The sequence below is a fragment of the Lethenteron reissneri genome, chromosome 31 (genome assembly GCF_015708825.2).
Source record: "Lethenteron reissneri isolate LAM-NWPU_2019-01 chromosome 31, ASM1570882v1, whole genome shotgun sequence".
Taxonomy (NCBI): domain Eukaryota; kingdom Metazoa; phylum Chordata; class Hyperoartia; order Petromyzontiformes; family Petromyzontidae; genus Lethenteron; species Lethenteron reissneri.
The window spans coordinates 814,921-916,375 of NC_083809.1; the positions used below are offsets into that span (position 1 = coordinate 814,921).

Below are 101,455 nucleotides of genomic sequence, written 5' to 3' on the forward strand. Positions count from 1 at the left end.
CACACGTCCCGGGACGCCATCAGGTCCCGCAGCCTTCCTCGGGTTGACGGCCCGCAGCATGCGCCTCACCTCATGCTCCTCCACTGTGAGGTTTAAGCTGCTGTGGACCGTGAGGTTTGGTGATGCTGTCCCTTGTGGTGTCACCTCAAAGCGGGTAAAGAAGAGGTTCAATTCCTCTGCCAGAGCGTTGTCACCATCAGCAGCTACGCGGTTGGCCCTGTAGTTGGTGAGGTGCTGGACTCCCTGCCACACCTGCCTGCTGTCGTGACTGTCCAGGCGTTCCTCAATCCTCCTCCTGTAGTCTGCTTTGGCCTTGCGGATGCCTCTCTTCAGGTTAGCTCGGGCTGTACTGTAGGGAGCTTTGTCTCCGGAGTTGAAGGCGATATTCCTCTCCTTCAGCAGTTGCTGGACCTCCCGGGTCATCCAGGGCTTCTGGTTGGGGTAAACCCGAACGCGTTTGTCCACAGTGACAGTGTCTATGCAGTTTTTAATGTAGCACAATACACTATATGTGAACACCTCCAGGTCCTGATGTTCGAAGACCCCCCAGTCGGTCCTATCAAAGCAGTCCTGCAGCTGCTGGGTGGCACCCTCAGGCCAGATGGCGACAGTTTTTGTGATGGTAGGAGCCGTTTTCTTGATGGGGGCGTATGCAGGGATCAAAAGCAGGGACAAATGGTCAGACTGGCCCACATGCGGTAGTGGTCTAGCCCTGTAGCCTAGTTTGATGTTGGTGTAGACCTTGTCCAGAATCTTAGTTCCCCTAGTAGCACACTTAACATGCTGGTGGAATTTAGGGTAGAAGTGGAGTAGAGGGTAGAAGTGGAGTAGAAGAAGCATAGGGTAGCAGTGGAGAGGAAGAAGAAGTGTAGGGAAGTAGTGGAGTGGAAGAAGACGTATAGGGTAGCAGTAGAGACGGGGAAGCCGAATGAGAGTGACAGTCGGAGTGAGACGGGGAAGCCGAGAAAGAGCGACGGCTGGAGTGAGACAGGGAAGCAGAGAAGGGAGTCGGGAGAGACGGAGAGAAAGAGGGAGGAACGGAGCGAGCGAGGCCGGCGGGGCGCGGCGAGCGAGCGGAGAAAGTGTTAAAGGATGGCGGCGAAATGTGCTGTGTTGGACAAATAAAGTGACGACAGAAACGAAAGAAGTTGTCTGCGTAAAGTTCAGCACTACACCTATCTACGTGACTTACCGAAAGACCCAAAGAATATGAATTCCTGCAGTCACGAAAGTCAAGATATAATCTCTAACACATTAGCCATAGGTGAAATTCATTTATTTTTGTAGGATGGTACAGAGTCGAAAAGAGAGCCATGAAGTTCACTATCCCAGGAATTTGGCGGGAATCCACTGACCACTCAAGCAACTGCTACTTCTGCATGGTGGACCCTTCCAAACGTCGGACTGGCAAGAATGCACCAGCTATCACGTATCCAGACCTTCTTTCATCCATCGCCCCGGTGCGACACTGCCATGAGCTCCCCGTACCCAATCCACCAGAGAGAGCAGCAAGTCCGAGAGCGAGGAAGACGTAGATCCAGATGACAATTTCAGAGGTGGAGCTGAGGAGATAAATCCATACTACCCCCAACCAAAAATATCTCAATGACTTGATCAGAGATATTGGTCTCAACAAGTGCAATGCCGAGCTTTTGACGTCTAGGCTCAAGCAGTGGAATTTGTTGGATGAAAGTGTTTGCAGCTTCTTCACCCGTCAAGATGGGCTCTGCTTCTGCCACAATGTGACCAGTCTGTTTGAGGCTATCGGAATCACCTGTAACCAGAATGAGTGGCGCTGTGCTGCTCCATAATGGTAACAAGGACCCATCTCTTCCCATGGCTCACTCGGTGCACCTCAAAGAGGATTCCAGACCTTGCCGGATGTCTTGAAGTATGATAAATATGGCTGGGAGGTCATCGGAGACTTCAAAATGGTGGCATTCCTGATGGGTCTCTAAGGCGGTTTTACCAAGTTTCCCTGCTATCTTTGCCTTTGGGACAGCAGGGACACCAAGGTGCACTACCACATGCGGGACTGGAAGGTGCTGATGCCACCACTGCACATCAAATTGGGCCTTATGAAACAATTTGTCAGAGCTGTAGATAAGGAGTCGGCAGCCTTCAAGTAACTTCAAGACTTCTTCTCTAAGCTGTCGGAGGCAAAGGTCAATGACGGTGTTTTCGTCGGACCACAGATAAAGAAGATCCTGGAGTGCGATTAATTTTCTAAAAAGCTTACTAGTAAGCAGAAAGCGGCTTGGAACAGCTTTGTCGCAGTGGTTCGTGGCTTCCTGGGCAATCACAAGGTCGAAAACTATGTGGAGCTGGTTGAAACTCTGGTGAAGAACTACGGCACAATGGGCTGTAGAATGTCCGTCAAAGTCCATATCCTTGATGCTCATCTTGATATATTCAAGGAGAACATGGGAGTGTACTCGGAGGAGCAAGGCGAGCGCTTCCACCAGGATAGACTGGACTTTGAATGCCGCTACCAAGGACAGTATAATAAGAACATGATGGGAGACTACATTTGGGGGCTGATTCTTGAAAGTGATTTACAGTATAATCGTAAATGTCGAAAAACTACTCGGTTCTAAATCTTTTGTAGTAATTTTTGTTATCACTTTAGTATAAATACATGTTAATTTTGATTCATATGTTGTTGTTTTTCTGACTTTATGTGAACGAAAATACACAAATTCGCCCGTTTTCTCATTGAAAATAGGTATATTTCAAAATATCACTGTTCTGGTCACAAAAGCAAAGTTTTTGGGGAATAATAGTCAATTTCTATGCTTTTTAGGCATAAGCAATTCGGAAATAACACTTACTACCCAGGAACTAAAATTGTGTACCAGTGTATTTGCTCAGAGGTCAAAGTCAATTCCTCTGCTGCGGAACGTGTGCAGACGATATGACGTCACTGCGCATGTGTAGAATGACGTCATGCAACACTATGGGGTGACGTCATTCGGCGGGATTTTGGCGCGAATCTCACATTTTGAGAAACCGCGACGATGATGGAGTCAACGACCCTCTCCTGGGGAGCCACGGCGGGCGCGCTCGCTCACCTCGAGAAGCTCTTGGGATGCGCACTCTGGTGAGGTCGCTGAGATGTTCAGTATTCATTCGAATTTTGACCGAGGCGTCCAAATGGCGAGTTGTTTTAGGGCGGGGAGGAATCGCGGCGTGCCTTCTCGCCTAGTTCTCCCGCGGTGTTTGGTCGCCCCTTTCCGGCTAAGCCGTAGACTCCACGTCGGTGTAGGCCTGACCCGTCTCTCACTACAACACAATCGCTGTGTAGCAAACCTCAATACTGTAATTAGCACAAATGCTCACAAGCCTATTGCGAAAAGTATTGTTGTAAATAGTGGAATACGACTGTTGTGTTTAAGTATGCATAACTCAAACCGCAGTACGCTGACGTTTTACCGCTTAAGCCCACTTTAGAAGTTAGTGCGATGTCTATGAAACGCAAATTACATTTGTATTAATTTTTGACTCCACGATTAAAGCCCACTGGGCTACCCAACTTTCGTCATTCCCATCCCCACTGACCACCGTGTGGTCTAATAACCTCTGGCCAGCACGGTGGAGGGAGGCCGCCATCCAGCAGTGGAGTGACATAAGAGCTGTACGGTACATGTACTCGTATAACATACCTCAGCACATTGAGAGTATCGATATCGTAGGTATCGCTGCTATTGCTGTAACTTGCGACACGCATTCATCGCACCTGCTCGTGGTTTATGTTGATGTCTATTAATCAGAATGCATTTTGTCAAACATCCCAATGCAAGACTCCTGAAAACGTCTCTGACTCATTGAGGCCTTTATGGATATATCAATGATAATACAAATTACACCCAACTTACGATTAATGGGTTTTGAATTGCATTAATTGAACTGTACATTGATGGTATACGCAATAACGGTAGCGTAGTGACGTTTGCATTGTCAATGGAGCTTAACATTTTACCACTAAGTTATGTTTAAAGTAAGGGGTTTTTAAAGCAATTTTCCGTATCTTATCACCAATGCCTTCAACACCAGAGTACGTCACTTGCACAACTAGAAGCGTGACATGTCAACTTTGGACGCTGTCACTATCTTTACAAACATTGCTATTTAAAACTTAATGTGTTATTGCGTTGTTTAACAGTTGAATGTGTTCTTGTATGCTGCTAAATAAGGCTAATATTTGGCATTTTACAGGACTGGAATTCATTACGAACATTTTACCAATTCCTTTTTAAGGATTGTTTTGCATGACAGAAATCCGAGACCCCCCTCCTGGCTGTCCCGTCTCCTGTCCACCTTGCAGCTCAACTTAACAGAGTTGGGAATCTCATGAATCCCCAATTCCCAAATTTAGTTTGCAAAGCGTTGGATTGCAGGCGTAAATTAAGTACCGTACTTAACGGCCACTCTGGCGAATATTTCATGATGAAACAGGGAAAATGTGATCCAAAATAATCTCCAACTAAGCATCAAGGCTTATTTTTGTGCAGCTCTTTATGTTATCTTCGTGCAAATTTGGTTGCATTAAAGAGCATGCATTTCCTACGGATTCATGCTTTAACTTATGTCGTGTCGCCCGTCTGCCTTGTGGCTTGCCAGTGGAGACACGCTGTGTGAGCCGTGCAGCTTGGGAGGCTGTGAACACGTTTTCTGCCGGTGAGTTTCATTGATTTCTTACACGGCTTCATTGGCACTACTTTTGTGCCTCCGATTGAACCCAAGCAAAGAGCAATGCCTATGCTCGCTTCCACCTTGTATTTCTTCCATGTCATTGTTAAAACGTGATATGGTAACATTGTTTTGGCTGTCATTATTTGATTCCGTGTTGGGATGTATTGTTACTCTTATGATGTAAAGGTTATGTTAGTTTAACACGTAGGCTGGCGAATTGCCCGATGATGCTGGATGCAATTACCAGCGAAACGTCATACTAAAAAAATTAAAATGCTGTGGTTTCACGCTTCAACACACCGGTGGGCTAAAGTAGTGAACTATTTGTCTTTTGTCAACGTGAAACTTTTTTGCTGATTGGCCGTGTTGGGTGGTGGAGTGTTACGACACATTTATATATAACGCGATCTAACCCAAAAACATTCATTATGATTATGAAGTATAATGTTCTCAAAGCCAGTCATTTATAAGTTGATCTTTACCCAATTATTTGTATGTTAAACGACTATCTCGTGACTTGTATAACTTAATTACTGATAAAGGAGAATCTTGTTTTGCATTAACCGGTCACCACGTGAAAAAATTGGGAAAAAACAGTTAACAATTTGCAGCACATTAAGAAATGTCGATCAACAACATAACATTTTTACCTTTTCAACTCCGAAATAAAGGAGCTTCTGTGGTGTAATGGTTCACACCAATGCATTGAACCAAACTGGTTTTTACCGCTTAATTTTTGGAGCAAAAACTGGACCCCTCTATCTTTTCTTCTCATCCTGGTAATAAGTAAAAAAAAGTCTGCAATCTCTAGTGCAGTGGTTCTCCAGTACCACCAGTGAACGGTCCGCGACGGTCCTCCACGTGGTCCTTGGGTTGTGATGCAAACGCAAGTTGATTCGGAAATAATTACGTTTACCTTTTGTTTCAGACATTCATTCATTTTTTACTTTTGATTTTAAATAAAAAAAATGAAGTTGGGTAAACTACTCCAATAATAACCCTACCATAACCCATCTTAATCACCCCCCGCTTCCCCCAGAAAAAATTATGGCTGCATTTAAAAAATAGTTTTATGTTCCAGTAATATGCATTATTTGGTACTACTGAAATTTATAGTGATCAGTGAATGCGTTTTAACACTAGCGGTGGGGGACTGGGTGGTCCGTGGAAATTTTGGGATCGGCTGAGCAGTCCACAGGCCAAACAAGTTTGGGAAGCACCACTCCAAACCAGTGACACTCGAGGCCACCTTGACCATTATCCCTCAGTCACGAGGTGAAACGTCTTATGCACAGCTACTTACTACGGCTGTAAACGAATCTGCACGTCGTCGAAGCAAGGGTTGAGGGTGAGAGGGTTACACGGAGAGTTGGTGATATAAACATAAAGTCAAGATGCACAAAATTGCAATTTGGAAACGTGAGTTGTTAACTAGCGATAAGTAGAGGCGACTACACAAACATTGAAATAGTCCGTCAAGTATATATGAAGGATGCTGAGCAATGTGTATTGTTGTATGTTATTGCTGACCATGTTTGTATTATTTTTGTACTGTGCTTTAGTGCTTGCAATTAAACAAACACGACGACCAATAAAACAGCAATACACACTGCACAGAATTCCTCATTCTTTCATGATTATTTTATTGATTAACATGTAAGAAAGACAGCAGTTAATTCTATAAAATTAACATTAAAAAAATATTTATAATATAAAATGTATGCCGAGTGTCTGCTGCTGCGTCCTGTACAGCGCTTTGAGATCCTTTATGAAAAGCACGATATACATGTAATTATTCTTATTATTTAACTGTAACTATTTTACAGTTACATTTTACAGTTTGTCTTTGCGTCTCCATTTGTGTCTCCATCTAATCGCTTCTTGCAAGTTGCAACAAACGTGATCAAAACACAGGCCTCAAGTTTATCTATGGGACCTTTTTGCCAGTATCCAAATGATGAAAATATGAATTGGGGTTTACACTTTCTGGCACTGAAACAGGTGTTGAGATGTTCAACATTTAATTGGTGTTTGAACATCTTAACACCTGTTTTGTTGCCAGAAAGGGTAAAACCTATTCTTATTTTTCAACTAAACTGTAGCCTACATGGTCGCATGAACTATAAGCTACACAGGAGCTCTTTTTTTCGAATTTCATATCCAGATGTGAGCTTGTTCCACCTGGTTTTTGAAAATAATGAACCGAATTCGAAATTTTAAAGGCCATTTTTATCTAATTGAACCGTATCCAGTTCATAAGTTTGATTCCCAGGTTTGCACGCTACACTTGCAATCCAGAGGTCGCCGATTCATTTCCATTGCCTGTTGCGGCAGTGGAGACAATGGATGAATGCCACAACTCAAACTCGGGTTACTATGTTCACGGCACAGCCACTCCCCACATTGAATGTGTTATCTTGGATCATTTGCGTCATGATGTACATGTGAATGTTGGAAAACATGAAAAATTTAATGGAATAAAAATGCACCTGTGCAGTCGCTTAAAGCCATGTCCCTTCCTGTGTTCATGAACGAATTCCTCAGGGGTTGCGTGAGCGATCATGTCGGCAACAGCTGCCCCATCTGTCAGGCGCCGTCCTGGGTCAGAGATCTGCAGGCAAATCGGCAGCTTGCCGGCATGGTGACCCTGTGCCGGCAGCTGCGTGAGCTCCTGGCAACCGACACTCCACCCTCTGACAAAGCGTGTTCACTCTCCCTACAGCAACCAGGGCCACGTGAGTGAAACATGCATATATACCCATTTACATGGAGATACAGTGGGGTTATTTTGCTGGGAGGTAGAGGGCAGGGTAGAAACATTTGTTGTACTGAACTAAATTAATCTTGCGCTCGCTGCCTTCACCAACCCGGACTGACCAGTGTGGTGAAGCGCGATCAAATTATCCCAAGACCTGCACGGTGTGGAGAGGCACCTATCCATCATTGGTTGACAAAGGGCTGTATGTGTACTCTTTTGCCTAAAATATTTTATTTTATTCCATAGTCTTTTTAATCAAAGAATTCTGTTGAGTACATTGAACAAATACATTTAACAACATTGACCCAGCAGCAATTGAATGTAAAATACAGATATTTGAATCAGAATGTTAACTGTAAGAATTTGAGTAAATTGAGTTTACTAAGGGGAAGAGATGTATGCAATCTCATCCTTCAGAGAATGGGAGTGAATCACTGTGGATTAGTCATATGTGACGCTTGTGTTTTGTACACAGGAGAGAAAGATGTCAAGCCATCACCTGAAATTATAAAAACGCCGGAACTGACCAAAAAAGCCAATGTGGTCAGCATGCAGTTCAGTCCCCGCAGTAGGCAGGTGCGTTGCCGCATCAAAAAGCCCACTCAGCCACTTGAGGACAAGGAGAATGCCAAGACCAGTGCTGCAGATGGAAGTTACGCATCGGTGTATGACTTCCAATCCTCCCAGTCGTCTCCTGATCAGACACCGATTCATCCACCACAGCCCAGGAAACTAAAAACGATACGGAAGAGGCTATCGGCTATTAACAAGTCATGGGGTTTTGGCAAAAAGCGGAAGAAGAATACAAGCGAGAGCACAGATGTTGCCAGTAAGATAGAAGTTTCACAAAAAGATCCGGCTGACAACCGCCTCATCTCGTTTGGCCCCGAGCAAGTGTTTCTAATCGATAGCAGTAATGTGACATGTAGTGCTGTAAGCGCGAGTGCCACTCCATCCCCGGACGCTACCAGTGCCGTGGCCGCTGGAAGCACAATTTTCCAGTCATTGTGGAGCCCAACGATGTCAGGAGAGTCGGTCGAGAGCAACCCATCAGGCGGAAACTCTGAGTCAGAGAAGACGACAACTGACTCTGCCTTGGGAGCGACGAGCAAGCGGGCCTTGGAGGAGCCGAGCGGTGCAAGTCCTTCCAAGGTGTGGCTGTTAGGCGCACAGTTGACAGATACAACGGTTAAACTCATTGCATTTAGATACATAATTTGATGTTCCTTAAATGCTACATTTTTTACATCGTACATTAACACCTGTCTCATTCTCACTGCTGATCAGCACTCCGTCACTGACTATACATCACTATTAGAAAATATAAAGTAAGTTTATTTTTGTATTTCATTTCATGGAATTTAACTCGTACTTATATATGTAAAGTGAGGTACGTTGACCAAAATGCCATTAATCCCTCAAGGTCCAGGGGTTGCTGTGTACCAGTGTAGGCACTTATTTATTTTCTGCTACAGAAAGCAAAGAGTGGCTGGAATGGAAGCATTTTGCAAAAGTCGCCCCCTGGCGTTGGCGGGAGGCGGAAGGCCGGGGGGAGTGTGGCTGGCTCTCCCGGGACCTCGGAAATCCTGAAGAAGAACCGAAAGGGCGAGACACCGCTGCACGTCGCTGCCATCAAGGTGCCATGACTTAAATAATACTTTACCCTTTATTTCCTATAAAATGAACAAATGTTAGTTACTAACTTTACACATAGAAGCCACGTCATTCAATTTCAAGCACTTGTTTTTTGTTACTTAACATGAGCAGATTATATCCAGGTTGTGGATTAACTGGTATTGCAAAATAAAGACCAAGAAATATCAAATCTGCAATTCCACGCTAATTTGTGCCTTTTACACATGCTGGTGCTATTATTAGCTGCTTGCTAACTCGTGTCAATTACTTTACGAAACAACACAAACGACACATTACACCTTCACCCAAAAACGCACATTATCTATTTTGTAGATAATGTGCGTTTTTACACCCGAGTTAACATGTTTGGCATTGTTTGTTTTTGTTTTAGCCATGCTATCCCTTCCCTCCATTGGCCCAGATAATTTTGAGTTCACGGGAGCATTTTTGTGTTAAAGTATTTTAAGTGCTGATATTAAATTTTGCTGTCATGGTTGGTGAGCAGATCTGAAATCGTGGGAAACTTCACAAGCAAAATGAAAGAAGCCAGTGCAGTAAATTACACTGCAATGTTGTCAAGCCCCCGTTGCCAGGCCCTCGTTTCAATCTGTTGCATTGCGGTCCACTAATGTGTCTTGTGTGCAGGGTGATATTGATGGAGTTGAACACCTTCTAAAGAATGGTGCAGATCCAAACATCAAGGACAATGCTGGATGGACCCCTCTGGTAAGTAGAGGATAAAATTATCGCAAGTTTATGTAAACCTTCTCCATTGTCTAATATTTAAGCCACATTAAAATTAATGTGTGGTGCTGTTTACCAATGAGGTTAAAGGTATCTCTTATGATACTGTGTCATATTTACTTCTGAAACTATAAATTGTACTGTAGCACTGTGTCATCCTCTACCCAACTGGCTATATATATCAACAAAAATTCAAATGTTTGAACCTACATACATGGCGTCATCCCCTCCAAGTGGTTTATTTTAATCACGCTTGTGGATGCATTTGTTTCGTTTCATAATTGCTTTATTCTGTGCACACGCGCGCCCTCCCGTGCCGCCCGCACAGCACGAGGCGTGCAACCACGGACACGTGCGGGTGGTGGAGCTGCTGCTGGACCATGGCGCGTTCATCAATGCTCCGGGCTACGAGAACGACTCCCCGCTGCACGACGCCGTCTCCAACGGGCACACGCACGTGGCTGGCCTGCTCGTGGGTCGCGGGGCCGACCAGCACGCGCTGTGAGCGAGCACGCACAGCACAACCCTTACTACCTCTTTTTTTCCACTGAACCAACCCAAGCTGTGCCGAGCCAGTCCTGTGCCGGGTTGTTTTCCCACTGCTGAAGCGGAGATGTACCGTTGACATGACGCGCAATGATCGAGTCCAGACACTAATTAACTAGCTATTTTTATTTTACCACTAAGGCCCACTGAGCTATGTAGCTCTTTTTTTCAGAAGCAACCTGACCACAAATTCTAGCCCAGCAATCTAGCTTATCATGTGCACATTTATTGAAACCAAGCAAATACTCTAAATGCAAGGAGATGACAGCAATAATACTACTTTCATTATAAATATCGCCATTCATGCCAACAGCATCCTACAACGCTGTACATACATTTTACATAAGGACCAAATTCCATATACGCGGTTGGCTACATATGGCGCGAAAGAGGGCCAACACACACATACATACCAAGTAAAGGAAAACCCTCCTGCCAAGCAAAATAAAAAATAATAATTAACAAGTTAAGAAATTTCATTAAAAAAAGCATGAACAAAAAACGTTTTCACAACAAGATTAGCACCACAAAATATTTATTTACCTACTGACTCCTCATGTCTGGGCTTTCACGTTATTTTTTGTTCAATGCAAAATGGATTTAATCCTGTGCAGGAACATGCTGGGCTTGCAACCGCTGGACTATGCCAAGAGTGAGGAGATGCGCACGGTGTTCACCAGCCAGCCGTTCGAGCCCAGCACGCTGCCCTTCAGTCTGCCCGCGAGCGTACGTACCCTCACCACACAGCCTCCCGATGCCTCATCTCTCCCCACAGGTGGAGGGCAGCTAGCACTGTAGCGTACAGAAGCTTGTCCGGAATGGCTCAATGCTGACTGCTGTTGTGATCATTTATAATCATCGTCAGCCATTGTCTATCCACTGCTTGATGAAATGCCTTCCCCACGCCATTGACATCCATCATGGTCCAGGGCTATTGCTATCCATCTCACTCCTGCGCATGAGCTGAGCTCATTGCTCCATCTCCATGATGGTCATCCACTTGGATGCATTCTTTCCATCGGCCACTATTTCTCGTCTGCATTCCTTATGATCCCAAGCTCTGTTCCCTCATCCGTATGTTCCATATTCTGTCTCTCAGTGTAATTCCAAGCATGCATCTCTGTAATTCATACATATTTAGTATAATTACAGATATCAATTGCTAAGCATCCGTAAGAATATTCAGGTACTGTAGTGCAGCAGTCATAAAACCACAGTACCAGAGGAGACCGGCAGAGGGGGTGTGCTTATATTTACCGCGGCACAACAAGCTGCCTGACTTTAATCTGAAAGGGAGTTGCAGTTGAGGATTGGTAGACCAGAACAACTGGTTCCGGTTGTCGAAAATGTCAGGCAGGCTGCTTTAACACGACGTTTGGAATTGATTGGTACTGTAGTAAAATAGCACTAAAGTTGCACCGAATTTGGCATAGCCAAGGATTTTATTGGAAAGTTATGATTTAAACATTGCATTTAAGGGGTCGTGTTGCTGCATTTAGTTTTGTCCAGCAGTGTCCCTCCCATTATTAACAACATTTACATGTCTGTGTGCACGCACGTTTGTGGTGAACACTGTGAAAAGATCGTGAAATAGTGCCGTGTTACACCTGATAAAGCCGCCCATTACCACTGTAGACAAGATGAGACAGTGGAAAGATGATACGTGCTGCTTTGAGAAATAAACAATGCATTGATGTCATGTGGTGTGGATTGATGCATAAACCTATGGGAAAATATTTTCCATCAAATTTCTCAAGCCACCCATGAATAGCCTGTTGCGTTTAGGAGTAAGGCAACTGCTTATGGGAGAATCACATATTTTGAACACGGCAAGTGGAGCGCAATTAGCCTGAAGCAAATGGCTACTGTAGAACCAGTGTGTTTTATTTCGACAAAATAGAAAAGTTGAATGAATACTGCCGTTCCAAGCAGCTGGTAAGAGGGTGAGTGTACACCATATCGCCGGCAGTACCATAGTTCCAAGTGATAACACAAGTCTTAGTACAAGGACATGTTATGTAGTTGAAGCTTGTGGATAATTAGAGTTTAAAATAATTTGTCTGCAAATTATCCCTCACTACGTCTAACAGCTTGTATTTTTATGCATCGACACAGAAAATATTACATGCCACCTCACTGGCTTTGGGAATCAACCATGAGTTTGATCGTTGACAATTGAATGGCCTTGTTTTATGTGCTCAAGTGGTTCACAGTCATTTTTACAGAAACATAATAGCTGGAATGAAGGTTTTTATTTTTCAACTACAAATCTATCACCTGTTACAATCTATGCGTGGCGAAGGCCTACCCAAGCTGTTTCCATCGCTTGTGACCTTGTGGCATAACAGTCCGTTTTCACGTGGGCCTATTTCTCACTTGTTCGCTCCTTGGGCTGCCACTCCGTCGTTAGCCTCAACCATCGGCCATCGTTCCTCCCAGCAGCGTCTCATACTGGAGCACAATTACCTTGGTGGCGTTTTTGCTGAGCCCGGCCCTGTATCCAGACAAGGAGAACGCCGGGTTCTCTCTCCTGGCTCCAGTCTGGGATTCACTTCCTCCGCTCACTGTGCACATCCGCCTCTCTCACTGTCAGTGTTGTCCTTCTGTCAGACTCTGACTTTTTCCTGAATATATTCTTCCACGCCTCTGAATGTCCTTTTTAAGTTAAATTGGTGTGTTATAAAAAAATTAATGATTGTCATATACTACTGTATTTATTTTGAAAGGATGTTTTCTATATTATGCCGTTTATGAATATCGTTTTTTCATGTGGCTTTGAGCATGAAAAACGAAGAAGATATAGCCCATCCTGAATAATTGCCTAGCCCCTCAGGTAATGACTTCAGAGTTTAAACGATTCGAGGATACGCGTTATATGATATGACAAATTCAATATTTGAAAGTGCAGCCTGTTTGGAATCTACACAAATGTATTCCTTCCAGCCACCTGGCCGGACACATTTCTAGTTTATGTTTAGTATTTAATGGCACGGATGTCAAACATTGTAATGCTACCAAGGGGTATGGTAGCCATTCTTGTTTGTACTGCATTTTAATAAAATACAAATGTGGATACAGTTTCAGTTAATAAAACAATCAGTATTATTGAATGTTTTGAACAAAGTTTAGTCATATTATTTGGGTCTTTAAAGTATCTCGCTTGCGTCTCCTGATCATATTGAATGCGAGTGTTTCCACGTCACCTAACTTTGTTCATAGACGTTACATAACCCCCATTTACATTTCAGGTATATTACAAAGGATATGCATCAGTTTTCCAATTCATAATTTGCAAACTTAACCAGAAAGATAACTTGGGAGTTGGAGAAAAATTGCGATTTTGTTGTTGTTGGAAATCTGGCACATGAGACGAGGTATCTTCCCAGACTATTACTTAGTTGGAATGTCAACCATCTATAAATAGTTCTGAAGATACTTGTCATTATTTGAGTGTGTATGGCCTGCGAAAATCAGTAAAATCAAACTTGAGTCGGGCGTGGGGACGCACGCAATGTAACCCAGAACTGGAGGTAAAGGTTGGTGTATCGCATGGATTTGTAAAACTTCCAAACTGTAAGGGGGCTAAAATAGTACAGTACAACAAATTAGATTGTCAACCTACCTGTACATACCTTAGTGTGTTATCTTGTATGCATGTGGTTTCTCTGGCTACTCGGGTTTCCTTCCACACAAAAAGCTAATTATAATCAAATTATCCGATCATTCCATTGGAGGACCCTCCTGAAAAGAATCTTGACACTCGGTGAGGTTTTCCTGTATGTATATATGTATATTGTAACGATACTGCTATTTAGTAGTTGCTTCATGACCACTCAATCATGTGCCTTGACAGCTGCAGTGCAAGATGCTGATATTGGTCAATGTGGCTGAAAGACCACCCAAACTCTTGTTTCACAGAAGTTTGTCCAAACCTCACTACGGGTCCTCGCCCCTCTTTCTTGGCTTGCCCTCGCTGAACCACAGCAGTGTAACCTGGGGGGCAGCATCAATTCCATAAACATTTAATCGGCAGCATTTAAACTTTCTTCTCAATTATCGAATCGGCTAAGAAGCCTTCCTCTATCGTCTTAGCGAGCCTGATGGCATTACAGTTGTGGATGTAAAGTGTAAGCACATAAAGTGTAGCCCTAGTGGCAGCTCGGGTATTTTATAGTTCTTTTTTATTGCTCATGACTCCACAAGGTTACGTGCAATAAGTAACCAGGCAGGTTCTGAAACCCGGCCATGTGGGCCCATCTTCCCTATCTTAGCCTTGAAAAGGACATGGGAGAGACACACCCAGTTTTTATTTTTACGCCTACGATTTGAATAGATTGTGTGGGCTGCTGAAGTGTACCACAAAGCCCAACACGAGATGGAATTTTGAGATTGTAACCACTGCCCAGCTCATGCCAATTCTGAATGTAAGGCAGTTCATTTTACTTTAAAGGTGTATGTGTGTGTTGGTATGAGTGGGTGTGTAATATGTGTGTGGGTGCGAGCAGTAACACAGCATGCTGTCCTGCAGTCCCAGTCAAATGGATTACATGCTGTACCAACAGAGTGAATTGTTATCTTACTTGGCACAAGCCTTCTCTCAGTTGACCGTGTCTAAAATGAGCATGCAAATGCCAGCGACATTGAACGTCTCCAATGTATGCATTCCAATCAGATGTTCGCTGATAGCATATATCCAAATAGTGTAACCAGGATAAAAATGTTAATGTGTTTGTGGTTGACCTGTTTCAGCTTCCGACTGGTCCCATTGGCCCCATGGTTTTGCTGGACAGCAGACTGACCGAGCATCAGAAGGAGTCCCTGAAGAGAGTTGCCACAACACTGGGAGGACGAGTCGTCTCCACGTTCAACAACTGTGGTGCGCTATCTCTCACTACAGTCCGCAGTCTTGAGAATTCCTGTTGTTAGCAGAGGAGGTTGGGTGCCTCCCGGGCTGTAAAGGAATGTTCGAGTATTGTGCCAGCACCAATCAGAGCTTGGCTTTGATTCCTGGGCTCCCACCCACGTTTGAATTAGGTTCAAAAGTATGACCTGTTAAGGTTCTCATCTCGGTCAACGATAAATATGCAACATTTCCAGCATCTTTCTTTTTTGATTCCCTCTAGGAGTAACGTTTCTCCCAGCCCCCTCAGGTTCCCATGCACAGCTTTCTACAGCTAGCCATCCTCGAAAAACCCTTCCATGCAGATGCTCCTACAATTCGGGAAAGTTACATGAGTCACTGGGAGCCAGGTCTGGAGGAATAGCCAGGATGCGTATTCTCCAGTTTCCTTGAAGCGGCCTCTTTAACTCTCGCAGTGTGTACTGTGACACTGCCATTCAGAAACCACAGTGTGGTTCTCATCTTTCCGTGGAACTTTTCTTTGATCAATTCATGTGGTCGGTGAAGCATGTCTGTATCATAGCGACCTTTGATCATCTCCTCAAAGTCAATATGAACTGCACCTTTAGCATACCAAAATTAGGTGCAAGTGATCTTGTCTGCATTGTGTGCTGACTTGGAGTTCTTGCGTATTGGAGAAGTTGGATTTTTCCATTGCATCGACTGCCATTTGGACTTTGGAGTCATAATGGTAAATCCGGGTCTCATCACTGGCAATAAATTGATCCCTAAAGCTGGCCTAGTTTGCCTTCATCAGACCAAGATAGTCATGTGGAGTTATCAGACGCTCCCTCGTAGTGTCACGTGCCAGCATGCTGGAGCTCGTATTTTTAGTCGGCATTCGTAACAATTTCCTTTGTTTCATGTTCTCTAGCGTCATAAATTTTATGACAGCAAGATAATAGATGTATTTGACATTTAGCATTTATCATTGTTTACCTGCAATAGATGACATGTAAATTATGAACAAAGCAGTCCAGAATGTTGTTCCCAAGTTGTTTGGGTTTACTTATGTGGACTATAAGTAGCTGCGACATTGGTCGTCTCTGATTTTACTTCTGTATTCGGCTCAAACTTTTTGTACCACCTACGTCAAATTATAAGAAAACTCGGCAAGCTTTTGCACATTTGTAGTAATTACATCTGATGCACCCAATGGTCCAACGATTCATTACAACACAATTTAATTCACGGTCAGATTTTTTGTGGAAAATATTTAATACCATATATCTTCGGGCTGTATACATAAAACAGTTTGAATGTACCTTCATTCTTATTTGTGTAGAACTGTAAACCTTTGTCCTTTCCCTGTCAACAGCAACTCACGTCATCGTCGACTCCACAATGCAAATTCCCCGCACCATGAAATGCTTCTTGGCCATCCTCAACGGCTGCTGGATTATCGGCTTCCAGTGTAAGCATCACCTGCACGCCTCTCCAGTTGCTCGCTGTACAAACTGAGCGCGTTTGCTCTGAAGCCAGGGGCAAAGCTTGGTTCACCGACTGCTGCTCGTTGATCAGGGAGTTTGCACGCTGCGGCACTCTTGTGTGGAGGAGCCAAGCAGAAATGCACAGTTTGTGTGTCCAGAGTCTTAAAGGGAAGGTCACCGCAGGATATTGTCTAGCTCTGTGTGCAGGGGACATTTGTGGGCTCCATTGTTTGTCATGGGATGATCCCTGTAGGTTTAAAAGACAAACATAAGTTAGTTTCAAAATCTTTTTTAATCGTTCTGTTCTTAATACATAATTTTTTAGGTCACATTTTGCATTTAACAGTTTGTGCCGCTTAAATGCGCATTTTTTACTATCGAGCACTATGCATAATTGCTTAAGGCGGACAAACGATCACATTTGAGATGGCACATTTTTTTGTATCCTGTATAAATATACATTGAATTAAGTAAATTTAAATCAAAGGATTCCTTGTCATCGTTTGTTTGTTTCAGGGGTGCAAGCCTGTCTGGCGAGGCATGAACGCGTGCCAGAGCAGGACTTCGAAGTGAGGGGACGTGACGGCTCCCTGCCGTGTCGTGGTCCGGAGAGAGGGAGACTCAACAAACTTCAGCAGGTGATCATCATCATCATCAGCCGTGGTCAATCCACTTCTAGATGAAGGCCTTCCCAAGCATCTTCCACCTCCCATGATCCTGCCGTGCAATAATCAACCTTGGACCTGCATTTGAACTAATTCGGTGAACATGACAATGGCCAAAATGGTCTGTCGTGACGTCGCAAGGGATTGTGGGGGTTTTCTATGATGCCGCATCCTTAAATATCTTAAACATGAGCATGTGTTTCAAGGCATTACATGCCAATGGGTTATACATTGATTGGGTCTGTCTGTGTTTTTGTTATATCTGGGTATTCGTAGTGACTTGCAAATGGCCTGTTGTACTTTGGCCTGTCATTGTCGGGCGTGGTGGCGCACGCCTGCAATCCAGCACTTTGGATTGGAGACAAAGGATGGTGGATCACGCACACTTCGCCTAAACTGCTGGCCTACTAGAATGACCATACAGTAAATGTGTTCCTGAACCTCTGCTGAATCTCTGCAGACCTTACGGTGTGTAAGATGCTCAAAGTGTCAGTTTCTAACCACACGCATAATACTGCTGAAAATGGAAATCGGGCAAATAATCCTAATGCTGGATCCTGATTAATAATATCCTTGAGATTTGGTTAGACTTAGTATAAATATATAGATTAACTTTATATCCAGTAAAAAGACCACTGAAACCATAAGTCTCCTTTTTTAATGAACATATAGGTAAAAGCTAGAGGTACAGCCCTACAATTCCTTGCTCATGACACTGCTGGCACAGGGGACTCCACAAGATGGAGCTCTATAGAATCCCTCGAGAGGGTATTTGGCCTACTCTGCACTGGCAAGATGTCTGAGAAGAGGTGAGAATTTTCCACGCTTTTCCCCACCACACATTATCTACCGATTGACCAACTCTGGGTGTATCCATTTAATTTCTGCGCCTGGAGATCAAACCGACGACATCTGGATTACAATTCCAGCGTGCTTACAATTACAATCGCAGCAGCATATTTTTTTTCATGAACACCTGGAGATGAAATAACCGCAACAAATAGAGAAAAACAAATCCGAATGCTGCGCTGCTGATCTTTTGCGTGGGCGCAGCTTCCAGGCCTCTTCGACGGTTGCCACTTCTTCCTGGGTGGCCCCTTCGACGAGCCCTGCCGCTCCGACTTGGCAGAGATGGTGCGCGTGGGTGGCGGGCACATGCTGTCGCGGCAGCCGAAGCCCGACAGCGACGTGACGCAGAGCGTGCGCCGCGCCGCCTACCACGCGCGCCGCCACTCGGACCAGGAGTTCTGCACGCACTACGTGGTGTATGACGGCGCGTGGCTGGGCGGCCGCAGCGGAGTGTCGCGGCTCGGCAAAGTGTGGACCGTCCCGTCTGGGTGGTTGGTGGAGTGCGTGCTCGCGTTCGAGCTCTTGCCGTTTGACGTGTAGAGGGGAGAGAGGGGGGGGGGGGCATCGCGAGAGTCGTTGGGTGAACACGGAACAAGGCCTGTGGTGACGGATCGATGTTATTGGGTTGTTAAATTTCGTGTGCACTAAGCCTGCCAACTATTTTTGTCCTTTTGGAAAATTGTCTTTAACTTGGCTTTGACCATTAAGGGCAGGTGATAAGCACCTGGTTGTATGTTGAACTTCTTTCATACCGCACGTAGCCAAACATTGCTAATTGGAGGTTGGCTTTTAAAAAGCAATGATGGATACATCAATTGATGTAAGACGTACAAACTCTACTACGTTTAAACAACATTCCACCTGAACCACACTTTGTTCAACATTATCTGTGTCGTTAATCACTTCACAGCTTGGAAAAAAGCATGAGACACAAACCTGAAGGCATGTGATTGCAGTGAGGGGGTATGTGCAGTCCCTCTGATTTTTGTTCTACATTATTGTCACGTGATATTTGTGTGGAAAAGGGTTCATAAAGATCACAAATTGCATATTTCATAGTAATACAGCACTGCTTATCAGAAGTTTTGGTTTTGACATCATCTAATGTGTTTTATCTATGCCTAATTTACCAGTAGTAACTTGTTTTGTCTGGGTGACTTTAAAAGTGATTTTGCACCGTGCTAATCGGAGGTGTCTGGATGTCCACTGAGGAGATGGAGCAATTAACTCAGCTCAGGTGCTAGGGGGGGAGTGTTACATCTCAAAACTAGAAGTTGGCAACTCTTTGGAGAGGCCTTCATCCAGCAGTGGATTGATAATGGCTGATTGTGATGACAAATGTCTTGTAATTACTTTGAAAATCAAGCTTGCACTTCAATAGTAATTTCCAGCTCTTTGTCAGTCCACTGCTGGATGATTGGACCCGCCCTACTCTGTGTGTCCAGTCATGGGGGTAATTGGACCATACCTCACCAAGCTGGTCAGTGTGGGTGGGTGATGAAGCTCGTACAGTACTCTGTACTGAATATTTTACTTTCGATTCATTTTTACGCCTGGAAATTGTCAGCCGACTGGCCGGTTGCCCTGCTGCTGCTGCTGTACAAACCAAAGTGGAAGTCGCTCAGGCCCCGGCAGCGATATCCCACCACAGGCTGGCTGAAACAACTTTCCAATGGAAGAGTTTGACGGTGCAGAATTTGCAGTGAGGTCTGATAGCAAACATGCTTTTTTGAGGTTTTACAACTGCCAAGGCAACTGGCATGGACAGCAAGTCAGGTGTGAATTGGGGTTTTTTTCCTTGCATTTTAAATATTTTGGAGGTTTTTATCTTGGTGTCTTACTTACTCAGGTTGCCTTGTAACCAAATACAATGTTGGAACCTTAATGCATAAAATGCATAATAAAATTGTTTTGCGTTTGGAAGTGACTTTACTCATACAGCTGGCGTTTAGACACTGCCCCTAAAACGTGACACGAGCTCCCACGTGGGGCACGCGGTCATCAACAGCCATGATCCATCCACCGCTGGATGAAGGCTTCTGAACATCATTGCTATTGGCCAGTCTCGTGAAAATAATCTTGTTCCGACTTCAGCTAATCTCATCGCTGCATCTCTGCTAGTTTTCCTCTTGGCTGGGTCTTTGCCTGCCATTATCATCTGTCTTGCCTACATGACGTCATCCCTCTTAGGATGTGTCCTGCCCAAGCCCACTTTCCAAACGGCCAATATATCTCATTTGTTTTTCTCTGATGTATGTGTTCGACTTGCTCTGAAATTTAATGTTGTCCATGTGTCAGCAGACAATTTGCAGTGATTGAAAACGTTCCTCTTTAGGCACTTTAGTGATTTTTTATTAGTTTTCTAATAAAGTTAAAAAGTACACCCTGCCTCTGTTTGATTCTATTGTATTTTGATCACGGTTTGCCTTCAATCATTCATTGGATGTGCAGTACCTCTACGTATGCCGTGCGTTTAAATATTGTTCCTCCAACTTTTAATTTACCAAGTGTATTCATACTTGTTCTTCGCACTACCCTGTATACTTTACAAATCACTGGGTTTCCAATTAAAATAATCCATAATAGAGGGTTTTGGTTCGATTGCGTGTGTGCTGTACGAGTGACGAATTGGCATGATCTGTTTACGTGGCAACCCATAATAGATGGCTGTGTCGGGTGGTGGCAGGTTTAACGACACATTTACGCGATCTAACCCAAAACCTCTGATTGATGATAAACCAATTAAAATAAGTTCAAGTTTATTTTCTTTAACAAGCTGAGAACTCAATAGACGGTGGTGGCGCATGCCTCTAATAAAAAACCGAGGCCAGGGTTTTGGTTTTGGTGGATCGCACAAATGTGATACCCCCCCGTGGGCGTTGAGGTGCCATACCCTGGCTCACCATGAGAAGGCAGTAGAGCGAGTGGACTAATCGCCATCTGTTTCTATCGCTACCGGCATAGTGTTGCCCCCTTGTGTGTGTGTGTGTGTGAGCTCCTGTTTCCTCCCACATGTATAATAAACACGTCAATTGGCTGAAAACATCTTAAAATGAATACCTAAGAGTCAAATTCAGTGGGGCTATCTTGCGTAAATAATTAAGAGATGGATCAGGATGAGTTTCTTTTGCAATCGTGACGGGTTACCAAAATGACAAGCAATTGAAAATAGTGCAACAATTTGGAAAGCAAAAAACTTACATTATAAGTCGAAAATATTGCAGAAACAAATCAACATTAAATAATAACTTGCATGGGTTAACCTATCGTGAAATTGATGAAGTCGAAACAATGCATAGGAATAAATGTTGAGGTCTCAAGAGTTAGGCTACGTACGTTTAATTTATCAGAACATTTGCAAAAACCATGCAACAGACGCCCGTGATCAAATCGCCTGGAATACGCCAGATTTTGGGAAAATATCGCTTGGATGGGCGACCGCCAATGCATACCACACGGGTTGCAGGCTGCTGCGAGACTGTCGTGGGTAACAGTGCAACAGGGGGAGAAACATTGTACTGTACTTCTGTGCTCCTGGACTTTAGCACCAACCCTCTCTGGCCAGCGGGGTGCAGTTGGGTCAGATAACCACTCGCGACCCGCGTACGGTGTGGGGAGGCCAGATCGACACGAGCGGCGAAACAGCAGCACGACACACCACTTACCAAACAGCGCTAAATGCGAGCGAATGATCTCATTGGATCCTCCCCCGATTGACGGAGTTCCCCTTTGACCACGAGTAGAATGAATGAATGAATTGGGAACGGGCATTGGTGCCGCTAACGAGCCGAGAGGAATTGTGCGTTGATCCCTCCCAAGTGTGGGAGCCACGACCGGCGCTGTGCGTGCGAGGGAAGGGAGCGCGGGGAACGACGACAACGATCTTGGTCGAGTGGAGGGCGGTGCCACGCGGCTCACTGCGCGCTCTCTGAGCCCCGCCGGGACGGACTCCGCTCCACCGCCACAGCCCGCAGCTCGCAGCAGCACTAGGTGAAGCAGCAGCAGCAGTAGGTGAAGCAGCAGTAGGTGAAGCAGCAGTAGGCGCAGCGGTAGGTGAAGCAGCAGGTTCAGCAACAGCAGCAACAGGTGCAGGTGCCTCCCGTGTCCCGGGGCTGTTCCAGGAGGAGGCGGTGGGAGGCGTCGCGCTCTCGGGCCGGGGCACACGGAAGTGCGGCCCGGGCACGGCACGGCTCCGAGGTACGACAGCGTGCGCGCACACACAGACATTACTCATACACACACACACACTCTCATACATACACACACTCTCACACACATACACACATACACACACTCTCACACACATACACACATACACACACACTCTCACACATACACGTACACACACTCTCACACATACAAATGACAAAGATCCCCCGTATAGCCTGAACAGACTGTAGGGGCAGGCTGTTAGCGAGCACATATGAAGGCCTTAACGGTACCGATGGAGGTGGTGGCCAGCACCACGCCCGACCGCCTTGTCTCCCTAGTTGCGATGTTTTCCAAACCACAGCACGCATGTACTCATTTAAGGCTGATTCGACCTAGGGGAGGCCCAGGACCGGTCAGATAATCGTCACTGGGTTTAGCCTTGAGCGGGAAATCGGAACCCGGGTCGCCAGGTTCATAGCGCAGCGCGCTAACCGCTACACTACCGCTCCTCACACATACACACACTCTCACACATACAACACTCTCACTCTCATACACACACACTCTCACACACATACACACACTCTCACACATACACACACTCTCACACACATACACACACTCTCACACATACACACACATACACACACACTCTCATACATACACACACTCTCACACACATACACACTCTCACACACACATACACACATACACACTCTCACACATACACACACACATACACACTCTCACACATACACACACACATACACACTCTCACACATACACACATACTCTCACACATACACACCTCACACACATACACACCTCTCACACATACACACACACATACACACACTCTCACACATACACACACATACTCTCACACATACACACACTACTCTCACACATACACACTCACACATACACACACTCTCACACATACACACACTCTCACACATACACACACACTCTCACACATACACACACACTCTCACACATACACACACACTCTCACACATACACACACTCACACACACTCACACACACTCTCACACATGCACACACTCACACACATACACACACTCTCACACATACACACACACATACTCTCACACATACACACACTCACACACATACACACACTCTCACACATACACACACTCTCACACATACACACACACTCTCACACATACACACACACTCTCACACATACACACACACACACTCACACATACACACACTCACACACACACACACTCTCACACATGCACACACTCACACACATACACACACTCTCACACATACACACACTCTCACACATACACACACTCTCATACACACACACACTCTCACACACATACACACACTCTCACACACATACACACACTCTCACACATACACACACACATACACACACACACTCTCATACATACACACTCTCACACACATACACACTCTCACACATACACACACACATACACACATACACACTCTCACACATACACACACACATACACACACTCACACACACTCTCACACATACACACACTCACACACATTCTCACACATACACACACACATACACACTCTCATACATTAACACACTCTCACACACATACACACTCTCACACATACACACACACATACCACACTCTCACACATACACACACTCTCACACACACACACATACTCTCACACATACACACACCACACATACACAACTCTCACACATACACACTCTCACACATACACACTCTCACACATACACACACTCTCACACTACACACACACTCTCACACTACACACTCTCACACACACACTCACACACTCTCACACATGCACACACTCTCACACATACACACACTCTCACACACATACACACACACACACTCTCACACACACTCTCACACATACACACACTCACACACACTCTCACACACATACACACTCTCACACATGCACACACTCTCACACGGGGTACGTACACACACAGTACAATGTGTGTAGGATACACGCGCGTGGTATACACATAGAGGTTGTACAGTATAGTAGACGCACGGTACATTAGGGTACATGGTACACACAGTACCTATACATAGGGTACATAGCATACACACTGAGTGCAGGTAATAGGGCACATGGTATGTGTGCATACAGTACACGCACACACAGTACATGCTCATACATAGGGGGTGTATGTTACATACTCTACATATTTACGTAGTACATCTGCACATGATACAGAATGCATGCTTAATACCTGCACACACGGCGTACTCAGAGTGCACAGCAGATTTACACAACACAAATATATATGGTATAGACAACACAACCTGTGCATCACATACACAACACAAACACACACTGTGATTAGTGAGTGTACACACTGTTTAGTGAGTGTACACACTGTGATTAGTGAGTGTACACACTGTGTTTGTATTAGGCCCACGCGGTCGAGACGCGTGCACGCCATGGCCGGACAGTGATCACCTACACACCGACACTACACTACACACTACCTACTACACTACACACTACACTACACACTACCTACTACACTACACACTACACTACACACTACCTACTACACTACACACTACACTACACACTACCTACTACACTACACACTACACTACACACCGACACTACACACTACACTACTGTAAAGGAGAGCCGACACAAGGTTGCAGGGGGTTCGTCTTTTAATCCTTTTCTCCCATCCACACCTGTCCCCAGCCGTCCCAATCTCGTTCCCGCCAAAAGCCCCTTCTTCCCGCCCGTTCTACTCTTATATATCCTCGATTACCCCTCCCACTAACCCTCCTATTGGTGGGAATCCTTCCGCTGACACCCCTACATCACCCCCCCCCCCCCCCCCCCCCCCACGGAGAAACAAAAAAGTCCTCGGTTCTGCCTCCCCCATGGACCATTTAAGTCTCCCCATGCCTCCCCCCACTGACAGTGACGACCGCTCTTAACCCCCCCACAACCATACAATGCAATATAACGCAACAAAATCAATTGAACGGCCTGCCTAGGTCTCCAGCCAGCGTCCCGTAACAGCCCGGACATCCACAGGCAGCAGATGACCGTGCGGCCCCCTCTCGTCACGGTCCCAGGTTCGGTGGCGCCGGTGTCGCCTCCCAGTAGCGCCGCGGCAACGGCTCGGCGGTTCCCCCCCGCCGCGCCAGCCACCTGGCCCACGGGTAGCGTCCGACCCATGACCTGTTCATGGGCTTGGATGGTCGGGGCAGCCCACAGCAAGGTGCGTTCACCCGGGGTCACCACGGGCATTACAACACCAGCGCGGCAAGCGTAGGCGATGAGGTGCTCGACCACGAGGTCCTCGAGCGCTTCTTCAGCCAGGCGAGGGAAAGCCCTCCTCGCCAACACGAGCAGTGCACCCTGTAGGCTAAAGGGGATTCTCTAGCCCCTCGCTGGCGGTCCTGGAACCGTTTAAAGGCGCCTTCAGCTGGGCAGCAGATCTCCCCCAAAGCCTCGTAGGCCGCCTGTAGCGTGGTCATGCTGTGCAAGGGAAGGGAGGTGTAAGAGGCGAGCGCATCGTCGTCCAGAACGGATGGCAACGCTCGTAGTGCCTCTTCGTCTGACCACTCGAGAGCGTGGAAGGCAGCCTCGAATCGGCGGACAAACGCCTCCCAATCTCCTCCCTCGGCCACGAATTTCTCGACAGGCCCCAGCCTACGCGCCCGTCCTGCCACCTGCTCCCCGTGTTGGGTGTTTAGCCCTGGGGGTTTTGGCGGCGAGCGGCGGTGGCTGGCGTGACGAGGTTGGTTGCGGCTCCTACCCGGCTGGCTGGTCGGCCTCCGGGTCCCGTGGCCCCTCCTCCCATAGTACGCGTGGGGGTTCCGGTGTCGGCGGGCCTCCCATAGGGAGCCTCCGCGGTAGCTCCTGGAGTGCCCTCTCCACGCGGGCCATGCGGTCCTCCATGCGGTCCTGCATGGGGTCCGGGCCCCCTGCTGCTGCTCCTGGTAGCAGGCCCCCTTGTTGCCCGGGATGGGAAGGATCCCCGGCCCCTGCTTCCTCTTCCCTTGGCTCTTTTCCGCGGGGATTCTTCGGAGCCATTGTAGATCCCACCGCTGCCACCAGATGTAAATGAGAGCCGACACAAGGTTGCAGGGGTTCGTCTTTTAATCCTTTTCTCCCATCCACACCTGTCCTAAGCCGTCCCGATCTCGTTCCCGCCAAAAGCCCCTTCTTCCCGCCCTTTCTCCCCTTATATCTCCTCGATTACCTCTCCCACTAACCCTCCTATTGGTGGGAATCCTTCCCCTGACACCCCTACACTATCTACACACTACGCTACACACTGCACTACACACCGACACACCACACTACATACACACTACACTACACACTACACACCGACACACTACCTACACACCGACACTACACTACACACCACCGCACGCGTTCCCACTTCACGTGCAAAGCCACACGTTTACCCACGGGGAGATCTCTGTCTCGATACCCCACAGAAATAGTAGTAGATCGATCATTATCAAACAAGCCGTATGACACTCAACACGCTCTCCGCGTCTCCCGCCAATCTCGACGCAGACATTGCATCTTCTAACATTGTGGGGAGATGTGGTGGAGCCAATCGTGATCACGATATTTGTCAGCTGTTGAGAAGACGGTCATTAGAATCAATGGGGTACCTAATAGGGGCCATCCATTAGGGGCCATCTATTGACTACGTACGCATGGAGGGGGGAGGGAGTAAACCCAAACTTGTTCGCTTGCGTATGGGGGGGGGGGGGGGCTACTGACAATGTTCGCATAGGAAACGGGGTGGGGGGGGGGTGAAGCCTCGATAATATTTGTCTCCATTGGCCTTCAAGTGAGTTAGTTAGTCCGGCGGTGGACCGTCTGAAACACGTTAATGTTATTAATCCTCGATCGTTTCTGCGTTGTTTAAATATCGGCCGCTCTATAGGATTCGAGGGGGGGTCAAGTTGAGAGATCTTCGTGGGCCGACTCATTACGCCTGCCATGATTACACATCGCCACCAAATTACTAAACATGTAGACATCACGAATGCGACGTGCACAATGTTGACAGTCAGTCCCCACGGTTAGCCTGACCATGACGCCCGTGATAGGAATGTGGAATTTCCTCCACTGGCGCTCTTTAGTAGGGCCCGCCAATGGATGGCTACGGGTCGTGAATACACGCGCACTGCCGTAATGTCACACGCGCACTGCCGTAATGTCACACGCGCACTGCCGTAATGTCACACGCGCACTGCCGTAATGTCACACGCGCACTGCCGTAATGTCACACGCGCCCTGCCGTAATGTCACACGCGCACTGCCGTAATGTCACACGCGCACTGCCGTAATGTCACACGCGCACTGCCGTAATGTCACACGCGCACTGCCGTAATGTCACACGCGCACTGCCGTAATGTCGCACGCGCACTGCCGTAATGTCGCACGCGCACTGCCGTAATGTCACACGCGCACTGCCGTAATGTCACACGCGCACTGCCGTAATGTCACACGCGCACTGCCGTAATGTCACACGCGCACTGCCGTAATGTCACACGCGCACTGCCGTAATGTCGCACGCGCACTGCCGTAATGTCGCACGCGCACTGCCGTAATGTCACACGCGCACTGCCGTAATGTCACACGCGCACTGCCGTAATGTCACACGCGCACTGCCGTAATGTCACACGCGCATGTATCGGCACACACACAAACACGGCGCACATCACACACGCGCCACTCGCCAGGCCGGGCCGGTGCCAGGACGGTCCCAGGCGGGTTGCGAGTTCAAATCCTGCTTGGTTGGGGACGGGGTGACTCGGCCCATCATCACCATCATCCATCCTGGGTCGATAGCAATATGTACCATTCTGTGGGGAAGGCAAGTGGTTGTCCTATTGGATAGACTCGCCGCCGCCAAAAGGAATGTGGAACTTCCACTACCGAGGGTTGTCAGCGGCAGACGATCACTTGAGCAGGACACCACTTTTTGGTGTTTCTTGGAAAAAAAAAACTCGCAAATTCCCATGGAAATGCCTCATAGCCCGTATACAGCATCTCTGGTGTACCTTGATTCCTGGTGTATCATTAGTAGTAGTGTTGTTGTTGTTATTATTGCGTTTGTCGACTCGGAGAAGCCACGCTGAGTCTCAAGAGCTTTTCAGGAGGGCGCTGTAGGGCCGACTCTGTCGTTTACACGTCAATCTTTCAGGATTGAGATTGTTCGGTCAATCACATTGACATTGCGCCTGTTTTTATTGAGCTATGGGCAGCTAACCGGATAAACCCTGAGCAGAACAGGGGGAGAAGTTACAAACTGACAAACTCCTCCACACAGAAGGGCGACCCGATCGGGAATCTCACCCCGGCTTGTCTTGATGAGCCTCAAGTGACAGGCCACGGCGCCGGCCTCGATTGTAACCCGACTTGTCATGTCCGTGTATGTTGTGGACATGCACGATGTGTGTATGTTGTGGACATGCACGATGCGTGTATGTTGTGGACATGCACGACGCGTGTATGTTGTGGACATGCACGATGCGTGTATGTTGTGGACATGCACGATGCGTGTATGTGGTGGACATACACGATGCGTGACACTGCTACCTGTGTGATGCTGCAGCTCTCTTCTCAAGCTGTGCGCTCACCTGTAGTGTGTGGACACCTTTGTTGCAAGGATTATAACGAGTACCGTACACTCGCGTATTGCATATCTGTGTTGTAAGCTACATCTGTTTTGTAAGGATACTTCGCTTTAAATAGCAGCTGTGTTATAAGTAAGGTGCTGTAGACTTGTATGGTAAGGATATCAGAGTTGTAACGCTACTTGTTTTACTAGAATACCAATATTGTCCGAAAACCTTTAATGCATTAAAATTAGACCTTTAGTGAAGGACGCGTGCAAGTGTGAGTACTGTATTGTGTAACTGTGTTACAGTGTTAGGATATCTCAGTCGGTATACTGTAGCTGTATTGTAAGAACACCTCTATTGTAAATAAACACGTATTATAAGTACAATATAGATGTGTAGTAGAGTGTGTGCACGAGTGCTGTATGTCTCCCTACAGTGTGTATATTGTATACCTATGTCTGTAGGTATACTGTGGGGTTGTATGTGTACCTGCACCGCATGCATACCTGTAATGAGCATGCCTTTAATATTTGCATACCTATAGTGTGTGTACCTGGAGTGTGTGTAGCTACAATAGTAGCGTGTGTGTGTACCTGGAGTGTGTGTAGCTACAATAGTAGCGTGTGTGTGTACCTGGAGTGTGTGTAACTACAATAGTGTGTGTGTGTGTACCTGGAGTGTGTGTAACTACAGTACTAGTGTGTGTGTACCTGGAGTGTGTGTAACTACAATAGTGTGTGTGTGTACCTGGAGTGTGTGTAACTACAGTAGTAGTGTGTGTGTGTACCTGGAGTGTGTGTAACTACAGTAGTAGTGTGAGTGTCTACCTGGAGTGTGTGTAACTACAGTAGTAGTGTGTGTGTGTGTACCTGGAGTGTGTGTAACTACAGTACTAGTGTGTGTGTGTACCTGGAGTGTGTGTAACTACAGTAGTGTGTGTGTGTGTGTACCTGGAGTGTGTGTAACTACAGTAGTAGTGTGTGTGTGTACCTGGAGTGTGTGTAACTGCAGTAGTAGTGTGTGTGTGTACCTGGAGTGTGTGTAACTACAGTAGTAGTGTGTGTGTACCTGGAGTGTGTGTAACTACAGTAGTAGTGTGTGTGTGTGTACCTGGAGTGTGTGTAACTACAGTAGTAGTGTGTGTGTGTACCTGGAGTGTGTGTAACTACAGTAGTAGTGTGTGTGTGTGTACCTGGAGTGTGTGTAACTACAGTAGTAGTGTGTGTGTGTGTACCTGGAGTGTGTGTAACTACAGTAGTAGTGTGTGTGTGTACCTGGAGTGTGTGTAACTACAATAGTAGTAGTGTGTGTGTGTACCTGGAGTGTGTGTAACTACAGTAGTCTGTGTGTGTGTACCTGGAGTGTGTGTAACTACAGTAGTAGTGTGTGTGCGTACCTGGAGAGTGTGTAACTACAGTAGTAGTGTGTGTGTGTACCTGGAGTGTGTGTAACTACAGTAGTGTGTGTGTGTACCTGGAGTGTGTGTAACTACAGTAGTGTGTGTGTGTGTACCTGGAGTGTGTGTAACTACAGTAGTGTGTGTACCTGTAGTGTGTGTAACTACAGTAGCAGTGTGTGTGTACCTGGAGTGTGTGTAACTACAGTATTAGTGTGTGTGTGTGTACCTGGAGTGTGTGTAGCTACAATAGTAGTGTGTGTGTCTACCTGGAGTGTGTGTAACTACAGTAGTGTGTGTGTGTGTACCTGGAGTGTGTGTAACTACAGTAGTAGCGTGTGTGTACCTGGAGTGTGTGTAACTACAGTAGTAGTGTGTGTATGTGTACCTGGAGTGTGTGTAACTACAGTATTAGTGTGTGTGTGTCTACCTGGAGTGTGTGTAACTACAGTATTAGTGTGTGTGTACATGGAGTGTGTGTAACTACAATGGTAGTGTGTGTGTACCTGGAGTGTGTGTAACTACAGTAGTGTGTGTGTGTACCTGGAGTGTGTGTAACTACAGTAGTGTGTGTGTGTGTGTGTACATGGAGTGTGTGTAACTACAATGGTAGTGTGTGTGTGTACCTGTAATGTGTGTGTGTGTACCTGGAGTGTGTGTGTGTACCTGGAGTGTGTGTGTACCTGGAGTGTGTGTGTGTGTGTGTACCTGGAGTGTGTGTATGTACCTGGAGTGTGTGTGTACTTGTAATGTGTGTGTGTACCTGGAGTGTGTGTATGTACCTGGAGTGTGTGTGTACTTGTAATGTGTGTGTGTACCTGTAAGGTGTGTGTGTACCTGGAGTGTGTGTGTACCTGTAATGTGTGTGTGTACCTGGAGTGTGTGTGTACTTGTAATGTGTGTGTATGTACCTGGAGTGTGTGTGTACCTGTAATGTGTGGGTGTACCTGTAAGGTGTGTGTGTACCTGGAGTGTGTGTGTACCTGTAATGTGTGTGTCTACCTGGAGTGTGTATGTACCTGGAGTGTGTGTGTACCTGTAATGTGTGTGTGTACCTGTAATGTGTGTGTGTCTCTAGTGTATGTGTATATGTAATGTGTGTGTGTGTACCTGTAATGTGTGTATGTCTATAGTGTGTGTGTATATGTAATGTGTGTGTGTGTATAGTGTGTGTGTATATGTAATGTGTGTATGTCTATAGTGTGTGTGTATATGTAATGTGTGTATATGTAATGTGTGTGTATATGTAATGTGTGTATATATGTAATGTGTGTGTATGTAATGTGTGTGTGTATGTAATGTGTGTGTATATGTAATGTGTGTGTATATGTAATGTGTGTGTATGTAATGTGTGTGTATGTAATGTGTGTGTATGTAATGTGTGTGTATGTAATGTGTGTGTATGTAATGTGTGTGTGTATGTAATGTGTGTGTGTATGTAATGTGTGTGTGTATGTAATGTGTGTGTATGTAATGTGTGTGTATGTAATGTGTGTGTATGTAATGTGTGTGTATGTAATGTGTGTGTATGTAATGTGTGTGTGTATGTAATGTGTGTGTATGTAATGTGTGTGTATGTAATGTGTGTGTATGTAATGTGTGTGTGTATGTAATGTGTGTGTATGTAATGTGTGTGTATGTAATGTGTGTGTATGTAATGTGTGTGTATGTAATGTGTGTGTATGTAATGTGTGTGTATGTGTATGTATGTGTATGTAATGTGTGTGTATGTAATGTGTGTGTATGTAATGTGTGTGTATGTAATGTGTGTGTATGTAATGTGTGTGTATGTAATGTGTGTGTGTATGTAATGTGTGTGTGTATGTAATGTGTGTGTGTATGTAATGTGTGTGTATGTAATGTGTGTGTATGTAATGTGTGTGTATGTAATGTGTGTGTATGTAATGTGTGTGTGTATGTAATGTGTGTGTGTATGTAATGTGTGTGTATGTAATGTGTGTGTATGTAATGTGTGTGTATGTAATGTGTGTGTATGTAATGTGTGTGTATGTACTGTGTGTGTATGTAATGTGTGTGTATGTAATGTGTGTGTATGTAATGTGTGTGTATGTAATGTGTGTGTATGTAATGTGTGTGTATGTAATGTGTGTGTATGTAATGTGTGTGTATGTAATGTGTGTGTATGTAATGTGTGTGTATGTAATGTGTGTGTATGCTCGCAGTGTGAGTCTATTCAATCATCGCGTTCAACAGCCTCTCTCCACGAGAACCCGACGCATTGTAGTGCGCGGTTCCCATGGCGAGCCTCTAACACACACAGCGACACACAACTACACACTGACACACACAGCGACACACAACTACACACTGACACACACAAACACACACCCTGAGACACACTGACACACACAAACACACACCCTGAGACACACTGACACACACAAACACACACCCTGAGACACACTGACACACACAGCGACACACACCCTGAGACACACTGACACACACAAACACACACCCTGAGACACACTGACACACACAGACACACACCCTGAGACACACTGACACACACAAACACACACCCTGACACACACAAACAAACACCCTGAGACACACTGACACACACAAACACACACCCTGAGATACACTGACACACACAAACACACACCCTGACACACACTGACACACACAAACACACACCCTGAGACACACTGACACACACAAACACACACCCTGAGATACACTGACACACACAAACACACACCCTGAGACACACTGACACACACAAACACACACCCTGAGACACATTGACACACACAAACATACACCCTGAGATACACTGACACACACAAACACACACCCTGACACACACTGACACACACAAACACACACCCTGAGACACACTGACACACACAAACACACACCCTGAGATACACTGACACACACAAACACACACCCTGAGACACACTGACACACACAAACAAACACCCTGAGACACACTGACACACACAAACACACACCCTGAGATACACTGACACACACAAACACTCACCCTGACACACACTGACACACACAAACACACACCCTGAGACACACTGACACACACAAACACACACCCTGAGATACACTGACACACACAAACACACACCCTGAGACACACTGACACACACAAACACACACCCTGAGACACACTGACACACACAAACACACACCCTGAGATACACTGACACACACAAACACACACCCTGAGACACACTGACACACACAAACACACACCCTGAGACACACTGACACACAAACACACACCCTGAGATACACTGACACACACAAACACACACCCTGACACACACTGACACACACAAACACACACCCTGAGACACACTGACACACACAAACACACACCCTGAGATACACTGACACACACAAACACACACCCTGAGACACACTGACACACACAAACACACACCCTGAGACACACTGACACACACAAACGCATACCGGTACGTCTCACAGACACACCTACACACCGACATACTGACACACGGATACAGTGTTGATAGCCACACAAAGCTCCCCCGTCCAGCCTTAACAGACTTTTGAGCAAAGTGCTATTAGCGAGCACCTATTAAAGCCGGTTTGGTAGACGAGCGGGCGATGTTTACACACCGCTCCAGGTACTCATTTAAGGCTACGTCGACCTAGGGGAGGCCCATGACCGGTTCAGACAATCGTCACCGGTGTTGGCCGTGAGCGGGAATCGAACTCGCGTGGCCGGCTTCGTAGCGCAGGGAAGCGCTCCCCAAACTCGCGCCCCTCCACACACAGAGAGAGACGTCTCTCACCCCCACCACCAACACCACCACCACCAACACCACCACCAACACCACCAACACCACCACCACCAACACCACCAACAACACCACCAACACCACCACCAACACCAACACCACCACCAACACCACCACCAACAACACCACCACCAACAACACCACCACCAACAACACCACCACCAACAACACCACCACCAACAACACCACCACCACCACCAACATTACCACCACCATCAACACCACCACCACCAACACCACCAACAACACCAACACCAACAACACCAACACCACCACCACCCCCACCACCACCAACACCACCACCAACAACACCAACAACACCACCACCCCCACCACCACCAACACCACCACCACCATCAACACCACCACCACCAACACCACCAACAACACCAACAACACCACCACCCCCACCACCACCAACACCACCACCACCATCAACACCACCAACACCAACAACACCAACAACACCAACACCACCACCACCCCCACCACCACCAACACCACCAACACCACCAACACCACCACCAACAACACCACCACCAACAACACCACCACCACCCCCAACTCCACCAACACCCCCAACTCCACCAACACCCCCAACTCCACCAACACCACCACCACCCCCACCACCACCAACACGTCGTCGGCTCTTCCTCCTCCTCCTTCCTCTCTCTCGCCGCCGTGCGGGAGCTCAGGGCTACCTGACGCGTTACCTGCCGCGTTACCTGCCGGGGGCCATCCCAGCAGCAGCAGCCGCAGCAGCCGCCGGGGAAACCTCTTAGGTGCCAGCGGCGCCAGACGAGCGGCAGCCCCGTGAGGAGGAGGAGGCGGCGGCGTGGCCGGCTGTGTGGGCACCGCGCTGGCTACTGGCAGCTGCAGCTGCAGCAGCAGCAGGAGGAGGAAGAGGACGAGCAGCAGCAGCAGGAGGAGGATTATGAGGAGGTGTGGACCCTGACTCGCACATGCTGCTCAGCCACATTCGAGCCACCTGAGTTCGCATCGAGCAGGACGCGACTGCGCCGCTGGGGACTCGAGTTGAGTCGACTCGAGTTGAGTTTCGCCGATGGGATTCGCTCCGACTGCGTGAGAGATCGGTTTAGTCCGCCCGCCCAGACGACTACACGCCGGCACAGGTGAGGCAGACGGACAGACTAATAGACACAGACACACAGACGGACAGACTAATAGACACAGACACACAGACACAGACTAATAGACACAGACACACAGACACAGACTAATAGACACAGACACACAGACACAGACTAATAGACACAGACACATAGACACAGACACATAGACACAGACTAATAGACACAGACACACAGACACAGACTAATAGACACAGACACACAGACACAGACTAATAGACACAGACACACAGACACAGACTGATAGACACAGACACACAGACACAGACTAATAGACACAGACACACAGACACAGACTAATAGACACAGACACATAGACACAAACTAATAGACACAGACACACAGACTAATAGACACAGACACACAGACACAGACTAATAGACACAGACACACAGACACAGACTAATAAACACAGACACACAGACACATAGACACAGACACAAAGATACAGACACACAGACACAGACTAATAGACACAGACACAAAGACACAGACTAATAGACACAGACACATAAACACAAACTAATAGAGACAGACACACAGACACAGACTAATAGACACAGACACACAGACACAGACTAATAGACACAGACACACAGACATAGACTGATAGACACAGACACACAGACACAGACTAATAGACACAGACACACAGACACAGACTAATAGACACAGACGAATAGATGGACAGACTATGGGGAGTGTGAAAGGACGGATGTGCGGGTGGACACATATGCGAAACGGATTCTGTATGACACAGAACGTCTTCTATATGTGTGCCGTACAGGTGACACGGACACTGTCATAATAGTGTTCGTGTGCAGGAGAAGTGTGTGAGACAGGTACATATAGAGGTGTGTGTAGAGGTGTGTAGAGGTGTGTGTGTGTGTGACAGGTGTGTGTAGATGTGTGCGTGTGTGTGTGACAGGTGTGTGTAGAGGGGTGTGTGTGTGTGACAGGGTGTACAGTGCTGTGTGTGTGTAGAGGTGTGTGTGTGTGTTACAGGTACACAGTGCTGTGTGTGTGTAGAGGTGTAGAGGTGTGTGTAGAGGAGTGTGTGTGTGTAACAGGTGTACAGTGCTGTGTGTGACAGGTGTGTGTAGAAGTGTGTGTAGAGGTGTGTAGAGGTGTGTGTGTATGTTACAGGTACACAGTGCTGTGTGTGTGTAGAGGTGTGTGTAGAGATGTGTGTGTTACAGGGTACAGTGCTGTGTGTAGAGGTGTGTGTGTGTTTGTGTGTGACAGGGAAGCGGTAGTACAACGGTTAGCGCGCTGTGCTACGAACCCGGCGACTCGAGTGCGATTCCTACTCACGGCCAGATAATGATCTGAATCGGTCATGGGCCTCCCCTAGGTCGACTCAGCCTCAAATGAGGGAGACAAAGGCTGACCACCCCCACCCCCTCCTGTACCGTGGTGGCCTTTTATAGGTGTTCGCTAACAGTACTTGCCCCACCAGTCTGTTAAGGCTATACGGGGGATCTTTGTCTTTTGTTTGTGTGGCAGGTGTACTGTATGTGTGTGGGTTTTACAGGTGGTTAAGACAGGTGAAATAGGTTTATACAGGTGTGTAAGGCAGGTGTGTGAGGCAGGTGTACACAGGTGTGAGAGGTGTACACAGGTGTGTGAGTCAGATGTACACAGGTGTGTATGAGGTGTGTGAGACAGGTGTACACAGGTGTGTATGAGGTGTGTGAGAGGTGCGTGAGGCAGGTGTACACAGGTGTACATAGGTGTGAGGCAGGTGTACACAGGTGTGAGAGGTGTACACAGGTGTGTGAGTCAGGTGTGCGAGGCCGGTGTACTGTGTACGTGAGGCTGACAGGTGGTTGACACGTAGTATACTGTGTCAGTGAGACGGGCAGGTGAGTCGCTACTGTGCCGCAGTGAAAACATTTCACGCCTCTCACCAAGTCGCCATTCAGCATCCCAACAGAGTTCATTCCACTGCGTGGATTTCTAGGAACTTTTCCCCACTATGAACCTTTGACAAACGAGGACATCCCCCATCTTCCTCCGGCGGTGGCAGATTCTTTATTTCCCAATGCCTGACACTGACCCTTACTTATTGTCTTTGAACCTATCTACGTGACTTTACCGAAAGACCCAATAATATGAATTCCTGCAGTCACGAAAGCTTTAAGTCAAGACTGACCCTGACCCTTGCCCCAAGAGTCTTCCTTGGGCTTCGCTCGAGAGCCACTTGACCAGACGTGTTTCGTGGGCTGTGCACGCGCACAGGTCAGCGTGATGGGGTTTGGCGAAGTGTCTGCGCACCCTGATGTGTACGGCATATTCTGCATGAGTTGAGTAATATCAACCAAGACCCCGAGAGCTTTGCCATTGTAGGGAGTATTCATTCGAGTGTAGGGTAGTGAGTCACGTGCCATGTTTGGACACCTGGATATAGAAGTAGTGTACAGGACATGCAACGTTAGGACGAGGATAAACATGACACTCCCTATATGTTTATGAAGCTGGATTCTCCTGTTCGTTTGGACTAAAATGCCCAACAGCAATGTTGCCGTGTGGCTTCGCAGATGCTTTGGTGTAGAATTCTACCGATGCAATTGTGGTGGTGGATCGGGTGGCCCGTGGGTTGGTAGTGCACTGCACTTGTAAACCCGGCCACCTGAGTTCGATTCCCGGCCTCCGCTATTGCCTGTTTGCGAGTGGTATTTGAAGTGGTCCTGGGCACTATTCCATTCACCAACCAAGCCGCACTGACCATCGTGGTGAAGTATGGCCTTTTTATGGTGATTTGAGAATGACTGGAATGTATGATATTTCACAGTTTGTGTTTATACATTTTCCAGTTATTTTACAAATTATCTCTTATCGATGACAAGTATAAAACGTTTATGGTCCCTGTAAAATAAGATTGTTTATACGTACGCTCAGCTGGGTTTAATACGTGCCCCAATACGTACGAATAAACTAAATTCCTCCATCTGTTAAATCTAATTGGCCAATATATACCTACAATGTATATATCGGTCTTAAAATATGACAGGTCATATTTATCGCGTGCGTTACGCGGGACACAAATGCCACGTCGTAGCTGCTATCAGCTCCGATCCGTGCCAGTGATGGGAGGAACTGGTGAGGAAGAGGCCGGTGTCATTCTCCTCTGAATGCCAAACGAATCGTGGTGCGCGCCTGCAGTATGCCCGTGTGCCAACAACACATTGTGACACGGCCATCGGGGATGGAGATCGCATACTGTACACAGCAGCTGTGTTACAATTCTGTTCTTGAAGCCGCATGCAGAACGTCTGTCTTGTCGCGTTTAATTTTCCCTTTCCAGCTCCAGGCTCGAGTTTGCTCGCAGGGGTTTTAGCTCCATGAATTACTTTTGAAAGACTTGGAGTAACCTTTGTAAAGCTCCACACTTGTTGTGTTTAAGTACTGTACAAGTTTGACCAAACGCACTTCCCTGTTGTATTCTCTTTGTAACGCTTCCTGCTTCGCTGTCTGTGTGCTGTGGTCGTGGGCCACAGCCATTGGTTTATCATCTCCTCCGCGTGGGATAAGGAGTCGTCTGTTGTTGCTATAGAGGGTGCCCTCTGTCAGCTATCGTGTGTGAAGTTCAATAGGTCAAATGAGTACAAATTTCATTTTAAAACAAATTACTGATCGGGTCACGGCGCGCCTCTGCACGCCGTGACGCGGTCTTGGGGTCGCCAGGAAATTGTTCAACCACGGGGTCCTTCACTCCGCTGTGCACGTTCAGGGCGGTGGGTGAACGAGAAGCAGCGCGTCTCGTCGTTTGACCATGGAGGCAGCCCAGACTAAAACGTCACGGCCAGAGCCAGGAAGGGCAAGCAAGAAAAACCAGCCAGCCCTCTGACACCGCCTCACTGTGGCACTTGATAAAGCAAAGCTAATTGATGATTGTGATGGTGGTGGTGTGAGTGGCTGGTGACAATCCCTGGCTTGCCGTGGTGCCACGTTGCTTGCGAGGTGCCCCATCAACTGCCACCGCCTTGTGAAAGGACACGGAAGCTCCCGGCCTTCTTCGTCGAGACCAGGCTCCCTCCCTCCCTCCCTGAGAGAAGTTCGGTTGTCCGTGATGCCGTGCTTGCTCCTTGTCTTGTTTGCGTTGCTGCGCCTCCCTTGTTTTCATAGTCCGACATTTAACATTGCATTGGGGTGACCTAAGAACATTAACATTCTTCTTGATTCAAACAGTCTCGTTTTCTACACAATTGCTTCGGTTCCGAGCACAGCCATAGCCTCATGGGTGCAATAGTCATATCCAGGGCCTTTAATAGTACAGTACTAATCGGCACTGCCGATTAGACAGCAGTCGAAGCCATTGCACTTTGCGCCCACGTTAAACTTTTACACTTTGACAATAGTTTTTTTTTTTTTTTAAACTGCAGAGTTTATTTATTTTATAGCATTCTCGTTTTTTTTATTTATAGCACATCCCCGCTCGTCCCTCTCTATAAAGCTCTCTTTGTACATTGCGGTATCCTGGAGACGTGTAGGAGCTATAGGACCTGTCGGTTTATGTTTGAAATCGGTGGGATATCTGTGAAGATCCTAGACTCACAGTCTCACGGGTGTGGCCTTGGGGGGCTCGGTTCGTCTGCTTTGCAAGAGGTTACCACTTGAGCTCGGTGACCATTTACATAGCTCAAATAAATTGATGTGAGCTTTGTCTGGACTAGACACGTGGATTGATGGTGAAGCACTTATCTTCCAGGGGTTATGTTGAACCCCAGTTCCTGCCCCCCTTCTAGGGTTATTACTATTCATAATTATTGATGAGTGTGGAGCGGTGGCACTTTGGTTTTCACACTGCACGATGAGCTCAGACGCAACGAGTTCGATTCCTGGCCAGTGCTGTCGTCAGTGGCAAGTGATATCTGAACGGATCCTGACCTCCCCATCCATCACCAACTCGCACTCACTAGTGTGGTGAAGTATGGTTAAACAACTACCACTGGCACAGCATGGGGGAGCTCCTCATCCACCACTGAAGGACTGAAATGTGATTACAGTCGTTGGTAAAATATATTTTGTAAAGCCTTCTCTTTATGTTCATTAGTTAGCCTTGCAGTTATTATGATTTATAATTTGCTGTGGATTCTAAGTGGTCTGTTGAGGCCGCTTTAAACTTGGCCAACGCACCACACAAATGTGTGCAGGGATAAGTTCAACTGCATGTCGGATGTCCCAGTGTCTCGTCTGTCTCTCCGTGTCTCTGTGTTCCATAACCGCACTTAACTCAGGTGCAAGATTGAAAAATATATACACAAAAATGTCGTTTCACTTTTAATCGGGCTCATCGCTCTGTGGTGGAACACTCATCTCACAATCGAAAGGTTATAAACACATTTCCTGTTCAAGGTTCATTCATAATCATCTACACCATCCCACCAGGATCAATAAAATGAACACCACTTAGTGGGTGGGCAACAGTGCTTGTTGTGGGTACAGACTTGCCCCTACATTGGGAATGTGGAATTTCCACGACTGACTCAGGGCTTCCAATGAAGTGGATCATCACCTAATTCTTGTGCAAGCATGGAGATATACTTTGGGCCCGGTGCACATCTTGGCGATACGGCCCGTGTTTGTCGGTGAGTGATGGAGACATTGGCACACCTCCGAAAAAAAGACACCACCACCACCTGGTTGGGACTATTTTACTCTTTTTACTTTTACGAACCAACCCAGTCATTCTGGAAAACACCCCACGACTGCCAATGATGCTGATTAATTGCGAGTTGGGGACTGATCGGCTTGCGAGCAGCAGCCCCGGAGCTGGGGCATGTACGTGCCCCGTGCCACACCGAGCGTCACCCGCGGAGTGTCCTAAGAAGCCCTCGCCACCCTCGCCAGCGCCGATGCGTCACCGTGCCGCCGAGGGTAAAGTTCCCGCAGAGCGCGTCCCGGGCAGTGGCAATCGCGTGCTGTATCAGGGGACGCGCCGGCGACTCGTAAAAGCTAATATGTCTCCAGCTTTACGTGACCGGCACCTCGACGAAGGATTAGAGTGGAGATAGCGGGCGGACGGGCGGGCGGGCCGTGCTGGGTGATGTCGGAATGTGGTCGTGGCTGGCGCCCGCTTTCTATTCCTGTCGGGACTTCACCGCCCCTCGCGTCTGCATGAATGGATGGCTTAGAAATGAAAAAAATCCTCTCCTGATGCAACCGGTCACCTTTTCTTTTTTAGTTTTTTTGTTGTTCACGCAACTGCTTTAGGCTTGACGGTTTTTGTCACAAGTCACGCTAATGAAGGGCGGCAGCAGGATCACGAAGGTGCGGTGACGGCGCACTTAGCAGCGCTGCGGTTCCAGTTTGCGCGTAAGCATTTGATTCACGTTAAGATGAGTTCGGGGGACACTTTAAAGTTACGCTGCTCATGGAACGGAAGAATAGGGAGTACTTGTGCTGACACCATTACGTTCTGAACTAGATGGCCAGGTTATGTCCCTGTATTCCTGCATCGGCTGATTATCTTCATCTAAATTTAGCACTTTAAACAAAATAAACAAACAAAGCAATGACTGGTTGCAGCCAGTTCCTACGGCACAGCCTAAGCAGCCGAGTATTCTTTCTACCTGGTGTCTCCAGTCCGCACTGTTCCACGCTGTGACGATAATGCCCTTCATGTATCCAGGAAATCCTTGCCGAGTCTCAAGACTTGTTTCCAGAGATGTTTGGCTAATTCCTATTTTCAAGCAGTACTTTGCATGTGGGAGGACACTGTCGGGCCTGGAGAAAGCCCACAATGAATACGAGTGGATACAACTCACGAGTTCCTTATTCAGACAAATTCATGAACCCATTTGCTCTACTGCCATCTCCTCTCTACCGTATAGCCCCGCCCGTTTATGGAGTTAAATCTACTGGATCTACCAACTTGTGTCTCCAGAGCTGTGGATTACAGCCATGTGCCACCACACTCCAGCTGCCCTGCGATAGTGGGGGGGGGGGGGGGGGCACAGTAGAGCTGGTATGTGGGGGGCCACGATAATAACGGCGATTGACCGCTAAGCAGAGTGAACTCAGCTGGTCCAACGTTTGGTGACTTAGGGCTCTCCCCAGCAGCCCGCTGGCATTGGCCTTGTACCACACTGGGAACGAGGTGAAGGTCAAAATTGGGTTTGAGAAGCGTGTCGGATCTCGGCATGTCCAGATTTCTCAGACGCGCACGCACGCGGCTCTGTGTACGCAAGGAGCAGGTGATGTGTTTTGATAACGCGACGCAGAAAAAGTCCCGCGGAGCCTAATGCACGTCTGGATGCGTGGTCCCGTCTCGGTAATTTGACACGTGCTACGTGTTTGTGGTCTTGCCTCAGCAGCATATTCGGGTGGCCGTTTCGTAAAGTAATTTACTCCGTACCCGGTAAAGCGCGCGCGCCATGCGAGCACGCTTTTCAGCCTCGTTGCCTGGGTTCAAACGCGCGCTGTGCACGGCCTTCCCAACCAGAGCGCTCGCGGTCGTTTTTACCACGCGTATCAATTTGCCGGCCATCCTCTGCTCACTGTTGGCCACGGTCGACATGTCTCACCGGCGCTGGTTTCATCAGGAAAAAGCACCGTCGCCGATTCCCCACAGCCAAACTCGACTTCAAAGGCCACGGCACTTCTGCCGTGGTATGAAATGGGCTCCCGTGATAATTCCTACGGCTGATAGCTACTCCGATATGAGATGCTGTGCAGGGAAATGCAGGCCAGAGTGTTAAATGTCGGAAAGTTAAGCAGGTTGGCGAGTGTGTCCCACCTTTGCGGTTTGTGTGGGTTTAGTGTGCGTGTTTGTGTGTATACACGCGCGTGTGTGTGTCTTTCTGTGTATGTGTGGGGAGCGACGCTATTGTGGTTAACGCGCTGCACTACGAACTCGGTAACTTCAGCTCAATTCCTGCTCACGGTCAACATCCGTGTCAAATGCCTGAACTGGGCTTGGGCCTCCCCTAGGTAAACTCAGCCTTAAACTAGTACCTAGTGTGGTGTTTAAACATCACCACTGGGGAGACAAAGGCGGCCGGGCGTGTTGCTGCCTACCACCCCCTCGTATGTCGTGTCAGCTTACATATGTGCTCACTATGCACTTGCCCAAACAGCCTGTGTTGCCTCTATGGGGGATCTTTGTACGTGCATGTGTACTATAATTCCTCATCGTAATTTTCTCATCAAGGAGCGTAAACCATCACGTGGACTCCGGTCATCCTCGCAGCGGCTCTTGACTAGCCATCAGATGCGCTTCTGCGGGCGTCTGGAACGCTCTTCCTTCCGATATTAGGAAGCCACTGGAGCTACACACTTCTAAATCATCATCTAGATTATAATTTCATATCTTTAGAACTGTCTTTTGTGTTTAGTTTGTTGTCAACTCCGATTAACACAGTTGGCTACATACGGTGCGAAAGTTCAACATGCGTACAACATACATCTTGCACACTCGTATAGTGGCGAATTATATTTTAAAACCAGCTCAGGTCTCCCCTAAGTTGGCTCGGTCCAAAATGAGTACTTGGTCTACTCTTCCGTGCTGACCAAGAAGTCTTGGAAGAGGTGGGAGTAACCACGCTCTACCCCACCACACCCGACCTGTCCATTGACTAACTGTGCTATTCACATTTATGGACAGAGGCGGTGGTGGGGGGGGGGTATTTCAGAAACTTGCAACGTTATTTAAACTGCCACACCGGCAGATCGAACTGGCGACCTCTGGGCCACAAGTCCGGCGGTGCCACCGGTGCCACCGGTTGCTGCACCGCTGTGACAGCATCCCCGCACGCCGAATTGGCACAGAGCCGCGTGTTTGATTTGTGCTGCACTCGGAGCGATGTTTGTGACGTCGCCGGGGCGAACGTCGTCGTTCGGTGGGAAGTGACGCTCAAACAATGACTAATTAACTCCGCTGCATACCCGGAACTTTAATGGGCAGCCAAAGGTCAGTCCACAAGTGGTGGCCCCTTTTTGTCTTTATGACGCTAATTATCTGTTGTTGAGAATCCCTGTAAAGATTTGTAGCGCAAGCTGTAGAGTACAGGCCTTTACCAGTCCACTGCTGGATGAAGGCGTCTCCATACCACGTCAGTCGTGGGGGTTGTTTGACAATGTGTCGCCACGCTGCTCAGGCGAGGCGAGGGTGAGGACCCAGGCAAAATTCAGATATCGCTCGCCACTGTTAGCCTTGGCTGGGATTTGAACTGTGGTTGCCTAGTTTATAGCGCAATGCGCTAACGACTGCACGACAATTGCATTCCAAAATACAATCATGCATATCACTTATTTTCAGGGGTATAAAGACTTTTAGACAAACTAGGATAACTTTTTTTAGATGAGATATCTCTTTTGACGGAGATGTGGGACAATGCTGTGCACGAATGGGTAAGAGCAGAGCCGTCCATAGCGAGGTGCGGGGCCCAGGGAAACTCATATCGTGTGGGCCCCCTGACACCTTCAAACTAAACCAGCAGTGTTACATCTGACACCACCGTGATGTCGAAGCGCGGGGCCTCCCAAAGAGCGGGGCCCGGGGAGGTCGCCCCGATTCGCCGTACCCTAGGCATGGCTCTGAGTGCGGGCGTGACACAGAGAAGTGCAAATGTTTCTGCGAATAAATCTGTGCGTTTCCTGGCACAGAGTCGGAGTTCAATTAGGAGGGGATGTGGTGCGTGTGTTGAAGTTTACGGCGCTCTGTCGGAGGGTGTCTGTGTCCTTGTACCTGTCGTAGCTGTGAATCTGTCTTTGGCCCAATCACAACACATGTGTCAATAACTACGTGGTCCTAAAAGGAAACAAAAATGTATTTCAAAGGAGTAATTTTGGGCGATGGCTCTTCTTTATAGCAGAGGGTTCGAGCTTATATATTTTCCGTCCGATCGTTTGCTCCCTGCGCTCTGTGGCCATGGAGATCCATTGAGATCCGAGTTCGTCGTTGACAACAACAACAGCGTTCATTCATCAGACGCCAAATCACCGAAACAACGTCTCAAAGCGCCACACGATCGGCGGTGCCGATAGCAGTTGGAGCTAAAGTCGACATCCGCAAGATCGGTGCCCAGTTGCGTCTCCACGCACTCTCCTCTAGCCCCCTTCCGTGTTCTTGTCGGGGTGTTGATGGGGGCCGCTGCAGGCCTCTTTCCCCTGCTCCTGCGTCGCACCAGCCTCACGGCGTCCTGCACTTGTCGCCCTCGTTTTGTTCGAGATCACTGGTCCCCCGTGTCGATGCAGCAGGCATCTTAGCTCCACCTCCATTTCTATGTCTGTGTGCCGGTGCGAGCGCGTGCGTAACGCCACGTGTGGTCTTCGTTCCGGATTCGTTCTGGACTCGTGTCCAAGCCACCCGAGTCTCCGAACATTTCACCTCCGCTCAAAAACCACCGACAACAGACAATGCGCACGACGGTACATGCAATCATTGCACGTGGCCCACCTGCACAAACATCTGCTGTCAGCAAATTGGTGAGAATTTTTTTCTTCTAGATTTGTTTTTCCCTCCTTGCATGACAAATGCAGGGCAGTTTCAAATAACGTTTTTTATATATATATATAACAATTTCCATGCCTTATGTTTGTGTTGCTGCTGCTTTCTTCCGTGTAGCAAATCATAGCATCTCTGCTCCTTCCTACTCGGGTAAGGGGTCATCGCAGAGTCACGTGGGTGAGTGGTGACAGCTCCCTAACCGCTGCCCCGCCACTCGCCCGCCTCTCCCTCGCATGTCCCATCTTGCATTGCTGCCTATGTTGATTTTGTGGTGAGCCCTAATTAGGCGATTATCCGTCTAATGGCACATAATCACTACCGAGGGCTCGTCGTCCCATCTGTCCCGTTGGCCTGCGACTTTCTGTGACCGCCACACTCGACGGAATCGGTTGACTGACGAGACACAAAGCAGTCGAAGTCGGCAGCTTACAGATAGCTGGGTGGCAGTGAGTGGGCACAGCGGGAGGTGTGAGCTCGCCCGCGCTGCCCGTGGTCCGGGCCTTCGCCGAGCGTTGTTGATCGTCCGGGAATCTCGTCTGGTTGAAGAGGGGCAGATCTAGGAGTTTGGACGCACCTCTGAGACACTTCAGACGCGTGGCGATTGTGAGCGCAATGGCTTCGTGGCATTTTTCCCGACTGAGTGCTTTTAAGAACTTTATTGTTCACATCACATGTTTCCTGAAACATTGTAGCGATATTCTTTGGGTCTTTCGGTAAAGTCACGGAGATAGAAACAAGAATAACAATAAAATAATAATAAAATTAAATGAAAATAAAATGAATAAAAAAATAGAATTTTAATAATGAAATTTAATCATTTGTATTCACTGTATTTTCATTTTTATTTTTTTATAATTTTATTGTTATTGTTTTTTTTATCTACGTGACTTTACCGAAAGACCCAAAGAATATGAATTCCTGCAGTCACGAAAGCTTTAAGTCAACATTGTAGCGATTATTGCGTCATTTATTTCGCTATCCGTATAATTTTCAAACATATATTTGTTTTCCGATGTGCGTTATGGAAAACCAGTTGAGAATGAAACACTGCCGAAAATCATAATAACTAGAACAGCAGCAGCTGTCTGCTGCCTCGTTTCCAAGCAGAGCCATCAGAGATGCGGTTCGCGCACGGACCGTGGGGGAATAACGGAAGGGCGATGGACGAGAGGCTGTGCAGAGGCTCCCGCTGTAGTTCCCCGGCCCACAACGCTGCACGGGGAGAGGGGGGTTAGCGGGAGGCCTCGGCAAGGTAAGGTATAAGGTAAAAGGTAAAAACAACGAGCCTATCTTTACCCTACCTTTTACCTTACCACAATGCACTCACTCTACCCTACCTTTTACCCTTTAGCAGGTATGGTAAAAGGTAAAAAACAACGAGCCTACCTTTTACCCTACCTTTTACCCTTACCCCATACACATTACCTGATTACAGGGTAATTACTAGGGTACTACTACACATGAACAAGGTTTATAACGGTAAATGCTAGGTAGAGCGCTTTATACATATAGAATACTCTCGATGATTCAAATTTTACACGCTTGTTGTCGTTGTTGTTGTCGTTGTTGTTGTCGTTGTTGTTGTTGTCGTTGTTGTCGTTGTTGTCGTCGTTATTGTCGTTGTTGTCGTTGTTGTACCCTCAAATCTTGTAACTAAATTTTTACCCACTTCCTAATGTGGTATCGATTGCAAACTTGATATACTTATGTCATACTGATGACAACACTATATTCTATTATAAAATCCTTTTGTATATGTTATGTTTCAGCTTGGGTCTAATTGTCCACGCTCAACTGACGTTGGCTGTAATTGGCCACGGTCCCCTTACGTTATGGAAAGCTTCGGGGCCACTTCCTGGAGTCGTGGAGTTCTGCCATTACTAGTACATTTAATAAAAGCGTGTTTTAAATTTTTTTAAATATTACTTATTAAATGTAGGCCACGGACTGCGCCACGGAGCTTTTAGTGGTAACCAAGGCACCGTATTTACCGGGTAATACTTCGCGCTACCTTTACCCTACCGGGTAATTCTTCCGAGCTACCTTTAGCTTACCCCTTGGCATGTCGACACCTTTACCTTTACCCTTTTACCCGGTAAAAAGGGTAAATTACCTGACCTTGCCGAGGCCTAGTTAGCGGCGCACCAACCCCGGCACGGAGAGGGAGAGACGCACGGGCTCGCCATGTTCCATCCTCACGTGGCCCGCCAGCCTCTCGAGCGGCCGGGTTTACGCTCGGCGAGCGCCAGCTCTCCCGTGCCCTCGCATTCTTTAATAAAACTCCCCGAAGATCGTTGTTTACCGAGAAATAATATGACACCACTTCAAAGAATGCCAACCTGGCAGCATATTAAGGCGCAAGAAGCCAGCTTACAAATGCAGCCCGGCGGTGTTGGGGGGGGGGGGAATCTGTGGAAGGGTGTGATTCCTCCGACAAGATGTCACAGCGTTTTGATATAATAGAGACAGCACTGGCATTCCTAGTTTCTACGAGAGAGTCGTTCTGAGTAATTCTGGCGGTTTGTATTTTTCCGTCAAGAAAGGAAAAGCGTGCATTCTTATCGCGTGAGGTTCTCACTTCCAGGTCTCTCTACCAGCCCGGCCGCCACTGCCACCACGAGATGCCTTCGCATGCGTCGCACCTCCCGGTTCGTGCCACGCGTCCCGGTTTGTTTTTCTGGAAATTAAGCGCGGATGTTGCCGTGAGGTTGGTGGCTTCTAGAGTCCTCGATAAATGCCACTTCGCGGTTATTTCTTCTCATAAATTCCAGTTAGCTCTGTAAGTTTAAATTAACATTTCAATGCAACCCTAGCACAGCTTCTCCAGGTATAATTATTAAACCGATGCATCACGTCCACCGTGGTCGACGCCTAGGGTTTTTGCGACCTCTATGAAACTGCGTTACACGTTTTGATTTTCTATGGTGAATGGAGGGGAATCCGTTGACTCTTAAAATAAAAATCTATTTTTGGTTTAGTTCTTAATCCTGAACGAGTCGGTTTCCTAAAAATGAAAACTTGGAAAATAAAAATTTGGAAGTTTTCATTTTTGTTTCTGCTACTCAGGACAAGCTCTGCACTCGCCGGGCACTGGCACCCAGCTGCGCCGCCGACAGTGACGGTGTAATGAAGTGCCATGAGGCGTATTTTATTTTATCTTAAGCGGACGATTTATTTAATGCACACTCTCGTGACCGCAAATCATTCGGCTTCCTCTCCGCGGCAGCCCGATGCCGAGTGAGCGTCGTGGGGAGTAAACGGCTTTGGAGCTCGGCGTGCGACACGTTTGTCAGTGGAAGCGCGCGCGCTCAGGTGGTCCCTGCTGTGAACGTGCGGGGCGCGATGCTCCGGCGTGTTGCGTCGGATCTTCGCGGTTCGGATCGTGGATTTCGGTGCGGCTGACGAGCGTGAGGTTATTATCGAGCTCGTGCCCGTAGGTAAACGCAACCGCAGCACCGGGTCTCTCGGAAGGTCACAAGGTCAGGTCAGCACCGAGCCACGGGCCGGGCGCCTTTGTGCTCGCTAATCTTGGGACGTGTTCGGTTTTGTTTGGCATTTAGAGAGAGAAAAAAACCGGCTGTTTTATAGGAGCATTCTATTCCATTGTAAATCTGCAGCATGGAAATGGAAAGCTCGGTGACCGCACAGCCCTTATCAGATTCGTGCTATTGCTTATTTGTTTATATATTTAACATTTTAATAAGGGGAACCGTCACCCGACTTCACTTCAGCTGCTGTCGCCTGCTGATGGTATCGCGTGCGAGCGCGTGCCAAACGGAGCGCACAGCTTCTGGGTGCCTGGCTGCCATCCTCCGTTTAAACTGCCAGCCTCGCCCGTCATGACGACTCGAATCTCTTGCGAATGAGCCTTTTGATAAAAGAAGGGATCAATCCTGGGGCAGGGGTGGGCAGCGCAGGTGTGGGTGCAGGGGTGACTTCACAATGCACGTCGACTGCTGGGCAATGCGCAGAGCCCGTTGCTGTGGTGCAATGTGATTATTGTTTTATTGCTATCACGCTTGTTTACCAAGTGAGTCTCAAGAAACTTTTTCAAGAGGGTTCGGCCGCTTGAGTTCGGTATTTGCAATAGGGGGCGACGTTGCTCCGTGTCAATCCCATTTAAGTACATTTGAAAGTGATTTTTCAACATTGGGATGTATACCAAGTGAGGTAGTTAACATCTCATAGCCACCGTGATGATGATGATGAGAGAGAGACACGCAAACTCCAAATATACAGCAGCAGGCGTCAGGGTCGGGATCGAACCCACAACCTCCTATATACCAAGTGAGGTAGTTAACATCTCATAGCCACCGTGATGATGATGATGAGAGAGAAACACGCAAACTCCAAATATACAGCAGCAGGCGTCAGGGTCGGGATCGAACCCACAACCTCCTGTATACCAAGTGAGGTAGTTTACATCTCGACACCGTGGCGCCCCTTCTGTATGACAAGGCCTAATTAATATGATTGGGCAATTATACAGAAAGGCACTAAAATCGGGAGTCGAACCCAGGTCCTGCTGTGGTTACAAAGTGGGTGACTTGGCCGGTCTGCTCTCCGATACCGTGCCAAAACTTGCAACGGTCTCCAGCAAAACCAAAACAGAGTCCACACGGACTCCCCGTGGTCATGTCGATTTTCCTCCGGGTCCTCCGGTTTAGAAACATGCGTTTAGAGTATTTGGCTGCTATAAATGTATCCATGATAAGCCACTTCGTTGAGCTGTCATTTGTGGCCAGGTCGCTTCTGAGAAAGAGCTGTGTAGCTCAGTGGGCCTTACCTGTTAAAATAAAATAGTTTAAAATAGTAAATAATTAAAAACTGTAAATGCTTCGAGAGGAATTGTTGAGCGAACAGTCTGAAAAAGCCGCGTTCAGTCGTGGTCGGGTTTTGTCACTGTGTTAATTTGTCTTAGAAATATATGCGTGATAGGGATTAACAGCCGCACGCACGCACGTGGGCTGAGATAGAGACATCCCGTGTGGTTCACTCTTTCCATGGAACGCGTTGCTGCCTCGCAAGCGCTGACAACTGGGAGACTGCACCCGGAATAATGATTTGTATGGAACAGCCCCGCTCGCACGAGCTGCAGCAGCAGTCGCAACGGTAGCAGCAGCAGCAGCAGCATAGGCAGCAGTCGCAGCAACGGTAGTAACAGCAGCAGCAGTCACAACGGAAGCAGCAGCAGTCACAACAGTAGCACCAGCAGAGGCAGCAATCGCAGTATCGGTAGCACCAGTAGCAGCAACAGCGGTAGTATCTGCAGTAGCAGCAAGAGCTGGTGCCCCCTCCCCTCTCTTTCCCCCCCCCCGCCCCAAGGCCGGAGTTACTTCGTGAGGCACACGCAATTTTGTTTTCTTGTTATCACGGTTGCTGAGCACAGGGCCCAAAGGTCCAAAACGCCAAGCGGTCGGGGGAAAACAGCACTCATGAAGGTGTAAGAGATCAGGATTTATTTGTTTCCTGAATTTGAGCAATGTTGTTTTCATAAGAACTTTGTAAAAGAGAAGATGAAGCGTTGCGGTTGAGCACCGTGTGCATGAGACGAGCAAGGCGGAGAGTCGACCCCAGTCCTCAATAGGGGCGGAGGAATCGGTGAGGGAAGTTCAAGGCTAACGTTTGGCTGGAGTTGCCGTTCAGGTTGAATGTTTTCCGGGTCGCTTGTAGACCGGAGTCTGCGGCACGTTACTAGCAGCCACGGTGAGAGAGATACTGGATGTGATGTGCCGGATGACGAAATATTGTCCATATCGCCAACCCTGACCGACCCGGCTGGTTTGAAACCCTGGATTATGGAGACAAGACTCTGAGCATGAGTGTGTGACAAGTGTTTGAAGAGGAGGTGGTGATTGCTAATGAAGGGGGGGGGGGGGGTGGTGACGCTCGCAACAACGAGTGGAGCCCTGGGGCGGCTAAAACGCAGAAAGGTGGCACAGCGTGGAGTGCAGTTGGTGCATCTGTCAATCATCTCGGTGAACTCTTCGAAGTGTACCGAGTATGGCACAAGCGCCTTGGTGACACAACCTTCCCGTTGTGGCGAATGGTGGTTCATGTTGTGTAAATGTCAGTAAATATATGGAGTGTGGTAGTAGTAGTAGTGATGGGGCAAGAGGGGCTGTGACCACGAGTCCAGGACATGAAGGATCTGGGGCAACCTGGTAAGACCAGGACGCAGAGTGACGATGGAACTAACCTGGGGTTGCGACCTGTCTGGGTTTGACTCGTGCAGTCCGGAAATTGGCATCTGTGTTCGGGTGGCAGCGATTGCTTCGTACGGCGATTTGGTACCGGTGTTGTGTGGAACTTTATCACAGGAGGCTGCACGGTGTTGATAGACCTGGTACTGACTGCACCAGGTCTATCAACAACGAGAATGGCTCACTGACGAGTGCTTGACGGATTCCCTCGATGCAATATTTGCGAGAGCCCACCGGGATGGTCCGTCTCTTCTTGCAACGGAGCTGCGGAACTCGGATCTCACGACATTGAGTTGCTTCTCGCTATCATCAAAGCTCGCTTCCATGCGCGTCAGCAGCTCCTGCCTTCGCCGTGGATGTGGGGATGAAACGTGAGATGGGCTCTGCAGCCGCGGTTGTGCTGGCAACAGCTAAACCAGAGATTACTATCAGCCGGGTCCATCCGGGTGAATAACACAGTAAAATATTTTCGCACCCGGCACACCACATCCAGTATAACTCTCGCTTTGACTGTGCCTAACCCAAGGGTCGGCAACCTGCAGCCCCGGAGCCGCATGCGGCTCTCTAAGGACCGCTTAGTGACGTTCTATATGAAGGACCATCGTCTCGTATTCATGTGCATTGAAACATCAAGTTTTCTTTTACCGAAATAAACAAATAGCTCTTCTCGTTATTTTGATTGCCGAGCCCCAGCCTAACCAGTCACGTGCCATCTACCCCAAGTCTACCGGGCAACCTGAATATATCCGGAGAGAAATGAGGCAGTGGGCGAAACGGCGCGTTGTTGCGCACCGACCGGTGCGAGCGGGTTTCGTCGTATCTGGCAAGCGCCGTCGAGCGCCCCGAGAGTGCCACGGCAGGGAGCGGCAGTCCGGGCAGAGTGCCGGCTGGCGTGGCAGAGCGCCGGCTGGCGCGGCAGAGCGCCGGCTGGCGCGTTATAGCCATCACGCATCTCGGCTGAGTGGTGTCATACATACATTATCATTTCTATAATGGAGGTTTTTTTGGGTTAGATCGAGTAAATATATAAATGTGTCATTAAAATCCGCCACCACCCGACACAGCCAATTAGTAACGGTTGTCACGTAAATAGAATGTGCCAATTCATCACTAGTACAGCACTAACCGGTGTGTTGGAGAGCCAAGCCACAACATTTACAATCTGAGTACGACATTTCGCCAGTAATTACAAACAGCTTCATCAATGTAAGTGTTGTGGTTTGGCTCTCCAACACGCCGGTGTGCTGTACTAGTGACGAATTGGCACGTTCTGTTTACGTGACAACCCTTACTAGTTGGCTGTGTTGGGTGGTGGCGGGTTTTAATGACACATTTATATATTTATGCCATCTAACCCAAAAAAACCTCTGATGGATGATATTGGTGGCAAAAGCCTACATATTATAATTTATATTAAGCGCTTCTTGTTTGCAACATACGGAATGACATTCACATGAGTGACACCTATTTTTTGTGAAGTTGGTTCAGTTATTAAACATGCAAGATTGCACCCGTGTGTATCCTGCGCGCTAATGCCGGATTCGCGACGTCGTAGAGCGCGCGCAAGCGCGTGCGTGATGGAAGAAAATTGGACAAATGCTGAAAAGTGCGCAAAGAGGCACGGAGAGATGCGTGCTTGTAATTCCATTAAGAGAGAGAGGAAGAGCAGCACACAGGTGAGGAACTTCACATTGACCGTCAGGATACAGGTGGGTTCTTGCGGGACGCGTCGCTAGCAGGGAAGGTGGCAGCCGACAGTCGAGGATAATGACGGAATGGGAGCCGAGGGAGGGAACGCGCCCTAGCGACGTTCCCTGCGGAGATGGAGCCATGAGATCGGCTTGCGTGCGGCTGCTCGGTAGGATAGCACATCGCAGGATCGTGAGAGAAGGCAGCAGTGGTGGCTTGGGGGAACCCTTCGTCCGGCAACGGATTGAACATTGCCGACGATGTTGGATTTGCGGCGGCGATAAATTCCAGCGGAAAGTGAATAATGAACGCAATGTCAAGAGGCGGCGAGGCGATGCGCCGTGCATCGGCTCGGCATCTGTGCTGCATATTCACGCGCGCGCGCACGGTACTATGCCGGCACGGTTGGTAAACATTCAGCGGCGAACAACGGCAACGGGAATAATAAAACGTGGCTTCCATCGTCGCGGTCGAGCTGCGACATTGTCGGAGCTCGCGGAGGGGTGGGGGAGGCAAGCAACCGTCTCGTGATGTCACCGAACGCCCGACGGACGTTGGGTTGGCGCGGCGCTCAGTGGCCTGGCCAGGTACAGGCGTCAGGCGACAACCCTCACGTCCGGCGGTGGGACTTCGCGCGGCACGGTGGGATGCCGCTTCACCTCCACCGTCGCAGCGCCGGTTATTCCACGGGCGTGGACTGCCCCCCCCCCCTCGTCCCCAACCCCAGCGATACGAACGTAGAATCTCCACCCCTGGCGTCAAGGGCAGTCGGTGGAGATGCGTGCCGACAAACGCTCGTTTGAGCGGAGGGAGAATGCGTGATTGAGTTGTCAGGTGTAAGGGTGGCGGTTAGGGGTTACTTGTTTTTGTCTGGAATGATGGCCGGCTATTTCGCGGGTTACTGTTCGGACGTTCGCTTAATACCTTGACAGGCTTCACGAAGACGCTCGCCACCGTGCCGCGTGCTGGAAAGTTTCGGTAACTCGGGATTCGTTTTTCGCATCCGCGGGGATTTGAGGAAGGCGTTTTCTGGCGCCGAATTGCAGCGGTGTTGTTCGCGCTTTCCAGTTTGACTGCCTTCAGCGAGAAGCTGAGGCTGCGGGTTTAGATTTTTTTGCCTAAAATAACCCTGCCGCGTACGCGGACACGGATGCGCCCCCCGAGTTAACCCGCTGCCGTGGATATGCACGCGCCCCATCGTTTAAATACAGACGTAGACGCGACGTCCTTCTAACGAAAATTGACTCGCCAACCAGAGCAGAGGCTTTCAATGTCATCGAAAACTTCGGTTAAAGATAATATCACAACGCTGTCATCACACTTTGCGTGCCGTGCCTCGGTTTTATATTCATATTCTAGTTTTAGCGAATTGTTTTTTTACCTTCAGCCATGGATACTGTGAGAGGCATTTCCTAAGAGAGAATTTAACGTTCACTGAAGAGGCGGCTGGTTGGTGACTCCAGCGGGATATGAGAATAGATGTGGAATGGGAATCTCCAGCGAGAAATTTGAACCCGGCCATGACCGCCACATCCATAATTCACGGTGGGGGGGGGGGGGACCTCGAGACCTGAAAATGAATTCCCGAGCGAGCGAGCGAGCGGCAGAGGGGGAGAGTCGTTTCGCAGTCTCTCATTCGACAAAGGAGCCGCTGCCAGTTGATTGGTACCGCATTATTACGCCATGACTGTCAAGAATTAATCCTCGCGTTGGATGTCTCTTCACATTGATGATGTATTCGAGTGGGAAACATTCACTTGAGCTTTATCCGCGACCTCAATCCCTTCTGGAGCCGAACCCTGGGACGCCCGTCAGGGCAGTCCTCTCGCCGTGTTGGTCGCGTTTTGCAGCTCGTCTTGTCGTGTTTTTTTGACTGGGATGATGGGGGGTGAAGAACGGCGCCGTGGCAGTGTCGGCGCAGCGCCTCCTCCCCCTACAGGAGGGGGGGGCAGTTCGGCCCCCGAAGCGCGCGATGGAGAAGCGAGCTCTTCGCTCCTCCACGACGACGAGGAGGAGGAGGAGGATCCGTATTGCGAACCCCGTCACCGCCCCGTGTCGGATCCCCCGAGGCAAAGCGCAGAGAATTAAATTAAAGGTGTTTCGACATCTTGGCTGGCATGCGATGCAAATTAAACAATTTCCACCACTTGCCCACAGCGAGCCGTCTTGTAGCATTTTTCTGTTCCGACCCGATATATGTTTCTGTGCGCGCGTGTCTTTTCTGCCTGATCATGGAATGTTTCGGCCACTCCTATGAACAAAAATATTCCACCATTCCGGCTCGGCGGGTTCGGGCTTGGGGCTGCTGGAATAAGCGTGGAGGCTGTGCCTGTCTTACGCTCGTGTCTGGGTTTTTTAATTATTTTCTATTATTTTATATTTTATTTTAAGAGCGAAGAAGCCAGGTGCCGGCTGTGATTTTACGGCACCAGGGAATTGTACCGATTTAAGAAACTCAGAAGTACCATCTCGAGAGCTTAACATCTTTGGCAGGTACGTTTACCGTGACACACAGGAGACAGTGTTGTGTTGAACTTGCTGTCATCTGAACGTCACGGAGGGGGGTCGTTTGTCTATTTTCTATCGGCTTAGGCGCTGCTTGATTTGTACGGGCATTTTGTGAAGCTGGCTGAGAGCGTCGGTCAGCGTCGATAGTTTTACTCACGAGCTCCGCAGATTTAATCGCGAATGATTATAAAAGCAAGAGAGAAGAGATAACACAGCAACGTAAAAAAAACTCTCAAGCTCAAGTTCGCCGGGCTCGGGCGCTACAAGATTTTAGCCATTTCGCGTCCGTCCGTGCGAAGTGTGGATCGCTCGGCACGGCGGCGACCGGCGATAGCAAGCCCGCGTCTCTGCGCTGCGGTCAGCGAGCGCGTTTGCCGTGGCCACACGTCTGCCACGGTCCGCGACGACGAGGAAGGGGAAGTTCGCCGTGCCCGGACCCTGTGCCGGCAGCACGCCGAGAGCCCCCCTGACCCTCCGGCCGTCGCCGCCGCCGATTGTTTGCGTCGAGCGAGCGCAGTGGCGCAACCGCGTAATCTTTTGTTTGCGATCTTCGATGAAGTACAGTGACTCGTTTAAGAAGATTTGACCGACAGATTTGAGAAGCCCAAAAGACTTCCGCCCGCGCTGCGCCCGCTCTGCCGTGAACTGCGCCCGCTTGAAGTGCCCCTCGAGGCACCTGAGCAGCAGTCGCCGTGGATTTACAAAGGCGATTCCAGCACGTCACCTTGAGTTGTAATGCTGTGCTTCGCACGTGCCTCTGATGATAGTTATTTTTCTTATTTTATCAATCGTTGTGGAGCACACAGAGCGAGACGTCCACTCCGATTGAACCACCCTCGAGGCCGGCTGCTGCCTGAGGCCAGGCGGCATCTCGGATTCTCCCGGCAGCGCAATGTTCGATCTAGAGTCTTGCGTTGAGTAATAGTATTTGCATGTACGTTGAACTTCTTTGGCACCGTACATAGCTCACTGTACTAATCACAGGTACGGGGGAAGGACAACAAAATTAACACAAAAATAATTTCTCAATAAATACATTTTCAATTATTTCAGAGTGCATAGCTCCAGTAGCTTCCGAATATCGGAAGGAAAGCGCGCGATGTAGTGGACCGTCTTTATTCAATGGTTACCTAATGATACTCATAACAATCATTGTGTCATTGTGTATCTTGGAATACCTCACCGGGTCTCGCACCGTGAGGGGAAGGTCCTGCATTGGGATGTTTGTCCATTTTGCATGAGTCGACGTCTTTCGCAACAGAAGATGGCATCGTCACAGGACCGAAATAAATACTTTAAATAATTTTCTCCACTAAAGAATGATGAGAATGTCGAGATCTCTGGACAAGTTAGCAGTCGCTATTTCATCAGGGGCACGAGGAAACGACTCGCGACAGAAAAAGGAGGTGAGGTAAATTATGCCAATGCCATGGACTCGGGGGTGACTCACAGGAGAAGAATTTCGTTTTGGGAACGCAGGCTCAAAATGCCAAGTGACCAGCAACAAACAGCACTGTAGTGGGTGCGGTAGATAAGAGATAATAGGTTTGCCGAGTCGAGCGAGGTCGGTAGAAGAACTTGGCTTGAACACAGCGTGGATGAGACTAAACGGTCAGGGGCTGGCAGTGGCACAAGTCCTGACACACCGGTGGGGGAATCCGTGAGTGAAGTTCATGGCTACCGCTGGGCTACAGTTACCGTTCGGGTTGACAGCAGTGCTGAGTTTCTCACTGAAACATTTCCGGGTTGCTGCCAGGCTGGAGTAGCCGGCACGTGACTCGTAGCCACAGCCATAGCGAGAGGTATTCTGGATGCGGTGTGCCGGGTGCGGAAATATTGTCTGCTCTCGCCGACCCAGAAAACCCGGTTTGTAGCGACAAGACGTTGCACGAGAGTGGGTGACACGTGCGCGAGTGGGTGACACGTGCGCGAGTGGGTGACACGTGCTCGCAGAGGACTCGTGGCTGTGAATTGTAATTCGCGTCTTGGAGCCAATTGACGGCGGCCGTCGCATTTCACAGGTACACGAGGCAGAGTGAGCTCACGTGTGTTTTTTTATCCGACACGTGCTCGGTTACCCGTGCCACTAATTGATGAGGTTCCAGTTGTGGAATTCCCATGAAACATGCCTGCATGAAGGTCATCGTTAAGAATCCACACTCGTGCAAACTAAGCTTCTCCCAGTTGTTGTTATGGACGGTGTTTTCCAGCGGTTTACGTAATCCACGCTGATGTTGTTGTTGTTGTCTGCCCGTCACCTCCTACTGCTGGGCAACAGCCTCCCCCCCCCCCCCCCCCCCCCATTGTTCCATTCCTTCCATTCCTGGAATCGCTCCTGCCCGGTCGTGACCTCCGAACTCTGCGATGTCGTCTCCTCGGCCGTCTCCCTCTGCTTCCCTTCTCTGTTCGGCCTCCACTCCGTGCTTCTTCTCTCGTCTCTCATCAGCGGTTCTCATCCCGCGTCCTCCTGCCCATTCCTTCCTGATTGCTGTCGCTTTGACACCGGCGAAGTCGGTGCGCGCTACTTCTCTATTCCTGAGCCCACCTCGCCGACTCACTCACGACCTTCTCTCCACAGATCTCTTGCAAACCTGTCGCGTGTGCGTACACGTTCAACCAAGTGACAATAGCCAAGTCGAATGAAAACGCATCACCTTGGGGATTGCGCTCTGGATAATTTCCATTTGTGGTAAAAATATAATGTTTTATTATTCGGTGAGTAGAAACAAGCATCAATGTCGCCCGTTCCTTGAGCTGTAAATGTTTTAAGTTGTGAAAATGTGACCGCTGGAGTTAACATGGGCCCTGGTGCAGAGAATTAAATGCCCCCCCTTTCCCTCCTTCCCCCCCCCTCCTGACCAACTTGTCCCTCTCTTGGTAGCCCAGCGCCTGAGCCCCTGTGCAGTTGCACCGCCTGTGCACTCCAAAAGCTGTGCCGCTGTTCGACGTGTATGCTCCGTTAACAATGTAAAACTAAACAATTTTTACTTTACCAGAGCTATATAACTCTTCTTTCAGAAGCGTCCTGGCTATCGCAAATGATAGATCAACAAAGTGGCTTACACGTGGAAAGGTATAGCAGCCAAATACTCAACGCCTGTTTCTAAATGTGGAGAGAATAACCGCGACCACGGAGAGAGAACATGCGCCAACTCCAAATATACAGCAGGCGTCAGGGTTGAGATCGAACCCACGACTCCCATGTGAGGTAGTTAATATCTCGCCACCATGGCACCCAGTTCTTCGATGCCAGCAGCCTTGGGTGCTCTCGACCCATTTCTGGCCCGCAGTATGGGCACGGCGCTCTCCTGCCGCACGTTCAGAAGTTCAGTCTACGTGGTCGCTGTCGTGCGATGCGTCTCAGCACGGCGATGCTCTCCAAGTGATTGCATTTCACTCCTCCCAACGAACGCGCTTCTCGTGCGGAGGAACCACGTCGATGTTATTACTTGGCATCAAACTTGCCCACTCCCCGCCCGTCCGCCCGCCCACCCGCCTCTATCTCTCGCTCTCTCCATGAAGCATTTGCTCAATTGGCCTTACCGCATCCCTTTTGTTAAATAAGCAGCTCTGGCAGTGGTGCACAAGCCACGATGAACAAATACTCAACACATTCGTCAATGGTGCTGCTCTCAAATGAAAACTACAGTAGACGGCGTTTCGCGCAGTTGCCCTTTTCTGTAGCAGAGATCTCTGTGCAGAGATCGCAACTTGTTATATATACAGAATCTATTTTTAGTTTTGGAGCAGTGTTATTGATGAAAGTGTTCAATCATACTTTTCCTACTACCATAGTGTCGATTCCCACTCCGATCTGTAGGTAGCATCTATTTCCCTCTTCCCGTTTAAACCGCCCCCCTCCCCTCCCTCAGACTCTGTGCGCGTCGTGTTGAGTTTCGGCCGCAGCTCAAAGCTTCGTGAATCCGCCCTATCTCGCGTGCAGCACCGGCGTGGCGCTCGCTGCCCGCCGTGGCGCTTGCTATCCTTGGGGCTGGGGCGCGTCGTTGAGGCTCCGGTGCATTGCTGCATTTATTTCATTTGCGCATTCGGTTGAACTGTCTCCTCCCATGTGTGGGTCTTCTCCGGTCATTCTGGGTTCCTTCCACCGCCCAAACGCTCGTCAATGGAATTGGCCAAACGTCGGCGTGTATCAGGACCCTCCTGAAAGAGTCTTGAAAATGAACCAGGATTTCCTGGCTACATTTATTTTAGCCAAGCTTTTCTGGCTAAAAGAGCATATTATCCTCGTCATAATCATAATCGTCATCGTAATATTTCTACGGATGATATTTCTACGGCAAAGTAATTGCTTTCCTCTGCATGTCAGCAGTGAAGTAATTTACCCCAAAGGTCATGTAATATGCCTGCACACAACACACACCATTCTTTTAATCTCGTTGACTTATCTTCATTTATGTTTGCTCGGGGATACGCACATCCGTTAATCAGCAGTGGCATGGCTTTGTTTCATATAATCACCCAGTCACTCAGTTGGTATTGCTTAAAATGTTTACGGTGCTATTCATAATTTCGTGAGGTGATTTTATTTCTCTTACAATAAAAAAAATTCCAATTTACAGCCGAGTGGAAACTGTGCAGCCGGGCCAGATAGGGGTGGGAGTGGGGGGGTTAACACAAGGATTTAGGGAGGGAGTGGGGGGTAACGCAGGGATTTAGGGTGGGGGTGGGGGGGTAACGCAGGGGTTTAGGGTCTTCAGATCCGTGGCCTCGAATTTTGAGGCCCACAACTCTCCTGAACAACAATATCGCAGCAGCAGCAGTAGCAGCAGCTGCAGCAGCAGCAGCAAGCAGAAGCAGCAGCAGCTGCAGCACTAAGCTGTAGCTCAGCACTGCAGTTTGTATATCACAATGTAGCAACTGGAACTGAAATAACCAGGTGACCAACAGTGGAGTTACTGTAATGGGGCATGGGTGGTGGTTAAAGCAGTCAGGGGAAGGACTTAAACCTGCAAAGAGGGAGTGAGTGAGTAGTGCATCACCTGGAGGAGTGAGTAGTGCATCACCTGGAGGAGTGAGTCGTGCATCGCTGTGATGTCGCTGCACCGGTGTTTGTTTTTCCTACGCAGGTCCCGGTGCTTTATTTATTAATTTGTGTTTTTTTATGACTTCCCAGGTGTGTGGATATGATAATGGAAGTGGACAATGAGAGTGCCGCAGGCAACCAGCCACACACAGGTACGGTCTCTCCCTCTGCCCCGCACGAACGCATCGCTACCCGGCAGTCCCTTTCCCACCGACGTCTCCCGGAGACCTCGTCCCACGCTCACGATTGGGGACGCTACTAACGGCGAGCCACAGAAACGCGTGCCCGGCGAGCGGTCGACGCGTCCGTCACGGATGCATCTCACTCCGAAGTTCAGGGTTGTCGGCGTTGATACAAATGTAGTGCCCGGCGCGACGAGCGCCTGTGGTGACACGAGGCTGGCCAGCGTGCCGCACATCTCGAGGCAGCGCCGCGTGTCGCCTCCTCGAGCAGTGGGAGGTGTGATTGGGCCGACACCCACTGCAGCCAACCCTCGGAGTGACCTTACGGAGGCTGTTCAAAATCAAAGGCCCTCCTTCGACATTCGTGTCTTTCCACCGAGTAAACCCCCGGGATATTTCTAATCCCTCTGGCCATTGTTACGAAGACCGTGGTTGTATCCATAAACACTCAAATGTGAGAGAGCGAGAAAAAATATCTATTTTCTATGGAGGGAGGTAAGAATTTCAGACGTCGGTATGCGACGTTAATATTGCGTGACGGCTTTCAGATTCTTTAGCACGCATTTCCTGAAAATTCTCGAGGCTGCGTCTGTCAGCAGCGAGCTTTTGTACCTGTTCATACTGCCAATGCGGCCATTTTTAGTCCGAGTGCTGCCACTTGTCGCGCTCATTGTTACATTTATCAGCAGCAACGCCAAAGCTATAACGACCTCCACTAAACGCGGGGTGCGGTGACGCGGCCGATACCTTGACCTGATGTTTTCAGTTCCCACCGGCTCACCACGAGAATGAGTCATCGTGCTACCACTTGTACCGTGTTTGCGATGGCTGCATACGGGAAAATTTTTGTTCAGTTTAATTTTAATAAAGAACTTTTCGCTTGCATATGAAATGCATTTGGAGCACGTGTCAAATGCGAATGCGTTTAAGCTTACTGGTGATGCCCGGTATTTAGTGTGGCCTTTTTTATTTTCTCGTGTGCTTTGTTTTTTATTAATGTATTCGCTTCTGAAAGGTTTTTGCTACTGGCAAAGGAGGCCTCGTGATGATACAGACGCATGTCGTTTATAACTAACGCGTAGCGGGTATCCCGACACCCGTGGTGTCTGCGCGCTCCGCGGGCCGTAGAATTCACCGCGACTAGTTTCCCACGACCACGTTCATGCACCACTGCCCGTGCGAGATCGTCGTTCAAGACCTTCACGGGGGTCCGCACCAGTCAGCTGCGCTCCCTTTACTCACGGCGGACTGACGGTCGCGAGTGATGGCAGTGTTATCGCAACCGTGGCTCGACTCGGCTCATCGTTATTATACCACCATTCCGTCACGGTCGATAAAGTCGGTACCACTTCATGGAAGATGGATCGCGACCGTCCCACGGGGGGAGCCTGGCCTGCACCACAGGAATGCGCGATTCCTACAGTTGGCACAGATCCATCAGTGGACGTGAGCACTCCCTTAACGCTCGTTTGAGCGAGGAGAGACAGAGACGGAGACGGAGAGGTGCGCGTTTGCCGTTGGGACAGCCGGTTTGCTAATGCATCCGGAGCCCCTTTGAAGCGTGCGCCTGTCGTAGGCGAACATGAGCTGATTGCGCGTGCGTGCCTGTGCGCGTGTGTGTGTTTGTGTGTGCGTGTTCGCCCGTGCGTGCGTGCGTGCGCGCGTCTCTCTTGCGCAGAGGGTTGGACGGACGGAGACCGAGCCGGTGCCGCCTCCTCCCCATCGCCCAGCAGCCCCCCGGGCGGCTCGGATCACATGATCCAAGGTGAGACGGCAGGCAGGCCAGCGGCGAGCACGTGTCCGATTACACCGAAGCGCTCCGTTTCTGTCGGAGGGAATGAAAATTTGTGAGCGGCGAGCGGCGGTCTGCTGTGAGCGGAGTGAGACCAAGCGACTCGTCTTGGGGGTTTCCCTTGTGCCGGTTTCGTAGCAGCACAGGAGGCGGAGTGCGGGCTCTGCTTCGTTATCGTGTCTCTTGTTATTAATTATTACTAATATCTGCGAAGATATCGCCGAGACTGTTTGGCCGTGCAGCGCTGGCAGGATTGGGCAAGGCTGCGCGGTGGGAGGATCGTTGGCTCACTCCGTAAGCCACGCAATGCTTCGCCTCTCCGCCGAGTGATATCTCGGGATCTGTTAATGTGTGCATGCGCACGCGGGCTGGGCAGCGGGCTTAGCATCCCGTCTCAAAGCTCCGAGGACTACGTTTCCTTTCACATAATCACCGTAAAATGTTGAGCGTGCGCATGCAAGGTTGGGTTTGTGTTTTTCTTATCTTGATGCCATGGTGAAATATCTCCTGCTTATTGCTCAAAGGGAACACAATGGTTCGCGGTTCCCCGCTCACGATATACAAATGCAGAATTACAAATTGAAAAGTTAGCAGCTGAGAGCCGAGTTAACAAGCTCTTGGCATTCTTCAGCGAGCTGCAGCTCGTAATGCTGCACGCTCGCGTATATAGGGGGCGCCACGGTGGCGATATGTTAACTTCCTCGCCTGGTATACACGAGGTCTTGGGTTTGAACCCAAACCCTGTCGCTTGTATATTTAGAGTTTGCATGTTCTCCCCATGGTCGCGTGGAATTTTATCCAGTGTCATTACCACTCCCATCTGGCTTTGGGCACCGCGTTGGGAAGATGTCAACTGCCTCACCTGGTATACAGGAGGTCGTGGGTTCAACTCCACAATCAAAATATTCATCAGAATCTTTATTTATACTGCAGGAATCTGATGAGCTGTATATTTGGAGTTTGCATTTTCTCCCCGTGGTCACGTGAATTTTTCTCCGGGTCCTCCGGTTTTTATCTTCGCATTTAGAATCAACATGCGTTTATAAGAGTATTTGGCTGCTATCAATGTCCACGTGATAAGCCACTTCGTTTACCTATCATTCATGATAGCCAGGTCGCTTCTGAAAAAGAGCTGTACAACTCAGTGGGGCTTACCTTGTAAATTTGAAGTAACTTAGTGGTATTAATGGTTTTTATAGAGTAGGCACGAAGCAATGTGTGTGCGGATATTCAGGGAATGGATCTGGTCTAAAAGTGGAATATGGTGCCACTCGAGCACCACGAGCTCCTCCATGAGCTGCGACCGCGTACAGCGCCTCGTGTTCACGCCCATCCATCAGAATCTGTATTTATCCTTTATTTAACCAAAACGTGGCGCCAGTAACTGCTCGTCGACGTGAAGCTGTGGCCCTGTTTCCATGGGAGGGACCTCCTCCTCATCCACCTCCTCCACCCTCTCACAAGGAGTCGCATCTCAGCGACGGGTGGGAGCGCCGCGGGCTGAGACTCGCCCACGCACGTACTCATTCGCTACTCGCTCACCCACCCATTCGCTCGTGCGCTCACCCATCCAACAATTCACTCGCTCACTCACCCATCCATTCACTCGTTCACTCACCCACCCATTCACTCGCTCACCCACCTATTCACTCGCTCGCTCAGTCACTCAGTCACTCAATCACTTCCACTCTCGCTCGCTCCCTCTATCGTTCACTCACTGTCTCACACATGCCCTCACCAGATCTGCTTCCTCTCTTATTTTATCACTCGTTAATTTACTCATGCGCTGACTTGCCTCCTCGCTTACCTCCTCACTCATTCACTTGCTTACTCCACTAGCTCACTCATTCACTCGCTCGCTTTCCCATGTAAAATCCAGATGGTATTGTACGTTAGTGCATGAGTCGCCATGCAAATCCTTTGCTCTTCGTGCAAGTCTGTGATTGCCAACGCCTCTCAGGCTCCTGGGAAACTGCCCAGTGGCGTATCGTGGATGGCGTGGGCTCTGGAGCAAGGACTGAAACGGTAGTATTCCCCCGTCACATTTCCCCATTTTGTTCGTGGCATGGCGCTCAGGCGCCCCTACGCCCCGCTCTCTCTGCCGCGCCGCTCTTACCAAGCCGATTTCCGCCCCCTGCGGCGCTGTTTCCCCGCCGCCGGGAGTGCGTGGGCGCGGCCGCCTTGCGCAACGCGGTCCGTGTCGCCCCCCGGCTCTCGGGGCGGCCCGCGGGGCCGACTGACCCCCCCGCCGGGGCAAAGGTCGGTCGGCGGGGGGGCGACGGTCGGTCGACGGTCGGTCGGCGGGGGGCGTGGGGGTGGGGTGTCCTTATTTCTCTCGTACGTACGTGACGATCGCCACCCCGGACTGGGTCGCTTCTTTCACGCCGTGCTTTGTGAAACCGCGCTAATCGGAGGTGCGGGCAACGGGCAACAAACTAAACACAAAACTCATTTCTAAAGACTCATTTCTCAAGAAATGAGCTTTGAATGGAGATGATTTAAGTGCATAACTCCAGTGGCTTCCTAATATCAGAAGGAAGAGCATTCAAGACGACTGCAGAAGCGCATCTGAAAGCACCGCGTGATGATGCAGTGACCGTGTTTGTTCGATGGCTCTCCATCGCACGCCAACCGTGCGGCGACGATCACGACGCGACAGGTGCAGTGGCTGAGCTGAGCGCACCGCACCTGCACCCGGCCGGCCGGGCGGGCGGCGAGGGTTGCTGGCTCGCTATGCTACGGGGCAGTACAGCAAGTAGATTTCTGACCCGGCTGTGTGAAGTGTCGATTTTTTCCTCTCCTTACATATTTGGGTTTCTTCCAAGCCCTCTGGTGCCCTCCCACGCAGAAAATTTCTCAAAAATAAATTGGCTCGACCTCCCTGCCATGGATTTTCAGCTAATTGAGGCTCGGTGAATGTTCGCTGAACAACCGCTGCCGACTCCAATAGAGGCGACCACTAAGTTTGCTTCTTGCACTCCGATGCTCAATGTATATGTACACAAACTTGCTTTTCTTTTTATAACGGGGACCCATCTTGTATATGGAGTGCTCTCTCCAATAATGTCTATAATCCAGCAGCATTGTGTAACAAGGCTCGTTCTGCTGATGGGACCCAGGAAGTTCAAACCTGTCCAGAGTTTTCTTGGTTAAACAAATGTTGCTTGGCCATATTGATCTGGAAAGCCAACAGACCAGGCAGATGGCGATGATGATGGCGACGCAGACGAACCCTTCGTGGAAGAAGCGCATAGAGGGGGGTCAACGGGATGGCATCGTGCTACGGAGGCAAAGGTGGTCGTGACGCACGTCACGTCCTGGCCCAAACGGCGGCACGGGCAAGAGCCGTGCACTTCCACGGACGGCACCGCCACCGCAGGGCACGGCCGACTGTCTAGCCGGACCAGGTGTCCGGCTTCGGCAGTCGGAGGAGGAGAAGGGGGACCATCGGGTCACCTGCCCTCGCTTCGGTTAACTCGGCCTCACCCGAGGCCCAGACGTTTGCGTTGCCGTTTGCCGAGCCGTGCGCCAGTCAGAGGAGAAGGAGGGCATCTTCCTGCAAACGAACGCGGAGATTTTGCCAAGAGGGTTAGAGAGGCATTAACAGAGCGAGACGGAGGCGACGTGAGGCCGCCGGGCCCGGCGCGTGACAGGCAAGGCCGTGCGGAGGCTGCGATTTGTAGGAGAACCCGTTCCCACTCCCGGATTCGCGTCCCAAGGTCAGCGCCGCTGTGCGAGCGTTTTTCGTCTTGATGTCTACATTCCGGGCCCATTCCTCGCCGCTGTTTTGTCTTCACAGCAACGAGGGATTGTGCTCGATTCGGAGCGCGTTCTGGCGCTGGTGCCAGAGCACATTTCGTGCCGTCAACCGCCATACGGCTTTAGTGTGGGGGAAAGAATGGTGCCATATCGAGCAGATAGAGCATTGAAATCAGTTAATGTTCAGGTGCTTTGTGCACCTAAGTAGTAGATTTCGTTTTGAAACTTGTTCAATAACTTAATTATGAGCCGAAAGAATAATAGTTGCCACGTTAAACGCTTGCACATGCGGCAATTCGTATTATTTGGCGGTGGTGAATGGTTTGAACGACACAAATTTGGTCAGATAATTACGTGGCCTCGTCCAAAAATCAATTGTGAAGCAGATGCTTGGTGGATTATTACATCACAGGATAGTGACAGCTTGGCCAGGCCTTCATCCAGCAGTGGATTGACCGTGGTTGAGAATTATGACGTTCTAATCGGTTGTACCACGTACTTCGGTGTAATTTATGACATTTCGCTCTGCGTGCTGAATCCAGTTCCTGCAGAAGCTGCCAGTTACATGGTGCGAAACGTCAGACTCCACCAGGAACAATTCGCAGTGCTCTGAAAACGCATCGGAGAGCTGTGCAACACAGCCACAAACACCTACGCAGTGAGAATATTTTTTTTGGGAGGGGTATTTTTTCAGGCCTATCTTGGCTCGCTCGTGTTTAATTTTGGATGCTATGCGCTGACTTTTGAGAAGTGGCTGGACTGGGTAAGCAGTGCCGGACTGAGAGCCGGACCGGTGGGGGGGCGGAGGGGGGGCGGCCCGCAGTGGGCGTGCTGGCCGCACCTTGCCCTGGGAGCGAACTCATTGCTTGGCTTTGTGGGGCCGTGCTCGGGGGAGGGGAAACACAGACACCAGGTGGTGAAAAACACAGCTGGAGTGAAAAGAAAATGACCATGTGCGATATTGGCAGGAACATAAGACGTTGCTGAAGGATGGCAGAAGGTTACGCATTTTATGTCTTATTTATTTTTCGAAATTACAATTTAACTGCATCCCCGATGGTGCGTTCTGCATCACGTCATGAGGGGAAACAGATCTTTTTAACTCTTGCAAAGCAGCGGCGACCCTGCGTGTTAAAGAACGGCCCACGGAGGTAGATGTCACAGAGCTACTTTTGAGATCCCTTCCAGTGACCTCTGATCCACACACAGTAGGGGGCAGCACTGTGCCACGCGCTCTGCCATATGGGAGTAACGTTTGTTGCTTGACGACATAACCAATATATTCTCTCTTTAGCCAAATTAATTAGAAAACCAAATTTTGTGCGATGAGTTTTGTATTATTTTCTTTAATCATTGGTGACCGGGCTGACTCGGGCGGAGAGCGCCAACTCGCACACGCGTTGGGTCACCTGTGATTTAGCCGAACGCAGCTTGATCCCAGGTGACCTCTGAGCCAGCTGGCTACCTCCACAGATGTTCTCTCCTCTTGCCAGAGGTGTCATCAGCTCTGAGCGGACAAGGACCTGCAGGCAGGAGGCTGCCTCTGCACGTGTCAGCGCTCCATTTGTGGGAGATGAAAGTAATACATTTCCCTGGCAAAATAATAATGTACGAATGTACAGAAACAACGTTTTATTTGCAACTATTACAGTGCAACGTTGTTGACCAATTAACCACCCTCACCCAGTGCAAGTGCATGCGCACGGTGCCCCCGTGTTAGTTTTTACAGATGTTTCCAAATCTCACCACATGACAACGCAGCGACGCGTTCTCAACATTGCGTACATTCGCGCGCAGTACTTTCAAAGTACAGCACAGTAGTTAATTTTCCCATGCTTAAAAGAAGCTTGCACTCCAGAAACCAACATGTGCAAGGTCGCCATTTTGTTTGTATAGATATTAGCAGAAGCGACGTCGCGTACGGTCCCCGAGCCAGCCGCGTGCACGCAACGCAGCCTGCCGTGCATCTACAATAGTGGAGTGTCTCCGATCTCAGTATTTTCGAGCAGATTTGGTAAATTGTATTTCAGCGAAGGCACCGAGCAAACGAGTTGGACACCAATCCAGTGCAGGCGCATGACAGGTACAGTTTGTGTCTCGGAGCTCTGTAGGGTGGGGGGATTGAAGGTTGGAGGGAGGAGGAGGAGTGGCTGTCAAACGAGCCGGTTGGTCGAATTGCACCAAATTTGCCTCGGGCCTTTGTGAGTCAGGCGCCGATCCCGTGGAACTTGGGGGGGCGGGTGGCGGGGGGGGTGGCGGAACTCTGGCGCACGCAGCGCTGCCAGGCAGCCCGGGCCCTGCCGCCGCAACCGTGGCTGCAGTGGTTCCCAACGTGTCGAACGTGTCACGAATGTTTGGTGGTGACGCATTCCAAACAAACACAAATATCGTTTGTGCGAGGGGAGGGAGAAGATAGGTGTTTGGTATTTTTAATCGAGCCCGCATGGATTTTTAAAAATAGGCCTTTCGTGTTTATTAATAATAAAACAATGACCTCATGCAGAATTTATTTTCAAATCTATTTTTAGTGTTTGCTGACGCATCAAGGGAAGAGTTTTTTGAGCGATCATAAGCTCGGGCTTTTTTAGCCACACATGCATTGCCTCTTAACAGGGTGAATGGCTTTTTATTTCATTTCATTTTGTTCTCTGCTGATTCTAATAAATCATAAACAATAACATACTTGACTTAAAGCTTTCGTGACTGCAGGAATTAATATTCTCTGAGTCTTTTGGTAAAGTCACGTAGATAGGTTCAAAGAAAATAACAAAAAAACTACGACGTTTCGATCGCAACACAAGCGGTCGTCATCAGGAAAAAGGGGTTCGCTTCTAAAGACAAACTGTTTATAAAGGTTCAAAACAGCCAATGTTAACGTAAGTGGTGGGCAGCGACCGCGACGGTGGTGGGTTTTCCACCAATCAAAGGGCTGCCAAGTAAACAGTGAGCATGTTAATGTAAAATCATTGAGCGGCCTCCACAGCCAGCGCCCTGAGGTGGCTATGTTAATGTGAGAGATTAGCATGTTAATGTGAGAAGATGGGGATAAACTGAGCAATCATACCTGGGTGTGATATTCCCATCCTACCACCTTCCCATGTTAGTTGTTATTTTTGGCTCTCTAATTTTACATGAACAGGTTAAATTTCTCACGCGAACACACCCGCCTCGCTTTCCGAGCTCGACGTTGCTGCTCTGCGATCTCCCATTAACATGCCAATATCTCACATTAACATGCTAATCTCTCACATTAACATGCTAATCTCTCACATTAACATGCCAATATCTTCCATTAACATGCCAATATCTCACATTAACATGCTAATCTCTCACATTAACATGCTAATCTCTCACATTAACATGCTAATCTCTCACATTAACACGCTAATCTCTCACATTAACATGCTGATCTCTCACATTAACATGCTAATCTCTCACATTAACATGCTAATCTCTCACATTAACATGCTAATCTCTCACATTAACATGCCAATATCTTCCATTAACATGCTAATCTCTCACATTAACATGCTAATCTCTCACATTAACATGCTAATCTCTCACATTAACATGCTAATCTCTCACATTGACATGCTAATCTCTCACATTAACATAGCCACCTCAGGGCGCTGGCTGTGGAGGCTGCTCAACGATTTTACATTAACACTAGCAGAAGTACCCGGCGTTGCCCGGGATGAAAAATATATTTCTTAATAACCTTACATATATACACAGATGGGCTGCTACCCCTGCCCCCCCCAGCCACGATCTCCTCGGCCGCTGTGCAGTAGTATGTACGGCCTATAGTGTGGTGGGGTGTCGAGGCCTAGTAGCTTGCAGAGCCTCCGGCCTCGCCTAAATTGCCCACCCGGCTGAGGCTGGGTACCGGGGCCGTTACCCCCCCCCCCCCGCGCTACAATAATACTATGTAATCACTATAATTTTATTATCTACCGACCCTATAATAGTAATTGCACACATTGGGGTGGCGGGGGAGTGAAGAGGACGTGAAACTTTGATGAATTTACCTCAGAGTCGCGTGGTGGGTGTCGAGGCCTAGTACCGTGCAGAGCCTCCGGCCTCGCCTAAATTGCCCACCCGGCTGAGGCTGGGTACGGGTGCCGTTCCCCCCCCCCCCTCCCGCGCTACAATAATACTGTCTAATCGCTATAATTTTATAATCTACCGACCCTATAATAGTAATTGCACACATTGTGGTGGGGGGGGGAGTGAAGAGGACGTGAAACTTTGATGAATTTACCTCAGAGTCGAGTGTTAATGCGTGCGCCTATTTTTAACGGGAATTAAAAATGGCGGCCACCCCGCGGCGAATGCGTCGCTACCCGTTGCCAGGGGCAACCGCCGGACCAATCGTGTCTCGCAAATCCCTGACATTTCGTCCAATGAAACTGCGTATGGTCCGATACACAGACACACACACAGACAGACGGACAGACAGACAGATTTGCGATTTTATATATATAGATGCTCACTGTTTACTTGGCAGCCCTTTGATTGGTGGAAAACCCACCACCATCGCGGTCGCTGCCCACCACTCACATTAACATTGGCTGTTTCACACCTTTACAAACAGTTTGCCTTTAGAAGCTAACCCCCTTTTCCTGATGACGACCGCTTGTGTTGTGATCAAAATGTCGTAGGTTTTTGTTATTTTTTTTTACCTATTTACGTGACTTTACCGAAAGACCCAAGGAATACAATAACAGACTTATTATTCATAAGGTTTGCTTATAACCCAAATACCATTTCCGTAACGAGTCTATAGAGAGAAATTGCGTGCAATGTTTTTTTTTTATATCGAGCCATCTTCCACCCAGCTTCCCTAAATCCATAGCTTCAGTTACTATTTAACATCTTTTTTAAGGCCCACAGAGTGATAATGATTTTTCTCAGTTATTATAAGTGTGACCATTTACTTCCCCCCATGAAACAAAGAGATATGGATTGTGTTTTAATCCAATTCAGTAATATTTTTTTCTCATTTGTGTTCTTGTCTAAAGTGAAGATTTTTCTTGCCCCATTATCCAAACTTTTAATACAATTCGCATGGAATTTGTATGCAACGTAAAAACATATATAAATTATCACACGTAACATGAGCCACGCGTCTCCTTAGCGCGAATGCCTGTTTTAATAAGTGCATCGTGATATGCTAATTATCTATGTGCCATAAGTGACGATGCCAAACTGAATTAAACATGGTGGCTGGGTAGGTCAGACGTCAGAACGTTGAGCTGACACCACTGAGCTCCTGGGTCCGAGTCACCTGTGATTAACCCGCAATGTCAAGTGTCACTGTTTTTATGGGCTTAGCCTTGTTACCAATGGCTTCCCAAAAACCGCGGCATTTATACCGTGCAGGAGAAATTTCGAATGTGGGGTGGGGGGCGGAAGGTGAGCCGCACGTTGCGGCAACAAGACACGCTCGTACTGCAGGTGTGGGCACGCGATCTCTGAGTAAGGGGGGCATTGGTGGCATTGGTTGTGTGTTTGGGGCTGGGAAAAGGGGCGGCGGGGACCGGCGCTCTTCACTGGAGACCCACACTTCCCTCGGCGCTTTTTGGAGGAAGCGACGGTCGCTGGCGCAACGCTCGCCAGGCGGGGGCATCTCAGGACACGGGAGGAGAGAGAGAGAAAAATAACTCACCGTTGGCCAAAAACGTGGCGCTCGCTCGCAGCCCTCGTGATGGATTATCTTTGCCACGGAACTGGTCCACACGCCCCTTTGATGTGACTTTTACTCCACAAAATATCCGGCTAAACTGGACCGGAGGACAAAGAAGGAGACGCGCAGGCCATTATGCGTCGCGCCCGATTGAGAAACGCCCACCACCGAGCTTTCCCGAGTTGCCTCGTGGACAGCAGGACCCGCGGATAAATAATCGGCGCCTGCTAACTGGCCGGGTCACGGAAGGGCCATCCCACCCCAATTACGCTCAATTAGATTGCGTCCCCTTCACCGCCACCGCGCCACTGATGGGTACAGTTAAACACCGCTGGTTTTTATAATTTCTGTTTCACTGAAGCAGGTGAGGGTTGTGCCGGACGTTTTTATCGCAGTGAAGCCTGCGATGCATCACAGTGAAAACGAAATACGAATGTGAACAAGCGTGTAAGATAATGAAATATGTAAAGATCTCTTTATTTCACTGGACTTCCTTACGTACATTGGCTGCAAGTCTGTTTGTTCACTGCCAGGGTTTGACAAACCACTCCAGCACAGTGGTGAGTGCGCCGCGCTAGGAGCCCAACAGTCAGAATTCAACGCCCGGCGTTGGCTAACATCAGTGATGAGTGATGACTAAAGGGACCTTTACCAACCCAAACTGAGCCGAGTGCTATGGTCAAATAATCCCCACGACCGATAGTGTGTGGAGAGGCCTTCAATCCAGCAGTGGATTGACAAAGAGATGTAAATTAGATTATTAACGGTACACATTTCCCGAGTTTGAAGGTATCTTCTTTTGTTTGCAAGGCAGCGTTTGACAAACCATTCTGCCAATGCCAGTTCTACTATACATATTTTGACAATGTGGGCACTTTTTTTTTAAATGTGGTCACGCTGTTCCAATCCCAAGTCGTGTTCTCACAGCATTACATCTCTCGGTGCAGAAACTGCAAACACGAGCAAATAATGTGAATGCGATGTGGCTTGGGCCCCGTAGACCTGAAGTTGGCCTTCACGAGCAACGTTAAAACGAAGTCAATAAACGCAGAAAAACGTGTACACGCAGTCACAACATTAAAACCAAGAGCGCATCTCTGCTTTTTCTCTGATTGCACAACAAAAATAATAATAATATTATCGCTTTGGCCCAAGTGTAATTTATTGCAAAATAATTGCACGCTAGCAAGGGGCCTCTTGGATTATTTATGTCGGGAGCAGATGCAATGGCTCTGGTTGTAGGATTTGGTTTGGCGAGACCGTTCGTCGTTTATCCGGCATGGCGTGCGGTGCTGTTAAGTTAGGCGACGTGTGTACGGGCCCTGTGCACGTACGGGAAATTACTATTTCCACGTGGAGTGAGTTTTTTTTTCTTTTTCAAAAACCCCAATGAAAAATGTTTTTTCAGAAGTTTCCAGGCCCGGTGGCGAAATTTCATAGCGGTGAAGTGGCCGACGCGGTCGCTCAGAAAGAAACCAGAAGCCAGCGGTGGCAGGTGCCTCATTGTTCCATGTGCCACGTCCCACGTCCCACGCTGTCGCCCCCCGTCCTCAACCCGTGCCTCTCACCACAACCCCCTCACCCCATGTCACTCACCACATTCCCCTCACCCCATGGCCCCCTCACCATATGACCTCACCCCATGGCCCATCACAGAGTGGTCCCACATCCCATGCACCCCCGTCACTCAGTGCCCCCTGTACCCGATGGACGGGCCCCCCCACTGCGACCCAGTGGGAGAGTGCCGTGGGTTTCTTGAGCAACTCCGCGGGGGACCCGGGACCGGATTTTCCAGCCGAGGTTTCCGGGGGGAAGCCAAGGCGCGTTGCGCAGCAGCAGCTGAGGGACGGGAGTTTTTGTGGCCACTGTTGGCGTGGCGCCAGACGCATTCTGAATTAAAAAAAGTTCTTAAAATAGACGTATTCCACAATAGCGTAGTTTTGTGCGGAGCTTTTGTGCGGAAATTTGCACTGCGTGTATCAAGCATCAGCTGGCCCATTGCTATACGTGCGAGAACCTGCTTGGGAACTTTATTACTTGACTTGAAAGGGATCATTTGTTTAAACATTCAGTGGAGAGGCAAAAGTATTTTTTTCCACTCATTATGGACATTGCTTTCGATAAGATTGGACCACCCTCGGTTCCAAAGTTGCCAATTCACTTCCGGCTTGTTCATCCGCAGCGAATGCAGCTTTGCCATCTTTCCGTGGAATCTCAAATTGCGCAGACAAACAAGTTCCGTGCTGCGACCAAACGGCGCGCTTGAATGCGTATAGCAACAAACTGCTTTTGAGGAACCAAAAAAAGACAACAAGTTTGGGAAACCCAAAAAATGTCACACTCAGCAGAGGGCACCTGTGGCGCAAACCCTCGTTTCGTGCCAGTATTGGTACAGTGAGCGGAACGGTGTAGTGAAATAATAATAAAAATATGCCCGTGGTTGGTTGGTTGGTACGCGCCTCCCACCCCCCAACGGCAATGCAGCCACGCAGGAAAGGGAAGAAATTCTCGGGGCTCCCGCCGAGAGGGAACCTCCCGCTCTCCCGCCACTGCGCGGGCCGTGCGCAGGTGGCCCACTCGCTCGGAGCGCGGCCGGCGAACGAGAGAGAGCAGCCAAAGGGCGCGCGAGTTTTTTGTCATGCCTTGGATCGGTGAGATTTTGCGTCATGAGCGATATGTGACCCGATAAGAATTCTAATTCGGCGGTAAGTCTCAATTCAGCAGCAGCACCTCAAGATGCCGGACAGCGGCAAGGGAGCGCGGGTTGCCGACAAAGGTGAATGGACGGATGTGTGAGAGGGCGGAGGGGATTTGCGTGACAAGAGCAACAAGAAGCTGCGCTAAGGTGCAGCGGCAACAGCGTGGAAGATAGGTGATGGTGGGGGAGATGGACAGAGGGGAAGAGGAGGATGGTTTGGAGCGCAGATGGGGCGCCGAGTGTGAACTGAGGAAAGTTAGGGCAGGAAGTTCGTCTGTTGTTACTGCATTGATATCGAATAATTGCAATTATTTCAGTGTTGATGCTGTGGCCAGTGCATCCATAGGGCACGCTGCACAGGAAGCGTTCTACGCATTCAAGAGAAATAATAAATGTTGTTGTTGCAGCATTATTAAGTGGTGTCATAATTATTTAATGTTGCGATCATGGCATGTTATAGGCCACGCTTTAGTTCTTGCCCTGTGATTTGCATGCCCATTGCTCTGCGGGGTGTGTGGTAGAGCATGGGCACCCTCCTTCGAGAGGGGTCATCAAAGTTCACGCCGTAACGTGTACCAACAACATTACCCTGCAATGAAAATCAGCCCTGCGGTAATCGCGCGGTGCAAACCCCCGAACGAAACAAACGTACGCGGCATTTACCGACAGCGCCCTCGAATTAATCCACGAGAAAATGTGGCCTTGACGCCAAACGTGGTTGTAGCTGAAGAAGACCAGTGGCGTCTTCCAACGCGGGAAAATAAATGTGAAAAGTTGGTCGACGATCGTTGGGATGCTCGCCATGGGTGGCAGGCCGTCTTGTCGCCGCCGTTTCCTTACATCTGTCTGGCGCGCCCTCGTCTGGGAGCCTCGCTCGCCTTCGCAAGTCTGTGCGCACGTCCGCGGAATGGAGATCGACAGCCGAAAAGGAATTTATGATTCTCGTCCAATTCTTTATTGCAGTGTCTGAGCGGCTGAAGTGTAATTTCTTCGAAAATGTTGGGAAAATAGGATCGTGTTCGGAGCACAAATATCCACTGCTGATTAAATTAAATCCTAAATTCACACCAAATGTATAGATTTGAAGACATAGGGAAGAGGGAAGGAGGCCAGGGTCTAAGGCCACGGATGGACTTAAAAGACGGTGTCATGGAGGCCTTGGGAAAGACAGGACAGAGTGGTGAGGACAGAAATAGGAAAGCATGGAGAAACATTGGCTGCTACCCTGGTGGTAGTGCCTGGACACAGTGACCAACAAATGACGATGATTAAGTTAATGGGAGTCCACATCCAGAAAATGGAATGCTGTGACTCTGGCTCAGAGTGCTGCGGTGAGCAGAGGTGTCATTTGGTGTAATTAAGGGGAAGTTGTGTGTGGTCAGGACAGCCCAGGCTGGCTCGCATGGTGTGTGTGTCCTTGTGTATGTGTTGTGGGGGGCGGGAGTGTAGTGGTTAGCGCACCCGGCCCCCGGAGTTCAGTTTCTGCTTCTGACCAATAACAAGTGGGGAATATTTTAAAATCGCCACTGGGGAGACAAAGGCGGCCGGGCATGGTGCTGGCCACCCACTCCCAACAGGCTATTAAGGCTGTAGGGGGTGCGAACATGAATGTGCACGCGGTGTCATATTGATGATGTAAACCTGACACACCAGTGCCATGTGAGTGCCATGTGAGTGCCATGTGAGTGCCATGTGAGTGCCATGTGAGTGCCATGTGAGTGTCATGTGAGTGCCATGTGAGTGCCATGTGAGTGCCATGTGAATGCCCATGTGGGCTTTTGGTGACTTTATGAATGGAGGACGATGTTCCCACCTCAAGTCGGGGCAGCGGACAGCTGCGAGCCAGGTCTGCAGGGCCCTCTGTGGTGAACGGGGAAATCCGTACAGAAGTTAATTTGTACACAGTTGACGTGCAGCAGTGTATATGTATGTATATATACTGTATAAAGCAATAGGGAAGCAATGCGGCTCGGTTTGACTGCAGAAAGTGCCGCCAATCCTCAGCTGAAGCAAAGGGAAGCCTTGACATCTGTTCTCACAAAATATTTTTATAAAAATCACGAAGCACAAGGACATGTTTCAGCGTTTTTGTGAGCCTGGCCAATTCGCTTTTTGAAGCAGCATTTAGCGTGTGCCGACGTACGGCACAGGAGCAGGTCGGCTGTTGCGCCGGGCGTTGTGAACCGTGAGCACGGCCATGTGACGGTGGTGATGGGAGACTTCTCGCATTGCGAGGGGACGCCACTCAAAAGGCCCGGCCCAGCAGCAGTTGCCACTTTGGCCACGAACCCATGACGAGCAAGGTGGACGATTGACGTCACGTTGCTCTTCTTTCGCACCGCGCTACTCGGAGGTGCTCGGGGAGGACAGCAAACGAAACAAGCACTCGTCGCGCTGACCACGTCATTCGGTGATAAGAACAAAGCCCAAAGTGCCGTTTCTGTCGGTGGTTTCTGTTGCTTCTGCGAGTGCGTGAGCCGACGGTGTGAAACGCGATTTGTCTTGTGGGTTATTGGATGATGCAAGGTTTAGATATTGTAGAGGGGGCAATGACATACAGTGGTGTGTGTGCACTCTTTTACATAACCAATTGTTAGGCAGCCAGGTGGCTCCCTCGTCTCGTAGTTACTTCACCTCTGTCGAGAGAAGACCGGCGGGCGAGAGGTGGCGGTGACTTGCGTGGGTTTCTAGAGGAGGACCGCCGCCTGCACAGGGTGCTAGCAACGACCGCGAAGGTTGCGCTGCGAGGGGTCCGTTCCCAATCTCGGCGGAGTTTCCGTCTCGTCACGCAAACACAACGCGGCGTTCAAACAGCCGCGCGGGGCTGTTTGAGCTGCCGCGCGCGTAGCTGAACTGCAGGCAGAAATTTTAAATTGTGACGAAGATTTTTTGGGGTTTTTTTTCCTTATTCCGCTGGGCGTCGAGGTAGAGGCGGGTGTGGAAGTCTCGGCGTGGCTTTGTTCGAGAGAGGATCATTCGTCGTGTACTCTCAAGACAACAGTCGATGTACGGTGGACATTGTCCCTCCATCGTCGTCATCATCGCCGTCGTCGTCATCATCGCCGTCGTCCTCATCATCGCCGTCGTCCTCATCATCATCATCATCGCACTCATCTTGCTTTCTGAGTGGCGTCCGCAGGTGAGGATTCCGAGTTATCTCCTTTAAATGTTCGAACGTCTCTCATAAATAAACCTTCACACCGCACGCAGGCTCGATTGAGCAATCGGTGTTTGCTCATCTTCATCACTGGCGATGAGACAGTGGTGGGAATTCAGCATTCTTCTGACAAGAACCAGTCTGTCCACATGGCAGCCACTCATCGACTTCCCACAAAGGGGTACTTAATTTATTCACTGCGGACGAATGATGATGATAGGTTGACTCGATCACGGACTCAGCTTTGAACTCCTTGACCTTCCGCTCGGAAGTTGGGCATTCTGCTCATGTGCCACCTGACCAGAGTACAGTGTTCAGCCACTCAGAGGTCCTTTACCCCCCCCCCCCCCCCCGTGCCTTCTCCGTGGCGGAGATTCATTTTTGTTTTCCCGTAAACTCCCGAGAGCTCCGTGCGGGTCCAGCCAGCGGATTTGTTCCGCTGTTCCCAGCTCTCTTCATTGTTCTGCTGTTATACCAGTGCTCTTCATTGTTCTGCTGTTATACCAGCTCTCTTCATTGTTCTGCTGTTATACCAGCTCTCTTCATTGTTCCGCTGTTATACCAGCTCTTTTCATTGTTCTGTTATTATGCGAGCACTCTTCATTGTTCCGCTGTTCCCAGCGCTCTTCACTGTTCCACTGGTCCCAGCGCTCTTCACTGTTCCACTGGTCCCAGCGCTCTTCACTGTTCCACTGGTCCCAGCGCTCTTCACTGTTCCACTGGTCCCAGCGCTCTTCACTGTTCCACTGGTCCCAGCGCTCTTCACTGTTCCACTGGTCCCAGTGCTCTTCACTGTTCCACTGGTCCCAGCGCTCTTCACTGTTCCACTGGTCCCAGCGCTCTTCACTGTTCCGCTGGTCCCAGTGCTCTTCACTGTTCCGCTGGTCCCAGTGCTCTTCACTGTTCCACTGGTCCCAGCGCTCTTCACTGTTCCACTGGTCCCAGCACTCTTCACTGTTCCACTGGTCCCAGCGCTCTTCACTGTTCCACTGGTCCCAGCACTCTTCACTGTTCCACTGGTCCCAGCGCTCTTCACTGTTCCACTGGTCCCAGCACTCTCTACTGTTCCACTGGTCCCAGCGCTCTTCACTGTTCCACTGGTCCCAGCGCTCTTCACTGTTCCACTGGTCCCAGCGCTCTTCACTGTTCCACTGGTCCCAGCGCTCTTCACTGTTCCACTGGTCCCAGCGCTTTTCACTGTTCCACTGGTCCCAGCGCTCTTCACTGTTCCACTGGTCCCAGCGCTCTTCACTCCCAGCGCTCTTCACTGTTCCACTGGTCCCAGCGCTCTTCACTGTTCCACTGTTCCCAGCGCTCTTCACTGTTCCACTGGTCCCAGCGCTTTTCACTGTTCCACTGGTCCCAGCGCTCTTCACTGTTCCACTGTTCCCAGCGCTCTTCACTGTTCCACTGGTCCCAGCGCTCTTCACTGTTCCGCTGGTCCCAGCGCTCTTCACTGTTCCACTGGTCCCAGCGCTCTTCACTGTTCCACTGGTCCCAGCGCTCTTCACTGTTCCACTGGTCCCAGCGCTCTTCACTGTTCCCAGCGCTCTTCACTGTTCCGCTGGTCCCAGCGCTCTTCACTGTTCCACTGTTCCCAGCGCTCTTCACTGTTCCCAGTGCTCTTCATTGTTCCACTGGTCCCAGCGCTCTTCACTGTTCCACTGGTCCCAGCGCTCTTCACTGTTCCACTGGTCCCAGCGCTCTTCACTGTTCCCAGCGCTCTTCACTGTTCTACTGGTCCCAGCGCTCTTCACTGTTCCACTGGTCCCAGCGCTCTTCACTGTTCCACTGGTCCCAGCGCTCTTCACTGTTCCCAGCGCTCTTCACTGTTCTACTGGTCCCAGCGCTCTTCATTGTTCCACTGGTCCCAGCGCTCTTCACTGTTCCACTGGTCCCAGCGCTCTTCACTGTTCCCAGCGCTCTTCACTGTTCTACTGGTCCCAGCGCTCTTCACTGTTCCACTGGTCCCAGCGCTCTTCACTGTTCCATTGGTCCCAGCGCTCTTCACTGTTCCACTGGTCCCAGCGCTCTTCACTGTTCCACTGGTCCCAGCGCTCTTCACTGTTCCACTGGTCCCAGTGCTCTTCACTGTTCCACTGGTCCCAGCGCTCTTCACTGTTCCACTGGTCCCAGCACTCTTCACTGTTCCACTGGTCCCAGCGCTCTTCACTGTTCCGCTGGTCCCAGCGCTCTTCACTGTTCCACTGGTCCCAGTGCTCTTCACTGTTCCACTGGTCCCAGCGCTCTTCACTGTTCCACTGGTCCCAGTGCTCTTCACTGTTCCACTGGTCCCAGCGCTCTTCACTGTTCCACTGGTCCCAGCGCTCTTCACTGTTCCACTGGTCCCAGCGCTCTTCACTGTTCCGCTGGTCCCAGTGCTCTTCACTGTTCCACTGGTCCCAGTGCTCTTCACTGTTCCACTGGTCCCAGTGCTCTTCACTGTTCCACTGGTCCCAGCGCTCTTCACTGTTCCACTGGTCCCAGCGCTCTTCACTGTTCCACTGGTCCCAGCGCTCTTCACTGTTCCACTGGTCCCAGTGCTCTTCACTGTTCCACTGGTCCCAGCGCTCTTCACTGTTCCACTGGTCCCAGCGCTCTTCACTGTTCCACTGGTCCCAGTGCTCTTCACTGTTCCACTGGTCCCAGTGCTCTTCACTGTTCCACTGGTCCCAGCGCTCTTCACTGTTCCACTGGTCCCAGCGCTCTTCACTGTTCCACTGGTCCCAGCGCTCTTCACTGTTCCGCTGGTCCCAGCGCTCTTCACTGTTCCACTGGTCCCAGTGCTCTTCACTGTTCCACTGGTCCCAGCGCTCTTCACTGTTCCGCTGGTCCCAGCGCTCTTCACTGTTCCACTGGTCCCAGTGCTCTTCACTGTTCCACTGGTCCCAGCGCTCTTCACTGTTCCACTGGTCCCAGCGCTCTTCACTGTAAGGCCCACGGGCCACTGGCGGGCCCCTGGCGGGCCCCTGGTGTCGAACCCGATGGTTTCAAGCGTGTGGCGGCCCTCACACTGACGATGTCTTATCGGCGAAGGTGGCCCCCTCCCCTCTGAAGAACACGGCTCTGTCGGCTGCTTGTGTCCGCGTCGTTCCTGTACCGCCCGCCTGTGCCACTCGGCCGGCGAGCCCGAGCCCCAGCCCCAGGCGCCTCCTCCTCCTCGTGGGGCGCTGCGCTGTTTGCCGGCGGGGTGGTTTTGTGTGCGGGGCCGCTCCGAGTCCAAAGGTGCGCGGCAGCGTTGAGCGCGACCGCTTTGCCTTTTATTTGTTTGCGTTTCTCTGGGAATTTCAAACTTCGGGGTTTGTGTGTGTACAGTACGCCTTTTACACTCGTCACAGTTGCCATACAGCATTTTTTTTAATGACTATAATTAACGCAGGATTATTCATGGGTTTTAGAAAATAGCCTCCTATGATTTATTTTGATGGAAAGTGCAAACGTATGGGGGGGGGGGGGGGGGTTTGGTCGTTATTTCATAGTGAAATATATATTTAAATACATTTGTATGTATCCCTGATCGCTGGGGAAATGTGTGCATCGGTTATGCGTCCATCGTGTCCTCGCCACTCGCCACATGCGCTTTGTACGGGGTGGTCCAGATGTATTGTGACCCCATTTAATTCTCTTAAACGTAAATGTTTTCGTATACCGATGGGTGTGAAAACAGAAATGAATAAACAAAGGAGGACAATGTTACCGTTCAATTAATTTGGGGGTCACGAGACATCTGGAGCACCACCCTGATCAATGCACGCCCGTGTGCTCCTGTGTGCAGCACATATTCACGTAACGTTATTCGCGTTAGCGCATTCGTGTAAAGTCCGCATGTTGAGAAATGTGGTGTCCACGTCTGTGCACTCGTGTCTCGACATGCGCTGCTCGCCTTATGCACACGCAGCACTGTGTTGTGTATACTCTTGTGTACTGTTGTGTAAACTGCTGTGTAAACTGTTGTGTAAGCAGTTGTGTATGATGTTGTGTAAACTGTTGTGTATGTTGTTGTGTATGCTGTTGTGTACACGCTGTGACTCTATTTTGTCCACTTTGCGCTTATCTTACGTGTTTATGCACTGTCCCAAAATTCAAACACATGGGATTGTTATATTTGTTTATTTTAACAAATTACATAGGGTTATTCAATAGGTTCTAATAAATCGTCATACGGACTTCAATTAACGGTAATGCACGCGTGAATTATCTTTTGATATTAATTCAGGATTATTAATTGTTTTTTAAGGTGCCAGCTGTGTAATCTTTGAACATTCATCATCCGTTACGTTTTGTTGTCTCATATTTGAGGTGACCTCCACAGGAAGAAGAAACGTAGATATAAATTAGACATTAACTTAAATAATAAACAGTTAAAATGTTTTAATGTCGCCGCACGTGTTCGGAGGTGGGGAGGAAGCGCAAGAACCTAAACACAAAAGGCACTCGTAGAGAAATGAGTTTTCAATCTAGAAAATTAATAAATAACCCATGTGCCCTGACTTTTGGGCCACCCTGTATGTACAAAGGGCTCGACTTAAATGTTTATACACACACGTGCCGCTACGTGTTCACGCGCACGTGCCGTTGTGTCGTGCGACAGACTAACAATGTCGATTTATACAGCGGTGTCTGAATTGCGACCGCATCTCAAGACGCCGTCCCGAACCGGCGGGCACGTGGATGTTATTGGGAGCGGCAGTCGGACATGGGCACAGGGCGAGAGGGAGGTGTCGAGTCTGGACTTGAACGGGGTTAGAGGGAGGAGTGGTAGACCGGCCTGTGCTGTGGATGAGCGAGACCAGAGCAGTTAGCGTCCTCCCTGACCATTATTGCACGTTATTGCCCTGTGCACGGAGGCAGGGAGTGGATGGCACGGGTGCCTGGGGGAAGGGAGTTTCAGAACATTGTGTGTACAGAAATCTATTGTTGAATCTCTCCGTGCCATCCATAGAGTGTTTATGCTCTGGTACGCGAGGGTTTTCCTTGGCTCACTCAGCATTTCTACCACAAGCAAGGCACTCATTCATTCACGACATTGGCCAAACTTCCCAGGCCTGACTCGTGCTGAATTCAGATTGGGGGGAGGGGCAGTAGAGTCGTAATGGGAGGCCACAATAACCGTGACACATCGCTAAGCAGAGCGAACTCATGAGGGCTAAAGGGACCTTTCGTGATGCAGGACCCCCCCCCCCCCCCCTTGCACAGCCCTGCCTGAGACTCCAGAGGGAGCCTGTGCATTACAATGTCCGTGCGCGTTGTGGCTCTTTCCCTCCCCTAGCGAACACCATCAAGGTGGAGGCGCCAAGCGATGACGAGGAGCTGGAGCCGGGCGCCGGCGTGGCGGCACTCGGCTCGCGACACGGGGGAGACGCGCGGTGGAGCGGTGCGCGGGAAGCAGCGGGAGGGGAGCACGGAGCCCTCGACGGAATCGGCGGTGGTGGCGGCGAAACACCGGGGAGCGGCAAGCTGGCGTGCGACATCTGCGGGCTGGTGTGCGTGGGGCCGAACGTGCTGCTGGTGCACAAGCGCAGCCACACGGGTGAGTGAGTGCGTGAGCGAGTAGGAGTGAGTGGTGAATGAGTAGGAGCGAGTGGTGAGTGCGAACGAGCGAGCGATTGAGTGGTGAGTGATTGAGCGAGTTGTGCGTGTGCGAGCAATTGAGTGGTGAGTGAATGAGTGTGTGCGTGTGTGTGTGCATGCGAGCGAGTGGTGGGTGAGTGAGCATGTGGTGGGTGAGTTAGCATGTGGTGTGTAAGTTAAGTGAGTGAGTGAGAGCGAATGGTGAGTGAATGAGCGTGTGGTGAGTGCGAGCGAGCCGATTCCCGTGACAATAATAATAATGGGCTGTGGCGTGGCCCAGCCGTAGAACATTCCCCCGCTTGTTTGCAGAGGTTCGCGGTTATAATTTGGCAAGCCACCCCGGTGAATACTGCGGTGGGTGTATTATCCGTAAATATGTGCAGTCTGCTTCACAGTGGGCGTTAATGATCCCGTGACGCCGTCGTTCGAAATGAATCCGCCATTGTTTGGCAGTTACTCAATTGGGATCACACGGCAATCATTGCCGCCCGGCTGGCAGGCGAATGCCAACTTCCAGGCCCAGTGCTGCGTCGCCTTGTGTCGCACAGGGGGACACCTGCCCGGGGTGCCCACGGAATATTTGAGATGAGTTGTGATGCGAGGCGCTTTGAGCTGCCGAGGCATTTAAGCAGCTCCATATGAGTACAAAAATATTCTTAAGGTGAGCAGTGACGTTGAATCTGATCGTGATGCTGATCGTGAAGCTGATTGTCATCGCCCCGTAGGAATCAACGTCACAATCAGCATCGCAATCTGAGATCGTCGTTAGAAGAAACGTTTCCTTCGTTTTCGGAATTGTCATTGTAAGATCGATGAGTACAAGAGTCGGTATCATTGTCATGGTAATCATCATCAGATGACTTGTGAGTCGTCATCAATATCAGAATCATCATTGACGTGAGTAAAGAGTATGAGAATGCCCAGGTCGTCATCATTGCTTTTCATAGCAGGGTGCTTGGGAGAGTGCAGCGCCACCTAGTGTACGGATAAGAGACATGTTTAAAGATCTCAGAAGTAAAGTCATATCCCACTGGAGTGCAACGTTTAGATTTCTCTCGAAAAAACACAATAAATATACATCATCCTTTTCTGTACAATCGCAACATGCCCATTGTCTCCCTTGGCCTGCAGCGTCTTGACATGCGGTCTTACTCGCAGTGCCGCTGGAGGGGTTCGGTGGTACACTGAAGAATGCTCATTGTTCCAACATTGTGCCATAGGAAGGGTGTTGGTGGTAATAATTGGCTGCTGATTGTGGTAATAATGATTATCATCATTAGCACAGTTGGCTACGTACGGTGCGAACGAAGTTCAACATTCATAGGAATTGGATGATGAAAATGCTGATGGATCCATAATACAGGTTTTTTTGGGTTAGATCGCATAAATATATAAATGTATCTTTAAACCCGCCACCATCCGACACAGCCAATTAGTAAAGATTGTCACGTCAACAGCACCCGCCAATTCGTTAGTAGTACAGTACACATGTAGTATGGGTGATATCGGTCGCGAAAACCTACTTGTTAAACTGATGCTGATGGATGTTTGGTAACGATTATTACGAAGCTGATGATAGGCACTGGATAATGATGAAAGGTCATTGGATGATGATTATTATAATGACGATAATGGGCCTTGGTAGATGTTTGGATGATAACGACGACGATGGTGGCGACGGTGCTGGAGTGTCTGTGGCTCACTGCTGCTGCTCCCGCCGCCGCCGTGTTTTATGCCACGCAGGCGAGCGCCCGTTCCAGTGCGTGCAGTGCGGCGCGTCGTTCACGCAGAAGGGGAACCTGCTGCGCCACGTGAAGCTCCACTCGGGGGAGAAGCCGTTCAAGTGCCACATGTGCAACTACGCGTGCCGCCGTCGCGACGCGCTCGCCGGCCACCTCAAGACTCACGCGAGTGCGTCGCCCGCCCGCCCGCACGGGCTCACACGGTCACGCTCGGCTCGGTTCTTCGGGAGGACGGTGGTCTGAATGAGGCCTGAGAGTTTGTGAAAAAGAGCTTTCTAGCTCGTCGGATTCCTCCTGCATAAATAAATATTCTGATTGTGATTCTGTCGTGCTGTATTGTGTGTCACGAGTCTATGCTCCTCGCGGTCAGCAACCCGCACTGGCGAGCGTGGGTCCACTCCGATCGATTGACCTCCACGACCTGTGTGGCCGGTTTAAGGCCCTCATCCAGGAGTGGATCGCACCTCCGATTAGCGCGGTTGGCTACGTACGGTGCAAACGAAGTTCAACGTCCGTGCGGCAGCGAGAGATGCGGCTGAGTTTTGTCGTCGTCTCTGCCCGCAGTCGGGAAGCCCCACAAGTGTGCCTACTGCGGGCGCAGCTACAAGCAGCGCAGCTCCCTGGAGGAGCACAAGGAGCGCTGCCACGCGTACCTGCAGCACGCGGCGCTCAACGGCCCGCACGCCGCACCACCAGGTGCCGCCCCCCACCCTCGCCCGCACCCACACGCGTCCACCCACCCACCCCACTCTCGCTCGCACCCACACGCGTCCACCCACCCACCCCACCCCACCCTCGCTCGCACCCACACGCGTCCACCCACCCACCCCACCGCACGCTCGCACTCGCACGTACGGATGGCTACATACAGAGCGAAAGAAGTTCAACATACATGCCTACACCCCCCCTCCCGCAAACTCACTCACACCCACACAGGTCCGCCCCCCTCCTCTGCCGCGGGGCGAGGAGAGGAGGAGCGGTGTCGGCAGGAAGGAGGGCGGCGTTCATACGCGCACTGACCGGCGGCGGTAGTTCTGTTGGGGCAACGTGTAGTCCGAGAGCGTGGTGGTCTGGGAGCATGGTGGACCGAGTGTGGTCCGGGAGCGTGGTCTGAGCGTGGTCCGGGAGCGTGGTGGACCGAGTGTGGTCCGGGAGCGTGGTCTGAGCGTGGTCCGGGAGCGTGGTGGACCGAGTGTGGGCCGCGTGTGTGGCCCGGCCAAGGCGCTGGTTGCCGCTTGAGTTGGGCCGTTGGCGAGGTGTGGGGTGGCATTCACGGTTTTGGCCATCGTCAAGTGAGAGGTTTTCCATCTGCGGTTAAGTACTGTGACTGAGTACGTAGCAATTACATATTGAAGACATTCTTAATTACCTCATGATTTAATTAAGCAATTCCTCATGACATAAGAGTTACCTCTAGATGCATTTGTTGTGAGGACACCCAAGGCACGTCCTGGGTAGGATGAGGTCCGTGGTGATGAACTCTGCGAAAGTTTTCTCTACATTCCTCATACCTTGATACTTGAGATTACTGCATCCAGACAATTTTTATTGTTGTTGCAGAACACCATATGTAACGCGATGTGTGTACTGCAGAATTAAACACACACTTGGAAAAGCGGAGGGAGTAGTGATGGTTGGCACACGTGGTGTGCAGGGTGGAGGAGGGCAGGTCACTGAGACGGGCATTGGAGTGGGGACCGAGGGGAGGACCTAGTCAGACGATGGTGATGCGGCTGTAAGAGCGATCCTCGAACGATGCATCGACCAAAACTATAGGGAAGATCTAAACTTGACTTAAAGCTTTCGTGACTGCAGGAATACATATTCGATGGGTCTTTCGGTAAAGCCACGTAGATATAAAGTAATATAATATCACGACGTTTTGATCGCAACACAAGCAATCGTCTTCAGGTGAGATTGCTTGTGTTGCGATCGAAACATCGTGATATATATATTCTATCTACGTGACTTTACCGAAAGAACCAAGAATATACTTTTCTACTTTACCAGGTAAGGCCCACTGAGCTATAAAGCTGTTTTTCAGAAGCGACCTGGTCACACATAAACGCTCAACGAAGTGGAAATTTACTCTAAACGCGTGTTGTTGATTCTAAATGTGGAGGGAAAAACCCAAGGACCCGGATAAAAATCCACGTAACCACGGGGAGAGAGACACGCAAACTCCAAATATACAGCAGGCGTCAGAGTCGGCATCGAACCCACGAACTTCTGTATACCAGGCGAGGTAGTTAACATCTCGCTACCGCAGTGCCAAAGCCAGATGGTAGTGGTCATACCCCTGAAGGACAAGTCTTCAAGGTTGGCTGTAACAACTGCGTGATCTAGCAGACGGAAGCTATCGCTCTGGGTTTGGTGGCATCTGCAGCATTGGGTGTGATGACCTCTTGACCTTGGCCATTCATTGATAGAATCGGGTCACTATGAGACGATATTCACAAAAGCACCTTGACAGGGGCTGTGTTCGTTGCCGTGACTCACATTGGCCGATGGGGCCATGAGAAGAGGAACCTGGGCCTCGTGAGTGCCACTCCACCAGACAGGGATCCGCCCTGGGCAGTTTCAGCGCAACAATAATAACAATGAATGATTTAGTTCATTTGGTAATTATCACGCCATTGTTACAGTGCAAGGCTATCATGAAGGCGCTACTTTTCACAGACATTGTTTGCGATAGTTACAGTCGAAAGCGACGATGCTGCTACGTGTAATCCCGGTGAAACTTTTCTCATTTGGCAAATTTGGACCGTGACGCCGGCACACAATGGCCTTCTACTCGTTCCGAATGACGTCAGGAGATCTTTAACGTCCACTGTGAAGCAGACGGCGCACGTCACTTTACGCTTAATACACCCACCGCACTATTAACTAGGGCGGCTGCTGGATTCGAACCGTGAAGCTCCATAGCAAGCGGTGAAGGCGCTACCGCCGGGCCACGTCAACGCCCTGCTGGACCAGATGATTAGAAATAGCAACACGCAAAGCTGCTGCGCTCAAAAACAGCAGGAAGGCACAACTCGCATGATGCTGTGCATGCATACCATGTAACCACCACACTGCATGTCCAATGCTATCAGCCTTGTCTCGGGACCACCTGCCGAAAAACGAGCTGAACGTGTGGCCATATTTGTTTCCAGCCAGCACGTGTTTTGTGCTGTTTCACGTCTTCCGTCCTGTTTCTGATGGTTTTATAATCACTGAATTCGCTATGACTGCGTCACTTGCAGAGCTCGCGACGCTGGAGCCCAAAGTTGGGATGCCAGAATCTCGCTCGCCGTGACGCTCACAGGGTCACGTGTCCACGGTGGACGGTGTGCGAAAGGGCGGGGGCGGGAGGGGGGAGTTTTTATGCTTGTCAGGAATTCAGAGATGTCAGCCCAGATTAATGACGAAATGCATTCTGCGCATGCTTCCTTAAGGCACAGGAGGTTTGTTTTGCCGTCTGTGCGCGCGTCTTCGTGTGTTGTGCTCACTACAGGGTAAGCAATAGCGTGGGTCCGCACGGCGCACTGCGGAGCCCCAGTAGCTGGTGTTTCCGGTTGAGTTGAGGAGCACCAGGTCATTCTCCAAATTAGACCCATTTGGGTCTCTTGATTTCTCACCTTGTTAAAAAAAACTACAACCTTGACTTGATTTCAGGTCCTGGCCTCGGCTAACGTCGGTGGCTAGTGGCGTCAAAACTTGCCTCGGGCATCTTTTAGGTTGACTGAGCCTTAAACGAGGAGTGAGTGCAATGTGTGAATATCAGTGGCGGTGGAGTCGCAGGTCTCACGCACATGCCGGCCTTAAATGGGTGCTCGCAGCTCGTGCCCCAAGTCTGAATGGCTGCCGAGGGGGGTGTTTGATCTTTGTCTGGTAGAATGGGAAGGAAATAATTCACCCGGGTCTGTTGACTCACAACACTTTTGTCTGTCCTGAGACATCCTATCAGTGAGCTTTAGCCATGCTATGTCAACTCAAAGTACACCTAGCCTGGCACAGGGACATTGTGACATCACGACAGTGCCTGGCAGCTGGCATCTGTTTGTTATCATGAAAGTCCCCGGCAATGTGAAGCTAAATGTCGGACATTGTTCCGAACGAAAACACGTGGTGCAACCTGACCACACAGTGAAGAGCTGTGAAAGCACTGATATTAATTTGACGCATCTTTACACACGCACGTACACCCTTATACCTGGTTCTCCTGGTAAGCCGATGCTCTGGTGGCGGTGGCGGCGGCACGATGTTTTCCGGCTCAGTCTGCCAGAGCCGGTTGAGTTTTTTGTATCACACACGTGGCCACATTCCCACGCACGCGTAGCCGCTCCCCCCAGGCGATCCCATCACCTCGGTGTAAAAAAAACGACTTCAAAGTTCCTGCAGGGTGACCCTGAATTTCCAAGAAGTAAGGCCGCTGCGGGCCGTCGATTGAACTCTTGTCCAATCACCAGCAGCCACCCAGCAGATGGATTATCTCAGCAGCTAAGGGTAATACAGGTGCAGCACCCCGCGAGTGGGCATTGGCAGCAGGCAAAGCCCAGTGGATGCGGCACAGCCTTTAAAACACAAGCCCCGTTCTCTGGATTGTATGACTCTGCAAAGTTAGAGGACACCCCAAACTTGTGCCCGGTGTCAACAAAGTTTTACAAATCTGGTCACACACGCACCCACAAGCACCTACCGGATCACAAGACGCACCCACAACTTCTACTTTAAATACCCTGTTGAACACAGTGTGTGTTATAATGCAGAGAATGTGGGCTATTAACTTTTCCCCATGACACCGCTCTCTCAATGTGGATCATCGGTGCCACCGTGATTCATGATGGGACTTTTGGGTCAGGCCCCGTAATGATCTGAGACCAAATCTCTGCCATTAGAACCCTCCACCACAAGACACAGCCAAACATATTAAATTGTCACGTGGTGTCAAAGCGTTTAACGACGTGCCAATTTTGTTCTCTGGATTGTGTGACGCACTTTATTCCCTTGAATTTTAAAGTTGTGGGTGCGTCTTCTGACCCGGTAGGTGCTTGTGTGTGTGCGTGTGACCAGATTTGTATAACTTTGTTGAAACCGGGCACAAGTTTGGGGTACATGTTATTTTCCAGAGCCTCTTATGATCTGGAGAATACAGTTTCTATTTGTTCAAAAGTTTGATTAGCAACGGTCGCGCGGAGACACGTCATGACCATACCAGCAGCTTCACGTTGCCCCTGGGCACCACAAATGCAACCAGGTCCATGTAAACACTTGTGGCGCCGTCCAACCTCATTTCGGCAGCAGCGGCGATAGCGCCAAACCACGGACCTCGGCCGGGTGCCATCATTCAAGCCGCCGCTCGTCCACTTGCGGGCATTTGCGATGAGACACGGGCGTAATCAATTAGTCGGTCAACTTAGCAACCGCCCAATCGACAGTCACCCGGTCACCGCGCACCTTAATTTTACACGGCGCGCAATTTATGGGCGTCACGAGACGAGTGACGTGCGACCGCAAACAACACCGCGACGCGTGACTTTGCGGCGAAGTGAAACATCCGCAGCCGTCCGCCGCGCGCCCTTCGCAGGGGGCTGGGAGCTGTGGGCCTGGAGAGTCGCCGCCGACGCGTTGTACAATGGACAAGCCCGGGCACGACAGCCTGACGTTGACAAAGGCCACGAGACAGAGCGACACTGACAGTGCCTATGAATAGCTCTCATTAGGTGAACCCTAAATGGAATGCGGCACTATTCTTTCTCCGACCAAATAAATAAAACCAAACTCTGCACCCCACACCGCACACCGCAGACAAAATCAAATACAAAGGCAACGACAAGAACGGTAGCGGTGGTCTCTACGTCTCACGGTTGTCGTGTTGTGGACGTTCTCTGTTGTGCATCCGTGGTGTTGACCAGGTGAGCTCAACAAAACCCACGGCCGTTGTGTAGAATGACGCCGCCTGTTTGAGTCATGGTCGTCAAACAAATCGACGTTTCACGGCCCCCTTCAAGGTCTCCCGATGGGCGAGGGAATTCGCGTGGAGCAGAGACTCGCCGCACACGCGCTGGCTCCTGTAGCGCGCGGCACGTCTACGCACGTGCCGTACGGCGCACGCCTGGCACAGAGATTTGTAACACTCCCAGAAACCCCTGCCGGGCTGTGAAGGTAGCCAGGGGACAGCGGCGAGTCTGTTCATGAATCGTTGCTTGGGGGCCAGTGGGTGCTGTCCCCTCGCATCGCATGGATTTCCTCTCATGGGCACAACGGTCCTGAAAACAGGAGTCGGTCAAACGTGTGAGAGCAGGAGCCTCATAGCACGATCTTGAGACTCGGCGAGGCTTTCCTGGGGGAATTCAACAAATGAGCAAATGAATAAATGCCAGATGGTCGGTGGCTTGTGTGCGGCTCACACGGAACAGTGCAGAGGGACACGTACCGGGTGATTGTCAATCAGGATTCCGCACCTGCGATCTGTGGTCACTTGAGGATTATTCTTCCATTATTTTATTTTCATAACCGTTTTCTCTTGCAGTTTAAAAAAATAATTTGTGAGTAATTGGTACGTATCATACATGTATGGTTTAACCAAAAGTTTTTTCAACTTTTAGGTAATTCAGCAAATGTCTGTTACTTTTTTTTAAATTATATTAGCATATCATAGATTTAGTTTCATGCGTTTTTCTCGTCTGCTTGTCTTGTGCAGCACTTTGGGACTCTTGATGAAAGGCGCTCTATGAATAGAAAGATGATTGTGTTAATGTGTCCCGGACGTGTCACGTTGATTGGCAGCAATAGAAGCACAACAGTTCCACGGGAATCCTTTGCCTCACTGGCGCAGGTATCACCAACCCAGCCTCGCGATGTGTTTTAATTTCTCTCTCTGTGTCAGCCGAATTGGCAAAGGGCAGCAAATTATAATAAAATTCAGCTTGAATAAACGCCTGAAATAAGAGGAGTGGGGGGGGGGTGTTCCCGGTTCACGAATGTGGCCACAAGCAGCACAAATGCCCACCAGGGGCCCCCGCGTCGTTGACTTGACACCTTTTGGGAATCCGGTTGTTGGATCTCGCGCATTTAAAACCCCCTGGGTCGAACCCAGGCCGCCTCGGCAGTGGCGGCAGCACCTCTGACGCGGCGTCGTCCCCTGTGGGCCACGGCGGCCGTCCCCTTTGGCATCGCGTCGTGGCTGACGAGTGGATTCTGGATCCTGTGTGCCGCTCTCACGCCGGGGGCCTTTCCCAGACGCCGAGAGCCGCCCTGCGCAGGAAGGACGCGGCCGCGGAGCCGAGTCGGTGCAGGAGCCGGAGCATGGCGGCGCTGCGCCTGCAGACCGCACTCCCGCCTCCAACCTGGGCAAGCGCAAAAGCTTCACGCCGCAGAAATTCATCGGTGAGTCGTGGAAGAGCGTGGCGCTCGGCAGCGTGGCGTGGCGTGGTACAGTGTGACACTCAGCAGGGTGGTGTGGCGTGGCATGATGTGACCTGGGATGTAGTAAAGGGGAAATCTTTTCGGGTTGTCCCCTTCTATTTGTGGGTGATCTCTCGGCATACCCGGATGTGCTGATTCAGACATTTATGGATAAATAGAGATGTTAAGAAGCATATAAGATTCATAGATAATAAAATAATAATAATTCACAGCCTTTTGACCATGCTGGTTAGTGCTGGTTGGTGACGTGGAGGTCTTTGGACCGTAGAGCAAGATGCGCATTGGGCCGTGGCACGCGATGGATATAGTGGGGGACGCGTAGAGCGCACGACACCAGGCCCCGTCTAACACGCGACGTCACGTGTGAGGTGCCGCCGTGACCTCCCGGTGACCTCCCCGCCGAGCCCCCATTACCCGTGCGGTCGCCGTCTCCTGCCGCTGGCCATCAAACGTCCTTCATCTCACATTTTTATCGCGCGGCTTTTCCAAGCGGGCATTGTTGTCGTCCCTTGAACGGATGGGTTAACGGTCAAATCAGCGCCGTTCCCGTGGCGTTTGACACCACGGCACGGCCTCTAATGCGTGCTTCCGTTTGGATCGCACAGCTCGTGCGTGGAAAGGCAGAGCAAATCCTGTTACTTTGGAATTTGTAAGTGCGTTTTTTTGGCACTTGCGTAATGTCTGGAGTGTATAAAGCTGCCCTCGGAACGTAGTCATCATTTCGGCCTAAGGTGTCATTATATCCATTTAAATGTAGAAATTGCCGGGGACCCTGATCCCTAACGGCGCTCCCAAAGCTGCCATTCCCACCGTCTGCACACAGATTACGCTAGTCTGTGCCACAAACAGATGTGCAATATATAATTAAAAGAGCAAGAGGACAAAAAACATCATCACGTTACTTTATTACCATGGAGAGAGAAGCATTATAATTCGTGGCCTAATATTTGTATTTTAATTTGTTTTGCTTTAGATTAATTTAGTTTAAATAGTACAATTTACATCATCACTACCGTGGCGCTCATTACTTTAGCATTACTTAATACAAATATAATTCCAGGGGCTGCGTTGTTAGCATCGGAGAAATGCGTTGTGCAAACTTTTGACGCTATCACCGTCAGAAAAAATGCAGACTTATTGCTGACAAACAAATATACAATCTCTGTTGCCCTAATGTTAGCGTATTTTTTTTCTTTTTCATTGCAAGGTGGTGTTCAGTTTATGAAAATTAGAAAAATATTCTCAGCGTTTTATAAAACCTATGATACATGGATGAAAATATGGACGGTGCCAAAGACAAATCTGAAGAGTGTACAAGCAAGCGTAGAGAGCTGCGTGCTTGGAATTACACCAAGTGACAGGGAGGAACATGAATTGTAGAATAATTACCGCTCGCAAGTTACGTGGCGTTGGACAGATCACATCGCTAGATGAGATGATGGCCGGTGGTCGAAACTAACGATGAGATCTGAAGCCAAGGGCGGATGGATTGTGGCCGATGGCGATGATTTTATATAACATCGGTTCGCCGCTAAAAGTGAGCGAGAGCTACAACGACAGCAGCGCTTTGACGTCGCGCCTGACGCCGTGTCGCCCCTCGCCCCGCGTGTCGTCCCCCCGTCCCGCAGTCGAAAAGCACTGGCGGTCGAGCGGCGGCCCCGACGTGCGCATCCCTGCCCCGCAGCCGTTCCCCAAGGAACAGGAGCTGGTGCCGCCGCTGATCATGTCCTACCTGGGCGCGAGCGGACTGGCGGGCGACCTGTCGCACGGCCCCTACGCCGGCATGGTGTGCCAACCGTACGGCCTGCCGTTGCCGCTCCCTCCACGGTCCAACACTCCGATCAACCGCGGCGGCGCTGTCGACGGACACGGCGGCATCGCCGAGGGGCTGTGCTTCCAGACAAAATCTTCGAGCCGCGCGGCGGCGGCGGCCGCGGCCGCCGCTGCGTCGGCAGCCGCCGTCGACGCGTCCTCGCCCGACAACGGCGAAAACAACAACAACAGCGGCGGAGCCTTCAACAACAACAACAACAGCGGGCAGGAGTCGACGGACGAGGACGGCAGCCTGGCAGGCGACAGGAATGGCGTGCAGGAGATGAAGGACGAGGAGGAGGGGGCCAAGCAGCAGCGCAGGCCCCAGCGGCGGCGCGACCGCGACGTGTTCCGCGTGTTCCGCCCGGACGGCACGGCGGTGCGCAGCTACCGCTGCACGCACTGCGAGGTGCTGTTCCTCGACCACGTCATGTACACCATCCACATGGGCTGCCACGGCTACCGCGAGCCGCTCGAGTGCAACGTGTGCGGACACCTGAGCCGCGACCGCTACGAGTTCTCGTCGCACATCGTGCGTGGGGAGCACTCGCGCTCACTCGACTGACGGCGACGAAGACAGCGTGAGGAGGAGGAGGAGGGAGGAGGAGGTCGTTGGTGTTGTTGTCGTCTTTTTCTTTTGGTGAAGGAGTTTGTTCGGGACTGGCAAGATGAGGTGGCGAGTGGATGAACCGTGCAGGCCTGTTGGCGAGGAGAATTTGAGGCAAGAAGTTTCCTTTTTACTGGAATGAAAAAAATGTATCCTGGTCGATTGTAAAATTCAGGTAACTGTTTTATGTTGTTGCAGATTACTTAAATCAGCGCAATGTCTCTGGTGGGTTTTTTACGTTTTAATCGTTGTTTGGTACTTTCATATCGTTGGCCTGAGAGGCTGTTGTCGGGACTGTCCGTGCTCTTGCCTGTGGTGGTGCACAGGCGTCGTAGCTCGTTTTTAGGGCAAAGCGAGTGACCAACTCGGATGCGCGCGTGCTGACAATCTCACAAAGCACAATCCGTTAGCGCCCGTTGCGTTGCACAATTGCCATTGGCAATTGTTGACCATGAAGGTACGTCGACCAAAACAAAAGTTGATTATTCTTTATTTTAGAAATGCATTTTCCATTTGTAAAAGAAAATAATATATACTGATTTGATTGCTACTGTTCTTGACGTCAATGTGACGTCGTTCACCACTGTTTTTGTGTTGTGATATCGCTTAGGAGTTGCTGATGCTGCAGGTGAGGATGCAGTGCGAGCTAAATGGTAATGGATATTTGAAAATATCATGCCAAAATGCCTAACGCCTAAAGGATTGGTTTCACGTTAAATAAGTTTGTTAGACCGAATTGGTTACATTTGACTCAATCAGCACTACTCAAAAAATCCTGTAAATTCTGCTCCTTAAAATGTTCAATTTACACTTATTGGATCCCTCTTCACAAAATGGCTCCTTGCATCCGGACGTATCTTAGGTGTTAATGCAAGTCGTATTTTCCCTCCAAAAGTTGACAAACACGAAACCCTTATGGTGCTTCTGTGGTAAGCGTAGAATGAGCTGCATTAAAAAAAATGCTGTGATCACAATAGTTGCACACATCCCTTCAGAATAATAACTGGTACAGAAGTGTATTACCTATCAGTAGGCTTATAATTATCGTTGTTATTTTCTTCTGTTAAGCTGGGATATCAAATTATTTTCGAAATCGATTACTCTCCCCATTTTGGCGTAATTACTTTGGCTCATGGGGAAAAAAGTATGCACGTGTGCCTCTGGACGGGAGGTGATTGGCGGGGCATGGCGAAGGCCTCAGGGCCATCAACCGCGTCACGCTGGCCGTGGCTTTTAGAGGGATTCGTGCCTTTGGAAGGCAGGATTTCGGGGCTGGTTGAGCTTTGTAAAAGGGCCTCTGTAATCGACCACAAAAGAGAAGCTGATTACAATTTTTTAAATCGATGAATCCGCTCATCCCAGCTGCAATTTGTTGCACGCGTTTCCTTCCACATTCTCCTGCCTGATTGCGTAGTCGGTGGACTGTACCAGCATTTGGGCCAAACTTAGAGGGCTTTTCTCAACCAACCCTGACTTTGACCTTGAGGATGATCACCTGGTAATCAAGTACTGTAGTTTTTAGTGCCAGAATTTTGTCCACCTGTTGAGCACCTTTTATACTGTGCAGGCCTTCCTCCCTCGGGCCTCCATTGGCCTCTGTGTAAGAGAGGGCCTCAGACGGACTTTGTGTGGACCAACTCGAGTCACCATTCCGCTCACCGGCTGGACGGCACGTCAGGCAGATTTGCTGCCACCAAACAATATTTGTCGTCTTCGTACGCACGATTCCCAAAGTAATTTGCTTGCGTACGAAGCAACCCAAACGGCTGTTGTGTGCAGCAAATAGCTTTAAAAAAATGAAGATTACGTTTGATTGATATAATGTATATATTTTCTTTATCAGTCCTTGACTAGTGGTGTTGCTAAGAATAAGCAAACTCAGAAAATGTTTACCGCCCCCAAGTAGCTCAAGGGGAGTCAGGTTAAAATAGAGGTGCACCAAATATCAGTGCCAACTCAGATCCTTATCAAATAAAATAATTAAAATTATACTATTAAAATAATAGTAATTAGTTTATTTCCTTAATGATTTCATCCAACTTGAAAATAAGTACGTAATGCCACTTGGCCATCGTACAGTGTGCGTAGTCAATGTGACGCACCCAGAAATGGCTTTGCTGAGTGCCCTAGCACCACGATCGTCTCTGACCCAGGACTTGATTCCCACATCACCAGAACGCCGCAGCGATAGCACCGGTGGCGAACAGTGCCTTAAATCCGTGCCGTCGCAACCCGCGATTATATAGTTCGCTCGCACTGTTGGGCTACAACTACTGGCTACATTCCTAAAGCCCCCTGTACATCGGCAGTTTCCACATCGTTAATTTATAATCGCTGTTGCGGTTGTTGTCGATTGTTAAAAATAAGGAGAATAGTTTGTGCAGTTAAAAAGATTACACCAGAAGTGCTGTTACTAGGCAGTCGTGATGTACACGATTGGCTCAGGGTGGTTCAGGAAGTTACCTTTCTATTCCAGTCGGCCACCAAGCTGGCCACACAGCCAGCAATGCAGCTCGCTGTCCTGTCAGTCGCACAGCTGCCCACACAGTGGGCCAGTCGGCTGTTTGCCACATGGGCTACACAGCTGGCTGTCCCATGGGCCACTCAGCTGGCTGTCCCATGGGCCACCAGAAGTGCAGAATGAGTCTGTCTGGGCTCCCTAAACACACAGTGACTCCTCGGGAAGATACAAGGGTGTCTTGTAATATAACTTCGTTATTTAAAATTTAAACTAAAGGTGTGAAGTGTACAAACCATTCCATTAGGGAACAAAAGTATATAAAATGTAAAAAAAAACTTTTTTTGGACATTTTTTGGGATTTAAATGTGTAAACCGCATTTCTGGTTGGTGGTTGTTTGTAAACAGCATTAATATATTTGATTTGGGAAAGGGGTGTGAATTATTTAGAGCGGGTATGGTTTTGGACCATTTTATTTTTAAACGGTTAGCCTTTAAATATCTCATGTTATGTTTTTTTTTACATTTTTGTATACTCGTTGCCTTATCTCCGCGACAGAAGAAGTAACGCTTTTCACAGAGCGTCATTACTGGTCGAACGGGTGCCGCAGGTGAATGTGTGTGCACGAGCGCGCCTCGCGCACAAACACGCAGGCGTCGTCGTTTGAAGGGCTACTAGGTAATGCACTGTGTACCTTGCGTCATGAATACCTCCGAGTTCCTCCACGAATAACCCACGATGCCTCAACGAGGAGGAGGAACATCCACACCTGCTCAGCACACTCAGGGAAGAGCGTGGTTCCGCTGTGACGTCTGCCCCCCTCCCTCCTCCCCGTGGCCTGGGAGATTGAAGTCTGGCAGGAAACAAACAAAAACAGAAAACACATAAACCCACGGCTGTTGAAAGCGACTGAAAACCACCGCTCACGTTTTGAGAGCGAGGCGGACAGCTTGCGACTCCGCTTCTCACACGGGGACAGTTATGTGCGTGTGTGCGTCTCGGCGTTCTGCTGAGAGATTGAGGCCTTGGTAACGTGAGCGGAGAGAGAGAAGACCGCACCCGTGTTTCACTCTCACAGTGGGTGAAAGGTCTCACTGGCGGAGGTCCCCTCTCGGTGGTGCAGTTTATCGGGTGAAATCTTGACTTGAAGCTTTTGTGACTGCAGGAATTCATACTCTTTGGGTCTTTCGGTAAAGTCACGTAACGTCACTTCACATGACTTTACCGAAAGACCACTAGAATATTGCTCGGGTTGTTTTTATAGATGTGTTGGAAGCACCAAACATGGGAGTGGGGTTCTCTGATGTTGGAACTGTTGTCCTTGACCTTTAACATATTCACAGGTGACAGAATAAGAGGTATAATCAAAAGAGGCCCATTTTATTTAAAGCGCTGTACATAACACACATTTTAATGCAAACACTCAAACCCGGGGGTTTAACACGGAACGCAAAGTTGATTTAATATATTCACAAAAAAAACTCAAACGTATAAAATCATATGGACTTAAAAAAATTGTCCCTGCCTTATAACAATTGTGATTTTGCAAGGAATGTGGATTTTAAACATATGGCACTTAATTAAAATGTTACCAAAAAATCCCCCGAAACACTTACAAGCACTTACTCCGAGCCTTGGACCCTTTGAGTCGTTGAACCTGCTTAATGAGTAGCGCTGACAAAAACGGAGGGAATTTAGTAACCCTCGTTAACCTTTGCATATTTACCGGAGACACAAATTGGTGCCATCAAACGTGGCTGGGAGCCCACAATCGCTGGCCCGTCTTGGGTGCCTCTCCGTATCGGAACCGATGCCATGGTCACCGTTCCCCATGACCTTCACTCCGCGATTCCTCCTCTCACGTCGAGGGCTCTGTCTACCGGATTGACAGTTTCGTCTCATGCCTACCGTGTTCAACCAAAGTTTGTACAATCTTGCTGAATTCGAGAGTCGTATTAACTCTGATCTATTCGATCTTCAGCAATGCTGTTTGGGCCTTTGAGCCTGTGCACAGCAACCTTGATCAACAAAAACAGTCGCTCTCAACAAGAAGCAGGTTCCGTCTCGCCGTGTGGCTCACGGCGATTCACTCTTCTGACAGGGGGGGAAGAGAAACCCACAAATTTTATTTTGAATAAAGTTTTTTAATCGTAAATAAATGCTAAAATGTGAAAAGAATTACCGGACTTTGCTTTTGCGACACTTTAAAAGGCGCAGGCCTCCCTGACTTGTCGTGGGGGTGCGCGACGTGGCAGTGCGGACGCGGCGGCGGTGGCGGCGGTGGTGGCGGCATCGGTGGTAGCGGCATCGGTGGTGGCGGTGGTGGCGGTGGCGGCGGTGGCGGTGGTGGCGGTGGTGGTGGTGGCGGTGGTGGTGGTGGCGGTGGTGGTGCGCTGCTTCGGAGCCGCGCTGCAGCAGCTCCTCGCGTCCCGACGCCGCCGACTGAAGCGTCGCGTCCCAAACCCATAGACGCACTCCTTGCCACCGACGCGGTGTTGTTCTTTTTTTGTGGAGTAAATCAAATACTGTCGTCACTCATAATTTAGTTTGTTTTACTTGCGCATCCGTGATGTCATCACGGTAAATAATGTCGAATCATTTTTGTTTTATCCCAAAGCTCCGAGACCAAGCTACATTTTGTGAATTCGTCGTTGGCTCCTTTATCACGCATTCCGCTGGTCACGACTACCAGCTGAAGGAAGAGATATACAACTACAATCAACACTGGAATAGATTGTGGGCACCCTGTGGCTGATTGACTATTACACAGTATATACTGTATTATATACTTACATTGCTTATTTTAAGTAAATACTGGCCAAAGTCCAAATAGAGGTGTCTGCTTTTTTTTGTAATTTAAAGAAAGTTGATAGTGCAATAATTCATTGATGAGAGAATGTGTTACTAACTGTATACCTTATAATATAATTGGAGGTTTTTTTGTGGGTTTTATTCGCTAAGGCTTAAACCTTTTACTTTGTATTTAAGTGAACATCGTCCGACTGGGAGACATCATCTGTATATATTGGGTAATCAAGGGAATTAAGCCAAAGATTTTTCTCTGGCAAAAACAGGCTCGCAATAAAAACCACGGTTTTACAAAACACGAAGTTCATCGACTTTTTAATCTTTTGCTGGTTTTTTTTTGCTGATTAATTATTTTCTCTCTTAAGATTATTTCAACAAAAAACATTTTAAGGCCGTGATGATGATTGTTTTTGTCCATATCGAGCAGGCGCCGGCAATCACAATAACAAGAAGAGCCATTATTTTCGAATTTGGTACAAAACTCAATATTTCAAAGCTCTGCAA

The 101,455-nt window shown here is 49.5% G+C and overlaps 2 protein-coding genes across 14 annotated transcripts; both read left to right on the plus strand.

Annotated features, from left to right (window-relative positions):
• Positions 1-2,958: 2,958 nt before the first annotated feature.
• BARD1 (BRCA1 associated RING domain 1) lies at positions 2,959-20,560 on the plus strand. Of its 4 annotated transcripts, XR_009755970.1 has the most exons (13): positions 2,959-3,100; positions 4,621-4,677; positions 7,237-7,427; positions 7,926-8,602; positions 8,926-9,087; positions 9,731-9,811; positions 10,158-10,330; positions 10,990-11,101; positions 15,125-15,251; positions 16,594-16,689; positions 17,222-17,343; positions 18,098-18,179; positions 18,424-18,544. XR_009755970.1 is itself a non-coding variant. In XM_061563214.1 (12 exons), exons 1-12 carry the CDS (start codon positions 3,018-3,020, stop codon positions 18,757-18,759), a joined length of 2,217 nt encoding a protein of 738 aa, XP_061419198.1. In that variant the 5' UTR covers positions 2,959-3,017; the 3' UTR covers positions 18,760-20,560. The 4 variants fall into 4 exon arrangements, 2 of the variants coding, with proteins under 2 accessions (XP_061419198.1, XP_061419199.1); XR_009755969.1 differs by having other exon boundaries at positions 17,222-18,179; positions 18,424-18,445; XM_061563214.1 differs by lacking the exon at positions 18,098-18,179 and having other exon boundaries at positions 18,424-20,560.
• A 1,731-nt stretch (positions 20,561-22,291) lies between these two features.
• LOC133349628 (zinc finger protein Helios-like) lies at positions 22,292-101,247 on the plus strand. 10 transcript variants are annotated; one of them, XM_061563218.1, is made up of 9 exons: positions 22,312-22,416; positions 34,916-35,162; positions 61,359-61,420; positions 63,129-63,215; positions 83,812-84,072; positions 85,857-86,024; positions 86,420-86,551; positions 93,080-93,226; positions 94,894-101,247. In XM_061563218.1, exons 2-9 carry the CDS (start codon positions 35,155-35,157, stop codon positions 95,640-95,642), a joined length of 1,614 nt encoding a protein of 537 aa, XP_061419202.1. In that variant the 5' UTR covers positions 22,312-22,416; positions 34,916-35,154; the 3' UTR covers positions 95,643-101,247. The 10 variants fall into 10 exon arrangements, with proteins under 10 accessions (XP_061419206.1, XP_061419202.1, XP_061419203.1 ...); XM_061563222.1 differs by lacking the exon at positions 34,916-35,162 and having other exon boundaries at positions 22,292-22,416; XM_061563219.1 differs by lacking the exons at positions 22,312-22,416; positions 34,916-35,162 and adding an exon at positions 35,185-35,353.
• Positions 101,248-101,455: the final 208 nt, after the last annotated feature.

Coding starts and splice junctions, on each gene's coding strand:
- BARD1 (XM_061563214.1), top strand. CDS start 3,018: ATGATGGAGTCAACGACCCTCTCCTGGGGAGCCACGGCGGGCGCGCTC. Junction 4,678..7,236: donor TGTGAACACGTTTTCTGCCG/GTGAGTTTCATT, acceptor CGAATTCCTCAG/GGGTTGCGTGAGCGATCATG. Junction 7,428..7,925: donor CCTACAGCAACCAGGGCCAC/GTGAGTGAAACA, acceptor TTTTGTACACAG/GAGAGAAAGATGTCAAGCCA.
- LOC133349628 (XM_061563217.1), top strand. Junction 86,552..93,079: donor CCCGCACGCCGCACCACCAG/GTGCCGCCCCCC, acceptor GGCCTTTCCCAG/ACGCCGAGAGCCGCCCTGCG. Junction 93,227..94,893: donor CACGCCGCAGAAATTCATCG/GTGAGTCGTGGA, acceptor CCCGTCCCGCAG/TCGAAAAGCACTGGCGGTCG.